General features: G+C 43.1%; 1 protein-coding gene across 2 annotated transcripts; it reads right to left on the bottom strand.

Annotated features, from left to right (window-relative positions):
- Positions 1-305: 305 nt before the first annotated feature.
- Sh3bp5 (SH3 domain binding protein 5) lies at positions 306-84352 on the bottom strand. Of its 2 annotated transcripts, none has more exons than XM_042679834.1 (9): positions 84308-84352; positions 81775-81837; positions 55644-55772; positions 26432-26596; positions 7783-7913; positions 6222-6264; positions 4150-4369; positions 2174-2434; positions 306-1744 (listed from the first exon to the last, which is right to left on the bottom strand). In XM_042679834.1, the coding sequence occupies exons 1-9, from the start codon at positions 84335-84337 to the stop codon at positions 1527-1529; spliced, it is 1260 nt and encodes a 419-aa protein (XP_042535768.1). In that variant the 5' UTR covers positions 84338-84352; the 3' UTR covers positions 306-1526. The 2 variants fall into 2 exon arrangements, with proteins under 2 accessions (XP_042535768.1, XP_042535766.1); XM_042679832.1 differs by lacking the exon at positions 84308-84352 and adding an exon at positions 83485-83745.
- Between the last annotated feature and the right edge of the window lie 59827 nt (positions 84353-144179).

Consider the following 144179-nt stretch of genomic DNA (forward strand, 5'->3'; position numbering starts at 1 on the left):
AAGGCTGAGATCTGAGGATCGTAGTTTGAAGCCAGCCCTGGCAGGAAAGTCCAAGAGACTCTGATCTCTAGTTAGCCACCAAAAAGCTGAAAGTGGAGCTGAGGCTTAAGTGGTAGAACACTAGCTTTGAGCAAAAACGCTCAGGGACAGCACTCAGGCTGGTAGTTCAAGCCCCAGGACAGGGACAAAAACAGTTAAAAAAAAGTGGGAGAAATGATTACTGCGTTCTGTGCTCCTCCATAATAAAGGTTGCCCACAACAGAAAAAGTAGGCAACATCAGATTTTCTACTTAAAAAGCCACAGAGTTTTCTTAAGCATTTTTATTACACTCAAGATACTAAGTACAAAATAACCTTGTAATTAGAATACTGTATCAGTTAATAAAAAAGAACCATTACAGTATGAAGAGATGTACAAATGGCTAAAATACATAAGCTGTGACAGTCAACAGACAACTTGAAATGAGGTTGTTTTTCTTTTAGAAATGCCAAATTTTCTTAAGACAAAATACAGTGCTTTAAATATGCATAACCATAAAAACATTAAAGAAAAGCAGTCTGAACACTTAATACTATTAGCATAACAGACACCACTGCTTCTATTTAAACAGCCTTTGCCAACACATGCCTACTCTCTTTCCTAGCTTTAAGGAAAATTGGCTCTAAGAAATACTAGGTGCAGCATAACCCTTAAATAATTTCATTATTTGAAAAGTTGAGCCTACAGAGAAATCACCACCTTGTCAGTGTAGATATGACAATGGTCACTGCTTCACATGCACATGTCTTAGGGATAAGTCAGTTCCCTTTGGCTGGCAGGGTAAGGTTAGGCTAGACAGCCTTCTCTCCCACAGCCATGGATCCCTTCTATGCTATGTCTCTGCTACCCTCAGCCCTCCCTCCCCCATCCCCACACTGGCATCACCTTTCCCATCCCCAAAAGTGCAGTTTCATGGTAGCCTTCCTAGGAAATGGTTTTAATGGGTATCCCAACCTACATGCTTTTTTAAAAAGCCCCCTCTGAACACCAGAGGTGAGGAAAATGAAGTGTGTTCTTGCATTTCTTTTAACCTTTATGTCAGGAAGATAATGCACTGGATACTTGAGTTTTATTTTTGTTTTGAATATTTAGATATCTTGGGATATAATGGAGAAAACATCTCTTATTCCCCAAACTAAGTGTGAAAAAAGAGAAAGCCGCAGGCTGTGGCCCCCAGTTTGGCTAAGCTTCCAACCTTCCTCCTAGCTTGGGTTCTTTCACAGGAACTCATTATTGCTTCCACAACACTATTACAGGGAATGAATGGTCCACAAAGGCTGTGAACCTGGTCACAGTCAGCCTGCAGTGATGTAGCTCGGAAAAACATACTAGCCCAAGAGGGGAATTCTTCAGCCCTCAAGTCACCGAAACTTGGTTAGTGCAGTTTAAATGCTTAAGATTTGGCATGTTAAATGATAATTGGCACAATGTTCTTGAGTTTCGTGTATAAATACTGATTTGTACATGGGGGGTGGCCCTGGATGGATCAGCCAATCTGCACCATTTTTATGTCAGCAATAATCCCATCTCTTCCCTTGGAGCACTGGAGGGAGAGCTGCTTCATTCGGGTCTCCAAAGCCTGGCTCTCAGAAGACGTGCGGCTTTGGCTTTTACCCCTGCCACCAACACCACTGCTATTGTTGCCACCTCTGTTGTTGTTGGCTTTGTCACTTGTTTGATTCTCTGCTCCTTCTGCCCTGTCTCCTGTAGAGATACAAAAGTTACCAAGTGGGCGTTGACAATTCTAAGCTTCACTTAGGCACAAGCCAATCATCCAGCTCAGGAACCTTTGGAATTCGTGGGGTTTCCCACCATGTGTATCAGAGAGGGTTTGCCAGCTTTTATTCCTCCCAGGGTTGTTACCTCATTTTACAGCTAGGAAACAAACCTCTCAGAGCATTCTGAGGAGACACACAGGACCTAAACTATTGGATCAAAACCCTTCTGATGAGGAAATGCCAGAAGTCCCCAGAATAGCCCTTAGAAACCATCTCAGTGACCAGTACCAGCAGTACATTGTCAGAGACCCAGCAGTGCCACCCTGGGTGCTCCCAAGACTTGGCAGGGGTGGGGGACAGGTTGGGCTGTAAAGTTAAGAGTCACCTGAGACAGAGCTAGAGGTCTGCTACTCACCTCGTTCTATTTCGCATTCAGGGGAAGAGGCCCCACTGCATTCACTTCGAGGGCCCAACACTGGGAACATCATCCCAAACTCTGACAAGGACATGGGGCTGGGCAGATCCAGACTGCCAGGCCTTGTGACTGCAGGGAACTGGTCAGGCATTTCAGATGGGCTCGTTGGTCCTGAACTAAAGCTGGACACAGACTGGGTTTCTGAGTCATCTTCGGACACGAAGTTGCTACAGTTGTCGTCTTCAAAGGCCTCTGAGGCCACTAAGGATGAGAGAGAACACCAGTCACATAGGGTCTGCCCGACTAACCTGCACACGTACATACCGCTGCCAGACAGACAAGGCTTGGAGACTGCAGAATCTGCTCTAAGGACATCTGACAGGAATGTGACCTTCTGGGCCTCCCTGACTAGCCTCTGAAACAGCATGAAAGGAACCAGCTTGGATCCCTAAGGTTACAGTTAGTGACCTTGCTGTAACCTTAAGCCCTACTGTAGAAATCAGTGTTACCAGACACTACCCTCAAGATGGAAGGTGGCTGAGGAGATAGCTCAGTGGTAGGTAGAGGACTTGCCTAACATACCAGAGGCACTGGGTTCCCCCACCCCCACCACACCTCAAAAGGAAAATAGCTATAGACCAGGACTTCAACACCTCAGACCCCTAAACAAATCTACCTGTACACAGGAAAACGTAATTACGTCCCAACAAAGCCAGCCTTCATCCTAGCTACTCAGGAAGCTGAGATCTAGAGGATTGAGGTCTGAAGCCAGCCCAAGCAGAAAAGTTTGCTGGACTCCCAACTCCAGAATAGCAAAAAGTTGAGCTGGAGGTGTGCAAGGTCCTGAGTTCAAATCCCAGTATTGCCAAAAACACCCCCCCCCGCCCCACACACACTCTTCTGTCTAGGAAAGAAGCAGCAAGAACTGCCAGAGTATGGAATATTTACCCTGGAGGTCCTTTGCTTTCTTTCGGATAATTTCTGATCTTGTAAGATACCCTTAGAGTCTACCTAGATCTCCATTTGCTGCAAAGAACAGAATTCTTTTATAGTGTTCTGTAGCTTGTGCTGTACAGTTTATGGACCAGATTAACCAAGGCCCAGAGGCATGATGTTCTTGTGCTTACAGAGCCTCTGCCTCTCTCCTGCACAGTCCTGCTTTTTAGCATCGTTCCTCTTCCCTTTTCTTCCTCTTACATCTTTATGAAAGTACTGTAGTGTTGGGGCCCACATCTGAATTCAGATCCTAATTCCACTGCTTAGTGTGTAGCCTTCCCAATTTGACCTCTGAGCTTCACCATCCTCTCCATCCAAGATTTATGAGGATACATATAATTTGTGAGATATTATGTGAGATTTGTATATAAGTATTACATGAACACAATACATGCAATCATTATTTATAGTCTCAGTTTACCTTGGACCTGGTACTTAAAACACTTGCTGATGGATTTATAGAATTCCTGAGGGAACCTAGAAACTAGCTTACAGGCATTTTACCCCAGGAAAGGAATTCTGAGTGCTTACTAGTGGTACCAAGCATTATTTCATGTAATCCTAACTACCACCCAACATGGAAGTTAGTAGACCCTATCTTATTACCTACCTTACACATCATGTGCTGATAATTAGGTGAAGGCTAGGATTTGAATAAAAATCTGATTCCAACTCCCTATTCTTAGACTCTTCCCTGCAGGACTTCTACAAGCCTTGAATGTTCCTAGTGTGTACTTTGATTGCCAGAGACAAGGGAAGGTTTAGCCTTTCCCAAACTTATTTGACCATAGAATCGAGGAATATTCATTCACATCTTTTGAACAGTTTTCCACAAAACATGGGAAGTCTCCAGAAACAGCTTGTGAGGTTGCCCAGCTCTGAAATTCTTCAGTGACAGGCAGTGATGAGGAGGACCCTGGGCCAAGGCAGTTCTGGATGCAGATCACACAAGCTATGTGGTCCCCACTTGCCTGACTCACCAGAAACAGCATCTGGTTCGGGCTTGCTTCCTGACAGGCTCTCCACAGACATGCTGCTGCCCTCAGCACCCACACCACAGCCCCGAGGCCCCATGGCACTAGAACGCCGTCGTTCATGGATCTCATCTGAGATCCTCTCCAGGTTCTTCAGGGCTGTCTTGTACTCGCCCTTCGCCAGGGTCAGCTTGGCCTGTAGGTCATCCACTGTCTTCTTCAGTTGCTGGTTAGGAAGATAGGAGAACTTGGTAAGCAAGTCTTTGAGATGCTGTTTATTTTTTTGTCAGTCCTTGGGCCTGAGTACTGTCTCTGAGCTAGCACTGTACCACTTTAAGCCACAGCTCCACTTCTGGTTTTCTGATGGCTAACTGGAGATAAGAGTCTCATGAGTGAGGGAACAGAAGGCAATGTATGAAAGGAAATAGACTCATTACCTGACTCATGTAATTGCAATACCTATATACATCATCTTTATAGTGACAATAAAGTAAATTAATTTAAAAAAAAAGAACCAAGGGGAAAAATGTCTCATGGGCTCTCCTGTCTGAGCTGGCTTTGAACCATGATCCTCACATTTGACTTTGCTGAGTAGCTAGGATCATAGGTACGAACCACTAGTACCTGGCTATTTTTAAAAAATAATCTTATTGTTATTAAAGTTGAACAGTTATTATTTCATATTTCAGGTAATGAGTACATTTCCTTTTTTTGAACAATGTCACCCCTTCCTTTGCTTTCCCCCAGTACCCCCTTCCATCTCTGCACACAAGTTTATTTAAGTCATTTTCCAGAGTATATCAAATAACATGACTACATTTGTTCACCCTTCCTTTCTGTGCCCCAGAGATGCTTTTTAAATGACCAAGTACAGTTTGTGTGTGTGCATGATTCTTTTTGTATGCATGACTCTACGTTAGAGAATTTCCCAAGATGTAAACAAGGTAGCAACCTGATTACTCTCATCAGTTACCTGTTCAGAGGCCAAAAGTGGTCATTCCTCCTTATTCTAAGTGACAAGAGTGTCACCCAGAAACACTGGTGTAGTACAGCCTCAGGGAAGGAACATCACAGAAGTCTCACAACCTAGCCAGGTACAGTTTAGTCAGGTACAGATAGCTCATGCCTAGAATCCTAGCTACTCAGGAGGTTGAGATCTGAAGATCCTGGTTTGCAGCCAGCCCAAACAGACAAATCTGAGAGCTTATCTTCCATTAAACACCAAAAAGTCAGAAATAGAGGTATGTTTCAAGTGGTAGGGCACCAGCGTTTAGTGGAAAAAGCTAAGGCTCTGGGTTCAAGCCCAAGTATCAGCACCAAAGAAAAGTCTCAACCTGGCTACCTGGTTATCCCATCCATTTCTCAAACTGTGTCTGAATCCCCGAATGAGTTACAACTAAGTTTTCTGGCCTTGCTAAAGATTCTGATTTGGCAGGTATAAGATGTGGCTGCTTCTGGTCCTAGGAATAATGACACTGGCCATTAGCTTCAGACACTTGAAAACCCAGGCAAGACTGTGTGTATGTGTGTGTGCATGTATGCAACAGTTCTGGGGCTTGACCTCAGGGCCTTGCACTGTCTCTTGGCTTTTTCACTCAAGGCTGGTGCTCTACACCTTGAGTCACATCTTCATTCTGGCTTTTTTGCTAGTTAATTGCAGATAAGACTGTCTTGGATTTGTCTGCCCAGGCTGGCTTCAAACCACACTATTCAGATTGTAAATAGTTAGGATTATAAACATGACCTAACACCTGGCCAACCAAGGCCATTTTGAGGCCTGAAAACTAAAGAATGTGTCTCTCTATTCTTCCCAGGATCTTTTTTTTGCCGGTTGTGGGGCCTGAACTTGTGCCTGGGCTCTGTCCCTCAGCTCTTCAGCTCAAGGCTAGTGTTCTACCATTTGAACCACAGTACCACTTCCAGCCTTTTCTGCCTATGTGGTCTTGAGGAATCGAATCCATAGTACTCTACCACTGAACCACCATCCCAGGGTCATTTTTGAAGGCCTACTACCCCAAAAAGGTCAATTGAGTGCAGAAAAACCCATGAGCAATGCATCTTAGGCCACACATACATACCTCAAGCTGCACATAGTATTTTCCCTTGAGTTCAAAATAAGGCCTGCAAAAGACAGGAAAGCAAATGGTCAGAGATTAGCACAATGAACTCTACAAGATGGAGCTATAGTTGGCCTGTGAGCCTTCTAGGTTTTAGTGAACTGTGACAAGGCCATGCAGTGAAGTTGTAGCTTCTAGGGCCTGACACCAGTCAGAGGACCAGGAGGCTCATCTCAACATACTGGGGACCTTGCATGCTGGTTCCTCCTATCTCTTAAGGAGGCTGCTTGAGGCCACACATGTATGTCTAACAGTAAAGGTGGCCTGGATTCACTTTCCAGGGATGAAGATCAGACAGGCTTGGGGAAGAGGTTGCCTAAACCACTTCTGCTGCAGTCCAGTGCAGAAGGGAGAAGAGCACTGCTTCTCTCTTGCTGGGCACAGCAGGGCCACCATGAGCAGATTGGATTGGTCCTTCTGGAATGTGACCAGGCAGATTGTTGGCAGATACAACTAGGTCACAGACCAGGCAGGGGACAACAAATAGTCAGCTTTCTCCTAGTTCCCTAGATTCTGTCTGATTTTTATTTTTCCATATTCTTTCCCAGTCATGGCCAAGCCATATGTGGCTATTTATAGTTTTACCTGACAATACTTTTCCAATATAAAATACTGTTTTCTTGGGAAATTAGATTAATCTTAGATTACCTATTAATTTCCTCAAAGAAGTATGTATGTATTTATTTTTTATGATGAGACTTCTCACTATGTAGCCCTAGATGGCCTTGAATTCAGGGTCTGTGGGCTAGCATTCTACCACTCGAGCCACAGCTCCACTTCCTTTTTTGTAGGAGCTTTGGGATAGGCAGCAAGATAGAGCAATGCTGTACTGAGCTCCTCCTTCTCTGTGAAGTCGAGTCCTGCATCCTTATCAACTAAATGATGGCAAGGACATTGTTTGGTTGTTAAGTTTGTGCAAATAATAAGGGTAAATGAGAAGACCTTGGAAAAAGTGTGATAACCCTCTACCTCTACTAGAGTGTGAACTCAGGCCTGGGTGTGCTCCCTTAGAATTTTTTGTTTTGCTTAAGGCTGGTCCTCTACTACTTGAACCACAAGTTCATTTCTGGCTTTTTGGTGGCTAATTGAAGATAAAGGTCTCACAAACTTCCTGCTGAGGCTGGCTTTAAACTGCAGTCCTTAGATCTCAGCTTCCTGAGGAGCTAGAATTCCAGGGGTGAGTCACTCACACCTGGCTAAATCCCCATTCACACTAGTCTTGGAGCATTCCAAGAAATATGTATAGTAAATACAACTCTTCCCCATTATGCTGCCAGGTAAACTGAGAAACAGGGCCTTGTCCACACTGTCAGTCACAGAGACAAGCTATATAATGGTTTGCTTCTGTTAGTCCTTTTTGTCTGTCTCCCATATTTGGAGTGGGTTACACTTCAGAATCCCTGCCTTTGACTCTGGGAGTCTCATACGAGAGCAATGGAGCCTGGCAGGGGATCTTAGTGCAAGGCGAAAATGTGGGAGAGGCAAACCCCACAGCTCCAGGGAGGATTATACCCACACTTACTTGGACTTGTTAATGGCTCGCTTGAGTTTCTTCTCCAGTTGCCTCATGCGGCCTATGGCAGCATTGTACCTGGCTGCAGTCTCCTTGTGCACCAGCTCACTTCTTGTCTTGGTCTGTTCTGCCTCCATGACCTTCAAACAACATAAGAGGTCAGCCTAGTCAAGTCAGAACAGCTCCAGGTTGGGGTATTACTTATATCACTATATTTTTTTTTTGTCATGGGGCTTGAGCTCTAGGCCTAGGCACTGGTCCTCAGCTTTTCAGCTCAAGGCTGGTGCTCTACTACTTGAGCCACAATGCCACTTTCAGTTTTCTGAGTGGTTTATTGGAGATAAAGAGTCTCACGGACTTTCCTGCCCAGGCTAGCTTTGAACCACAATCCTCAGACCTCAGCCTCTTGAGCAGCTAGGATTACAGGTGTGAGCCACTGGCATCCAGCTACAAATATATATATATATATATATATATATATATATATATATATGCATATATATATATATATATATATATATATATATATATATATATATATTTTATTTTTTTGGTCCGGTCGTGGGGCCTGAACTCTGGGCCTAGGCGCTGTCCCTCAGCTCTTCAGCTCAAGGCTAGTGCTCTACCACTTGAGCCACAGCGCCACTTCCGGCTTTTTTCTTTTTGCTTATGTGGTGCTGAGGAATCGAACCCAGGGCCTCAGGCATGCAAGGCAAGCGCTCTACCACTAAGCCACCTTCCCAGCCCACAAAAATATTTTTTTTTTAAGATGGCCATATCATACCTATACTGCAGCATTCATGATTCTAAAGCAAGAGAATCTAAAGTTCAAGGCCAGCCAGGGTCACATAGTGAGAACTTGTCTCATCATAAAAACATACATACATACATATATACATCTTTGAGGAAAATAATAGGCAATCTAATACTAATTTCCCAAGAAAACAGTCTTTTATATTGAGTAAATATTGCCAGGTAAAACTAAATAGCCAGATATAGTTTGGCCATAACTGGGAAAGAAAATGGAAAAATAAAAATCAGACAAAATTTAGAAACATTAAGTTTCAACTGATCAATTTCTTCTTCTACCCAGACGTTCTGACTCTAAGAAGCCAATTTGAGCTGCTTCTGCAGAGATGAGTAGGCAAGAAAATGGCAGGCACCAGTGGGTATTAATTTTTAAGACATCACCAAATTAAGAATTAGCAACAACAGGCATGGCAGCAATGAGGCCAACAAGACAACCATGATGTTAACAACCATGATGTTAACAGTGTGGTCTTTCCCCAATTATTGGCTGGGCACAAAGAATACAGGATTCAGAAGAATCAAACTTTGCATATAAACAAAATCCAATTATTCATATCAGACTTAAAGACTTGCAAAAATCTATAACCTAAAATTGGCATTTTAAAACCTTATCTGAATAAACAAGTGCATGTTAGTTGTGGTGAGAACACAAGCTTGTTGATAACAATAATGAGTTAAAACAATGTTAGCTGAGCAATGGCCAACGTCAAGACAGCTTATACATGGACTGGACAAATGGGCAGTATTACTTCTTTCCTTGCTTTTTTTTTTCTTTAGGAAAATATCAGAATGAGGGCTGATATGAGGAAGAGGAAGGAAGTCAAAAGCTGGGTACCAGTGGCTCATGCCTTTAATCTAGCTCAGGAGGCTGAGATATGAGGATCACAGTTCAAAGCCAGCCCAGTCAGGAAAAAGCCAAAGTGGCAGAGTGCCACCCTTGAGTGGAAAAAGCTAAGGAACAGCACTTATGCTGAGTTAAAGCTCCAGTACACACAGCACTCTGTTGTACAGAAGCAGCAGGCAATTTCTCTGTCTTCTGCTTACAGCCCAGTATTATAAAATGGATTTAAACACACACACACACACACACACACACACACACACACACACACACACACACACACACACAGTTAAGTTAAAGGGTTAGCCTTTATCTACCCAAGGAGCATCATAGATGAGCCCATAGGCCCATGGTACTTGGTCTACCTCTGACACCTCAGAAAGAACAATGTTAGAAAGATCTCGGTTAGTGGTTAATGGAGAAGCACACAGCAGGAGGTGGCTGGTGTTCTGTACAGGATTAAGCTGTGTGTTCTGTACAGGATACTTACTAGAAGAATTTTTAAATGAATAAAAAAAATACAGGCACAAAAAATTACTTGGTGTCATCTAGAGACTTTCCAGGTCATCTCTGACTTTGTCTTATGGCTCTTTTACAATCTTGAAAGTTGCCAAGACTTCCTGGAAGATGGCACCACCACCACAGGTAAACTCCCTAGATGTCTGACCAAACAGATTTAGGGTCCCAGGACACTCTTTACCTCAAGAGATCCATCCACATCAATCAAACCTTAAACAGACAGACTTATCCTACTACAAAAGAAATCTCTCCTTGGAAACACAAAAGAAAACAGCAAAACAGCAAGTGGACCTCTACTGTGCAGCTGCAGCTGTGGCCCACAGCCTCCCCAGGCAGTGCGGGGAGACCCAGGACATTTCTGAAATGCCAGTCAATCCAACCTTAAACAGAGGACCACTCAAAAACTGAAGAAAGCACACAGCACCTGACTAGTGGGAACCAAGGAGGGTAATCAGGGAAGATCCCAGAATCTGCAAACAGACCCCACTGAGAGTCCACTGCCAGTTCTGAAACCAGACGCAGAGGCTTCTCAACAGGTCTCAGCTTGCCAATTGAACACCAGGCTCCAGAACCTGTGAGTAACCCATTGGGGACCCTACCTTTGGGGAACCAGCTCTCTGTGGTGATCCAAAGCTCCCTGGCCCAATCCCTTGCCTGAAAGGGCGTGATCATATCTGAAGAGGGCAAAGACCCTCTTTTCCTACACTTTCCATGGCTATGGGGCAAAGACTTCTGGGACACAGCTCTGCTACTGCACTAGCAAATGACAAATCCCACCTCCCCCAAATCTCCTGCAATCAGGCCTGAGAGTGGAATTCTAGGTAGCAGCCACACTCCTGTGTCAAGAGGGTGTCTGAGTCCAAGCCACAGGGAAAGCTGACCACTGCAAGGCAATTAAGGCTCCATCAAGAGACTGAATAGTGGACACTGAGGAGACATAAGCTCCCTCTAACAAACTAGAAATCTCTCTCTCTCCCCTTCTTTCTTCCACAGTGCTATTTTGTTTAGTTCTAGATAAACAGTATAGTGATTACTAGACTTTTTTTCCTATTTACATGCATAATTAATTCAGGCTGTGTTTTTGATTACTCAGTTTTCTATTTATCAATCTTATTTAAAATTTCAGCATTAGTTTTATGCATAATTTCTTTTAACTTTTTTTTGCTTTCCTCTGTAGGTCTTAGTTCCCTTCCTTCTGCTCCTTTCCATATATTCCTCTAGTCCTACCTGCATCTCGCTCTATTTTACATTATCAGTTTTTTACATCTATCAATTTTTCTTTTAATTTTACTTTAACTCATTTCCCTTCATTCCTGGCCCTTCTCCCCTTCATTTTCTTTAGTCCATTATTCCTAATTTTTTGTATATGAGTTAGACTGCATTTGGTTCCATTTTGACTGAGCCTAAGTGGCTCATCTTGTTATCCTTGTAGTACAGACCATTTCATTGCTCACAACACATCTGTTCACTGTTTACAACTATATGTAATCCTCACTCCTGAACCACAACATCCCATCCCAAACAAAGAAAAGTAGAGGTAAATAGGGGAGTATGTATCTGTAATTTCAAACCTCTTATGTCTACAAGTACAGGGTGCTGGTTGGTTCCTAAAATTGTGTTCTCTTGTATTGGAGTGGCTTTTGTTTCCTAATAGGCATAACAAACCGTAGAAACCTAAGAAACCTGGCAAGTCAGTGAACCTCAACTCCCACTCAAAATATACAGGCAATAGAGCCGCCATTGAAAGACCTAGAGGATAGTTCTCAAAATGCTTTAAAAACAGTGCTGGTAAGTACACTGAATGAAAAAAATTGAAATCCTACACATGGCCATGAGTAAATTGATGAAGCTAATAAAAGATTAATAGAAGAATTCATGAACTCCACAAATAGAAAGCTGAATGAATTCCAACAGAAGGAAAGGAAATGCAATGGAAACCAAATCAAGGAAGTAAAAGATGTAAAACAAAGCTTCAATAAAGAAATTGAAGCCATCAAAAATGACCAGTTAGAAGGAAATAAGAAAGTAGAAAATCTTGACAGCAGACAATGGAGAAGGTAGAATCTGTGGAAGTGAAGATAGTCTAGACTTTATAGAGAAAGAACAGAAAATAATTCAAAACAAATCCAAGAAACAAACTAGATCCTACAGGAAATACAAGATGCAATCAGAAGACCTAATTTAGGGTTAAATGGTATTGAGGGTCTAGAGAAGGATGTTAATGGAATAGGAAATATATTTAACAGAATCCTAGCAGATAACTTCCAAAATGTCCAAAAGGATAGACCCATCCAGACACAAGAAGCCTTTAGAACCCCAGACCAGACTAGAACAGGACATCCACCACCATTGTAAACCAGAGGATCAATAGAGACCAAGGAAAAGATCCTTAAAGCCACCAGGGAGAAGAGATCAATCACCTATAAAGGAAAAAACCAATCCAAATACCTACAGATTTCTCAGTAGATACCATGAAAGACAAGAGAACCTGGAATGAGGTATGCTATGCCCTAAAGGCAAACAACTACCAACCAGGAATAATGTACCCAGCTAAGCTCTCATTCATACCCAAGGGACAAATAAAAACCTTCCAAAGCAAGGAAAAATTGAAACAATATATCTCCACCAAATCAGCATTACAGAAAATACTTAAAGACGTTCTACACACAGAAAACCAACAAGAACATGATATTGGCAGAGAAATGGCCCCTAAACAGAGAACCAGATAATTATAGTAATAATTGACAGGGCACGGCCCCTAAGAAGATGGATAACATGGCAGGAACTATCAAATACCTCTCAATCCTCTTAATTTTGATGGACTTAACTCTGGGATTAAATGACAGAGTGACTAGACTGACTAGTTGGATCAAAAAGCAAGATCCATCTTTCTACTGTCTTCAAGAGACACATCTTGCCCACAAAAAGAAACATACTCAAAATGAAAGAATGAAATAAAATCTATCAAGCAAATGGCCCCCATAAGCAGGCTGGAGTTGCAATCCTAACAGATAAAATAAGACTTCAAATTAAAATTAGTGAGAAGAGACAAAGAAGGTTATTACCTACTAACAAAGTGATCTCTCCTATAGGAGGATATAACAATCCTAAACATCTATACACCAAATGGTGGGGCACCCAACTTCATCAAACACTACTTACACTAAAAACATAGAGCCAAACACATTGATTGTTAGTGACTTTAACACACCACTGTTGCCTCTGGATAGATCATCACAGCAAAAACTCAACAGAGAAACTTCAGAACTAAACAACTGCATAGATCAACTAGACTTAACAGATATCTACATAATATTCCACCCAGCAATACCAGCATATATGTTGTTCTTGGCAGCCCATGGATCATTCTCCAAAATAGATCACATGTTAGGGCACAAAGCAAATCTGTACAAATTCAGAAATACTGAAATTATTCCCTGCATTTTCTCAGACCACAATGGAATAAAATTAGAGCTCAACACTAAAAGCCACTATAGAAAATGCTGTAACACATGGACACTGAACAACACATTGTTGAACCATCAATGGATCACTGAAGAGATCAGAACAAAAATTCAAACGTTTTTGGTATTTAACAAAAATGAGCCCACAAAATACCAGCTCCTTTACATCACAGCAAAGGCAGTGATAGTTTATAGCTCTGAGTGTCTATATCAACAAATTGGAGAAATCTCAAACCAACAAATTAATGATGCACCTTAAGTTCCTTGAAAGAGTGTAACAAGCCAAACCCCAACCCAATAGATGGAAATACTTAAAATCAAATCAGAATTAAATGAATTATGAGGTATGCCACCAGAGAGGACCACCACAGACACAGAGTACAACAAAAAGAAAGTAGCTGCAAGCCAGGAACCACTGGGTCAGCGGGTCCTCAAGTTCTGTGTTGAGTCTGTTCTCAGGGCTCCCTTTTATACAAAAAAATTTACGTCCTTGTTTGCTCAGGAATGGAAAGTCTCTAATGGTTCTTTCCTGCAGGTGCAAGCCAAGCAGAAAACTATGGAAGCTAAATAATGCTTTGAGCAAGGAGCATGACCTGTTTCTCTGACCCATTTCTATGACTTGTTGCTATAACCTGTTTTCTAGGGTACACTAAGCACATTTTTCTTGTAAATACCAAGCCCCAAGGAACTAGTCCCACAGGTGGGGGTGCTGCCTTAGTTTCAAGGTGGAGTCGTATTTGTTAGGTGCTTACAACCAGGTTGCCTTATCACAATTAGAGTCCCCCCAAAACATAGAAAGAACCACCAAAACAAAGAGTTGGTTCTTTGACAAAATTAACAAAATTGACAGACCTTTAGCAAATCTTACAAAAGAAGAGAACATACTCAAACAAAATCAGAGACAAGAATGGAAATATCACGACAAAAATAAGCAAGATTCAGAACATTGTAAGGGAATACTTTGCAAACCTTTATGCTAACAAAGTCTAGAATCTGGAAGAAATGGAAGAATTTTGAGGAAATACTGATATATCCAAACTAAACCAAGATTTAAACCAACTAAATAGACCCATATCAAGTAATGAGACCTCCCATCCAAGAAGAGCCCAGGACCAGATGGATTCACAGCTCAATAAGGCCTTCAAAGAACTCACTCCAATATTCCTCAAACTCTTCAATGAAATTGAAAGTGAAATTTCACTACAAACTCATTCTATTAAGCCAGCATAACCCTCATCCCAAAACCAGAGAGGGACTCATCAAAGAAAGAGAACTATGGACTCATTTCTTTGATGAACATCAATGCAAAACTTCTCAATAAAATTCTTGCCAACTGACTTCAACAACTCATCAAAAAAATTATATACTATGATCAAACAAAATTCATTCCAGGAATACAAACGTGGTTCAATATATGCAAGTCAATGTACTTCAACATATCAACAGGAGCAAGGACAAGAACCACATGATCATCTCCATAGATGCAGAGAAAGCATTTAACAAGCTCCAACACCCTTTTTATGATGAAAGCTCTGGAGAAACCAGGAATCCATGGAATATTACTCAATATAGGTGGTTTAGGACAAGCCTACAGCCAACATTATACTTAATGGTGAAAAGTGAAAGCCATTTCCTCTGAAATCAGGAATGAGACAATGTGCACTCTCTCTACTTCTCTTCAATATAGTATCAGAATTCCTAGTGTGAGCAATAAAGCAAGAGGCAAACATAAAGGGGATCCAAATAGGGAAAGAAGAAGTAAGAATCTCTCTTTGCAGATGACGTGATCCTGTATTTAAAGAACCCCACAGACTCCACTCCCAAGTTACTCTAGCTGACCCAAAGTTTGGATCAGTAACAGGGTATAAAATTAATCCACAAAAATCAATACCTTCCCTGTATGCCAACAATGAGAAGGAAAGAAACTCCTTTTGTAATAGCCTCAAAAAATACCTAGGGACTAAACAAAGAAATGAAGGACATCTATAATGAAAACTTTAAAAACCTATAAAAAGAAATTAAAACAGATCTAAGGAAGCGGAAAAATCTCCCATGCTCCTGGATTGGAGGATTAACAATGAAAATGCAATACTGCCAAAGGCTATTTACAAATTCAATGCAGTACCCATCAATTCTTTAATGAAATAGAAGAAGCAATCCAAAAATTCATATGAAATAATAAAAGACCCCAAATAGCAAAAAAAAAAAAAAATCCTTAGCAGGAAGAACAGTGCTGGGAAAATATCAACACTAAACTACAAAGCTGCATTAACAAAAACAGCTTGGTACTGGCCCAAGAACAGGCCTCAGAACCAATTGAATAGAATGAAGACCCAGAAATGAGCCCACAGCCCTATGATAAGGGAGCCAAAAAAACAGGATGGAAGAAAGACAGCCTCTTCAACAAATGGTGCCAGCAGAACTGGCTATACACGTGTAGAAAACTGAAGTTAGATGCTTACATACATACATACATACATACACACATACACACACACACACACACACACACACACATATATATATACACACACACACACACACACACACATATACATACATACATACACACACACACACACACACACACACACACACACATATTACCCTGCTCTGGAATCAATTCCAAATGGATCAAAAACCTCGAGATAAAAGCAGATATCCTAAAAATATTACAAGAATAGGGGAAACACTAGGGCTCCATGGCACAGGTCAAAAACATTTTTTTCAAATTCTTTATTGTGATTAAGTGATTACATAATTCCCCAAATTTCACAGTATTGTGGGATAGTGATGCTTAGTTTAAGTCACAAATACATTCTAACTTTCATGGGGCAAATTGTCTATCGTGCTCTATAACATTTGTGAGTTCTATGAGCTTTGCAATACAGTTATTTCTTCCACATTGGGTGATATGTACATTTGTTTTGTTTTGCATAGCGTCAGCTGTTCCCTCTTTCCCACTCGTTCCCTCCCTCCCATCTCTGCCATTGAGTTGCTTAGTTCATTTTGATCAATGTCCAGTGCAGCTGATGGGTCCCGCTGTTGTATGTTTTTCCCTGATTCCCTCTAGTTCTGTGTCACCCTCCTGGTTTCCCTCCGGTGTGAACTTATATACCATATATGTGATCAGCAGCATGGGGTTATTTAGAAGTGATTCGACCAGATGAGTGGAAGTCCTTTGTTTCTTAAGCCTTGTTTATTTTGTCGTATCACCTTACATTTTGGATTTAATATCCACTTATCAGGGAGACCATGTGCCATTTGTCTCTTTGCTCTTGGCTTACCTCTCTCAACATGATTTCTTCTAGCTCTATCCATTTCCCTGTAAATGCCATTATTTTGTTCTTTCTGATGGCTGCATAATATTCCATTGTGTATAAATACAATTTTTGGATCCATTCATCTGTAGTGGGACATCTGGGTTGTTTCCCTAGGCTAGCTATTGTGAACAGTGCTGCAATAAACATGGGGGTGCATGTGTCCTTGTTGTTCAGGATAGATGCCTAGAAGTGGTATGGCTGGGTTATAGGGGAGGTCAACATTTAGCTTTCTGAGGACTCTCCAGATTGCTTTCCAAAGTGGTTGTATAAGTGTACATTCCCACCAGCAGTGTAATAGGGTTTATTTGCATTTCCTTTACAACCAGGGATGGTGAACATTTCCTCATGTGTTTCTTTGCCTTTTTTTTTATCTCTTCTTCTGAGAAGTCTCTCTTTATTTCCCTTGCCCATTTAGTAATTGGTCTGTAGGTTTGGAAGGGATTAGTTTCTTGAGTTGCCTGTATATGCTGGATATTAACCCCTTGTCTCATATATTGCTAGTAATATATTTTTTCCCAGTTAGTTGGTTGTATTTTAGCTTGGTTGCTATAGCTTTAGCTGTGCAGAAACTTTTTATTTTAAGGTAATCCCATTTGTCGAGTCTCTTTCCAATTTGTTGTGACCTTGGGACTCTGTTCAGGAAGTTTTGCCTGTGCCTATAAGTTCAAGTGTTTCTCTTACTCTGTCCTACAGTAGTTTCAGAGGTTCAGTTTTGATGTTAAGGTCTTTAATCCATTTTGAGTTGATGTTGGTGCATAGTGATAGGCTGGGGTCCACTTTTAGTTTTGTGCATGTGGCCTCCCAGTTTTCCCAGCACCAGTAGTTGAAGAGGCTGTGTTTCTTCCACTGTATGTCTTTGGCTCCCTTGTCAAATATCAGCTGACTGTAGGCGTGTAGTTTTATTTCTGGATCTTCTATTCTATTCCATTGGTCTGCGGGTCTATAAAAACTTTCTTAATGAAGACTCAGAAACACAACAAATCAAAAAAAGGTTGGATAAATGGGATTTCATGGCAAAGGACATAGCTAGCAAGATAAATAGAAGCCCACAGGCTAGCCCACTAGCCATATAACAGAAAAGAGCCTCATATCTAATTTTTTAGTACATGTGCTGCCGCAGTGAACACAAGCCTCATATCTAAAATATACTTAGAGCTCAAAAACTTAAATCCCCCCAAAAACAAATCCTCAAAGAAACAAAGACTTAAAGAGAGACTTTTCTGAAGAGGAAATAAGAATAGTCAATAGACACATGAAGAAATGCTCAACATCTCTCACCATAAAAGAAATGCAAATCAAGGTTGTGATTCCACCTTACCCCAGTGAGAATGGCCATTATCAAGAAATCTAATAAAAACAGATGCTGGTGGGGTATTGTGGCCAAAAGGAATGCTACTGTGGGAGTGTAAACTTGTTCAACCATTCTGGAAAGGAGTATGGAGGTTCCTCAAGAGACTAAACATAGAGCTACCCTATGACTCAGCAATCCCACTCCTGGGCATTTACCCAAATGATCACAAGCAAGGCCATACTAAAGCTACCAGGGCAACCATGTTCATTGCAGCATTATTTACCATACTGAGATATGGAACCAGCCCAGATGCCCCTCAGGATATGAGTGGATCAAGAAGTTGTGGTATATTTATACAAAGGAGTTCTATGCTTCCATCAGAAAGAATGATATTACCCTATTTGTAAGGAAATGGAAAAACCTGGAAAAATTACATTAAAAGAAGTCAGGCCCAAATAAATGTAGGTTGCATGGTTTCCCTCATTGTTAATAACTAGAATATGTCTATTATACTCTTAGCAGGGGAGCACAATAGCTGAATCACCAAGTGCACAAGACCATATATAATGAAGCGTATCAAAATGAACTCCAAGAATTGGAAACAGAGGTTCTTATTATGTCCTACATGCAGTTATTTCTTTTTTTTCTGTTTTAGTTTTCTGTATCCTTTGTCTTATATATAAGTTTATCTGATCTGTGGAAGGAAAAGGGAAGCACAGAAACAGCAGGACAAAGGATGACACTACGTTGGAAATGAAGTTTACAAATTGGGGGTGAGGGGAGTAAGGGAGATGTAAGTGGGAGAAATGAGGGAGGGGGTAACAGTGTTTAAAAAGAAATGTACTCATTACCATACTTACGTAACTAACTCCCCTGTACATCACCTTTACAACAAATACATACATATATATATATATATATATATATATATATATATATATATATATATATGTTAAAAACAGAGTTGTGGCCAGGTGCCAGTGACTCACACCTGTAATCCTAGCTACTCAGGAGGCTGAGATCTGAGGATCGAGGTTTGAAGCCAGTCTGGGCAGGAAAGTCTGTGAGACCCTTTATCTCCAATAAACCACTCAGAAAACCAGAAGTAGCACTGTGGCTCAAGTGGTAGAGTGCTTGCCTTGAGCTGAAGAGCTGAGGGGCAATGCCCAGGCCCAGAGTTCAAGCCCCACAACCAAATCCCCCCCCCTCAAAAAAAAAGGAGAGGGAGAGGGAGAAGGAGAGGGAGAAGAAGAGGAGAGAGGAGGGAGGAGGGAAGAAGGAAGAAGGGGAGGGGGAGGAGAGGAGGAAGGCCAAAAACTGATACAAACAGTTCTTATTCAGAAATGAAGATGAATTATATCCTGGTGAACATGCAGTTAATTATCAAATACCCTAAGAATAATCAGCAATTTGGGATCTATTTGTACATCTACTTCAGCATAGCTGATTTCCTGCACAAATCCATATTTGAATTCTCTTTTGAATTCAGATGTTCTTGAGAACAGAAACATCTTATATAGTGATTCCCTCCTTAATCAGTTAAATGGAATTTTTGCCATGGGAACATTTTGCATTTGTATCACAATTATGTTTTTACCTTATTAAAAAACATGTATCTTTTTAACAAAGATGAGTTAATTTTCAAAGCAGTAAAAATAGAAGGAAAATAGGAAGGAACAGAGCATGAAGTACTGTGCTTATTAAAATGACTTCTCAAATGAGACCCAACAAAGGGCAACAGAATCCTCACCTTTTGCTTCTATCACCACATATTTACAAAGAAACAAAACACGCTACCAGCAACTCATTCTTAACACTTGGAGAAGCATCAGTAAAAATTCTTCAGTATTGCCTAAAATCCTAAGCTTTTAAAGTTTACTGACATGAAAACTCAAAACCCCACACTCAACAGACCACACAATGGGAGTGATTTATTTGTGAAAGGATCTGCTTCAGGGTTCACTGGGAAGGAGTCCTCTTGAGTGCATTTCTAAGAGAAAGGGTTATTAAAGCTCCAAGTTAAGAGCACTGAACAGAAACATCACCTGCAAAAGCAGGACTCCCAAACCGCACACAGGAACCCCATTCTCTCTGAACCCCTAGGCTACAAATGGAAGTGAGCTTTCTAAAATTAAACACACAGAAAACTCCAAGCACTTGGCAATACTGCCAATAGAGAAGGAAGAGGTGGCACACACACAGCACTGTCCTCAATCTCACCCCCTATCTATGATATCCTGCCAAATCTCACCATATACATACCTACCCTTGAGAAAGACCACCCACCACACACACACACACACACACACATACACACATACCATGCACACAGCTTCCTTGTCAAGGGAAAGGGCAGCCAAGCATATCCCCTTATCTGTCTCCTAGGCAACAAGGAGCTCCTCCATCTGCAGCCTGATTTGGGAGGCAGGGTAGACAGTGATGGGGGGGCAGATGGGGTGGAGGGGACCGGCATGGGGCGGGCAGAGTTAGAGAGGAGGAGGGCAGCACAGGGACAGGGCCTGTATGGAAGGATGAAGCTTCAGGGAACATAGGCAGAGGCCCTGGGAAAGCAATAATGAAATCTCTTAAGGTAGCTCTGGCCACCTTGCCCTTCTTGAAGCCCAGTTAACCAGGTATCAGGTATGGACTCCAAGAACCCTGCTCCCATCTCTGCAAACAGCTCTTCCATTCTTAAACAATATTCAATTCAGAGCTGTATATACAGATTAAGCACCTACTACGTCCAAGGCCTGTACAGGAGAAGTAGAGATCAAACCCTGGCTTGTCAGCTCAGTGTGGTTATGGACACTTCTAGCAGAGTGACAATCAAGGCAGGAAGGGATCCAGTGGCTATGGTGGCTGTGGCAGCTCAGAGAGGTTGTACTAGCAGAGGTGGCACCAGTTAGCGGCTGCAAACACAAGTGTTCGGGGAAATCAAAAAAGAGGCTAAAGTTCTCCCCTGAGTCTTAACTAACCACAGGTCCCTAAGCATGGCGTGGGATGATCACACAGGACAAAGGGACACAGACAACATTGTTTAGCTCTCTGCTTCCTTTCCCTGAGCTAGAAGGGTTCAGGTGAATTTCGTTAAGAAAACAATTGTCCAAAGTGAGCTAGGTCTTCACCTTCCTCGAGGTGGCTCAGTCCTATGGGCTCCATCCTGGGGTAATCCACAAGCTGACTCTCAGTTCCTTCTGAAGCAAATCTACCCAGGCCCTAATAAGTCCCACATCCCTGGGGATGAGCCTGCAGGGATTCCTCAAATGCCCAAGGTGGAGAGTCTTAGGCCAGTACAAAGGCCTGAGCAGGCAGGGGACAGCAGGCCTTGGACAAAGCACACAAGCTGGTCGTTGCCAGCATTAAGGATGCTAGGAAGCCAAAGGCCTCTGCTTGTCCTGGGCCAGTGGAACATTGACAACTGAGAATGAAAATGGCTGATGGCCCTTCCACACACAGCTGGATGGGGCCCAAGACTCAGGACCCCAGAGTGACTACTGAGCCCCAACCTCTGCTCACAGCAGTCCACAGAAGACAAGTATCCCACAGCCTGATGTGGCTCAATCTTCCTGCTGGGTCCCATGCAGAAAAGGGCCTGAACACACACCACATACTTGTTCACTTCTGTTCTGGCTCACTCAGCTGCTGGCCAACCCAAAGCCTTCTGTTCTCAGTTCTGCTCCAACATCTGAATACACAAAGCTAAGCCCAAGTCCCCTCTTTCAGGCAGGAAAGCCTCACCATGTCCTCCCGGCCTTACTGACCAACTCAGACAGTTTCTGATTCTTTCTGTGTCTACCCCTGTGTGCCAGACACACTCCAGAAGGTGGGCCCCTCACAACCCTATCAGAGCATCTATGCTAAGTAACTACTCTTACACCATCCCAGGCCTCATGCCAACCCTGGGACTAGGGCAGAGATGCAGGTTGTATGCGGACCACTCCTAAACAGGGGCTGCCTCCCTCTCTCTAAGCCACATTGCCCTCTCCTCCAGCTGGTCCCTTGCAGACATTAGAAAAGCCAAGTCCTCCCTCACAGGCTGCCAGCCCTCCTGACTCAAGAGAATAAAAAGCCATCACCTTCTCCAAAGCAGGCAAAGCTGGAGAGACCTCCGATTCTCAATCCTCTCGTGGGTGAGCAGCAGGGACCTGAGTCCTGCACCCACGGGAATCTGCTGGGATGCAGGCTTAGCAGCTCCACGTGAAGCGGCTTCCAGACAGGAGAAGCACTGAGGAAAAGCCTGCGTTTTGGCCCTGTGTGTTGTTACATGTGGCCTATGAGAGAACACGGGGCTCCCGCTGTCTACAGCCAAGACTCCAGATGTTGTCACCCAGTGTCACTGTAGGAAGTCTGGAGGGAATAAGAAGGGACCCGTGGATGACCCTGAGTGAGGAACATGTGGCGACATGGAAGGAGAGGGTGATGGGAAGCTCCCTTCCCATAAACAAGTACGCTAGAATATTCAGAAGTCAGACACGGTCGGAGATACTTCAGGCAGCTTTCAGCCAGCCACGCCTCCGAGCTTGGAAGTGGCTGACATGAGCTCCATTTGGGCAAATGCTCAACCCAGAGACAGGTTCACTAGTCCCTGTCATGCCATTTCAGTGCCAACTTGAAACCAGGTGTTGGTGGCTCATGCCGGTAATCCTAGCTGCTCAGAAGGCTGAGATCTGAGGGTCAGGTTGAGATTAGGAGTCAGTCTGAGCAGACACATCTGACAGACTCTTACTTCCAATTAACTTGCAAAAGGCTGGAAGCAGAACTATAGCTCAAGTGGTAGAGAACCAACCTTGAGTGAAAAAGCCAAGCAAGAGTGCTAGGCCCTGAATTCAAGTCTCAGTACTGGCACGTAAACAAATAACAACAAGTCAAACTTCTGGCTGGCAGGAAGAAGTGAGGTCTGTTTTAGAGGTTGGTTATGAACTATCGTGAGGCATGGAATGGGAAAACTTTGCTATGAGCTTTGTCTCAAGTTCTTGATTTTTTTTTTCCATGGCTGGTGTCAAACTCAGGGCCTTATGAATTCTTGGCACTTGCTCTACTACTGAGCTACATCCTCCAGCCTGAGAAAATAATTTCTGAACTCAGCAAATCAAATAAAAGCATTCTAGGCCTAAATATACAACCATGAAAAGAATCCGAAAAGAAACATCAGCCTTGGGTGGAAATCCCAGCTTGTGCCACAGAACCTCTGCTAATCAGCACAGATTGACATACTCCCCCTCCCCACCCCCAAGGCCCAGCAAGAAACCCAAGTGACAGGTACACATCACATGTTCCTCCCACGTGACTTCAGCAAGTCCAGGATGTGTTGTTCTACATTGTGTTCACTACACAAGTCCAAAGAATGTTATTTCCAAAGATTAGTTTGAATGGTGCCCCTGGAGTTGTATGAAGCTGAGGATGGACACCTCTTCCCGAGCAGCTATCCATCATCTACCATAGCCTCACAGCTAAAAAAAGACTTACGTCTTTAGAATAATCATGTTTCATTTCTTTTTTTTTTCTTTCTATGCTCAAGCCACAACTCTACTTTTGGCTTTTTGGTGGTTAATTGGAAGTAAGAGTCTCATGGACTTTCCTACCTGGGCTGGCTTCAACCAACCATCCTCAGATCCTGAGTAGCTAGGATTATAAGCATGAGCCATTCTTTCTTTTCTAAGGAGCAGACTCAATGATTTCTTTTACTTTTCCTATGAAGCCCAAGTGAGTCTGGATCTTGTGATCTTCCTGCTTCTATTTTCTAACTGCTGCATTCTAGAACGCACCAACATATGTGGTAAGAGTCAGTGATTGCTGAAATGACTTCCTCTATAGTCTGATACAGATCTTCAGCTGGAAGGTTTTCTTGTTTTACTTTTTTGCTTTTATTTATGTCTGTCATGGGGCCTGGGATTTTTTTTTTCAAATTCTTTATTGTGATTAAGTGATTACATAATTCCCCAAATTTCACAGTATTGTGGGATAGTGATGCTTAGTTTAAGTCACAAACACATTCTAACTTTCATGGGGCAAATTGTCTATCGTGCTCTATAACATTTGTGAGTTCTATGAGCTTTGCAATACAGTTATTTCTTCCACATTGGGTGATATGTACATTTCTGTTGTTTTGCATAGCATCAGCTGTTCCCTCTCGTTCCCTCCCTCCTATCGCTACTATAAGTTGCTTAGTTCATTTTGATCAATGCCCAGTGCAGCTGATGGGTCCCCGCTGTTGTATGTTTTTCCCTGATTCCCTCTAGTTCTGTGTCCTCCTCCTGGTTTCCCTCCAGTGTACACTTATATACCATATATGTGAACAGCAGCATGGGGTTATTTAGGATTTGACCAGATAAGAGGAAGTCCTTTGTTTCTTAAGCCTTGTTAACTTTGTAGTTGGGATTTTTTTTTTTTTCTCAAACCTGGTGCATCACTTTAAGTCACACCTCCACTTCGATTTTTTGGAGTTGGTGTTAATTGGAGATAAGAATCTCACAGACTCTCCTGCACAGGCTAGCTTCAAACTGCAATCCTCAAATCTCAGCCTCCTGAGTAGCTAGGCTTACAGGTGTGAGCCACCAGCACCTAGCTGTTTTTATTTTCTGTGACAGGCTTTGGCTTATGAAATTTTGAGATTTCCAACCCTAACTTGATTCTCTCCTTGAGCTGACCCAACACTTTTCCCAGCCTGAGTTTAGGTCTGTGAACAATGGAGTCCACTAGGGGCAAGAAGCTCAAGGCCACACACAGCCCAGCCTGTCTTCAGGGTTGGTGGAGGCAGGGTAAAGTCATGTTAGATTTGACTCCTTTCTATGTCAGCTTTCTATTTAAAGCTATTCAAGGCCATCTTTAATCATCAGATCCCACAGGGCATGAGCCACTGTGGCAGATGACTCTGAAAAGGGAGAGGCCCTTGGCATTAACTCTTAGCTCTTCAATTCCAGTCCTACATATAGTCTCTCAAGTAGTCACCAGGACCTGAACTGTGAGCCCTCCCCGGCAATCTTCATCCAGGAAGGGCCATGGTCAGAGTTCCTACACCCCAAGTGCAGCTTCCCTACAGCAAGCCACTCCTACACCATGATCCCTTATGCCTCAGCAGAGAGGGAAGAAGCCACAAAAGGGCCAGGCTGGTGCCAGGGGTATTGGACCTGAGAGAAGGGACCTCTTCTATATGACTCTAAGGAAACCCAGTTAGGTGGGGAAACCAAGTCCTACTTGGCAACTGCCCTGCTTGCTAGGGTCCAACTCATCTACTGAAACCTACTCCCTAGTAGGATGCAATTTAAAGGGAATTAGGTCACACAGGTGGGACCTGTGCCCTTTATAAAAAAGGCTCCAAAATGCTCGTGAGCCCTGCACAGCATAGGCCATGGCGAGAAGACTGCCCCCTATGGGCCAGGGCTCCCCACATCTCACATTGTATCTTTCACCTCCAGAAATGTGAGGAATAATTTTCTTTTCTTTTCCTTTTTCACTGTTTAAGGAATTTTATTAAAGCAAGAATTTTATAATCCAAATAATTTTCTGTGGTTTATAAGCAATGTGGTTTCTGGCATTTTGTCACAGCTGACCAAACAGATCAACTAAGACAGTTTCGCTTCTGATTCTGAGGAGATCCTGGGTGGGGGCTGGTAAAGAGCCAAATATTAATGACGCAAAACCCAGTGATCCACATACTGGATAAAGATAGCTTTACTACTTCCCACTACAAAGCCAGGTGCCAGTGGCTCACTCCTGTAATCCTACCTACTCAGGAGTCTGAGTAGATCTAAGGATCCTGGATCAAAGCCAGTCCAGACAGAAAACTCTCAGAGACTCCTATCTCCAATTAACCACCAAAAAGCTGGAAATGGAGCTACAGCTCAAATGGTAGAGCACTAGCATTGAGCAAAAAAGCTCAGAGACAACACCTAGGCTGAGTTCAAGCCCCAGTACATGCATGAAAAACAAACACACATTCCCACCATATGGTGGTACCCTGGAGGCCAGGCCTAAGTGTCCACTTGATTCTGGTCTGCTCTATCATGACTCCTGCCTTCCTCTGACCCCAGAGCAGGTGGAGACTGTTGATCAAGGATGTACCCTTGGGATGCCAAATCCAGACTGTTCTCCAGGGATCAGTAAAGGCAGATGCTGGAGAACATCCTGAGCTCTCGGGGAAGCCAACGTCCACTGCCAGCACTTCCGTGAACTGCGCAAACTTCAGACCATATGGGAAAAAGAGTGTCACCATCCCTCCACCCCAGTATGGCTTAGAGCTGCACCTAATCACATGGAACAGACACCTGGGCCTTTAGAGAGCTTTCTGGGGCTTCCTGGGAGTCTGTTATCATGGCTTAGAAGGAATCACCGTGTAAGAGCAGAAGTGCATGCACATGCACATGCACACACACGTGCGTGCATACGTGCATACACACACAATCACTCTTACCCTCTGGGTGGCGTGATTCAGCATCTCCTGCCAGGCAGAGTCGAACTGCCGCTTGTCATCCTCCAACAGCCGCTGCTCGGCCAGGGAGATGGTTTCCTTGGCAGCACGGAGAACCTCAGTGGCCCTCTGGAAGTCCTGTGTGGCTTTCTGAGCCTCCAGCTGAGCCTGTGTGAGAAAAGATCCCTGTGAGACCTCAGGCAATGTCGGGGCTCCATGCAGGCCACCCTACCCCCCTCCTTCCACAAAAGCCAAGGACTAAGATACACCCTGTCTGGCTCTGCCTCTCTACTCTTGCCTCCATCTGCCCAGAAGGGCACAGGAGTAAAGCACACTTCACCACAGACTCCCACCGTGTCAGACCAGCTCTGAGAGAGTAATTCATCCCATGGGAGCCTAACATTTTCTAAAGTGGGATCTGTATTTGCTTTTACTTTTCAGGAAATCTGGAAATTGTAATTCAGCAACACAAGAGTAAACTCCCTGCCTCCCCCAAACCAGAGCTCCTGTTTGAATTCTGAGCCCTTTTTCCCCCTCCCTCCCTCTATCCCTTCCTCTTCCTTCCTTCCTTATCCCCCCTTCTTTCCTTCTTGCTTTGCTTTCCTTTCTCTTCCTCCCCCCTCCTCCGTTTTTTTGCAATGGCACTGAGGCTTGAATTCAGGCATGGACACTGTCCCCTAGCTAGTCTTCTCAAGTCTAGCACTCTACCACCTGATGGTTAATTGGAGATGAAAGTAACATGGTCTTTCCTGCCAGGGCTGGCTTTAAACCTTAATCCTCAGATCTCAGACTCCTGAGTAGCTAGGATTACAGGCAGGAACCTCTTAAAGCTTTGAACTTCTTTCTTCAAGCAAAAACAGATGCTGCACATGTGCCATGCATGGTCTTGCACCTCCTCCTACCGTCACTATGAAATCTAATGAGTGCCAAATGAGGAAACCAACATTTGGTTAGGAGGAAAAGCAGCCTATATGAGGTGGCCTCACACAACATGCTTCTGCGAATCCCTGGAGAGTTTCTGAAATGCCCACAATCCTTCTCTCCTGAATGGAAGCATCAGAAGCCTTCGCTCCTGTCAGCCCCTATCACTCACACACACATCCAATCAATAAGGAGGCTGAGATCTGAGGATCATGGTTCAAAGCCAGCTCATGCAGGAAAGACCATGAGACTCCAATTAACCACCCAAAAGCTGGAAATGGAGCTGTGGCTCAAGTGGTGGAGGGCTAGCCTTGAGCACAAAAGCTGATACCTTCAGGAGGGCTCCTGCTGCAGAATGAATGTTGTATCCCCTCCAAAGTATTTACCTTATTGAAGCCTCCTTTTGAAGTGATTGCATTAGGAGGTGGGGGCGGTGGTGGCGCTTTGGGAAATAGCGGGAGTTAGATGAGGTCTTGAGGGCAGGGCCCTCAGGAGGGGATTAGTGCCCTCAGCAGAAGAGGAAAAGAGATCACACTCCCCCAACTCAAATGGGCCACAAATCCACAGTGAGAGTCCAGGCAAGACCCTTGCCAGACTACCTCCAGAGATGTGAGAAACCAGTGTCTGCTGCTTAAATCACCTGGCTTTTGTTATAACAGTTTGACTAGACAAAGACAGACACACACCAAGATGTATGGTGCTGCTGTTAACACCACCTAAAAGTATGAAAACAGTTTGGGAACTGGATAATGGATAGACTGGGACTTTTGAAGTACATGCTGGAGACCTCACATTTCATACCACCCTCTCACCAAACAGGACACAGTCCATTCTACTATCAGGGCCTTCTGGAGGCTCAAGCTCTGGAGGGCCTTCTTTCCAGGTAGAACAACATTTTTATCACAAAGTCTAATACAAGGCAGACTGTGACAAGCAACAGAGATACAGAGTGCTATTATGGGAGGCGAGGGAGGGAAAGAGCAAGTTTCTCAAGTTCTCTAGGGAAGAATCCTGAGAGGGGTATCCACAGGCCTGGGCCCAGGCTACAAAAACATGGTGGCACTCAAGAGTAGCCATGTGCCATGATGATATATGATCTCCAATGGCAGAAGCTAATTTAGCAATTCCAGAGAGAGGTGGCTGTCTAGTCCGTCCGTCCATCCATCCATCCATCCATCCATCCATCCATCCATCCATCCATCCATCCATCCAGTAGTTCTGGGGTTCAAATCCAAGGCTTTGAACAAGTCCTCTAGTTCTTTTTTTTTTTATTTTTATTTTTTGGGTCCGGTCATGGGGACTGAACTCTGGGCCTGGGCACTGTCCCTCAGCTCTTCACCTCAAGGCTAGCGCTCTACCACTTGAGCCACAGCACCACTTCCGGCTTTTTTCTTTTTGCTTATGTGGTGCTGAGGAATCGAACCCAGGGCCTCAGGCATGCAAGGCAAGCACTCTACCACTGAGCCACCTTCCCAGCCCCAAGTCCTCTAGTTCTTATCACCTAGAAATCTCTGGAGTTTAACCCTTCAAACCCTAACAAAGGCCCTAGGACATGGTATTAATATGTTACCTGAATGAAAACTATGCCCACAGGTTTCATGGCGGTAGAGCACTAGCCCAAACGAAAGTGCTCAGGGACAGCACTCAGGCAAAGTTCAAGCCCCACAGCTGACAGATAAACAAAACTATGCCCTCACTCAAGGAACAGGCCCTCTGCATGCTTCCTCACCCACTAAATGCCTTTTCCATATGAACCTAAAGAGATTCTCTGGGGCTTAGTCAGAGCCAGTGGCTGTGTGGCTACGGCCCCAGCGCTGGGTCAAAGCAATTACAGAGCAACAAGGAGGCTTCAGGAAATGAGTTGTTGATCCATATCAAATTTTACCAGCTTGTGTCATAGCTTTCTGCTATTTCCACTGAACTCAATTCTGCTGGATTAGTTTTCATTTTGTTTTCTTTTGCAGTGATGGGGATCAAATCCAAGGCTTCACACATGCTAGTAAAATACTGTATGAACCCAACGCCAGCCTTGAGGGTCAGCTTTTCACAGATCTAAGCATGTGTCAAACATATGAGACATCACTTTTGACTCAGTTCCAAAGATTTCATGTACAGCCTGAGCCATCATTAGTTTAATATTGGATGATTTCCCTCAACAATATATGTTATAAAGATTCATGGTATGTATTTAGCCTTAGAGAAATCTGAGAAAATTGAGCAGTCGGGAAAGCCAAGGAGACCTGCAGCTGTATTGGTAGATGGCTTGGGTAGCTGTTAATATGTTGTAGAGCCAACATATTAACTTGGCTTGGGGTTGGGGAGGGGGACATTAGAAAAGACAAAGTTCAAACTGTTTTTCTTCTCTCTTGCACTATTCTGAGATTAAAGGCAAACTATTTAAAAATTAAAAAGTCTTAGCTGCAGGTTGAGTGTGGCAGTTCATACTTATAGTTCCAGCATTCAGGAGGCTGAAGCTGGAATAAACAAACAAATAAATAATAAAATAATACAGCAAGCTATTACTTGCTACAAAACACAACTAGGCCAAGTGCCGGTACCTCATGCTTATCATCTTAGCTACTCAGGAGGCTAAGATTTAGAGAATGAAGGTTTGAAGACAGCCCTGGGCAGAAAAGTTCATTAAACTCCATCTTCAACCAACAGCAAAAAGCTGGACTGGCATGGCTGAATTGGCACAGTACCAGGCTAGCAAGCAAACTAAGCAAAGTAAGACCCTGAGTTCAAACCCCAGTACCACCAAAATTTTAAAAGAAAGAAAAGAAAGGAAACTGATAGGATAAAATTAGACTTTGCCAGAGAACCACGCAGATATCTAGGTACAGAGAACAAAGGAAGGTTTATTGCCAGGAAAGAGGACAGCAAGACCCCTTCTCACAAGGGAGAAGTGAGAAGTAGCGCTGGCTATTATCTGAGGTGACCTATATAACCTAGAAGTTTAGGAGGGGCTAGAAGGGCTAGGAGGTAGAGACCCTGGTGTGGACATGTGGTCCAGGGGCTCCATCATGGTGGACTAGGATTTATGGCTGCTGCCCAAATAGTAGATAAGAGGCCCTGCAGCTGCCCAGACCTGAAGGTCACTCTAAGGGGCTCTTGTTGCCTTATATGGTGGGGCCTTATATGGCCCCAGAGAAGTGTCATCCCAAGGCAAAGGGGGTTGGAGGCTGATTATTATACTGCCTTTGCTAAATGGGCCTAGTGTTGCCTAGGAAGGGAGCATGCTAAGCTGTGGAGAGGGGAAGAAGTGAACTAAGCTATGGGAAGGGAGCTCATTTCACTAACAGAAACCTAGCTAGATGCAGAAGGAAGAGCTGCGGGTGGGAGTATATAAGGAAGAAATAGGATTGGCTAGAGGTTGGTAATTATAGAAGCTGCATGTGGCTCCTCTATATTCTTTTCTCTCCTTATCATATATTTAAAGTGTTTGCCATAGTTTCTTGCAGGATAATCCCCATTCCACACAGGGCTTCAGACTGACCAGGGGTGAATCTGACTTAAATATTTCAGATAGAAACCTTGGGGAAGTTCATCATGGACTGGGTCCAGGCTCTTGTATCAGCACCATTTGCTGCCCTAATTCATCTAATGGCTGCTGATGGGAGGGGGTTCCAGGGGGTTCCTTGTACCTCCCGGAGCAACAAATCAAGGCTGGTCACAGCCAGCTGATTTCTGGTTCCTTCCATACTTCTATTCTTTCCACAACAACTGGCAGCTTCCACAGCCTTACAGCCATGTGCACTGGGGTGTCAGGGAACAGCACATCCCACATCCCACATCTCATCCTTCCTGTTCTGCAGGAACACAGCAGATGCCAGCCTCTCCCCGCCCACCCTGGCCAGAAGGGAGCGCCCACGTTCCCCTCAACTTCCTCCTGCTGTCCAGCACTGCCTGCTACCAATCCAACCAATGGCAAGAATCTGAGCCAGGCAAGAGACAGGGACATGAGACAGCAGTGCCCAAGGTTAAGACCCAGCCAGTAGCAAATATAGACCCCTCTCGCCCCAGAACCAATCACAGGATCTCAGGGTTCAAAAGTGACGTAGCCCAACCATTCCACTTGTCTAAAACTCATGCATCTAACAAAGAAACCACACTGTTCAGAGGACCAAGTCTGGGTATTCTGAAGTACCAACCCCAGCATCAACTCATATCTTGCCACACATTCATAGCCAACATGATAAGCCTGCACTCTGCTCCCCTCTCCCCGCATATGCCACATCCCCCACCTCCAAATGCCCTTCTCCTCCCTCTGTCTGGCCTCTAACACTCCCACCCAGGACACAAAGCATCAGTATGTCTCAAAGACCTGCACACTGATCAAAGAAGCCTCCCATGGGGTTGTATTATGCAGACCCAGGCATTGAAAGGTAGCCTTAACACTCTCTGACATTCTAAGGGGGCAAAAAGAGCTGTCATTTGGCAGAGAAGAATCTGGGGTTTTGGCACCAGGCCTCATGACAGTCTTTTGCAGCTAATGAGCAGGTGATGTGGTCTCCAGTCAGAGGGACAGAGCACAGGAGCAGAAAGGTGAGCATGAGGATGGAACAGAGAGGTAGCTTAGGCTAGAATGCTTACCTTACCTGTGCAAGGCCCTGGGCTCAACCTTGAGTACCAGAGGGGAGTGGGGAAAAAAGTCTAGAAAGCTACAACTCCCCAGCCCAACAAGGGAACCAAGGATCTGGAAAGCAACCACTACCATTGCAAAGCTCTGATCCCAAATTCCAATCTCTCGCCTCCTCTGCAGTAGAGGGCCAGGGGCAACTGCTCTCCTCCCCTGCTTCTACCCCTGCAGTCACAGTCCTGGGGATGGTGAGCAGAGCTGCTGCCCATACTTCTTGCCAACCCCACAGTAGAGAAACAGGTCCCCTGTGACACTCCAATCCCCAGGGACCTCAGCTCTTACCACGCCAGAAATCCAACAAAGACACATTCCGGGGCTTTGCACAGAACTGGCATTGACTGGGCAGACAATTGGGCCACTATGAGGTGGTGGACTATATCCAGAGAACTGGGAGGGAAGGCGCACATTCCTGGCATTAACAAGCGACCATTGTCTTGGGTCTACAATCTTGAACAAGTTGTTCAATGCCAAGGCCTCTGATAACACCCAGGAAGCCTTGGTTACAGTACTGAAAACACATTGCTACGTTAGACTCTTTGTAAACAAATGCTCTGTACTGCAGTGTCTGCCTGAGCCAGACGTCAGCAGCCAATGCACCCACTGAGGAATAATAATTGATTGATAGGAATAATAATTTCTATCATCTTTATTATTGTATGTTTGCAGTATTGGCATTAAAAGTGTACAGCCTTGCTTCTTGGTGTACTACTTCACTGATTACTGCTTTGCTATGCATCTACCACAGATACAACACTATGTCACTAGGTTGAACAATAGCACATTTTCCAGGGATGGTCACAGTGCTTTCAAAGCAACACGTTTCAGCTATTTCCAATCATACATGTGTATGTGTATGTGTGTGTGTGTGTGTTGGTATGGGGGCTTGAATGCAGGACCTGTTCTCTGTTCCTTAACTTTTTTGTTCAATAAGAGTCTCATGGGCTTTTTTGCCTAGACTAGCTTTGAACTATGATAGTCAGATCTCAGACTCCTGGGTAGCTAGATCTCAGACTCCTGGGTAGCTAGGATTATAGGCATGAGACACCAGTGCCTGGCTAAAGAACACAAGTTTCAAGCCGCTGAAGAAATCTGAAAAGAGGACAAGGTTCTTGATTTATCTGAGGTACTATGGGGAGGTTGGACTTAATAGGAGGAGGCTAGGTTATGAAGTCCTAGCCTCAAGAATGCCTTAATGACAATTTAATATAGAGCTGGAGGCAGTTTGATGCCTTGTGCTATGGTTGATGCATGTAGGTCCTTCAACCTTGAACTCTAGAACTGGAGGGAATAAATCTCTGTTCAACAGCAATATATTTTTTTAAAAAACACAAAAAAACTATTATTAGTTGCAAGGATATTTTTCTGGTGCCGGAGATCAGACTTAGACAAGTGTCCTATGACTAAGCTACATGCCAAGACCCAATTGAATGTTTTTGTTAGAGATAGATACTTAAGCACAGAGGAATGAAATGATAGCATATCTATGAATAGCTTTAAAATAGTTAAGAAAAAAAATGAAGAAAAAGGAGTGTTGGTGGTGGCCATAGTAAGAGAGGGGTTCGTTAATTACAATCTGCACTTTCATATATACTTGAGACTCCCATAATAACAACTTGTGAGCGAGACATGATGGTAAATACCTGTAATCTCAGCCCTTGGGAGTTTGAGGTCAGCTTGAGCCTGAAACAGTGAGACTGTTTCAAAAAAGGAGGAGGAAGAGAAGAAACAGAAGCCACAGCAGAAGCAAAAAGTGTTTCTGGGAGCCTTTGGTTCATCAGTTTTTGCTTATGCGATTTACCTGACACATAACCACACTCAAGAAAATGCTACCTACTAAAAGTATGGGGTGCCAGGAATATTTGTCAGATATTCTGCCATTAGCAGGGACAGCGGACACACCTGTTATATACCGAGTGACTCCATCAACAGCAACCCACTTTGGAAATTGGAGACTCAAAGCATGTTCTACCTTGAGCCTTCAGGCCAGGAAAGAAATCCATGAAGGGAATGGCATGAGACCAGAAGGAGAAGAAAAAAAAGACAACTCTTCAGGTGCAGATGGCTCATGCCTATAATCCTAGTTACTTAAGAAGCTGAGATCTGAGGATCAAGGTTCAAAGCCAGCCAAGGCAGGAAAGTCCATGAGAATTTTATCCATAATTAGCCACCAAAAAGCCAGAAGTAGAGCTGTAGCTCAAGTGATAGAGTATCAGCCTTGAGCAAAAAAACAAACCAAAACAAAAACCTAAGGGACTGTATCCAGGCCCTGAGTTCAAGCTCCAGTTCTGGCACACTGGCACATGCACATACACACAACTCACACTTGAAGATACCAACATACTAGATGGCAAGTCAAACCTATTCAGTTCCTAGGCCCAGAAGCCTTGGGGTCAAAGTGCTGTAGAAGAAAAGCACAGGGACTCAGGTACTTGTGCACAGTTGATGGCTTTCTCCTCTAGGGATCAGGGAAGCTTCAGAAGGGCACACTGTATTATCTACTTCCCATACCTAGGCACAGGCTGGTGCTGACACAGGTTTAAGAAATATTTATGAAATGAAGATATGCAGCTGCAAGACAAAAAAGCCCCAGACAAGCTCCCTTGTATCCAATCATTTTTAGGCATTTGTGAGGTGGTTTTTTTTTTTTTTCTTTCTCTTCTTTATCCCAGGACGTGTCCTTGGGTGCATTTATCCATGAGTGGAAGTGTATATTCTCCATGGCCATGGGTGTTGGTACAGAACCAAACAGAAGGGGAGCTATGTGCATTAATAGTGTCTTATATGGCATGATTTCTTTGCAATGTCTATTCTCAAATGAGACCACAGAGTGATAGCAAGCATGAGGCTCTGAGTCCATATCCCAGTATCTCTTCTCCCTAAGACTTAATTAAGGGGAGAAAGCTGGAAAGAGACAGAAACCAAGAAGTGACTGAAGAAGTCAGGGGAAGGAATAGCTGAAGGGCCCACATTCCAGAAGATTCTTCAAAGGAGACCTGGTTGATATAGCCTCCCACAAAGCATTCAGAAATTGTTGGGAGCTGGGTGCCGGTAGCTCACACCTGTAATCCTAGCTACTCAGGAAGCTGAGATCTGAGGATCGTGGTTTAAAGCCTGCCTGGGTAAGAAGGTCTCAGACTCTTCTAATTAATCACAAAAAAAGCAGAAAGTTAGTAGAGTGCTAGCTCTGAACAGAAAAGTTAAAGAACAGCACCCAGGCCCCAAGTTCAAGCCCCAGGCCCGGCATGCACACATGCACACACACACATGCATTGGCACACACACGTATGAAGAAAAAATTTCTGTTTGGGGCTAACAGGTCTCAGCAATCTTGTTAGTGAAGATTGTAGGAGGCAGAAAAAAATTCTGAGCCCTAGTTCCTTATCTGAGAAACCACAACCAACAGAGTAGGAGTGGCACTGGAGATTTTTAGCCCTCAACTCTCCTGCCTGTGTCTGCTCCAAGCTGAGGACTAGTCAAATGAAGACCAGAGCCTTGCACAGCTCCAAATTCAGAAGCCTGGGGAAAGGGCAGCTGCCCCCTAAATGCCTCTGTCCTGGCCATCCTTCACCACAACTTCCCTCCTGTGGGGTGTGTTGGATGTAGGACTAAGGTAAACTGCATTTCAGGTGAGCAAACAATCCTTTAAGTTTAGGTCATAAATACTTCTTGGGACAGGCATCCTTTGGGAAAATTATCTGAAATTCAAATTTATCTAGGTGTCCTGCCAACTCTAACTCTGGTTTACCATCTATAAGGATGTTCCACTGTAGACTTGACACTTGACATTTAAGGAAAGAAGGAAGGAAAGAAGGGAAGGAGGGAGGGAGGAAGGAGAGAAGAAGAGAAGAAAACTCTGCCTGGGGCTGGGAATAAGCATATCAGGTTCTTTGTTTTTGTTTTGTGAGACAGGGTCTTGCGGTGTAGAGATCAGGTTAAACTGTCAATCCTCCTGCCTCAGTCTCCCGAGTGCAGAGATTCCAGGTATACACCATCATGCCCATTTGTGTTCTTTTGCTTTTTTGGCCATGGTAGAATGGAAGCAAGGGTTAGGCAACTCTACCACTGAGCTTTATCTTCAACTCAGTGCATCAACTATGTATGTATGCATGCATGTGCAGGTACTGGAGCTTGACCTCAAGGAGTTGTTTTGGTTTTTTTTTTTTTTTTTTGGTTGGTCATGGAGCTTGAACTCTAGGCCTAGGTGCTGTCCCTCAGCTCTTCAGCTTAAGGAGAGTGCTCTACCACTTGAGCCACAGTGCCACTTCTGGTTTTATGGGGGTTAATTGGAGATAAAAGTCTCATGGACTTTCTTGTCCCAGCTGGCTTTGAACTGCGATCCTCAGATCTCAGCTTCCTGAGTAGCTAGGCGTGAGCCACTGGCGCCCGGCCCAGGGCCTAGTTTATTTGGCTTTTTTACTCAAGCCTAGAGATCTATCACTTGAGCCACACCTCCACTTCTAGGTTTTGGGTAGTTAATTGGAGATGGTTTCATAGACTTTTCTGCTCATGCTGGTCTTGAGCCAGCATCCTTAGATCTTTAACTCCTAAATAGCTAGGATTACAGGTATAAGCCACAGCACCTGGAATCAATTAATTATTTCCGGTTCTTAAGGGTAGATTTTCACAGAAGAGTATATGAAGTCACAATCCCTGTGGAGGGAGGGAGAGGGTAAAAACAAGGAAGGAAAGCAGTACTATCCCCAAGGCCAAGAACAGGGACAGGAAGGAGGCCCACCAAAGTGCTCAAGAGGAATGGAGCTATCTGGCTGAGGCAACATATAGAAGCCCACCTATGTTGACAAACACATCTGAACTCCTTAAACAGAGTTAAAGAGAGCCCTGAGGTTCGCAGAAAGGGAAGGAAGGGGGCTTTATACATCAGTGCTATCATTTTACTAAAAATAGAGAGCAGTTTAAAGAAACATCCCAGGAGCTTTGTGGTTTCAAGCACTAAGGACTCCACCCTGCTTCCCCTTAGTCACTGCACTCAGGTAACAAACAGCATGTGCTAGCCACAGAAAGCACACTGTCACTCATTCAGCACTGGCCTGGAACCAGCCCCATCTCAAGGAAACACCTGGGGGACGAGGACAGAAGAATTATTTAGGCAAAATTCCAAGTGATACACTGCCTGGCTAAGGCCCTGCATACCACCTATCCCTCTGTTGGGCTTGGCAGGGAAAGGTTAAATCAAGTGATAGAGAAACTTCCACATAGCATCTGTGCCTGCCCTCACTGCAGCTCCAGCCCAGCACACTGGAGATGCAGTCACCTCTTGGTGACCCCAGGCACTGTGGCCAAGACTCTGCTCTGTGTTAAGGGCTGCAGCCCATCTCTTTCCCTGAGAGCCCATCCCAACTTCCAAACCACAGCTGCTGCCACCACAAACTCCAGCCAAGACTGTGTCCTCCGGGTAAGAGGGGGTTAGCCACTGCTGCCCTGCTCGCTGTAATTCATTTGGTTTTGAGACAAGAACCCCTCACTCTAGGCTGTGCCCTCCCCAGGATGACGCAGTTCTCAGGATCTGACCCTAGCCACCCAGAGAGAGGTGACTGAGGCCACGCAAGGACGTCACCTAGCCAGACCTCCTCACCCAAGCTCCCTGGTTTGAACTGGCTGGGTAGAAATCGGTGACAAAGCCACATGGATGCTGGGAAATGCCACAGAGCATCCTGTGCAGCCCCAGTAGGTACCCCAGCCCAGCAAAGGCAGAGGGCAGGCAGGGGAATCACTGTCTGGCCTTGCCAGTCACTCAGCTTCACTGTCCTCAGGCTTGAAACTAGTCCCCAAGTATCCACTAGGAGTCTAGCAAAGGGCAACACCAGAACCAGACTGACCTAGGCTCAGTCTTCGCTGCTCTCCTCCCAGAATGTGGGTCCATACTGTCTTCTCCAGCCTCTGTCAGCTTCTATCCCCTCCCTTCCCCAAGCCCATCTTGTCACCTTAATATAAATTCTGTAACTGCTGGGCACTAGTGGTTCATTCTTGTAATTCTAGCTGCTCAGGAGGCTAAGATCTGAGGATCAGTGTTCAAAGCCAGCCTGGGTTTCACTACAATTAACAGCTCCACTTCTGATTTTCTTCAGTGGAACTGTAGTTCAAAGTGATAGAGCTTTAGCCTTGAGCAAAAAATCTCAGGGACAGGGCCCAGGCTCTGAGTTCAGTGCCCACCATATGGTGGGCCCAGTGCCCACCATACTTTCCATCAGTCAGGGCTGGATGTGCCTATGGAGAATTCAGGCATATCCCTACACCAGCTTTTTCTTCTGTAATAAAAAATCGTAAAGGTCTTCAGGCTCCAAAACTAGTTTCCTCACCTGAAAAATGGGGACACAAAGGAAAGATAAATGACACCCCAACTATACAAAGGTTTGGGTACCTAACACATTGTTAGAACTGTTAAGAATGATGTTGCTGTTCACACAGGAACAACACATCTGGCATGCATGTCTAATCAACCCCTCCAAGACCTCATAGCCCCTTATTCAAGAGCCCTGGAGAGAAGGAAAGGCTAACAGCTGGCTAGCCAGGTCTGAGGGTAGGGCTGTCTGTGCATACAACCATGGGGCTCCTTCGATGCCCTGTCCTACAGCTATGAGCCAGCCTCTCCAGGCGTCCACCAGCTCCATCCTCAGATCTCAGTTCTCTTTCTTGGCCTGCAGAAGTCAGATGTGCCTTTCTCCCACCGCCCCCATTCCTAGCCCTCTATCTGGCTCTTTACCAGGCCACACAGTTGATCTTCATTCTTCACAGAGCAAAGAAAGCACTCAAGTTACCCACACCACAATCAAGTATCTCTCCAAAGTCTACTGTGTGCCACATTTTTCAAATTTTTGTGGTTTTGTTGATTTTGCTGTTTAATTGGCCCCCGAAGACAGCAGTGATTCCTTGTGCTGCCAAACACACTAAGGCTGCGATTGTTAGCATCATGCCCACCTTTGGTCCTCAGCTCCACCATACCTGAGCTCCTCCCTGCCACGGAGTTCCCACAATACACCTGGCCACTCCCTCTCTCTGCCCAGACCCACCTGAGCATGCACCTACCTCACTTCCAGCTCCCAGACCCTCCTGCTACCTGGATAGGGATGGATGGCATGTGCTCCCTCTTTGGGGAAATATGGCTCCTCTAATAAACCTTATAATAATCTTTCTCCTATGTCGGCTTGCCTCTACGTGGTCCCCTGGTATGGGTGTGAAGGATTCCTTTCATTTGGTGCTGAAATCCGGGATAAGTTTCCCAGTGGATTTGCTCCCTGCTCCAATTCGAACAGTGGTCTCACCAGCTGCCCCGGAACCTAACCCATGATCCTACACTCCTGTCACCAAAGGACCAAGCACTCTACCTGCTGCCAGTCCAACACTGGCTAATTAAGTCCTAACCCCAGGTAAGTGACCAGTTGACCAGAGATTCTATATTTCTGCAGCAAGGCCACCTGGGCCTTGGTGGACTACCAAGCCTCCAACTGCGCAAAATCTTGGCCAAGTACCCGGAACTCACTGCAAGGGCCTACCTTGGCTGAGGGTCCCTGTGGAAAAACATGACATTTCCCACTGCTGGTCCCCCCGCCACCCCCTACCCCCGCCACACACACCTTTACTAGCCAAATTGCACTGCCAAGGATGCTCCACAGCAAGCTTTTGGTTCCAGGCCACTTACCATGGAAAGGACACAACTAAATTTCTTTGCAATCAAATTTGGCCCCAAATTTAAAACTCTGCTTCTGTGAGTGCTCGGGCAGTGAAAACTCTCTCTCCCTCTCCCCTTAAACTCTGCCCCCTTCTGGTAAAGGCTAAAATTAGCTTCAGATAACCTCTCCTTCCAATTAAACATACTAGGTAGAATGAACTTAAATCCAGCATTCTTGAACAAAAGGTATTTGGTATGCTAATATACCTGCTAGCAAGCAAGCCTTGGAAAAAAATTTGCCCAGCCAGAGTAATTTGTTTAAAAGTTTGTCTTAGTAAGATTGGAAAAAAAAAAAAAAAATCTCTTGCCACTAAAAATATTCAGGAAAAGCCGGGCGCTGGTGGCTCATGCCTGTAATCCTAGCTACTCAGGAGGCTGAGATCTGAGGATCACGGTTCAAAGCCAGCCCGAGCAAGGGAGACCATGAGACTCCTATATCCAATAAACCACCAGAAAACCGGAAGTGGCGCTGTAGCTCAAGTGGTAGAGTGCTAGCCTTGAGCTGAAGAACTGAGTGACAGTGCCCAGGCCCAGAGTTCAGGCCCCACGATCAAAAAAAAAAAAAAATTCAGGAAAATGTAGGCTGGTATTCATTTTGCACACTTTAAGATCTTTGTGCATAATAATATTATATGTATGGAAACTTCTTAAGATAAAACTGTCAAGCTGGGAAGGTGGCTCAGTGGCAGAGTGCTTGCCTTGCATGCATGAGGTCCTGGGTTCGATTCCTCAGCACCACATAAGCAGAAAAAGCCGGAAGTGGCGCTGTGGCTCAAGTGGTAGAGCGCTAGCCTTGAGCTGAAGAGCTGAGGGACAGCGCCTAGGTCCAGAGTTCAGGTCCCACGTCCAGCAAAAAAAAAAAAAAAAAAAAAGATAAAACTGTCATCATTATGTGAAAAATTAGATGAGTTTAACTTTAAACTACCAAGAAAAGTCAGCAAGATTGGCTATTCCCAAAAGTGTACAAAATTATTGTGTTGTTTTAAAGAGGAACTGAAGTGGACCCTGAGATGGGGTCCCAGCTGGTATGATTCCATTTTGAGCTTTGCCTTTGTTTTAGGGATTTTTGACTTGATGGGCCTAGTTCATGGAATGGAAAAAATGCATCTGGTCCCCTTCCCCTTAACAATGTAACTCACCCTTGATGTTTGAGTTAAAGACTGACCCATAAGGCAGATAGGTTATAATCTGGCTCCAACTGGTAACACCACATGCTTACGGTAAACCGTGCCTTTTGCACATGCTTACAGTAAACTGCCTATTGGCCACCTGTGTGTGGTCTGGTATGACTATACAATCCTTTGTGTGTAACAATCCCATTGGTCACCTGCTTGTGACCAGGCTCAACCTCATGGATTTTGCCTTTAAAAACCAAAGAATGGGGGCTGCTCAGGGTTGCAGTATCAGCTCCTGAGCACTGGCCAGTGTAGGAACCTTCTCAATGAAGTTGCTTCTTTGTTAACAACTTTGTTGTGGTGGCCTCTGTCACTCTGGATGATAAGATGGGCTTGCCTGCCTGAGTAGGGGTCTTCCTACTACAGGAACTTTAGCTAAAAGGTTTTCTGTTCTTGTTAAGCATGGAGATTGTTAAATTCTGTTGTTAGATCTAGTATTGACCAAGTGGCAGATGTGCCATTTTAACACTGTGGTAACTCAGCTGCTGTTTCCCACCAACTTGATTTCACCCCGACTTGATTTCACCCCGACTTGATTTCACCCCAACTTGATTTCACCCCAACTCAACTTTCTTCTGTGACCCTCCTCCATGACCTGACCAGCCCAGGTGCCATTATGTCATGGCACATGTCTGTGTTCATGTCTTGTCTCCTGTTTACTGAAAAGTTTTTTGTTGTTGGCAAAGTTTTTGTGTTTTCAATTGACCATGTGTGGTTCCAACATAATTGGGCAAAATAATACCACTAAAATTTAAAAAAAAAAACCTTAAGCTATCCATTTTAAAATCTAAGTGTGCTTCTATGACCTGTGCACAAACATGTCTATTTGTCTATGTAAAATATGTAAAATGGTTATGGTTTCAAAGTTAGCAAGCATTCTGCTTACTAAAAAAAAAAAAAAAAAAAATCTTTGTCAATGGAAGCTGTGACTTAATCTGAATTGCTTTAAAATTTTTGAGACCTGACTATAAGCCAAAGGAAAAAAACATGAAGTTTTAAAAGGCCTTGAGAAAGGAGTTAGAAAAAATGGTTTCCTTTACACAGTAAATGAAGTTGGTAATTAAGCTGGCTGTGATGTCTGTCATTCCTTAGGTCCATCTGTGCTAAAAGTTAAATATTGAACCTCTGACCACGGCTGGTAAACTAAGGCTAAGGTTCTGTTTTCTCCCCTGTGCACCAATCAACTCCCTTTAAGATCAAGGGACCAGAGTGACTCCAGATGCAGTTTGCTCTCGTGCATGGGAAATGCCCAGGAAACAGAACAAAGTTGTCACAGCTGCCTAAAGCAGTAGCACCAGCCTGCAAAAGCCAGTGTGAACCAGGTCTTCAGCTAGTATACGTAGATGTTTTGCAGGTAGCCAGTGGGAAGTACGACAATCCATACATGCTGGGAGATGCCACAGTCTTGCCCAGATCCGGCCTTGCTCCATCACACATGACCAAAAGCCTGGTAATTCAGGGTAATAAATAAATAAATAAATAAATGCCACAAGCCACTTCAGATATTTGTTTCTGTTCCCTTCCATCTGTCGGTAATATTAATCCCCACAAGTTAGACCATAAGGGGTGTATGAGCAAAAGATCTATGCTATTTTGCAATTGGATATATATATATATATATATATATATATATTTTTTTTTTTTTTTTTTTTTGGGTCCGGTTGTGGAGCCTGAACTCTGGGCCTGGGTGCTGTCCCTGAGCTCTACCACTTGAGCCACAGCGCCACTTCCGGCTTTTTTCTCTTTGCTTATGTGGTGCTGAGGAATCGAACCCAGGACCTCAGGCATGCAAGGCAAGCGCTCTATCACTGAGCCACCTTCCCAGCCCTGGATATATTTTTAAAGTTAAAGAGATACTAAGTCTAGATTCTTGGTTCCGTGCTATTCCTTGTAATTCTTTTTCTTTTCTTTTCTTTTTTTTTCTTTTCAGGTAAGGGGTAGGTTTATTCAGTAGACCTGCTGGGACCAGGCCATGTTTGCCTTCCACGCGGCTGGGAGAGAGAGAGAGCTGGGAAAGAGAAGAGAGCTGGGAAAGAGATAGCTAGAAAAGAGAGAGAGCTAGAAAAGAGAGAAAAGAACCAGAAAAGAGGTAGAAAAGAGAAGAGAGAAAAGAGCTAGAAAAGAGAAAAAGAGCTGGAAAAGAGCTAGAAAAGAGAGCATCTGGGAAAGGTGGAAAGAGAGAGCTGGGAAAGAGAAGAGAAGGAAAGAGCTGAGAAAGAGCTAGAAAAGAGCAGAGAGTAGTGCTTGTAATTCTTGAATTAAGAAAACCTGCTAATTTCCTAAAGGTAACTCAGACTGCAGGAAAAAAAAAAAGTGGCTAGTTTAAACCTATGGCCAAGAGGTAATGGGTGTTTCCCAATGTTTCAATGGGCATTTAAATGCAAATTAAAGAGACCAGAAAAAAGGGATTTAAAATGGCTTCCCCTTAGTAAAAATTTGGGAAGTTGTGGGGAGCAGCTGGCCTCTCAAAGAAAAATTTAAAAAGTAAAATTGTCCTAAATTTTTATTTCAAAGTGGAAAAAGATAAATTAGGGTGACCAAAATGATTGTTTATTCCTGTTTGTCCTTATAAGTTTTTTGTAAGTTTCCAGCAGGCCCATAATAAAGGACAGAGGACAAGTTTGTCAGATGTAACTTTGGCCCTTAAAAAGTTCCAGGTAAGACCATGCTTATAAAACTACTTCCAGTGACCATCTTTGTTGCTTTTACTTGGAGTAAAGTGGCCATTTGTAAAGATCCGTTGATTGAGAACTGCAGTTTGAAGCCAACCTGGGCAGAGAAAGGTCCCTGTGAGATTAGCTCTAATCTTTCAGCAGAGTGCTGAAAAGCAGAGTTGCTTTGGAGCTCAAAGTGGCAGAGTGCTAGCCTTGAGCTGGAGAGCTGAGGGACAGCACTCAAACCCTGAGCTCAAGTCCAGTGACCGACCAAGGAGAATGCCAAGGATTCATTTATCCCAGCATGGAGAAAGGCACTCTGGGGACCCTAGCAATGTTGGAACATCTAAAGACAATTACAAGCAACTACTTGGATGGCAAAAATGGTGTCAGATCCTGAAGTCACTTGTGCTTGGCCCTTCAAAAATTGGTATCAGAGCCAGGAGGTCATAGGAAGATATTTTGTATGCATGCTTTCCTAATGCCCATCCATGTCTGTCTAACTGGGCAGGAACTTGCCAGTCATCTGTGATAGTGAGTAGTAAAAGCTAAGGTTATAAAATGTGAGGGATAATTTAAATCCCAAACCCCCTATATGTGCTCAAAGTCCTAATTGTCAGTGACTTTTGAGCTGGCACCAGCCACATTAATTAATCTGCTAAGGAAATTGAAAGTTTGTGGACCTGAGATTATGTCTTTATTGAGATCTGTCTAAAGGCCTACACAGGTAGGCATTATTGGGGTCACTAGAGATCAGGTTCCTCAGCCAGCCAGAAAAATGCTTTTACAAACCAGGGTGCTAAAAAGGCTATGCTTCTGTAGCTTAAGAAAAGGTCTGTACATTTGTTAAAAGTTAAACGTTGTATATTAGCCATTTTAAACAGGTCACCCAGAGGCAATGGGCAGTACTTAGAGTGCCAATCAGTTGCAGTTTAAAAAACTTCTACTGCGTTTTGTGATTACAAAATTCTGGCAAGTAATTGTTAGTCAATTGTTAACAAGTTATAGATATCCTTTTTCTCCACTGATCTCCTTGTTGCTTTAATTGGAAGTAAAAAGGGCTTTTGTGACAAAGACTCCTTTTACCACAATTCAAAGCCAGCCCAGGCACAAAGAATCCCTCTAAACTCCATCTCCCAATTAATCAGCAAAAAGCCAGGCTAGAGGCATGGCTCAAGAGATTCTTGCTTCTAAATATCCGGCCAAAGGCTGAAAGTGGCATTGTAACTCTTAATTGGTAGAGCACTAGCCTCAAGTAGAAATGCTCAGGGACAGTACCCAAGCCTTGAGTTCATACCCTGTGAATGCCAACTGGGACAAGCTATCCTGGGAACGAAAGCTGAGAGCCCCTCCCAGGATGAGGTCAGTCTTGACAATAGAAAACCACGGAGAGGTAGGGGTGTGAAGGGGGTATGGGAAGGGATGGGAAGCGGAAACAAAGGAGGCAACAATGCTTGTTAAGAAATGCACTCATGGGGCTGGGAAGTTGGCTCAGTGGTAGAGTGCTTGCCTTGCATGCATGAGGCCCTGGGTTCGATTCCTCTGGGTTCGATTCCTCAGCACCACATAAGCAAAAAGAAAAAAGCCAGAAGTGGCACTGTAGCTCAAGTGGTAGAGCGCTAGCCTTGAGCTGAAGAGCTGAGGGACAGCGCCCAGGCCCAGAGTTCAGGCATCACGACTGGACCCCCCCCCCCAAAAAAAAAGAAATGCACTCATTACCTTGCCCATGTAATTGTAACCCCTCTGCACAGTATTTTCACCAAAAAAAAAAAAAACCCATGGAGAGGAGTAAGAAGAAATAACACCTAATGCAGTCACTTACACTCACCCTTTCAAAATTAATCAGAGCTGGAAGATCAAAAGAAATAGTTCCTTGCCCACTTACTATCTATACCTGTCTACCTTCTAACTGGAAAGTCACAGCCTTGCCTTTGTTACCTGCTATTTGTATTTATAGTAGCCTCTGACTGGTTACTCCCAACCAATCCATTATGTTCTCCCCAGCTGCCCCAAAGACCCTAGACACCCACTTCCTGCCCCAAGTCCAGTTATTCCTCCTTCCCTTAATAGGCCACAACTGGACTTATGCTCCAAATGGAACTTTTCTGGCCCATGGCCAATGTGTATTCTCCTATGTCATTCAAGTTAACTGACCTTGTCAGGCTTTTTGCCAGACCTTTCCAAAAGTTTCTTTTAACAGGGTAACAGCCCTCCACCCAGAACGTCACCTGGGAACAAGTCAAGGCCATCCTGTTACTATAGGCAAACGGAGGCATCATTTACACTGCTCTGCCTTGCCCAGCGCAGACCTGGACCCTAAAGACCCCAGCTCCAGGGACTCCTTAATGCCCCCAGGCCAGCAGGAAGTAGCCAAAAGAGCCATGACACCCATTGGCTCTGGTACCTTTAAATATCTCTTCTACCTCCTCCTCAGGTTAATGAGATCCTAAAGTGGGAAAAGTCTTACTCCCTGCTCCAGGATGCCAGGAATCAGGTACCATGCTATGTCTCCAATCTGAGACAGAAAAGGCAATCTCAGGTCTTTGATAGCCCCTTCTGAGAATCAATCCCCCCATATCAAATTCCTCTCTTGGGCTACTAACAGCAATTTTTGCCTTTTAATTGTGCCTTGCATTTTAGATAACTATTGTCATGGAAAAGATGAGGACCTTTACCAGCCAAACTGTCAAGCAAAATGCCTCGGACCATACCTGGCCAAGCAATGAAGCAGGAACCCCTGCTTCAGCAAGAAGCCTCTTTTCAGCAAAAATAGCTCCAGAACGAACAACCTCTGCCCATACCCCCAGCCTGGTACCCCTATTTTGTTAAATAACAAAGTGGGGAAATGTTAACATTATGGCCACCTTTAGTCCTCAGCTCCACCCATACCTGAGCTCCTCCCTGCCATGCAGTTCCCACAATACACCTGGCCACTCCCTCTCTCCACCCAGCCCCACCTGAGCAGGGACCTTCCTCAGTTCCTGCCCCCAGACCCTCCTGCTATACCTAGATAGGGATGGATGCCATGTGCTCCCTCTTTGGGGAAATATGGCTCCTCTAATAAGCCTTATAATAATCTTCCTGTGCCTGCTTGCCTCCACATGATCCCCTGGGATGGATGTGAAAGATTCCTTTCAGTGATGTTCTTCATAAAGCAAACGTGGGTGTTACTGAGCACAGCTATGCTGGCCATGAGTTAATGAGTCCATAGCACAGCAGAGCACAAACAGGAAAAGAAGAATTTGCCAATGTGAACATGATTTTGCTCTTGTAAATACTAAAGGGACATTTATAGTGCACAATGGAGCAATGGGAAAGATGGTGAGTAGCTACATTTGTGCTATCAATGCCTGAGACATTACAACAGACTCAACCATAGAGCACTGTGTGAGGTGGAAAGCTGAGGATTTAGTCATATCACTCAGGGGGAGAACCCTTCTTGACTAGTGTTTTATTATAAAGAAATTATTTATAAAATACATAATTATTTGTAATAATGTATTTATAAAATATATACATATCTTGTGGTGTCTTTACACAGAAACAGTGGGGCACCAGTGGCTCATACCTGTAATCCTACGCAGGAGCCAAGATCTAAGGATCTTAGCCTGGACAGGAAAGCTATGAGACTTTATTTCCAATTAACTACCAAAAAGCCAGAAGTGGAGCTGTGTCGTAGTGTTGGAGACACAGACTCGGCGTGACCCCGCCTGAGAATCCGGGTGCTGTGTGAGGTTTATGTATGCTAGTGAATGAGGAGAAAACGCCATAATCTTGGCAAAGGTTGGGATACCCAGCAGCAGCCTCCATGATGGAAGGAAGGAGCTCTTTCCCTATCTGGACGAAGGTCTGGATGCCCGGCCATAACCTTGGTGGAGGACATGGGGAAAGTGCCCTTCGAGCTCCTCTAAATAATTCTGTAGAACAAAGCCTCATTATGCCCTTTTGTGTTTCTAATGGAGCCCACCTGCACCTTGCTTTCTCTTTATAAGTTTTGATCACATGAAACTGCTTCACCTTTGCTGACAACAATTAACTCTTCCTGCTCACTAACTAAAGGAAACTGTGTTCCTGGAAAACTGTTTAAGGTTAACATTCTGCCCCATGACTGCCCTGTGACTGCAGATTTACTTTCTATGCCCATATACTGCATATAAGCATATGTTTAATAAACTTTGTCCATACAAAGTGGTGTGGTCCACTTTCTGCCTACCAGACACATGTTCCCACGTCTCACTTACCTGAGTACTAGCTCTGAGAAAAAAGAGACAATGCCAGGCCCTGAGTTCAAGCCCCAGTAGTGGCACAAAAGAATAAAAATATAAAATATAAAAGTCTCTCAGGGCTAGACCTGAAGTAAGGGAGTCAAGTCTGGCCAGTACCATATTGGTCACATGGTGGATGTATCTTGTCTTCATGCTGGGGGAAGGAATCACTCCGCCTCCCCTGCCCCATCACATTCCCGGACCTCTGGAGGCAGGGGCAGGCACTTGGCTGATAGGTTATTGAATCTGTCAGTCTAGTGCCTGGGACTGGGAATTTCCTGAGGATCTATGCCGACCTATTTAGGCCTGGACCAGCCTAGCTGCCACGTGTGTCTCCGTGATCTTGTCCTGTGTCCTGGCTCATCTCCAGTCATCATGGAGTCCCAATTCAGCTCTCCATTGGAGCTGAATTGGTTTGTTGGCATTGTTTTTTACTTCTTTCCTCTTTAGCATGTTTCCTAGCTGTGTTATGTGTATTTATTTACGTGCTGCAAGACCTTTGTAACAATTGGCGGCCTGTTAACTGTATAATAAAGACTCCAATATTCTATATTTTAAAGTGTGGCTTCTAGGATGATTTACAACAGACCCTCCAATACCTCAATGAGTAATTGCCCCCAATACTGGATAATTCAACAACAGTCATGTGGCTACTATGAATGAGAACCAGCTGCCTAGGATAGTGGTACTTACCATGCTAGTAATCTAAGTATTTAGAAACTGAGGCAAGAGGCTTATAAATTGAGGCCAACCTGGGGCTACACAGAAGGATATTGTATCAAAAGAAACAAAAAAGAATCAGATGTCTGTGCGTCTGTCATGAATAATGCCACCTTGTTTCTTGTGCAGATGGGGACCTGGAGAATGCAGACCACAGCCTGTGCTCCACAATAGCAGGACAAAGGAGAGATACTTAGGAAATGCTGAGATGCAGCATGTCTCCACCCCCACTCAGTCCTCCATGGTCTTAGGCTCAAAGTGGAGAAGTGTGCATGCACAGGCACATGCACACACATCCTATTCAGATGAACAGATCTTGCTATTGCTCTCCATCCTCTATCTTTTCCCAAGAAAGAATGTCAGTTCCATAAGGACAAGACCTGTGTTTGGTTCTTGGTATAATATGAAAGTGGCTGAAATGGTGTCTGGAACTTAGTAGTCAATAGCAGTGGGGCCAAGAAGGTATGAACTTCCGTGGGCCATGCTTCTGAGTTTATATCTCACTTTGGCTAAACCTCACCTCTCATCCTCTACTCAAGAAGGGTCCAGAATCTCTGAGCAAAGGCAGGCTGCAGCACTCCTTCCTCTGGGTATTAATGTAAGAGCAATGAAGGCTTGGGCTGCCTAGGGTCTGCTTCATTTCCCTGGACGCATAACTCCATCTGTTCAGGGCCCCATCACACTGGCCCTTTGGGCTGGCAAAGAGGGCTTTGGACCAGGCTGCTCCTTCCAACTTATTTTCCTTTTCTGCACTAGCTTCTCAGTACTCAGGCTGCCTGGGGTCACTTATCTACCCCCACTATCTCTACATCTTACACACACATCCTGGCCAGCAGAGGTTTGCATCTTTCTCTATCCTTGAGTTTTTCTTTTTCCTCAGTACTGGGATGTGAAGTCAAGTCCTTATACTTGGTAGGCAGGCTACTATAGCTACTTTTCAATGGAGTCTAGAGCTTATTATTTGGATTAGCCTTAGAATGGGATCTTCCTACCTCTACCTCCTGAATAATAGGCATAAACTACCATGACTGATTTCTTTGTTAAAATGGGGTCTTTTTGTCCAGAATTGGCGTTAATCATTGATCCTACTGATCTCTACTTCTCAAGTGGCTAAGATTACAGGTGTGAGACCTAGCCTTTTTTTAAGGCAGCAGACTCACTATATTCAATATTTAATAGAAAAATTTATCTGGAATACTCTATCTGACATTACTGAAGTTTTGAACTGAGACCTCACACTGGCTAGGAAGGTGCTATACTGCTGAGCCATGCCTCTAGCCCTTTTTTTCTATTGGTTATTTTTGACATGGGTTCTTACATCCTGCCCAGGCAGGTTTTTTTTTTGGCTGCCTATATTTGGCTTTTCATCATAGCTGTCAGGAGTGTACTACCATGCCTAGCTTTTCTCACCAAGATGGGGTCTCACAGCCTATTTGTTCCAGGTGCTAACCTGGAGCCATAACCCTCCCAATCTTAGCCTATAGGGGGACAGATGTATACCACCACACCCAGCTATCAGTTGAGAAGCGTAGAAACAAGCAGAAGGGCATGACTTTTCCTTTCCTGGAATCGCAGGAAAAGGGCCAGGCTAGCCTGCTGGATGTGACATACAACTGGCTCAGTTGTTGCCCCTGCTCCCCCCAGTTGTCAATCAACCAACACAAGGCCATCCAAGGTGAGCCAGCCCCCACCCAATCTGCCAACTGACTGTGTATGCACAAAAACAGATATGCATGAGATCAGAAGAACTGCTCAGCTAACTAAACTGTTTCATAAACCACTAAATTACAAGGCAGTTTGAGCTAAGGGATACATAACTATTTTTTGAGGAAACTGAGGCTCAGACATTAGGTGACTTGCCAAAGGTCCCTCAGCTCTTAGGTGGGAAGCCAAACTGGCTGCTCCAGAAGCCAAACTTCACTAACTGTCCTCTAGCCCAGCCATTCTGCAAATTGCTAATATAGTCCTACTTCTCTACTTTGCAAAAGGACATGGCATGATATCATACTGCGAGTATTTTGGTTTGCAATGAACCCCTCTGTCTTCTGACACATTCCAACCGGTTAAAAATAAGGTTGATAACCCAGGTGCTGGTGGCTCACACCTATAATCCTAGATACTTGGAAGCCTGAGATCTGAGGATCACAGTTCAAAGCCAGGCCAAGCAGGAAAAAGTCTGAAGACTGTGAGACTCTTATCCCCAATTAACCACCCAAAAGCCAGAAGTGCTCATGTTCAGTTGAGATGCTGCCACTTCAGATGTATAAAACCACAATTCCAGTAGGATCAGAAACAGCCAAGAGGATACACACCACATGTAACAGAAAGAACTGGAGGTATTTGTTTTTTTAATTTTTAAGTTTTCATCCATTTTCTACATTTTCCACCATAAATCCTAATTTTCTGAAGGGAAGCTAAATCGAGGCTCATATAAGGAAGGGTTCCACTGGAAGACACATTAGCTCACCTAAGTAAGTTATAAGAGCCATATGGGTCCCTTGACTGTCAGTATTTGGAGGATGAGGACAACAAGAAAGATGTCCTTAAAGGAACTGCTTTGCAGGACTCTGGCACCATCCTCGATGGGCTGTCAGAGGGTTTATAAATATGAAAAGGAAGGGGTGGGTAGGAACATGGCAGAGGAAGAAAACAGGAAGCCCCCTCGGCAGCAGCAGGAGGTGGCCACTGCCCCAGGCACCTTCAGGAAGGTCAGCGAACACTCGTGCCATCTGGCCCCAAGCCCAGGTGACCCACCATCCACAGAGATGAAATGTAGTATCCGTTCCCGCTTCAGCCTGAGCATTCTTCCAGTTCCTTGGCCAGAGACCAACGAGGTCCCTGGAGGCTGCAAGCAGGGTCCACTCTGACCCTTCTCCTCCTTCTTCCCACACCAACAAGCAGGGAGGAGGTCATGGAGGCTGTGCAGGTAACAAACCTAGGACCCATTCCCTTCAATGCCAGTCATCCTGAGGACCTGGGCATCTGTGACTGCACAAAGGACTCGGTCATATTGTCCTCTGGACAAGAGGAAAGATGAGAGGAGGGAGAGATGTCCTCTACCCAACAGACTCAGTCTCCCAACCCAGTTCCTTCCAACCCTCTTTCCCATCAAAGAGGATTTGGGTATAGAAAAGCAGGGGCAGGTATGAAATCTACTCTGAGATTCATGGCACTATATGCAATTGGATGAACCCAAAAGCAGACAAAGCTGAACTGTGCCTGTCTTCCCACTCTCTGCCTGCTTAGCTATGAGACAGGACAGAAGTTGGAGGGATGTTGGGTGCTGATGGCTCACACCTACAATTGCTACTCCAGAGGGTGAGATCTGAGGACTGCAGTGTGAAGCCAGCACAAGTAGAAAAGTCTCTGAGATTAATTAGAGATTAACCTCTAATTAACCAACAAAAAGTTGAATGTGAAGCTGTGGCTCCAGTGGTAGAGCACCAGTTTTGAAAACAAAAACACTACAACTTGAACACTAAGCACTTGAACCTGGCCTTGAGTTCAAGATCTAGTACTAGCACATAGACACAGATCTAATATACTCACACAGAAAGATAGACACATACAGACACACAACATTGAAAAAACACAGGAAGATTAAGCCTCACGTCCCCCCACGAGTAGGGAGGTAACAAAGGGTGAGTGATCTGCCAGTGGCCCTTAGTCCCATCGTTCACTTTTGTCTCTTCTTTTATTAGCTACTTGAATGCCTCCTAGATGTAGCATTGCAAACAAGTCATGAACCAAACAGGTGAAATCTTTTCCAGCAAATTTGATTCGTTGCAAACACATCAACTAACAAGCCAGATGGTGAGCAGCTCAACACAGGAAAAGCAAGTCAGGGGATGGAGGCTGGAGGTGGCAGAGACAGACACTGGGAATTTCCATCTTAAATATGTTAACTCCAGAAGGTCTCATGGATAACATGACTTTTGGACAGAAACTGGGCCATGAAAATATCAGGATTAAGATAATGTCTCAAAGAAGGAACAGCAAGTTCAAAGGTCCTGAGGTAGCAGCAGGCTTGACATCAGCACTGCCAAAGCAGGATACAATTCATCAACTGGGACCATGGATCTGAACCAGAGGGCCACCTCAAGGTCATCTCTACCAAATCAGAGTTCAGGATACCAGGCAAGAAAATGTCAGTAGGGAAAGCCATTCCCTTAACCCTCAGAAGATTCCCTGACAGACCTGTTTCTAGGTCCCGCTTCTCCAGGGCCTGTTCACAGGGTAAATATCCCTTGTGCAAAATCCTTGGGCCCAGAAGCATTTCATTTTTTTTTTTGTATTTGCATATAGCTTGTTTGGATACTTAATACACAGAGACTAAAGAAAATTCTATGCCAAAAAAATTCCTAAGTGTTTTTGGTATACAGTTTTCCACTTGTGCCAGGTGCTGGTGGCTCACACCTGTAATCCTCGTTATTCAGGAGGCTGAGATATGAGGATCATGGTTCAAAGCCAGCCTAGGTAGGAAAGGCCATGAGACTTTTATCTCTATCAGAAAACCAGAAGTGGAGCTGTGGAGCAAAGTGGTAGAGTGATAGGTTTGAGCAGAAAAACTAAAAGGCATCACCTAGGCCCTGGGTTCTAGCCCCATGACCACCACCAACAGCAAAAATAATGGTTTGATTTTGGAGCATTTCAGGTTTTAAGGAGTAGCAATACTTAAGTCTGTATAGATATTTATGGGCTAAGAAGAATCAATGGACAATAAATACAAGTGTTACAAAAGACTCAGAAGAGAGGCTGAGAGTTTATGGCTCATGCCTGTAATCCTAGCTACTCAGGAGACTGAGATCTAAGATTCACAGTTTTAAGTCAGCCAGGCCAGAAAAGTCCATGAAACTCCTGTCTCCAATTAACCTCCAAAAAGTTGAAAGTGGAACTGTGGCTCAAGTGGCAGAGTGCCAGACCTGAGTGAAAAAAGCTAAAGGTCAGGGCCTAGGCCCTGAGTTCAAGCCTTAGTACTGTTGGTTTGTTTGTTGTTGTTGTTTTGTTTTGTTTTTAAAAAAAGGACCCAGAATTACAATCTCTCTGGTATTATTCAATGTTTTGAACTATCAGAAATTTCTCCTCAAACTGAACAACAGTGGGAGACAGTGAGAAACAGTATGCAAAACATATCCCTGGTGGTCCAGGGGAACCCTAAAGACTCTGCAACATGAACCCCCTAGAGGGAAGGGCAGCACACCTCAAGGTTCTGGAAGCTATGGGGCATGAAAGCCAATCTCAGAGGGTTTCTTCTCCTTCCAACGGCTGAGGCTGGGTGAGGTCCGGAGTTGGTGAAAGGGAGCTGCTTGCAGCTTGCTGGAGACCAGACGGGAAGGAAGAAGGGTCTCTCATAGCTGAGACCTGAACCTCAGCTCCAGGCTCAGAGCGCAAACCCTAAACACAAAGATGGGATCTCAGTTGGACTGCCAAATCAGTAAGGAGTCCTTGGAAGACGTTTTTGTATGTGCCAGTACTGGAGCTTGAACCTAGGTCCTCACACTCTCAACTTGACTTTTTCCACTCAAGGATGGTGGTTTACTACTTGAGCCACACTTCCGGCTTTTTGCTGGGTAATTAGAGACAAGAGTCTCAAGGACCTCTCTGCCCAGGCTGAGCCATCAGTCACTATAACATTTTAGTGACAGGGTATAGAAGGGAACTATTAAATCCTAGCCTTCCATCCTCTAAGAATCTGATCTTAAGTTGTTCCTAGATTTCCAGGGTTTCGTTTCCCACTCTACTGGTATCTTCTCCTTGGTGCTCAAAACGTATGATGCACATACATGGCAGACACTAATACTACTTTTGTGGTTGCTCTCTAAATATTTCCTTTCACAGGGAAGCTCCTGGAAGCATCATCTTCAATCATGTAATAAGCACCCAGGAGGGTGACACCTGGCCACTGTTACTGGGCTCTCCTTTGGACCAACTCCTCAGGTCTTTGGGAGAAATCTGAGTTCTTATCCTAAGACACACCACAGGGTTGATGATTCATGCTGAAGAGACACTGACAGAAGCCTAAATGAGCTGGGTACCCAGTGACTCATGCTTGCAATCTTAACTACTCAGGAAGCTGAGATCTGAGGATCAAGGTTCAAAGCCAGCCTGGGCAGGAAAAGTCCATGCTTTTCTATTATCTTTACTATTATCTTATCTCCAATGAACCACTGAAATCTAGAATGGAGCTGTGGCTCAGTAGCAGAGCCGTAGCCTTAAGTGAAAAAAACAAACAAACAAAGCACTCAGGCCCTGAGTTCAAGTTCCAGTAACAGCATAAAAAGCAGCAGCACTAGTGGCTCATGCCTGTAATCCTAGCTACTCAGGAGGCTGAGATCTGAGGATCATGATTCAAAGACAGCCTGAGCAGAAAAGTTTGTGAGACTCTCATCTCCAATTAATCACAGAAAAAATCCAAAGTGGAGCTGTACATAACTCAAGTGGTAGAGAGCCAGCCTTAAGCGAAAAGTAGCTCAAGAACAGTGCCCAGGTCGACTTCAAGCCCCAAGACCACTAAAAAAAAGCAGCAGCAGTCTAAATGAAAAGGCCCCAGCCCAGGGCCTGGCACTCAACAGGCACTGTAACTGTTGGGGACTCGTTTCCTTCTGTGGTCACAAAACCTGGCTTTCAGAGGCTGGGAGGTAACAACACATTACACAAGTACTACTCAGGTGATCAAAGAAACACATTTGGAAACTGTAGCTAACTTCCACACAGCCCCCCCAGCAATCACCTGAGTGTAACTCTCCAATTCACACACACACACACACACACACACACACTCTCTCTCTCTCTCTCCCTCTCTCTCTCTCTCTCTCACTTTCTGGTCTCTGTTCCTCTGGACAAAAAGCCAGTCAGTGTTCCTCCTGCCTCCCAGGCTGTCACTAGGGAAGGAGGACACAGTCACACATCCCCACTGCTGCCCAGTTCAGGGGATAGCAAGGTGACACCCACTTGCAGGGTCAAATGCCAACTCATACACTGTTAATAGTGTCATGAGCTGAAAAGAAGCAGGTGGAGAGGAGAGGATTGCAAGGGCAGCCGTGTACATGGTCAGGACTACTTCACATCACACTGAATGACTTGTCCTGACCCCATGGGAGATATGGAAACCATCAAGGGCCCCCACAGTGCAGTTGGGTCTGAAGGACTCTTACCTGCCTCGCCACCTTCCGTGCCTCCCAGTAGGGCTTGGAGTCCTCCACGGCTTTGCCGATTTTCTTCACCAACTCATCCAGTTTCACTGTGGCCTCCACCAGAACAGAGCGGAACTTCTGACGGGCATCCTGCAGCCAGGGGCCATAGAGGAGATACAGCTCAGGCACAAAAAGGACACTGCCAACACTGGCTTCAAACACAGGAGGGACTCTATCCAGCATGCAGATACCCTCATCAATGCCTTACAAGACAGTGTCTACACTGGCACCCTGCAAAGAACTTTCTCTTGCAGTGACAATGATCTAGAACCTACACTGTTAGGATGACCATCAATCGTACACACATATGGAGCCCTTAGACTGGCTGGGGTGACTGAGAAAATGAGTTTGCAATTTACTTGAGTTTTATTTACATTAATAATTAATGTGGCCAGGCATGGAGGTACACACTTGGGTGAACTGGAGATAGAAGGATTATGTTCCTAGGACAGCCCAGGGCAGTTAGTCTTAAAAGAAAAAAAAAACTTGACAAATAGGATTACACAAAATAAAAAGTTTCTGCACAGTGAGGGACATAGTTACTAAACTAGAAAGACAGCCAACAGAGACATCTGACTAACATCCAAAGGACTCAAAAAGCAACCCCCCTCCAAAACTAACAAATCAACAAATGGGCAATGGAGCTTAAGAGCAACTTCTTGGAAGAAGAAAATGGCAAGCAAACACATAAGGAAATGCTCAACAACACTGGCCATAAAGGAAATGCAAATCAAAACAATTTTGAGATTCCATCTCATCCCAGTTTGTATTCTTGATAGTGGCCAATCTAACAACAACAAATGCTTGGATGGGATGTTAGGATAAAGGAATCCCATTGCACTGTTGGTAAGACTGTAAACTAGTACAACCACTCTTGCAGGAAGTCTGGCAGTTCCTCAAAAAACTAAACATTGAACTTCCCTACAACCTAGCCATACCATTCTTGGGCATCTACCCAGAATGTTACAAATCAGGAGACAGTGAAGACACTTGTGCATCCATGTTCACTATTCACCATAGCCAAGTTCTAGAAACAGCCCAGATGCCCTAGAGTAGATGAGTAGAGTAAAATGTCATACAAGGGATACACAATGGAATTTTACTCATCCATTAGAAAGAATAATGTCATCTGCAGGGGAATGGATGGACCTAGAACAAATCATGTTACGTGAGGTAGGCCAAGCTCAAAAAGTGACGACGAATATTTCTCTCCTATTTAGAAGCTAGATCTAAAATACACCAGGGCATGGTAAATTAAACAGGACTCTAGGCACTCACACAGTGAGACCAAAGGATACCCTTAGGGGAGGAACCCAAAGGCATAATCTCCTGAACATGTAAACTACTATTTATTGAAATGAATTCCTGGAAAGGGAAACACAAGTTATTTATTTTGCTGCTGGTGGTAGTGTTCCCCCTACCCTTTTTCTTTTTCTGCTTCTTGGGGAAGGAGAAAGGAGAGGGTGCAGAAAGCGAAGGAGGAAGGGCAAACAAATGCAATCATGGTATTCAGTCTACACTATGTGGAAAGTGAACTATGCAACTTGTGGGCAGGGAGGGGAAGGGGAAAGTGGGGGAAAGTGAAGGATGGGGTGACATTGTCCAAAGAGAAATGTACACATTACCTGAATTGTGAAATGGTAACCACTCTGTACAACACCTTAATAATAAAATTATTTTTTAAAAAAGAGAGATAAAAACAAATAGCAAAAGAACCAAGTATGGCTCAAGTGATAGAACACTAGCCAATCAGGCACCATACATTGAGTTCAACCCCCAGGACTTCAAAAAAGTAAATGAATAAAAACTAATGTGGCCAGGCAACTATGCTGGACAGAATTGCATACATTAAAAAGTTCTGTCTGCCAGGTGCTGGTGGCTCATGCCTGTAGTTCTAGCTACTCAGGAGGCTGAGATCTGAGGATCATGGTTTGAAATGACCCCAAGCAAAAACATCCACGAGGCACTCATCTCCAACCAACCAGAAAAAAGCAAAGCAAAAAGTTCAAGGCCCTGAGTTCAAGCCCCAGTACTGGGATGTGCACGCATGTGCGTGTGCACACATGCTTATACATGTACACACACACACACACACACACACACAGAGACACACACACAAACACACCTTTGTCCAGGTCTTCAGAGGAAGATCATCCAGTCTGGCCACTTGTGATAGCTTCAGTCCACATTAAGCTCACTGTACCATTTCCCACAAAGTCCTTGACCACATGATTCATCAGTCATTAACACTGAGTGCAAGTTTATTGCATGTACTCATGCATGCCTGCATGTACTGATGCATATCAGACCCTGTTCTGGGTCTTCAGCATGTTCTTCCCTCAGTATATTACCACCCAGTCTAGAAACACCAATGCCTCCATGGCAACAGCATGTACCATGGAACCCAGCAGCAGAAAACCTTGCCAGAGCCACTAATGGAGTGAGGTACAGAATCTCCAGACCAGTAGCTACTGACACATGTGGGGGACCTGGGACTGAGAGAAAATTCATGTCTCCAGCAGGCAGCAGAGCCCTAGTTCAGGCAGGATAAATGGCTTAGTGTTTTCAAGAATCTAAGGGAGCCAGAGGCCTGGAATGTGGAGAATGTCAAGAGATAAGGGTGGCCACCAATCCTGGAAGCAGCTACTAGCAAAGGTCTAGAAAGTACATGATGCTTAGTTACTCAGGAGCTGAGATCTGAGGATTGCTGTTCAAAGCCAGGCCAGGTAGGAAGAGTCCATAAGACTCTTATCTCCAATTAAGCCACCCCCCCCCCCTCCAAAACAAAGCCAGAAGTAGAGCTGTGGCTCAAGTGGTAGAGCATTAGCCTTGAGCACAAAAGCTCAGGGGTAGCACCAAGGCCCTGAGTTCAAGCTCCAGGATTGACACCCCCCGCCCCCCTCAAAAAAACCCAGAAACCAGGTCCATGAGATACAAGGAAGAATAAAAATGAAGAAATATAGTCCCTGGTTTGGGGAATTGAGTTGGTATTTCTCAGGTCCCAGACCTAGCTTTCCCTTTCTTTTCTCTCCTGTTCATTTGCATGGTAGAGCCACATGTGGGTGGGGTGATTTGGGGAAAGGAGAACATATCGTCACAAGCCAAGACGATTCCCTGAGACTAAACAGCCACCTGCTGGGGAGACATTTCTCCCAGAGGCTGAAGGACCTTCCCCATAATGAACTATTGAACAGTCTATATTTCTACATGTAGGGGAGGGTCATAGGGATAAAGATGGCTCTGGTCAGCTCTTCTAATCCATCCCTGTCATCTCAAGCCATGGGCTTGCTAGAAAGGCTTGAACATGGTATTCAGGATGTGAGGATACAGCCTCAGCTTCCCATAGGAGTCTTCACTCTGCTCTGAGCCCAAATCCCATTTCTGATTCAGATTTTCCCCCATCCTGTGTTTGTCATTATCTTGATGTTCTCAGCCTTCTCTCTCATCAGCCAGGCCTGGAATCATCTGCTATAGCTTCTGAAGGCAGAGAACAGAGGACACTGGGCCTCCAGGGAAGGGCCGCAGATATCTTGAGGTACTCCAGGGAACAAGAAAGTCCCACACAACTTCTGCCAGGCTTGGCTTCTTGGAACAGGGAAACAGCATGTTGTCAAGGCCCAGGATTTCAATGTGAGACACAGAGTGAACCACAGTTAAATCTCTTTCTGTGGAAGCCTATGCACCATTGGTTATTATCTATGAAATTGTTACTTTTCATCTCATAGGGAGGGTTATGAGAAAAAAAGGAGAACACAAATGTAAAACCCCTAATAGTTCCATCCAGGGCCACAGTTTATGCTCAATAATTGTATATGACGTTTCCTTTTGTGATCCATGAAAAGCCACTGATAGGGCTGGGTAGAGAGCGCTTGCCTTGCATGCATGAGGCCCTGGGTTTGATTCCTCAGCACATAAGCAGAAAAAGCTGGAAGTGGCGCTGTGGCTCAAGTGGTAGAGCGCTAGCCTTGAGCTGAAGAGCTGAGGGACAGCACCCAGGCCCAGAGTTCAGGCCCCACAACCAACAAAAATAAATAAATTAAATAAATAATAAAAGCCACTGATAACCATTTTCCTCCTGTGACCCATTAAAAACTACTGGGTGGGTGGGGAGTCTCCATGAGGCAGGGTGGCTGACAAGATGGACATAATAACATCAAACTTCAAAGACAGTTGCTTTGTCAGCTGCACTCGTGCATCTGACTTGAGTCTTTACAGTTACCTCTCAGTCCTAAACAGCATCCTCCCTAGGACCACTTGTAAAATAACCTGGTCCCAAAACACTACCTATGGGCCAAGAGACTTAGAACATCTGGCTTATATACTGTGTAGTAAATGTTATAAAATATTAATTTTTTAAACTGGACACTGGTAGCTCACACTTATAATCCTAGCTACTCAGAGGCTGAGAGCTAAAGACCATAGTTTGAAGCCAGTCTTGGCAGACACATCTGAGAGATTTATCTCTAATTACCCAGCAAAAAACTGAGACTGGAGGCATGGCTCAAATGGTAGAGTGCCATCCTTGAGTAGAAAATCTAAGCAAGGACTCAAGTTTAAGTCCTAAATCTAGTACATGCCCACACAAAAATATACAAGCACCAAGGTAATTTTTTTTTTTTTTTGTAGATCATGGATCTTGAACTCTGAGCCTGAACGCTGTCCCTCAGCTCTTCAGCTCAAGGCTAGTGTTCTACCATTTGAGCCACTGTGTTACTTCCGGTTTTCTGAGTGGTTTATTGGAGTTAAGAGTTTCATGGGCTTTCCTGCCTGGACTGGCTTTGAACTGTGATCTTCAGATCTCAGCCTGAATAGCTGAATTACAGGTGTGAGCCACTGGCGCCCAGCAACACCAAGGTAATTCTCAAATTTTTCATTAAAAAACAATCAGGCTGGGTGCCAGTGGCTCACACCTGTAATCCTTACTACTCAGGAGGCTGAGATCTGAGGATCGCAATTCAAAGCTAGCCCAGGCAGGAAAGTCTGTGAGACTCTTATCTCCAATTAACCACCAGAAAACCAGAAGGAGCACTGTGTCTCCAGTGGTAGAGAGATAGCCTTGAGCTGAAGAGCTGAAGGGCAGTGCCCAGGCCCAGAGGTTGACAAAAAAAAAAAAAAAATCAGGTGATCTTACCTGGTAAACATGAGCCAGAAGTAGAATAGAATATAACTTACCCACTGTGCTTGTACCTATATTACACACCTGTTGCCTTTGTTTTGGTTTACTGCTCAATCCCTGGAGACATTTGATTGGCCAAGAGCTGTTCTGGGTATATTCAATCCACCAAGTTTGGCTTCATAGGGAAAGAGGGATGCTGAGCACAGGTTGACAATTTACTACCATGGCAAGCACAAATGCTTTGGCCCTGGCAACTTTACAAAGGAGGAAACTAAGGTACAAAGAACCTCAGTAGTTTGCCCAGGGCCACAAACTTGGGAAATGACAACCTAAAATTTAAACTCAAAGAGTAAACTGACATGTGGTATGTCACAGGCAAGTGACTGGGAAATCACCCAAAGACAGTGCCACCAAGCCAGATCTTGAGTAAAAGCAAATTTCACCTGATGGGGAAGTCCAACAGCACGAGTATGACATGTGGGAGGCCTACCGGGGGCTGGAGCAAAGAAAGCACATGAGCCACATGAAGGCATTTGAACTTCATCCCACGTACAAAGGGGATCCAGGGGAGGTCAGGGGCAGAGGAGGTGAGTTTTCTTCTTTTTGCTTATATGCTTCCTTTGCAAAAGATTTCCTGATTACAGTTGGAAGAGGTGTGACTCAAGGGACAGAGAAACAGCCTTGAGCAAAAAAAAGCTAAGCAGTAATGTGAAATCCTGAGTGCATACCCTGGTACAAACTTTTTTTTGTTTGTTGTTTGTTGTTATAGCTAGGTGTGGTGGCTCAAGCCTGCATGTAATTCTACCTACTTGGAAGGTCAGAACTGGCCAGCCCATGCATAAAAGTACATGAGGTTCTATCTCAATGGCCAAGCATAGCTACAGGGGAAGCACAATGGTTGGGCAAAGTGCCAAGCATCTGTCATCCCAGATGATGACAGCCTAGCCAAACCAGTATGACAATCACTGACAATATCCAAGGCAAGAAGGAACTGGGAATGTGGCTTCAGTGGTAAAGTGCTTTGCAAGTTCGAGGCCCTGAGTTCAATTTCCAGTAAAGAAAAAATAATTCTGGTTCTACTTTTTCATCACTGGGATTTGGTCTCCTATTCTCTTTGCCTCTCATTTACTCTGGCCTTAAATCATCTCATTATCAAGCCTCATTCCCTTTTTTGGTACTAGTACTAAGTCTTGAACTCAGGGCCTGGGTGTTGACCCTTAGCTTTTTCACTTAAGACTGATGCTCCACATCTCCACTTTTGGCTTTTGGGCAGTTCATTGGAGAGAAGAGTGTCACAAACTTTCCTTCCTGATATGGCTTCAAAGTGTGATCTTCAGATATCAGCTTACTGAGTAGCTAGGAACCACCGGTGCCTGGCCATAATCAAATCTTTTTAACCTGGGCCTACATAATTGGGTTTTTCCCATTGTATATCTCAAAATACTTTCCATGTTCCCTGTATCAAAAATGATTGAAAACTGCAGTCTACAAACAAGAAAAGTAATCATATTTTACCACACAGCTCAGCTGTGAATACTCACACAGTGTAAATAACATTACCTCTACAACCATCTAAAATACATTAAAGTATCATAAACTGCTTTTAGAGAAGACAAATAAAAAAGATGCCACTCTACTGGATTTTGTCTCTTTTTCTTTTTGAGTCAGGGTCTTGCTAACTTTTTGGTGACATTTCAAAGTTTAATTCCTAAGCAATAAATGGGATAATTATTGAGTTCACTTAAAATGTCAACTAGTTGAAGGATGCTGGAGAGTGGGGACAGCTGAATCCTTGCATGACAGGCCACAGTTTAAAACCATACAGTGAGAATCAGAACCAGCCTCCCTCCCCGACTGGGGGTGTGGAGACACACATCAGAATCAATGAGACTTCATTGTGGGGCTTTTCTGAAGCTGTGAGCAAAAGGAATGTTATTCCACTGAGGTGGCTGGGAGGAAAGCTAGAAAGCCTGGTGCAGATAGCAGCCACCTTGGCACCATGAGAGGAGAATCTGATAACAGAAGGAAGAGAAATGGAAAAATAACCAGGTCCCATGCTACTTTGAGCTTTGCATCAAGCAGAATCCTACAGTCTGTCTCTATACTGCTATTTCCCAAGTCATGACTAGCCCCTTCCTAATATCATCTTTGCTCTTTGGATTTTTTTTTGTCATCATGGGACTTGAACTCAGGGCCCAGGCACTGTCCCTGAGCTCTTTCACTCAAGGGTAATGCTGTATCACTTTGAGCCACAGCTCCACTTCTGGGTTTCTGGTAGTTAACTGAAGAGTCTCACGGACTTTCCTGCCCAGACTGGCTTTGAACTATAATCCTCAGATCTCAGCTTCCTGAGTAATCATGAACTCAAGCCCTAGTACTGCACATACTCACACTCTCACACACACAGAGTACCTAATCATGCTTCTGTCTCCTACATTACAGATGTGTCCTGCAAGGAAAGGCAGGGTAGGAAATGACCCACAAAGGTGGGCAGTTCCAGGCAAGTCACCTCAGAAGCAGCCAGGGACTTCTACTGGTAGAGGAAAACAAGCCATCCCAGGGCTGTTTCCTCACTGACTTAAAAATCTGCACTCCAAGGATTTCTAAATTAGATCCCTGTGCATGGATGAAGCCACAGATGTTCTCACTGAAAACCAGATCTCGCCCACATGGTGACTCAGACCCAGGGTAATTTGCTATAGCTGGGCGAGGCCCAGCTTCCCTATCTGAATGTGTCACTGTGTCAGCAGCACTGCTCAGCATTGCTTAGGATAGCCAAACCAAGCTGCTTGGAGCCAGCACACCTGGACACTGGTGCCCTGACACCACGCTGGCTGAGTCCACTGGGGGCCAATCCATTCATCCAAGCTTGTAACCTGAGAAGGATAGACAGCCTTTCCCCTTGTAGAGGGGGCCCCAGAACCAAGGGAGATAAAGAAGGGATGTTGGCTTTTTAAAAATAACTGTCCTACATATTTGACATGACACAAGCTTCAAAGGTGCCGTGGTAATGCCATTTATAAATAAACCACTTGGGTTTTTGTAGAGAGATATTGCAGACATGGTTGCACCTGGCACTGTGCCTTCAGGACAGGCTCAGCAGGAAGTACTGTCCCAGCATGCAGCTCTCTGGGCCTGAGGTTGCATAGCAGGTAACTGCCCCACACTGGACAAAGCACACTACTTAGTCTTTCAGTAGGAGGTGCAGTTAGTCACCAGTGAATCTCAGAGGAGTCTGCAGAAACCATTCATTGGAAGGGGAGGATGGGAGAGGAGTTTCAGGGTTTCCATTTTCATAAAAAAAAAGATTCTACTCATTTGCCTATGTCACCTTTATCCTCTTATGAGCATCCCCTGGAGTCTTCCAGAATGACATGACAGGTGGCATTCATGACAGGTGGCGTTGCCAGAAATGGAACACAGAGACACACACAGTCTTCCACTATGAAGTGATGCAGCCCTTGCTACTGAGACTTCTGCTCTTCCAAACTGGGAGCTTATTAAATAAGCCTCTTTATAAAGAAAAAAAGAAAGAAATGGAATGGCTCTTCTAGTAAGTCAGACATTAAAGAGACTTGTAAACTGAAAAGGCAGGGTGTATAATAGTGCATTCCGGTAACACCAGTGTTCAGGAGGAGGAGAATATGGACTTAGAATCTTACTTTGTAGTCTATGGCCATACCACCCTGAACGCGCCCGATCTCGTCTGATCTTGGAAGCTAAGCAGGGTCTGGCCTGGTTAGTACTTGGATGGGAGAATCTTACTATGTAGCCCAGGCTGTCCTCTGTGTCAAAAAAAAAAAAAAAAAAAGCAGCCAGGCGCTGGTGGCTCACACCTGTAATCCTAGCTACTCAGGAGGTTGAGATCTGAGGATCATGGTTCAAAGCCATCCTAGGTAGAAAAGCCTGTGAGATTTTTATACCCAATGAACCAGCAAAAAACCAGAAGTCTCCAAGTGGTAGAGGGCCAGCCTTAGGCAAAAAAAGCTAAGTGTCAGTGAGTTAAGCCCCACTACTGACAAAGTTAAAATTAAAACTCTCATGTAAAAACAATTGCTTTCCAGTCAATTCTTTACTTAAGAAAATGGTCATTTTTCATATATTATTTATGCTAACAAAAAAGCTTATCATCTTTAGTGACTTTAAAACTTTTTGGTCCGGTATGTGGTTGAAATAGTAGACTGACTGTTTAGCAAGTACAAGGTCCTGTGTTCAAACCCCAGACACCGAAACACACACTCACTCTCTCTCTCTCTCTCTCTCTCTCTCTCTCTCTCTCTCTCTCTCTCTCTCTTTAATTTCCAGTGTGGTAATACTGCTATGGTGCCATAAAATGAAGTACATTGTGGTAACTAGAGGTTAAAGGGCACCCAAGCTCCAAAAGTTTCAGGGTTGCTACATGTTACCAAGCCATAGCCATGACCCAATCTCAGGACTGCTCTGGTAAGACCTTACATGAACCAGGGCCATCAGTGTGCTTTCAGTAAGAGGGAAGCGGTTATTTCTCTCAGAATTATGTTTAGTCATCTGAGTTTGTCAGGGTGCAAGGCTCCATCTGGTACTGTCTTCAGCACTTCATGGCAAGCCAAATGCAATGGTGCATACCTGTAATCCCAGCACTTGGTAGAAGAATCAGTTTGAAGTCAGCCTGGACTACATAAAAAGACTTTTTGTCTCAAAAGACCATGAGCTGAGTATATAGTTCAGCACTTGCCTAGCATGTGCAAGGCCGTGTGTTCCACCCCTAGCACGGTTTGGGGGGAGAGGGGGTGATTCAGGGCCTGCCACACAAAAGGGGACCTGCTGGAATTCAATAAGCAAAACAACAAATCTACTGTCAGGAGCACCAGAGAACAGTCACCAAGCTGTACCTATATGAGCTGGGCACTGTGTGTGTGTGTGTGTGTCTATATATTGTTATGTGTGTGATGAAGATCTGAGGGCCTCGCACATTCAAGGCAAATGCTCTCCCACTGAACTACCTCTCCATTCCATGTACTTCTTTAACAAACACTTTTAAGGAAGTGCCATTTCCTTTGATAGTTTCCTATGTATAGATGAAGTCAATTGAAAACATGCATTGCTAAAGGAAGCTGTGGGCCGAGAGAAGGCAAAGAGGGCAGTGGCAGATGCCCATCCATACAGCAATGGTCATGCCCCAGTTGGAAAGAACATTCTAGACTAATGACAAAAGGATCACTGAATCAATGACTTACTGGACAGTGCTGAAGTGCTTATCTATAATAAGCTTACTAGAAACCCTGCTTTCGGAAGTCATCTGATTTACTCTTCAAGAGCACTTGTAGCAGCTACTAAAACACACACACACACACACACACACACACACACACACACACACACACACACACACAAACCCCACTTCAATATGGTTGCATGGAGAGCTGGTAAGGGCATACCACATTGTCTGACAGAACAGTCTATGAGGGAAGACCTGGTTTAGAGTTGTCATTCAACATGAAGCCACAGGTGGTGAAAAGAACTCAACTTGGCTGATGCAATCAACTTCATAAAATTTTAATTTACTTGAGCTGTAATTTAGACAGCTGCACATGGCTGAAGGCTGCTGTGTTGGGCAGCATAGGCCCAGGCCTAGAAACTTCCTTTGCAGGGATCTCTTTGCCGCTTTGTCCACTAGTTTTTCTTCTCTCAGCCCTAGCTCCTGAAGAGATGGGAGCCAGAACAGATTTGTCTCAAACTTATGATTCTCCTGCCTCAGCTGAAACTTTTTTTTTTTTGTCAGTCATGGGGCTTGAACTGGGTGCTGTCCCTGAGCTCTTTTGCTCAAGACTAGCACTTTACCACTTTAAGCCACAATGCCACTTCCAGTTTTCTGGTGGTTACTTGGAGATAAGAGTCTCATGGATTCTCCTGCCCAGCCTGGCTTTCAACCAGGATCCTCAGACCTAAAGCCTACTGAGTAGCTAAGATTATAGGAGTGAGCCACTAGCACCGGACTTGAAACTTTTTAAACTGATTTCAGACTTGGAAAAACTGAGGGGAACATGGGTGGGCGGGTAGGTGGATGGATGGATGGATGGACAAATGGATAGATATTTTCTAAGGAGGAAGAGGCTATCTAATTGGATATGTGACTTTTTCCAAAAGCATCAACAATCCCACTGTCCTTTATCATGAAGGACAAAAATTTTCCCACGTCAACATTACATTTATTCCCTCTCTCCTCTCTCTCTCCTCTCTCTCTCTCTCTCTCTCTCTCTGGAGTCCTTGAATCTGAAAAAGTTCTTCAGTTTTGGTCCTTCATGGCCTATCCTTTTGTTATTAATGAGCCAGTTATTTTGCAGAATGTCTGTTAATTTGGGAAAGACACACTTTCAAAGCATACTTTCAGGGATGTTACATAGGTACAGACTGCTAGCATGCACGTGATCAGTTAGTTATACAGTAGCTCACCAGCCAAGGTCCAGAGCCCACAAACAACCTCGCAGCTGCCCAGTGCAGCCATCAGCCCTACAGGCCTGGAAGAAGTGAGTGACATAATAGCATTATGTGCACACACCAACACAGCCAGAGACTGAGACTCAAGGATTCTTTCAGTCATGGACACACATGCTCCTAAACCCTCAGGAGTCTCAGTTAGAGGCAGCAGCATTGCTTAAACACATTGTTCTGAACTTGAGCACTGTTTCCAGGTCTCTGCCAAGAGGCGTAATATAGTTTCTCAAAATCCATTTTAGTTACTTACTTCATATGTACGTATGTGCCAGAACTAGACTTGTACTCAGGGCTTTGCACTCTCATTTGGCTTTTTTCCTCAAGGCTGGAGCCCTACCACTTGAGCCATACCTCTACTTCTGTTGTTTTTAACAGTCTCGTGAACTTTTTTGCTTTGAACTTTCTGGCTTTGAACCACCATCTTCATATCTTAGTACCTGAGTAGCTAGGATTACAGATATGAAATGCTCAGTTTAACTTATTTCTTTCACAGTTTCAGTCATTAGATTTCAGATGATTGTACAATCCATGTACACATTCATCAGGATGGTGTTTCAACCCCCAGCCAAGCTGTTAGGAAACAAACATAAGCTCTACTTTATAATGTGTTTCATAATCAAGGCAACATGGTCAGCTCACAGGCCAGCTTTGGAAAAGCTGAGCACAGCCAGCAACAGCCTCTGCTGGAAGCTGCATCCACCACCAGGACATTCCAGACAAGCAGGCTGGCTTGCTTCTTCTGCTAGCTTTCTGGTTATCTCCTTCCTGACTGCAGCTAGTCTCTCTGAGAAAAAGAAGGGACAAGATGCAAAGGAGCCAAAGTCCGCTGCTGTAACTCTGACCCTAGCAGAAGAGTGAGCCAAAAATGTCAAAAATGGTCACTTCTCCTAGTAGAATTTGTCATCTAACAGCTCAGAATTTCTTAATAGTATAGCCAAGAATTGCTTCAACACAAATAAAATTTAAAGTTGATTATGACATACATAGATTGACCAGAGTCTTGCCCATCGTGTTAAGATTGTGGGAGGACTTCATAATGCATTCAGCATGTGGTTAGATAAAAATAAAAGTCTCACATAGAAATTCAACTATGAAACTTGAGGGTAGGGATGAGGGCAAGAAAATGAGGGAGAATAACGGCATTGATCAGGATGCACTGTACACATAACCTGACAGATGAAATTGTAACTTCTTTGTACATTCAAATAAAAAAATCTAAGTCCCAGCTAAGCTCATGCCTGTAATCCTAGCTACTCAGGAGGCTGAGATCTGAGGATCACAGTTAAAAGTCAAACTAGGCAGAAAAGTACTCTTCTCTCAAATTAATCAGGAAAAAAATGGAAGTGAAGTTGTGGCTCAAGTGGTAGAGCAACCTGCCTTGAGAGGAAAAGCCGGATGAGAGTATGAGGTCCTTATTTTACACAATTTTTTTTTTTTGTCGGTCGTGGGGCTTGAACTCTGGGCCTGGGCGCTGTCCCTCAGCTCTTCAGCTCAAGGCGAGCGCTCTACCACTTGAGCTACAGCGCCACTTCTGGTTTTCTGGTGGTTTACTGGAGATAGGAGTCTCACGGTCTCTCCTGCCCCGGCTGGCTTTGAATCGCGATCCTCAGATCTCAGCCTCCGGAGTAGCTAGGATTACAGGCGTGAGCCACCAGCGCCCTGCTTATTTTACACAATTTTAAGTCCCATAGCTTTCATAACCTCAGGGCTGGAAAAAAATTGCAAAAAAAAAAAATCTAGTTTATGGGCTGGGAAAGTGGCTCAGTGGTAGAGCGCTTGCCTTGCAGGCCTGAGGCCCTGGGTTCGATTCCTCAGCACCCACATAAGCAAAAAAGAAAAAAGCCAGAAGTGGCGCTGTGGCTCAAGTGGTACAGCGCTAGCCTTGAGCTGAAGAGCTGAGGGACAGCGCCCAGGCCCAGAGTTCAGGGCCCACGACCCGACCGCCCCCCCCCCAAAAAAAAATCTAGTTTAGAAGCTCTCACTTCACAGATGAGGTGACTGACCTCTCAGAGGGAAAGTTGCTCCCCCAAGGATATACCTACTGGGTATCAGGGTGCAGATTGAAAATCTAGTCTCCTAACCCCTAATCCAGTACGCTTTCATCTTGTCAGTCTCCATAGGGGGTCTCAAAAGATGCCTCCTCCATGCCCCCAAACACATACACAAACGAGCTTCAGGATTTAACCCCTGTTCCAACCTTCACTGGCTGTATAAACAATCTCACAGTGGCTCCATTTCTCATTGACATTATCAAAGGCTACTAAGATAACCATATAAACCATTAGCACATTTTAGCATCTAGTAAGCTTTCACTAGTTATTTTACGTAGGTGTCATTAGCCAATAAATGCCAAGAGTGGGATGGAAATTAATTAACTGCATCGCAGGCATTTCACAAACATAACATTACTTAATCTTTAGCCACCCTAGCAAGATTGGCATTGCACATTGTATTTTAGAGAAAAGACAATTTAAACCCAGAAAAGCTAAAAAATAGTAACAACAACACATCCAACATGTTGTCGAGACTGTTGACTTTTTAGGAGTCAAAGGCAGAATTCAAACCCGGCTTTCCCGAGTTTTACACTTCATGCTTTTCTCCACTAGATACCATGTAGATGAGTGTTTACCAGCTCAAAAGAAAAAAAGTTTTCCTATGCTTTTCTCTTCTTCTTCCCAACTTTGGGCCTTGTGCTTATCTGGCTTGCTTACTCAGATAATATTCTACTGAGCCATGCCATTAACTCAACTTTTTATTGGTTATTTTGCAAATGGAGTCTAGTAGACTTTTCTGCCAGGGCTGGCCTTAAACTGCCAATCTCTGGATCTCAGCCTCCTAAGTAGTTAGAATTGCAAGCATATGTCACACTGGTGTCTGGCTTGTATGCTTTTTGGACTACAAGTTTCACAGTATTAAAGTATGGATTTTTTTTTTCTTTTTGGCAGTACTAGTATTTAAATTCAGGGTTCCACACTTGTTAGGCCAGCTCTACAACACTTGAGTCAGTCTCCTAGCCCTTTTGCTTTTAGTTTCTTTTCAGAGAGGGCATCAAGCAACTAGCCTTAGACCCAGATCTTCCTGCTTCTGCCTAATGAGTAGCTGAGATTACTAACGTGACTATTATTTTTTTTCAGGAAAAAAACCCCAACAATTTAAGAAATAGCAAAGAATTCCCTATGGCAAGACTTATAGCATTGCTAGGAACTGTTCTTTCTTGCTTTACTGTGGCTAGCTTATCTCAGATCACTAGGAGTGCTAACCAAAGTCCTTGGTTTGCTGGCTGGTTAACCATTAAGGTATCTGAAGAACATACTATGAAAAGTGGTTGTTTATGAAGTCTGCCCAGAAAAGGCAGGAAAAAGAGAAAGCTGATGTCCTCAGATCTCAAACCCATCTCTACATCATTGCCATGAGCAGAGCAAGTTTCAAACACAGCTCAGAATTCTCTGGTACTGCTCCCATCAGGAGGAATTTGAATTTGGACCTGTCATGCTTCAGTCAATGGAATATGACAAACACCTTGCTTTTGAAGTTCCAACGCTTAGAACGAGAAAGCCATGAAGCTTCCATGCGGCTACCTTGACACTATCATTCTGGAAGAAGCTACACACACAACCACAGGCAGGTAGAAAATGTCAGCTAATCTCCCAGTCAAGGGCCAATCACAACTATCAAGCACAGGGACCATCACTGCCCTCCTTAGATGACCACAGTCCCAGCTGACACCTGAGTGAAATTACAAAGTCTCTTCAAGCACGGTCTACCCAGCTGAGCAACTAATCCTCCCTAAACCCTGGGCTCACAAACTGTGGGCCACAGCTGCTAATGCTGTGGAAGTAAGGGGTAATTTGTTTAGACAGAAATGAAAACAAGAAGCTGGGTGTCATTCTGTAATTCTAGCACTCAGGAGGCTAAGGGAGGAGGATTGTGAGTTTTAGGCTAATCTGGGCTACGTAGTGAGACCCTGCCTCAAAGGAAGAGAAAACTAAAGCAAAGAATTAGGGGCTAGGTGCTGGTGGCTCACACCTGTAATCCTAGCTACTCAGGATGTTGAAATCTGAGGATTGTGGCTCAAAGCCAGCCTGAGCAAAGTCCATGAGACTCATCTTCAGTTAACTGGCAAAAAGCTAGAAGTGGCTAGATCTAATAAAGTACACTGGGATATGATACGTTTTACAAGACTCTAGGTTATCACACACAATAAGACCAAACTCTTAGGAGAAGAACACAAGGTGCAATGCATATGTGCATCTGATCATATAAGATAATGTGCATCTGATCATATAAGATAATATTTTATCAAAATGAACTTCAAGAAATGGAAACAAGGGTTTTTTTCCTCTTTATTGCTGTCTTTTCTTTTGTCTAATTTATTCATTTATCTGTCTTTGGAAGGGCAAGATGGGGCACAGAAATGGAGGGACAAAGGGTGAACAAATGTAGCAAGTGGTATTCACTAGACACTATGTTGGAAATGAACTATACAACTTGTGAGTGGGGACAGGAGGGAAAAACTGGGGAGGGAAGGGGTGTCCAGAAAGAAATGTATTCTTTCCTCGTACCAGTGGATCATACCTGTAATCCTAGCTACTCAGGAGGCTGAGATCTGAGGATTGTGGTTCAAAGCAAACTCCCTGAGGAAAAATCTGTGAGAATCTTATCTGCAATTAACCACCAGGGAAGTGGTGCTATGGTTCAAAGTGGTAAAGTGCCAGTCTTGATCAAAGAAGCTCAGGAACAGCACCCAGACTCTGAGTTCAAGCCCCATGACTGACAAAAAATTAAAAAAAGAAATGTACTCTTTACCTGACTTATGTGACTGTAACCCCTCTGTACATCACCTATATAATATTAAAAGAAAATTTTAACAAGCTGGGACAGGAGGTGTGGCTCAAGTGATAAGAGTACCAACCTTGAGCAAAAACACCCAGGGAGAATACAAGATCCTAAATTCAAGCTCCAGTACACGTACACACACACACACACACACACACACACACACACACACACACACACACACACACACACACACACACACACACACACACACACACACACACAGTACACACGCACACACACACAGGAGAAAAGAACTAAGAAGGATAACTCCTCCATTCTATCTCTTCTTGCAGCAAACACAAAACCAAAAATCACATCCATCTGTGGATTTCCAATCAACAAAACCAAATACGAATCCTTCAGCATTCTGGCCATGAAAGGGTGGATGGATAAAGACAAACAAATCCCATACATCATGCTTAGGTTGAGCTTGATGCCAGACAATAAAAGTGTTTATATTAAGTGGGTTTGGCCAGGGTTTATAATAAACAGCGGATATTCCTTTCATTGTCTCCTGGCTTAGCAATTCATTTTAGACAGTGCAAACATTAATATCTCTTAGATAATCCAGCAAAACATAGAAAAGGAAACCTCAAGCAAGAATAGAATAAAAAATTTTTCATCATCATCCTTTGAGGAAATAAAAGGGGCTTTGACCAGGCTCTTGTAAGAGCTGCCTAGCAGAATACTGGGTTAAAATCCATTGCAAAAACAAACATCTAGCCTTTATTATTGGGGATCCCATCTGGTGACTGGCAGATTAAGGAACTGCAGAGAGAGAGAGAGAGAGACAGAGAGAGGGAAGGAGGGAGGGAGGGAGAAGGGGGGAGAGGGACAGAAGGGGGGAGAGAGAGAGAGGGAGAGAGCGAGCCACAAAGAAGAGATACCTGGGATGCCTGCCAAAGGCTGAGAATGAGAGATGCTTATTCAACCAGCCAAAACACACATGCATACAACACTATAATAAAAGTCCCTACAATAAATGTTGACAAGGAAAAGACTTTCCTGCCTATGCTGACTTTGAACAGATCGCAGCTTCTTGAGTAGCTTGGGATTACAGGCATGAGCTGCCAGTGCCCAACTGACATTCAACTTTTTGAAGGTAATCCAAGCAGACTTCAGTACCAGACAGCCATTCCTGTGTTTAGACAACAGCTCACACAATATTTTACTACCATATAGTGAATGAGGTTGTGTTAAGACTTGAACCTGGGTTTGAAATGTGGTTTAGTGGTAGAGTGCTTGCTTAGCATGCGTGAAGCCTCGGGTTCTATTCCTCAGTACCACATAAGCAGAAAAAGCCGGAAGTGGTATTGTGGCTCAAGTGATAGGGTGCTAACCTTGAGCAAAAGAAGCTCAGACAGTGTCCAGGCTCTTGAGTTCAAGCCCCAGGACTGGCAAAAAAAAAAAAAAAGGACTTGAACCTGTATGTGCACAGTCTATCCATCCATTTATAAATGATGCAAATGCCCAAAGACAACAACTAACTTTGAATATCTAAGCTGTATTATTTGAACTGTTTCCCAGTTTTGTTTTTTTTTTTTTTTGTCGGTCGTGGGGCTTGAACTCTGGGCCTGGGCGCTATCCCTCAGCTCTTCAGCTCAAGGCAAGCGCTCTACCACTTGAGCTACAGCACCACTTCCGGTTTTCTGGTGGTTTATTGGAGATAGGAGTCTCATGGTCTCTCCTGCCCAGGCTGGCTTTGAACCGCGATCCTCAGATCTCAGCCTCCTGAGTAGCTAGGATTATAGGCGTGAGCCACCAGCGCCCGGCTTCCCAGTTTTTTTAAACCAAGCACATAAATGAGGCCTTCCAGCTATAGATCATCCTAAAATGCCACTAACACACAGTCAGTCATTGCTCTATGAATTACTACAATGGGAGCTGAACAAACAGTAATTCACCAACAAGCCCATCGCTGGCAGGGGTGTTGTATCTTCAACACAAGGAGGAACATTCAAGCTGAACTTTTTCTAGTTTTCATAGTTCTGAAAATTCCTTCCATATGAATTCATTTCTTTGGCTCATAAAGCATCTTTTTATAATAGACTTCATTCCCCACTCAAACTGCTTTGTCTATAAAAATGATAAAAGACAATCATTGTAACTAATTCCCCAAACATCTAGACATGAAAAATAAAATCACCAACACTTTCAGCAACAGCAATAACCACAGTAACATCTGAGGGTACATTTTTTTACAGTAATGCTTCACAAATTATGCAGTGACAGACTTTTGTAAAATTCTAAACCATTATGAACCAACACTTCTGCTGGTATGGGGCTTGAATTTAGGACCTAGATGCTGAATAATCTATACTTCATCATTTTATTACCTAATTTTTCCCACTAAATAGATCATGGCCATTTGTCCACACTGCCATATCATCCCTTATTACAGTGAAAGGTCACTCTTAAAGCACTAGTGTCCTCCTGCAGGGCAAAATCTTACACTGCCAGGAGCCAATACCTTCATAAGCATAGGGAAGGAAAGTAGTACACAGGATTGCATTCTACCACTACCACAAATGTCCCTAAGGCAGTCCCTCCTAAAAACATCATGAAGGTCAGTATAATTCCAGAGCTCTGTTCTTCAGAGAAAGACACCTGTATTCCTTGGGGTTTGAGACAACATCTTTCTATACAGCCCAGGATCACTTCAAACTCTTAATGCTCCTGTCTCAGTCTCCTAAGTGCTGGGATTATAGGTGCCTGCTACTACACCTCGCTTGGGTTGATATTTTTGAAGAAGGGTCTTGTTATGTAGCCCAGGCTAGCTTTGCACTCACCATCCTCCTGCCTGACACTTGCACCTGTGCGCGTGTGTGTGCGTGCTGGGTACTGGAGCTTAACTCAGGGCCTGAGCACTGTCCTTCAGTTTTTTTGCTCAAGACTGGTGATCTATCACTTGACCACACCTCCATTTCTGGCTTTTGGGTGGTTAACTGGAGATAAGAGTCTCAGAGACTCTTCTGCCTAAGCTCGCTTCAAAGCTTCAGCTATCAGCTTCCTGAGTTCCTGGGGTTACAGGTGCTAGCTACCAGCACTGTACTGACACTTTTAGTCTTTACATCTTTATGTCTTAGTTTTGTTGTCTGCAAAATGGAAGCAACTAACAGCTACCTCATAAAACTATTCTGAGGATAAGTTTACACATGCACAGGGCCTGGCACATAGTAGGTGTTCGTTATTATTAGCTGGCATTAATAAAGAGAATATAGGAGGAGATCAAAACAGAAGACATTCTGGGAGAGATACAAGCCCCATCCTCAAGTCCCCACACACTGCAGCCTTCAGCTCGCCCAAAGCCAAGACAACGGTAACCACACTATTTATGAGCATCACTGAGGATAAGGAAACTTGAAGGGAGAAGACTGCATAATTCCTTCAAGGTCAAAGATGAAGTGTCAGTCTGTTCTAATTCACCCGCTCTATCATCTATTAAGTACTTAGGATGTTTAGGCAAATCTAATGAGGCAAATCCTAATAAGGTAGGGCTGGCTCGGGGCAAGGAACTCCTGTCCACACCCCAACCCTGCTGATCAAGTGACTGCAAAGTCCATCTTGCCCAATCCAGGCCAGTGCATGCCCTCTCTCTGGCCTCTGGCCTAGCGCCAATCTCTCTGACAAAGAAAGGTCAAAGCCGATCCTGGTAGAGAAGAACAGAGCCATTGCCAGACCTGTGGCCAGCCTGGCTCCACTGGAGACTCTCCCTAGCAGGTCCCAGGCCTCCCTGAAACTAGACACCAAATCCTTCCATGCTGATGGCCAAGCTCTAGGTCAAAGCAGCTCCAGCATGGGTTTCCCAGAAGGTGCTTAGAAGAGATTTGGAGCGTGTTGTCTTTACAATCACGATGCTACAGCATCCCGTGAACACTGTCTTCCTATTATTCCCCAGCCACAAGCAATGCCATTTTGTTAGCTTGCTTCCTGTGACATGCTGAGGCCTCTCTGCATGCTCGCTTCAGTTGATCCATGCTCTCCAGGCCTCAACTTTCCATTCCAACACTGCCTCGGTGATCCCAAAGGGCCCTGTGAGGCCCTCTCCTGGCACCTTCACTCTGTTAAATCCAGCAGGTGGCAAGCTCTACAGGGGCAGGTGGTGGCTCAGGTTCCATCCACTATGATGGCCTCCGGACCCCACATAAGCTCAGCCAGGCGAGGGGCTCATGAAAACCTCAGTCACTAGGTCTCCTCTGTGAACAGAGGATGAGTCTCACCCAGACCAGCCTGGGAAAGTCTGCCACTAGGCCTAGAATTTTCAGCTTCGAGAAACTGTTACTCATCACTTCTGTACATCCCTAGTACTTTCTGCGATGCATCACTAAAATCATCCGGGACCCTCTAGACATGCACCATAGCCATGTACACAGAAGGGCCTCAGGGGAGACAGGGGTGGCTATGACAATGTTACCCTTTAATAAAAGGACATTTTCTCTTTTGACTTGTGCTAAGGATTCATTGGAGAGAGGGATTAGGCTGCTTCCAAGACCTCCTTCCCCTCCACGTCCTACCTCTGATTCCCCAAGCTTGGCACACACTTGCTATTTTCATTTCCATTTTGTGAAGAGAAAGTGTCCCCTGGTTTCTGGAGCAGGACAAAAACTAGGTTCTGGGTGCAGGCCTTATGCAACATGGGGGAACTCATGATTTTTCAAATCATCCTGCAAACTACCCAGAAAGAACAGTGAGAAATGATGATAAACATTGCCAATTAACTGCTCTGCCTCCCGAGGGAAGAGAGCAGGCTGAAAAAGAACTGCAGAATACTCCAGAAGAGTCAAACACAGTAACACAACCCTCCTCCTCCTTCCTCCAGTCCCCTGCCCATTTCACAGGCCCAGAAGAATCTATCTTGTGTGTGGGGGCACGCGCGCGCACGCACGCGCACGCGCGCGTACACACACACACACGTTCTTGGCACACAGTCCCTTCGCTGCCTTAGCCAGACCCAGCCACTTGCCACCCTTCCCCCCTCAGCACTGGCCTGGCCAGGGGGCTGGAATTTCTTTCCCTATGTGACTCTACAGCTCACACTCTGTAGACATGTTTCTGGCACGTGATATCCCCCTCCTTCTCTTTGCTCCCAGATATCCACAAACCTGCTTCCATTCTAAGTTTTTCTCCTTAGCATGTCTCACCGTGAGACCTAGCATGAATTGTGCTTGTTCATCCTTTCCTCCTCCTCTGTTTTAGGAGAACAGAACTTCTGTTTTCTCCCTGTACATCTGGCACATGATAAATGCTCAATAAATACTCGATGAATATGTTAAAGCTGATGAATCAATATGTCTGTGGGATTTATTTTCTTAACTTGGAATCACAGGCTCATAGGTAAAGGCCTAGCCTGTTAAAAGATGCCTCCCTTCACCAGCTGGGTAAGTCTGATACAAATCAGAACTAAGGAGGACCCAGCTCCATTTAGATAAGGTCAGAGCCAGACCTAGAGGCCTTTCCCTCAGCTCCTCTTTAAGCAGCCAATAGGAGAAGGATGCTTAAGGTCAGCACAGGAGCAACATCTTGGCCTGTCAATGCCTGTACAGGCCTGTGCCATGTTCTGTGAGCAAATTAGCAGCTGCCACAAATCTGTCATCGGTGCAATTTCATCAGATTAGGGAGGTGTCCAATGCCCCAGATTATCTACAAAAAGTAAGGGCAAGGACACAGCAGAGGCTATATAGGGGCCTGAAGGAGAGACAGTCAATTCTACTGCTATACAGATTCCATATTGCAAACTTGTCTACTCACTAAAATCTCTAAGGGTCATTTACAGACACACAAAAGAGCAGTAAAACAAACAAACAAAAATAGTCTTAAGCCAGGAGCCAGTGGCTCATGCTTATAATCCTAGGAAGCTGAGATCTGAGGCTCACAGTTTGAAGCCAGCCTCATCAGGAATATGCATGAGACTCTTATCTCCAATTAACCACCAAAAAGGTGGAAGCAGAGCTGTGGTTCACTGGTAGATGGCCAGTCTTGAGCCAAAAGCCCAAGGATAGCATGCAGGCCCTGAGCATAATTGAGATCCCATTTGAAAAATACTTTAAAATGGCTGGGGACATAATTCAAATGGTAGAGTACCTGCCTAGCAAGCACAAGGCTTTGAGTTTAAGAGGAGGGGGAAGAAAAGGTAATATAATCAGCTAATGGAATATGACTAGAAGCTTTAAAGAATCTAACCTTGTATTTCTCCTAGGAAAGATGGTTTGGTATTCACTATTTCAGTGGCTACAACTACCATGCATATAGTACACACCTGTTGTGAATAACAAGAATGAGCTGTACATTGAAACAGCTCACTGTCCCACATCCTGTGGCACACTCACTGAACACACATTTCCAGCTTCCTCTGCTCTGTGCACATGGGCACCCTCCTGCTCAGGGGTCCCCAGCTCATCCCTCCCCTGCCATACTTCTTACCATCAGTAATCACCCTTCATCTTACTCTCCTCAGCCCAACCCAACTAGAAATTCCCGGAGAGAAAAGTCTGTCTTGGGGCTGGGAAGGTGGCTCAGTGGTAGAGTGCTTGCCTTGCATGCATGAGGCCGTGGGTTCGATTCCTCAGCACCACATAAGCAAAAAGAAAAAAGCCGGAAGTGGCACTGTGGCTCAAGTGGTAGAGCTCTAGCCTTGAGCTGAAGAGCTGAGGGACAGCGCCCAGGCCCAGAGCTCAGTCCCCACAGCTGGACCCCCCCCCCCCAAAAAAAAAAAGTCTGTCTTGCTCACCACACCATCTGCAGTGGCTAACACAATGCTTGACAGACGTGGCTCAGAAGACCAAACAGACATCCCACACACAGTCCTCTACTTCAGGCTCGGACAACATGAGCTTGAGTTTGACAGGAAATACCTAGTAAACCTGTGCTGCCCAGGGCCACATGTGGGTATTGAGTCCAATGGAAATGTGCACCAATATGGAACATATGCACCAATGTTGAAGACTAAGGATAAAAATATAACTGTATACCAGTGGCTCATGTTTATAATCCTAGACACTCAAGAGAAGTCTAAAGACCATGGTTCAAAGCCAGCCTGGGCAGACAAATCCAATAGATTCTTATCTCCAATTAACCAGCACATAGCCAAAAGTGAAGGTGTGACTCAAGTGGTTGAGCACCAGCCTGGAATGAAAAAAGCTAAGGCCCCGAGTTCAAACCCCAGTACTAACATACACACACCAAAAAAAAAAAAAAAAAAGTCTAGAGAGGCTGGGATGTAGCCAGTCCTGTATATACTAGACAAGTACTCTACCACTGAGCTACATCCCTAGACTATTTTTATACCGATCATATTGAGATAATATTTTTAACATTCTGGGTTAAACAAAGCACATTAAAATTAATTTCAACTGTTTTCTTTTTTACTTTTTAATATGTCTACTAGGCAGTGTTTAATTTCTTTTGTGGTTTGTATTGTATTTCTGAGTCAGTCTCAATTATAACCACACCAGGCAAAGGTGCAACTCAGCCTGCTCAGGTCACTGTCAGCACGCCCACCAGCTTACTGCACCCAGGGCACCCTGTGCGTTCTGCAGCCAGGCAGGAAACACCTGTCTGGTGGCTTCCTGCCACATAAAAATACACAAATACACTCACAAATGGAATTCAGAAATCAGGGCTAAACAGAGTTGAACAAATGAACAATTTGCCAGTAGGACTAAGCAAGACAGTGGCTAGAGATAAACATAGATCAGTGTCACCAGTGCTCACCTAGCATGAATGACTTGCTGGGTTCCCTCCTCAGCACTGCCAAAATAAATCAGATGCTTTAAGAAAAAAAAAAACCTACTGGGCCAGGCACAGGTGGCCCACACCTGTTAATCCTAACTACTTAGGAAGCTGAGATCTGAGGATCACAGTTTGAAGCCAGTCTAGGAAGTAAAGTCCCTAAGACTCTTATCTCTAACAACTAAAAACTGTGCTGTGGCTCAAGTGGAAGAGGTAGTGCTAGCCTTAAGCAAAAAAGTTCAATGACTTCTGTCCAGGCCCTGAGTTCAAGTCCAAGGACTGGCATAGATGTGCAGACACACGCGCACACACACACACACTATTTCCAAATTCTATGCCCATATTTTGGTGGGGGAAGAACAGCTGGACATGATTTAGGAAACATCCAGGTCTAGTTAGGCCAAGAGAAATGGTGCTACCATGCCATTAAATCATGAGACTCTGAGTCTCCTCACCTGGAGACAGTCAAGCTGTTCCAAATACTCCAGAATTTTCTGCAATATTCTGCCAATACAGTGGCTATGGAGCTCTTGAAATGTGTTTGTGTGACTGAATAACTTTTAATATTATGTAATGTCAATATGTTTAAAGACCACATTGGACTGCACAGTTCTGGACAGGATGGGATGAGAAACAAATGTGGTGGTATATATAACTAAGCCCCGGAGTAGGGAGGCAGAGGCAGGAGGATGGTAAGTTTGAAACCAGTCTGGACTACATGGAGAGTTCCAGGCCAGTCTACACTATGAGTCCCTGTCTTGAAACAACAACAAATTGTCAATAATAATGCTCTATAGGAATGATGGGCATTTTTATTTAATGCATCAGAACTGTGAGATTCTGAGGTTTGAATTTCCCAACTTCACAAAGATACTCAATTTAACAAAAGTGAAAAAATTAAACATTCACAGAAGTTTTTTGTCAGTTGTGGGACTTGAACTCTGGGCCTTGCTGCTTTCCCTCAGCTCTTCAGCTCAAGGCTAGTACTACTTGACCCACAGGGCCACTTCCAGTTTTCTGGTGGTTTATTGGCGATAAGAGTCTCACAAACTTTCCTGTCTGGGCCAGCTTTGAACCATGATCCTCAGAGCTCAGCTTCCTTAGTAGCTAGGATTAACAGGTGTGAGCCACTGGCACCCAGTTTAATTGGCCTTTGTTGCTCTTTTCTCCTACTTTAGGAATGTTATCCCAAGGACTCCCTACATTCCATCAGACAATCCCCCTTTCCCGGATCTAAACAGGGATTGTCCACCTTGGTTTATGAATGGTCAAACCAACCACTAGTGGCAGGGACTAAGTGGTAGCTGAAAAGAATTCTAGCTTGCTTATACCATGAAATTCATACTCATGAAATTCAAGTCAAGTTCTTGTCTCAAGATTTTTCCCAGCAGGAAAGCCCTTCCCAGTCTAAACAGCTTTTTGTTGACATTAAGATAATTATATTCTACACATAAGCAGACAATAAACAAATGAGTCGGGAAGTGGAAGGGAGGGTGTGAATTATTAGCACAGGAAAGTAAAACACTCAGTGTAAGTCTGAGGAAACACAAGCATAACCACCTTTAGACATTTAAGAGATGTTGGGAGCTCATTCATTCTTCTCCATTGAATTTCAGCTATCCGCCGCACGCCCTCCCTCCCCCTGCCCTTTCAGCTTTTCCACAGACTGATATTTGGACTGAACCTGTTGTGCAATGATCTGCACAGCCGTGGGTTTTGGCCCTGTGGCGCTTCCATAATAAAATACATGTGAAATTGGATCCACATGGCTTCCACCCACAGCAGTATAATTTATTCTGTCAGACCAGTGCTGTTGCTTAACTTCCCAAGAGGGGCCTCCTGCAGGAACTCTCCTTCTAATAAAACAAAATTCACTAGCCTGGAGTCAAAGCGAACGGACACTATTTCACTAAGAACAGGGGTCCAGCTCCATACCTCCAGTTCAGTCTCCCGTCTGTTGATGTCATCTGTGGACTGATTTAACTTCTCCAGTTCACCCTAGTGAAGAAAAGAGAAGAGAAGTGAGAGATCTGTCTTTCCTTTCTAGTGTTATTTAGTAATAGTGAAAATCACCCAGCCCCATTTGCAGGAGAAAAGGGCCAGCTAATTCTGAAGGAAAGTTCTTGAGCCTGTACAGGAAGAGCAAACTGTCAACATTTCTTCTGTTGATGGTATCCTTTTTGTTAATGTCTTAAGGTCCTAGGAATTGTCCTTTAAAAGGTCAAATATGTCAAGTGTGAGCCCAATGGTAAACTCACCAGTTAAGAGATAGTTGAGTAATCCATCAAAACAGCACCATCTTGCCTTAGAAAACAATAAAAACAAGCAAGGCCAAGCCAACCCCTGGGAAATCATTAAACTAAGGACAGACTTCTAGCATTAACTTATTAGTAGAGTTCAACATTTTCCCATAAGGAGATGGGAATTATTCAACCTGTGTTTTGTTAAAATAGCTTTAATCCCTTTCTCTATCAAAATTTACAAACTGGCATTGTATAAGGAATGCCTAACATGAAGTTAACTCATCTTTACTGTGGGAACAAAGGATCCTGCTAACAGAATTCACACCCAGAGCATAAGATTTTGTTTCCAAATCAGTGATTTTAGAGAACAGAAATTATGCAAAAAGGAATCTATTTTTACTAACCTACCAAAACCAATCAACCCATTTACTCTATTTCCAACAGCTGAATTGCGAGTTCTTAATTGATCTGTTCAATTAGGGGTCCAGAATTTGCAGTGTACATAAAAAGCTAAATATATATTTTACAAAACAAAACAACAACAACAAAAAAAAAAGGTTTATGAGAAGGTTGAAAGCCAGGTCACGGAAAGGAATCTGCTGTGCTTCGTGGTGGGGGTGGAGGGTGAAGAGGTTAAGTTGTCACTGCTAGATGGTAGCCTGGAAATTGGTTTTTAATCATCCCTCTTGGAAATGGAGGCGCAGAAAGCCAGGCCATTCCCGCCGCCGCCTCCACGCGCCAGCTTTGCGCATCAGCTGTTCCCGATTTCTCTTCACACCCGATCTCACCAACAAGGAAAAATAGGGCTTTGAAGCGTTTGGGGCCGAGCGAACCTGGAGCCCAAGATCATAAACCCCTTGAGAACCTAACAATGAACCAAAGCCGGAGGCCGGGCACCTCCGCCAGGTGAGGGCTGGGTAACCGAGCACCAGCTGTGCCATCCACGCGGCAGGGGCGGGCGACGCCCACCATCCCTGCGCCCCGGGCCGCCAGGGTGCCCGCGCCAACCCGGGCACCTTGCTCCCAGAGCCAGGTGGCTGAGCAGAGCTGGCAGTGCCCGCCGCACTGCCACGATCTGGGGCTGGAGAACCCCAAACCCGCTCGGCGCTCCCGCCCCCCCCCCTTTCCCTTTGTTGCACATCTGCCCGAACCGCTGGGCACGCTGCGGAACCCCCAGGTTCTGAGGGGGGAGCCCCGCGGGAAAGCCAGGCCGCGTCCACGCGCGCACTGCGGCCTTCCCGTGGGGCTCACAGAAACGGAGATCCAGACCCTCTCTCCTCGTCCCCGGACCTAGGTGACCCGGAGGTCACCCCGCGATCGCGGCCCGTAGACGCCGCCGACTCCCGCGTCCATCCCGGCGGGACCGCGCGCGCGGCGGGGCGCCCCCACCTCCGTGTCCTACCTGGATCCGGGGGTCCACCTCTTCTTCCTCCTCCAGCCCCGGTTCCATGCCCGGGTCTTCCTCTTCCCCCTGCTTCCCGTCCCGGGCAGGCGGCGGGAGCTCGGCCGGCTCCTCTGGGCGGCTCCGCTTCAGTGTCCCGTCCATGCGGGCGGCGGGAGAAGCGCCGCAGCCGGGGCGTCCACTGCGCAACGGGGTCGGAGCGCGCCAAGGGGTCGCAGCCGCCCGGCCACCGCGGGCTGGATCGCGGGGACGCGGCTCGCCGCTGCGGAGCGCCGGCCGCCCAAGGCCGAGGGACGGAGGAAGTGGGCGCGGCCGCCCCCTTGCTGCGGAGGATGTCAACGCCTCGGCCCCCGGCCCGCCCCCGGCCCGCCCCCGGCCCGCCCGGGCCGCCAGGTCCTCCTCCCGCCCTACCCAAGGCTCCGTCACAAAAAGCCCAGCGCCCCGAAAACCTGCGGGGGGAGGCGCCTCGCGGGGCGACCGAGCCGACGGCGTGCCGCACACCACCCAGCGCCGGCGGCGGGCTGGGCGGGGGGGGGGGGGGGGGGGGGGACGATGGGCTCCGTCCCTGCCCAGCAAACTTTGGGTATTTCTACTTTCCGAAGTCACCTTTGCACACGGGTGCTCACTGACTGTGGATCAGATCCAAGACTGGCTCCGAGCCCTGAACCCAAAGCACGGTTCTTTCTCCCCGAGGGCACACCTCGAAATTTCCCCCAGAAAGGGGAACTCCAACGAATGCTCCTCTGGACATGGTAGTGCACCCTAGCTGCAGGCGTGGAGCCCGGTCCCGCCTGCCGGCTCCCAGTGTGTGTCAAGGTCCTACCTGGATAGCCAGGAAGCGTCGGGAACCCATGGGGGCTGAGAATCTCGTGAGCTGGTAGGGCCTTGACCCGTTGATGGGCACAGCTGATCTAGGGTTTATGAACAGTGAGGTTTCCTGGGGCCTTAAGCAGGGAGCCCGGGATTGCTAGACCACCATCATAAAGGGCCAAGCAGGGAAGGGGCCTGTTTATGTGCTTTACAAATGTCAGGGCCACTGTGACGTCAGGGAGCGCGAGGTCAGACAATGGGGAAGAGAGTGCCAATCACTGCTAATGTCTGCGTCATAGGAATTAAGACTGCTGGGTCATAGGGAAGCTCTGTTTATTTCTTTTAAGGAACCTCCATACTGCTTTCCCTAGATTGAGCAAGTTTACATTCCCACCAACAGTGTGGTAGTGTTCCCTTTTGGCTAAATCCTCACCAGCATCTGCTATTGTTAGTTTTCTTGATAATGGCTATTCTAACTGGGTTGAGGTGGAATCTCAGTGTTGTTTTGAATTGCATTTCTTTTGTAGCCAGAGGTGTTGAACATTTCTTCATGTGTCTATTGGCCATTTTTACTTCTTCTCTGAGAAGTCTCTCTTTAAGTCGTTAGCCCATTTATTGTTTGGTTTGCTGAATTTTTGCTTTGTTTACCGAAGCCAAGATACAGAATCAACCCTGATGCCCCTCAGCAGACAAACGGATAAAAAAAATACGGATTAAAAAATGTGATATGTATACATACATTTACATATATGTATATACACACATATATACACACAATGGAATTCTACTCATCCATCAGAAAGTACCATATTGGAGTTCATTTCAATAAGCATCATTTTATATAGTCATATGCACATAACTATTGAAACATTGTGATCCTCTCCTAAGAATATCCTCTTTGTTCTCACTGTGTGAACTCCAAGAAATGGAAACAAGAGGTTTTCTTTATTGTACTGTTTACAGATTTTTTTCTTTTCTTTCCCCTTGAGTTTATTCTGATGTGACTGTTTCTGATTTCTGTAACCCTTGAATATAAGTTTATCTTATTTTGGGAAGGGAAAGGAAGGGGAATCACAGAAATAGTGGAACAAAGGGTGAACCAATTCAACAGTGATACTCACCAGACACTATATTGGAAATTAACTTTACAATTTGGGGGAAGGGCAAAATGGGAGAAAATGATGGAGGGGGTAACACTGTTCAAAAATAAATGTACTCAGTACTTTACTATGTAACTGTAACCTCTCTGTACATCACCTTTAAAATAAAATTTAAATTAAAAAAGGAAGAATGATATTGTACTATTTCATAAGGAAATGGAAAGATTTGGGAAAAAATTATATTAAGTGAAGTAAGCCAGAGCTAAAGAAACACAGGTTGCATGGTTTGGTTTCCCTCATTTGTAGTAACTAGAATGTATCTATAAACCCACAAGTAAACACACTGAATGTTTTATATATATATATATTTATGTACATATATATGTATAATATATGGGACATGATAAATTATCTAGAACACTGAGGCCAAAGAAGAATATGCATAGGAATGGTGACAAAGGCTCAATAGCTATGTGCATATGATCATATAAAATAATATTTTATTAAGAACTCCAAGAAAAGGAAACAGATTATTTTGCTGTTGCTGCTGTTTTTGTTTTATTTTCTTTTGTCTTGTTTGTTTGTATTTGGGAGAGTAAGGGGGCACAGGAAAGGTGGAAGAAAGGATGAATACATACAACAGTGGTACTCGCTAGACACTGTGGAAAATGAACTGTACATCTTGTGAGTGCGGTGGGAAGGAAAAAGAGGAGAGAGAGAGGGGGAGACATGTTTCAAAAAGAATTGTACTCATTGCTTGATTCATACAACTGTAATCCCTCTCTACATCAACTCTACAATAACAGTAAAAATTTTAAAAGTTAAAAAAGAGGGTTGTAGCCCTTTGCTCTGCAAGACTGAAGGACAAATGTGTTTGAGGAGAGTTTCTCTGTGACAGCCAGTCATCAAAGCTGCTTCTGATGGCTTTTCCAGTAGCTAGGAGCTACTTTTCTGACAATGAGGTCCTACTATGCACATGTGGGCACTGTGATCCACTATTAAAGGAGACTGGTTTTGACCAATCTCAGGTGTGTGCCCCAAGTCTATTCCCCCAAATGGTTACCGCTTTCATTGCTAACCTTCTCAGTGGTTAGTTGGCTATTTTGGGAACTAGTTTGAAACTCTTTGCTAAAGACACAGCTATTTTTGATTTTCTAATGAAAGATGAAAACCCAGTCAAGATGGCAATTAAGGGTCACTTTGAGACCCAAAGTTTAGGTGCCAAATGATCAGTGAGTCCCTGCTCAGGGCATCAGAGGCTGAATTGGATGATAACTAAGCCATATTCCTTTCTGGAGGCTCTGAGGAAGAGATCCTTCCAAACTCATTCAGTGGTGGCCAAATTCAGCTCCTGTGGCTGTGGAACTGAGCTCACTATTTCCCCTTTGCCAAAAGGCAAGGCCAGTAACAGCTCCATAAGGCTGCCTGGCTTCCTTGCCTGTGACTGCCTCCATCTTTGAAGTAGGACCAGAGCACCTTATGTGTGCTGTGAACCTCCCTTCATGTTCCAATTTCTCCTTCTGGAGTGACCTGGTCCCTTTGAAAGGGTTCCTTGATTAGGTCCAGCCCTGAAGGTACAGAGTTTTCTTGTGCTTTCACTCATGGTGGGGGAAAGGCCCATTCAAGTTGCAGCCATTCTGGTTCCATAGCTGTCAGTAGTAGCTCACTAGGGTTGCAGCCCTGCAGCAGGCAATGCCTGCCAGTGTTGCAGCTCCACTGCCAATACTGCTGCTGTAGCCTTCTCCGGGTCTTCTCTTAGGAACTGAAAGAAATCAGTCCATTGTGTAATCTGCTTTCTGTCTAGCTCTGAGTCTAGGGATTTTTATACCCTGTGCTGTGCTCTGATTGGTTATCCTTATGCAAATGAAGCATAGGACAACTGATCAATCAGTGAAAACCTGCAGAGTCACTGCAAGTCTGCAGATCTGAAACTATAGTTCTCAATTTTGTTTCTCTCCTGCACCCTTTTCTCCCACTCCCCCAAATAGGATTGTGAGGAACAAAGAAAAATAGAAATGGGACATTCTGTTCTCTACAGCTAAGTTTTTGAAACAACTTGCATTTCTCTTTCTGTTCTCAGCTCTTCAAGCCAGCAGTGCTTTTCACAGCAAGATGTTCTCGAAAAGTTGTGTGTCCTAACTAATCTAATGAACTCTAACCTCTTAACTAAATGTACTTTTTCACTACTCTAGTGTCCTCCATGATAGTTAACTGTGTTACATACATAGCCTAATCTTTGGAGTAACAATACTTTATATTCACAAGTTTCCAAACAAGGAGGTATACCAGGACACAGAAATTGGGGCAATTTTTTTTAAGAGTTTGGGCTGCTGTAACAAAGTACCACAGACTGGGTGATTTATCAACAACAGACATCTGTTTTCGTTCTGGAGGCTGGAAGTTGTGGGGCAGGATGCCAGGTGGCTAGGTTCTGGTGAGGTTGAGATGGGTAGCACCTTGCTAACTTGATCCTCATGGGTCAAACGAGAACCTATGAAGTCCTCTAGGGAGGGAAAAACAAACAAAACAAAAGCTCACTGGGGTCTTTTTTATATGACACAAATCCCATCTATGAAATTTCCACTCTCTAGACCTAATCACCTCTGCAAGGCCTCGCATCGTAACAGCAATACACTGGAGTAAAGATTTGGGCATATCAATTTGGGTCGGCATAAACATTCAGAATGCAATCTACAGAGGTGATCTAGGTAAATGCTTAGGTAAATGATCTAGGTAATCTAGGTAAATGCTTAATATGTATTTTAGTTATCATATTGACCAGGCCAATGGTTCTAAAGGCCTGAGCTAAGACACTTGGAGGTCTGAAGACCTTTTAGTGAGTCCATGCAATCTCTACTGTTTTGGCACTAATGTGAAACAGTATTTTCTCTTTTCACTCCCTCTCACATAACTGAGCTATGTGACTCACCATGTCACACATACTAGAAACAGAAGACATGATGACCTACTGATATTTTATTAAATCACACATTAGAGAGATTTGTGATAACATAAAGCAATGCCCTTCGTGGTTTGAGAGATTATTTTAATTTTAATTTTGGAAACAATACTTTCCATAAAATTATATTTATGTTAATATATTATTGGTAGGTAGTTAATAAAATGTGTTTTAAATTTTAATTTTTATGTGGTAACTACCTATATTGTTTGAATGTAAAAGTACTCCTGTCTCTCCCCCATTCCCAGAGACTCGAGTTAAGGTCTTGGTCCCCAGCTGGTGAAGCAATTGAGAGATGATTGTATCATGAAGGAAGTAATCTTATCATAGCTGAATGGGCTGTTAGAAAGGGAGACTTGGCTAGGGGGTGGGAATGTGGTTTAGTGGCAGAGTGCTTGACTAGCATGCATGAAGCCCTGGGTTCAATTCCTCAGTAGTACAGAGAAGTTCAGGGACAGAGCCCAGGCCCTGAGTTCAAGCCCCAGGACTGGCAAAAAAAGAAATAAAGAAAGGGAGACTTGGCTGGAAGACATAAGTCACTGGGGGCATTTCTTTGAGGGGCATTTATATTTGTCTATAATACTTTCTGTCTCTGCCTACTTCCTGGCGGCCATGAGTTCCCTGCCATGATGTTTCCTCCTTACTGGAGGCCCACAGCAATGGAGCAATTAACCATGGACTGAAACCTTGGAAACGATGAGCCAGTAGAAATCTTCCTCTTCAGGTATTTTGTTACAGCAATAGAAGGTTGACTAATGCAATTTCATAGATATAACCACAAAAACAAAAATCCTTCAATATCCAATCATCATAAAGAAGATTAAGAGTGGCTGGGCCCTGGTGACTCACACCTGTAATCCTAGCTACTCAGGAGGCTAGATCTGAAGCCAGCCTAGACAGGAAAGTTCATGAGACTCATCTCCAGTTAACCCCCAGAAAACTGGAAGTGGGGCTGTGGCTCAAAGAGTAGAGTGCTAGTCTTGAATACAAAAATTCAGGGACAGTGCTCAGGCCCTGAATTCAAGCTTCATGACCAGTTTTTTTTTTTAAGAACATAAAGCGTGTCTGTGACCCAAAAGTTTGTGAACCACTCATTCAGAGGAAATGTATACTCTCATTTGAGTTTTGTCTTATTTGTATTTAAATGTCCTACTTTCACCAGGACATGATAAATTTATACAGGACTCTAGGTATTCACACACAGTGAGACCAAAGAAGAATACTCTTAGGAACACAAAAGCACAATGCCTACATAGGCGCTGACCATATAAAATAAAATTTATCAAAATGAACTCCCGGAAGCTGGGCGCTGGTGGCTCATGCCTGTAATCCTAGCTACTCAGGAGGCTGAGATCTGAGGATCGCGGTTCAAAGCCAGCCTGGGCAGGAGAGACCGTGAGACTCCTATCTCCAATAAACCACCAGAAAACCGGAAGTGGCGCTGTAGCTCAAGTGGTAGAGCGCTCGCCTTGAGCTGAAGAGCTGAGGGACAGCGCCCAGGCCCAGAGTTCAAGCCCCACGACCGACAAAAAAAAAAAAAGAACTCCCGGAAATGAAAACAAGAGGTTTTTTTCTCTGTTTTTGTTTTCTTCTCTTTTTGTCTTTTTGTTGTTGGTGATGATAGTGGTCATGGGGCTTGAACTCAGTGCCTGATCACTGTCCTTGAGCTTTTGTGCTCAAGGCTAGGGCTCTACCACTTTGAGTCACAGTGCCACTTCTGGTTTTCTGGTGGTTAATTAGAGATTAGAGTGTCACAGACTTACCCTGCCTTGGCTGGCTTTGAGCAGTGATCCTCAGATCTCAGCCTCCTGATTAGGATTACAGGCATGAGCCCCAGGTGCACAGCTTCTTTACATCTTGTTTGTTCAGTTATCTTCTTTGAGAGGGTAAAGGGGGACAAACGCAGCAGTTGTACTCACTAGACACCATACAGGGAAGGGGTAACAATGATCGGCAAGTAATGCACTCATTGCCTTACTCATGTAACTCTAACCCCTCTGTACAGCATCTTTACAAGAAAAGAAAAGAAAAAGAAAATGAACTATACAACTTGCGGGCAGGGATGGGGGAGGAAGGGTGGGAAAGGGGGAACTGGGAGAGAGTGGAAGGGTTAACATTGTCCAATAAGAAAAGTACTCTTTACCTGATATATGTAACTGCAACCCCTCTATTTATCACCTTTATGATAACAATTAAAAATGAATATATTTTTAAATGTTCTATTTTCCCTTCACTCAAATGATATCTAGCTTTACACCACTATACACCACCATGGGCCATTGATGCCTTGTTGGAGAACTTCAGATTGGCTCTATATCTGTCATTTGAAAAAATGTTACCCTTGCAAGCCATTTGACTTTAGACAAGTTTCTTTTTTTCTTTTTCTTTTGAACTTCACTATCCTTCCCTATAAAGATAATAAGATAATATCTCCTTCTATTAGAGATTAGGAAGACTAGAGAAAACACAAATTGAATTCATGGTGCCTTCTTTGTCTTTATCTCTCTCTTTTTCTTCCTTTTTTTGTGAATTAAGCCTAAAGTAAGAAGGTGTTTTATAGAAGGAAGTTTAAAAAGTTATAAAGTGAGGGAGGAGGTAACACTGTTCAAAAAGAAATGTACTCATTACCTGACTTATTGTTGGACTTATTTAACTATAATTCTTCTGTATATCACCTTTACAACAAAATTTAAATTAAAAAAAGAAAAATGACTTTTTAGGACATTGGAATCATTGTGAATATAATAGTTGGTACATAAAATCTGTTAATGTCATAAAATGCTAAGTAAATGAAAAACCAAAGACTAAACAAAAAGAAAAAACAGTTATAGCTAGGCAGTAGTGGGTGTATTACTAGCTACTCAGGAGACAGAGGTCAAGAGAATCACCGTTTGAGGCTATCCTGGGCAAAATGGTTTGGAAGACCCCACTTCAACAGAAAAGCTGGCAGTGGTACTATGGTCCTAGCATCCCAGTTATGGCAGGAAATTTAAATTGGAGGATTGTAGTCCATGCCAGCCTGGAGAGAAAGTCAGATACTATCTCCAAAATAACCAGTGAAATCAGGTACTAGTGGCTCGTGCCTGTAATCCTAGCTACTCAGAAGACTGATATCTGAAGATCACAGTTCAAAGCCAGCCTGGACAGGAGAGTCTGTGAAACTCCTATCTCCAATTAACCACCTGAAAACAGGAAGTGGTGCTGTGGCTCAGAGTGGTGGAGCCCTCATCTTGAGCTGAGGAGCTCAGGGACAGTGCCCAGGCCCAGAGTTCAAATCCCACAACCAACAGGAAAAAATAAACACCAGAAAAAAGGGCTCAAGCATTTGTACTCACATGGAAAGCCCTACATTCAAACTTAGTTAAAAAAAAATTACAAGTTATTTTTCTTTTTGTGAGACAAGGTCTTGCTATGTAGTGCAGTCTAATCTCCGGTGTCCAACTTGTAATCCTTTTGCATCAGCTTCAGAATACTGTAATTGCACTGGCTCTGCACATGTCTAGCTGTGTGTATGTGGGGTGTGGGGGGAAGGGGTGTGTGTGCATGTGTGTACATGTTGCTATTGTGTAACTAGGATTACAGGCATAAGACAGTAGCACCCAGCTACAAATGCATTTTAAGTGCAGTATGCAAACCTAATGTTGCTATCAACATTACTGAAATACATTTAAGCATCGCCTACCTGTGTATACTATTTCTGGGACCAGTTTGAAGGCCCAAAACATATAGATAGGGTGGGGGGATAGGATCCCATGAAAATTATTCCCCTAAAGCTTTGTTAGTTCTTCATTAAAGCTCTTTCTGTAAAGTTTCAGTGCTATGTAAATAAAGATTTCCCACACACTGACTTTTAAAAATGCTTTGCATTTGTTGATTCATGCCTTTAGAACAGAGACTTCTCTCTAGACTAAAAAGGAAGGAACCTGCAGCTCCTATCACAGTCTGGTGTCAGAGCCTGAAGAACTGGACCACCAGCATCCCTCTTGTGCATTACCTGTGATTTTTCCATGGTGTCTTTGGCCAGAGGCCAGTTGGATCAGACCTCAGGACATGAGCCCAGGACTGGCATGAGCCAAGTTGTGCACTGATGGCTTACATCTGTAATCCTAGCTATTTAGGAGGCCAAGAGTGGGAGGATCGTGTTATGAGGTGTCGGCAGAAAAGTTCCTGAGACACGCTTCTCAACAAACAGCTGGGTGCAATAGCACACATCTATCATCCAAAGCTAGCTGGGAGGCTAAGATTGGGAGGATTGAAGTGCCAGGACAAGTCAGGCAGAAAAGTTGAAGAGACTCTTGTCTTCCATGGAGAGAAGCTAGACATGGTGGCATGTGCCTGTGATCCCAATAATATCAAGGAAGCCTAAAGTAGATGGATCAAAGCTCAGGCATACACCCGGGCAGGAAGAGAGATTCAAAAGCCAGCAAAAACTAGGAAGGGAGATGTGGCTCAAATGGAAGAGCACCTGTAAGCTCAAGGACCTGAATTCAAATCCTACTTCTGAACTCCTCCACCAAAGAAGAATATTGTGCCACAGTGAAAATTCCAGTAATACAATGAATATTCTCATCTCAGCTTGGGAAGAACACAGAGTTGATCCCTTTAGAGCATATATATACATATATATATATATATATGTACATATATATATATATGTATATATATGAACATACTCAGTCAAGCCACCCTCAGCAGAGTCTGGTCAGTAGTGTTCTTACACGCAGCAGATCCCACACAGGTACAAGCAGTAAGGTGGCTGTAAGGGGAAGCTGGCTCCCTATACCTTCCCTCCCACTCTCCCTCTTCCTCACTGGCCCCTAAGGATCATGGTTCCTGGCAATGTGGAAGAGAATTTAAAGAAGACCTTAGCCCTTCAGCAATATATATTTACCTTAAGTGACTTAAGAATCCAAGTAGCTACAAAAGCCAGGTCTTTGCAAGAAGGTGCAACTGCTCTACATTAAAGAGGCATCTGTTTAATTTAGCCAGTCCCTACCATCAGTGTGCTGCCAAATTGTCTCACACGGTGGCCACTCCCCTCTAATAAGAACCTTTATTTGTGTCCTAAGTCAATTAGACCTGGTCTCTTGATTGAGATGAAGTACAGACCAGGGCACTTAGGAGAACCCAGGAAAGAGACTTTTGGTGCTTAGCTGTGTTCTGAGGGGACTTTCAAACAATTATAATGGTGTGGAAATCTGGAGACAGCGAAACATGTTCCATTAAAAGGAAGGAAGAAAGAGCTGGGCAAGACGGTGCCTGCCTGTAATCCCAGCACTCAGAGGCTGAAGCAGGAGGATGGAGAATTTGAGGCCAGCCTGGCCTGGCCTGGGTGAAATCCTGTCTCAAAAAACAAAGGGTTGAGAAAAAGTTACATTGTCTGCCAGCCAGTGAATATATCAGATTGCAGACACCATAGTAGAATTGATGGGGGAGGAGAGCTTCTGTGTCCCTGGAAGGCAGTAAAGGATGACCCTTCTAAGTTAACTAAGAACAGATGTGTGGGCGTGACCATCACTTCTTATCCCACACTTTGTGAGACTAACTACTTTAATGAGTCTAAGAAAGGAGAGGGAGAAAACAAGAAAACAAGAAAAGGCCACACAAGTAAATCTATTTATAAAGGAAAACAAAATTTTACACCAAACAGTAAAGGAAGACTTTTACTGGGGCTTGAATCTGCAAAATAAAAATCTAAAAATTAGAAAAAAAAAAAAGTTCCTTTCTGTCTTGAAATTTAGAAAATACATGGCAAATACTTATTGAGTATCTATTATGCAAATGAACATATAACAGTGAATAAAACATACCAAAGTCCCTGCTCCAGTTGGATTTTTAGTACAAGTGATCACAGAAGAACATTTATATACTATTATGGTTTGGATATAAAGTATTCCCCCACCCCCTCCCTAAAAAAGGTTTATGCATGGAAGCTTTGGTCCCAAGCTTGTGGATCCAACCATGGAGAGTGATTTGAGAATGATGGCTCTGACCTAATCAATTGATTTAGCCACAGATCAGTTCAAAATATAGTGACTGCCAGGTGCCTGTAATCCTAGCTAACCTAGAGGCTGAGATTTGAAAATTGTGGTTCAAACCCAGAAAAGGCTATGAGATTCTTATCCCCAATTAACCACCAAAAAGTAAGAAGTGGATGTGTTACTGGCACACACACACACACATACACACACACACACACAGACACACACACACACTGGCATTATCAGGAGGTGGTTAAAAGAAAGATGGCGTTTAGTTGGAGGAAATAAATTACTGGTAGGTATTCCCTGTTCCCAGTCCCTTTCCTGGCTGCCATAAAGTAAGCAGCTCTACTCACCATTCCCTTCTACCATGATGTTCTGCCTTACCTTGGCCTGTAAACAATGGGGTTAGCTGGGTGGCTCACTCCTAGCTCTCAGGAGCCTGAGATATGAGGATCATGGTTCAGAGCTAGCCTGGGCGCGAAAGTCCGTGAGACTCTTATCTCCCATAAGCCACTCAGAAAACCAGAAGTAGTGCTGTGGCTCACGTGGTAAAGTGCTTGCCTTGAGATGAAGAGCTCAGGGACAGCGCCCAGGCCCAGAGTTCAAGCACCACATCTGACAAAAAAAAAAAAAACAACAACAACAACAATGGGGTTAGCCATCCATGGACTATAACTTCTGAAACCATAAACCCAAGCAACTCTTCCCCCACTTTAAATTTTTTCTCCTAGATATTTGTCAGGCAGCCCCTGAGGCCACAGCCCATGAAGTGGATGGAGAAGGAATGAATAGTATGGCAACAAGGTGAGGTGTGCAATGTGGGCAGCAGTCAGATGATGTGGAGCCTGGGAGGACCCAGAATAGATTTTATTATCACTGTGATGGGAAGCCATTGGAGGAATTTAACTCAAGGAATGACATGCTCTGGTTTACAAGCTTAAATGATAAACACTGTGGCTGCTGTACGCAAAAGTCTGGCCATGAAGCTGAGAGTAAGCCAGGAGGCTGTTATGGGGCACTGACTGCTTGGCTGGTGTCAGTGCTGAAGGGGAGATCGAGTAGAACTAGTTCAGTTTATATTTTGAAATTAGGCCCAACTAACTCATTGGCAGTAGATGTGGGGGTGGGCAGAGGCAGAGGTACCAAAGATGACTCTTCTCAGACTGAAGATGTAGCTCAGTGCTATATCACTTGCCTAGCATGTGCAAGACCCTAGACTTTTTCCTCAGTACTATAAATGAATGAATGAATGAATGAATAAGGACTTGAAATTGTGTCCTGACCATGTAGCTGACTGATGCTGCTCATTTACAGAGCAAAATAGATTGATTTAAGAAACAATTTACTGCCGGGCGCTGGTGGCTCACGCCTGTAATCCTAGCTACTCAGGAGGCTGAGATCTGAGGATCGCGGTTCAAAGCCAGCCCGGGCAGGAGAGATCGTGAGACTCCTATCTCCAATAAACCACCAGAAAACCGGAAGTGGCGCTGTAGCTCAAGTGGTAGAGCGCTCGCCTTGAGCTGAAGAGCTGAGGGACAGCGCCCAGGCCCAGAGTTCAAGCCCCACGACCGACAAAAAAAAAAAAGAAAGAAAGAAAGAAACAATTTACTATGTTGGAAATGAAACTTACAACTTGGTGGGCAAAGTGGGGAGTGGAAAATGGGAGAAAAGCAAGATGGGGGTTGTGTGTAAAACAATGTTCAACAAGAAGTGTACTCATTGCCTTATTTATGTAACTGTAACTCCTCTATACAACACTTTTACAATAAAACATTTTCAAAAAGAAACAATTTTTGTCCTTTTTTTTGTTGGAAATTCAATCTAGAACTTTGTACATGCTAAGCAAACATTCTACCACTGAACTACATCCTAAGGTCCCAAGAAACACATTTTTCTGAAATCAAGACACCTGTTTTCAATCACCTAAATCTGAGAGGCTATTAAATACTCAAGTGGAATTATCAAGTAGGCAAAAGGAACAAGTCAAGGCTGAAGCTGTAAATTTAAGGGTCAACGGCATGATGGCTCTGATCTAAGCAGATGATATTTAGAGCCATGAGATCACTTAGGAGAGAGGAGCTGTGGAAAGGAGAGGACCAGAACAAAGTTGGGTATCCAACTTTCTTTTTTTTTTAATTGAGGAAAGTGCTGAGGTGTTTCAGAATTTAAATTGAGCCTTGGAAGAGAAGCTAAGCAAGAGAACTACAACCAAGTAGGTATGGTGGTGCACACCTGTAATCCCAGCACTCAGTAAGTAGAGATATTAGTGTGTCGAATTTAAGACTAGCCTGGGCTATATAGAGAGACCCCCCCCACAAAAAAAACCAGAAAAAAGAAAGGCTACAATTAGCTAATTCTTAAAACAACATTTCTAACTATGCAAATGAGTCAATTAACTGTCAATTCTATTACAAAGTGTTTTTCTTGGCAAGATTCTATGACCATGAAAATTGTCCATACAGATTTGGTTTTTATAGCAGAGTTATAGATAGCAAAACTGGCAAAAATACTTGAGGCCTTTATTAAATTTCCCAGATGACTCTCACATGCCTTCGATATTCAGATCACTGTCACTGTTAGAATCTTTTTGCTTTATTTATTTATTTACTTTTGTGCCACTACTGAGACTTGAACTCAGGGCCTGAACACTGTCCTTTAACTTTTTCACTCAAGCTTAGCACTCTACCACTTGAGCCACAGCTCCACCTCAGGATTTTTGCTGGATAATTGGAGATAAGAGTTTCACAGACTTGCCTGCCTGGCTTTAAGTCTTGGTCCTCAGATCTTACCCTCCTGAGTAGCCAAGATTCCAAGGGTGAGCCACTGGAGCCTGGCATCTTGTGGCTCTTCATCCTTATGGATTTTTCTCTCATCTAAAGCTGCCATTTCTTGGGCTAGAAGCATGTCTCACATAGTGCTAGCCAAGTAAGAATGAGGCTCTAAATCCAAGCCCCGATACTGGCCGGGGGGGGGGGGGGGGAAGGGACATTGAAAAGCTGTCATTTCTTCATGACAACAGCTTTGCAAAGGAGAGGGCCACTTCCCCCACGCTGCTTTCCTAATCTTTTTGGGAGACTGACAGTTTCACTCAGTCATCAATTTGCACATTCACTGCATTGTGTGCATAATGCTGCAGTAGGCTGACATTCTAGACTAATGGGCAAAGAAGTGATCCAGTGAGCTGGGGTGGGAGCTTGCCTTTGAAAGGAAGGAAAATCAGGTTATTAGTGTTCATTTTTATGTGATGGTGACTTTAGCTTCTTCTTGTTCTTCATGTTGAGGCAAGACCTCACTGTGTAACCCAGGTTGGTCTCAAGCTTTTGGTTTTCCTGCCCCGGCCTCTGGAGTGCTGGGATTATATATGCGTGCCACTATGCCCAGCCCATTATTTCTTCTTAAACAGCACTTCTATATCTACCATTTAACTAGTGGACGGCAGTGACATGTCACTTTGAAACCTATCTCACAAAAATTTCCCCAAATATGTTTCTTATGCATTTTCTCTCCCCCCGCCCCACAAAGCCCTGGAGAATGGCAGCTCCACAGGTAGAGAGGATCAAGACCTCTGACTAGCTGCATGGAGGACAGCATACCCACCAACTTGAGTACCCTGAGTTCCTGTACTGACTGAAAATACAATTCCATCATGCAGAGCCATTAGTGTTTGGGTCTATTTGTTACTGTGGCTTCATCTATTCTAAATAGCATATGGCTCTGGTTAAGTTTAAGAATGGGTATTGAACATGCTATGGATAGGAGCTCAGCCCCCATTTCAGTCAGACCCTTGGCTGGAAGGCTGCCACTTCCTGTGGACATGGCTGAGAAGCATGAATGGCTGTGAACAATACCATAATAGTAGTGACTGAGTGGAAAAACTTATAAGTGAATGAATCACTTTTCCACAATGCACATTCCTTGGGCTTAATCCTCACTTCTATCCATTTCAACACTTCTAGTAATGATTAAAAAGAATGTACACTCTCATTCAGAGAATGCACCCTGAATTGGTACCCTGAATTGCACAGTCATGATTCAAAAAGATCTTCATGTTACTTTGCATTAGGCTACTGTATCCTGGCAACTAGAGAAAGCAAGACTTGCTCAATGTTTAGGAGCAGAAGACTGGTTTTAGAAGGGCATGTTGCTCCAGAAAATGGAAACAAGAGGCTTATTTCTTTGTTGTTGTTTTTGTTTTCTTTGCTTTTTGTCTTGTTTGGAAGTTTATCTGTTTGGGGGAAGGAGAGGGGACACAGAAATGAAGGACAAATGGTGAACAAATGCAGCAGTAGTACTCGCTAGACACTGTGTTGAAGATGAACTATACAACTTGTGGGAGGGAAGAGGAGTGCAAACCTAGGCGGCATGAAGGAAGAGATGACATTGTTCAAAAAGAAATGTACTTATTACCTGACTTATGCCACTCTAACTCTTCTTTATATCAACTTAAACAAGAGTTTAAAAAATTAAAGCTAGGTGCTGGTGTCTCATGCCTATAATTCATGATCTGAGGTTCATGGTTCAAAACCAGCGCAGGCAGGCAAATCTATGAGACTCCTATCTCCAATTAACCACCAGAAAACTGGAAGTGGCTTTGTGGCTCAAAATGGTAGAGCACTATCCTTGAACTAAAGAGCACAGAGACAGCACCCAGGCCCCGAATTCAAGCCCCATGACCAACAACAACAAAAATTTAAAGAGTAGGGGCTGGGGGTTTAGCCCAGCAGAAGGGCACCCGCCCGGCGCGCGCAAGGCCCTGGGTTCGGTCCTCAGCCCTGGAAAAAAAAAAAAAGGAAAAAAAATGTAAAAAGGAGATATTGGAAACCAGATGTGCTGGTAAACATCTATAATCCCAGGATTTGAGGCAAGAGGATTCAAGTTTAAAGCCAGCCAGGACCACAAGATTCTTTCTCAAGAAAAGAAAGAAAGAAAGAGAGAGAAAGAAAGGGAAGAAAGAAAGGAAGGAAGGAAGGAAGAAAGAAAGAAAGGAAGAAAGAAATAAGGAAAGAAAGAAAGGAAGGAAGGAAAGAAGAAAGAAAGGAAGAAAGAAAGAAGGAAAGAAAGAAAGAAAGGAAGAAAGGAAAGAAAGAAAGAAAGAAAAGAAAAGAAAGAAAAGAAAGAGGGATGGTGCATGTAGCTGAAAGTACTTGGCTTAAACATGTATGGCAAGGTTTTGGGTTCTGTCCCAAGCACCACCAAGAAAGTAGGATGAGGGATAGTGGGCTAACTGAGCAGTGAGTCTAATCATAAAATCTTAAATATAAAGTAGAAGCAGCACATTTTACAAACGTTAAACATTGGCTATATTTCTACAAGTATTGTTTCTAGAAAGAAGTAGTGATAATCTAACTAATTCAACTAGGATTTAAACTCAAATTCTCATGCTTTCACTAAGTTTTTTTTACTCATGTCTGGCACTCTACCACTTGAGCCATCCTTCCAGTTCCAAATATATATTTTTTGGTTTGTTTGTGCCAGTCCTAGGGCTTGAACTCAGGGTCTGAGTGCTGTCTCTGAGCTTTTGTTTTCAAGGCTGTGTTCTAGCACTTAAGCCAGAGCTCCGCTTCTGATTTTCTGGTGATTAATTGGAGATAAGAGTCTCACAAAGGGCTGGGAAGGTGGCTCAGTGGTCGAGCGCTTGCCTTGCATGCCTGAGGCCCTGGGTTCGATTCCTCAGCACCACATAAGCAAAAAGAAAAAAGCTGGAAGTGGCGCTGTGGCTCAAGTGGTAGAGCGCTAGTCTTGAGCTGAAGAGCTAAGGGACAGCGCCCAGGCCCAGAGTTCAGGCTCCACGACCGGACCAAAAAAAAAAAAAAAGAGTCTCACAGACTTTCCTGCTTGGGCTGGCTTTGAACTTCAATCCTCAGATCTCAGCCTCCTGAGTAGTCACCAGTGTGAGCCACCAGTGCCTGGCCAAATCTACTTAATTTTTAATTGGGCTGCCCAATCTCCAGAGGTGTCTAGAAAAGTTAACATATGAAATTACTGTTATCCATCTAGTTTAACCTACAAAAATGGCAGTTTCATTTGGATCCAGCGTATATCTCAACCTGACTTACCCAAAAGAAGGAAGCAGTGATAGTAGAATAGGACACTATTGGCTCATATGACCTAACTGTACAGGAAAATATTAATATAGCAGACCAATAATTGTAGGACTAATTCATTGAACTGACTTGGCTCAGGCACCCAGTTATGAGTCAGTAACTGAGTACGGGAAGAGGGTATGGAATTATTAATTGTTGCCGGGCACTGGTGGCTCATGTCTGTAATCCTAGCTACTCAGGAGGCTGAGATCTGAGGATCGTAGTTCAAAGCCAGTCCGGGCAGGAAAGACTGTGAGTGAGACTTTTTTTTTTTTTTTTTCCAGTTCCGCAGTTTATTAAAGCTTGTAGAAAAAGTGGTGTTTCATAAATGCTAAAGTGAAATAATTACCTTGCTGTAAAGCTGGCACATTATATTAGCTTAGGGCTAATATTTAGTCCCCAAGGGCCAGGAATTGCAGGCTTAGGACAAATCCAGTTTTGATAATGATGTCTCTGCTTCGTGGTTGAGGCAGACATGTTTCCCAGTGACAGATCTGTGACAAGATAGGCTCATATTTTCTTCTCAGCAGCTTCCAACATTATAGTGAAGCCTCCAAAAGCATGATACTATTACCTAGTAGTAGCGAAGTAACCAATACACTTTCTTTAAATGAAAAGGAACTTAGTTGTAGTTGTTGCAAATATATGTCAAGTGTTCATAATAGTTTCACAATAAAGTAGTAAGAAAAGCAGTTTTGAAGCGTGAAGAGGAAATGGTAGTGAGGAGATATTTTTCAGGCTTTTCAAATCAATATATGTGAGTGAAACTCTTATCTCCAAGTAACCACCAGAAAACTGGAAGTGGTGCTGTAGCTCCAGTGGTAGAGTGCTTGCCTGGAGCTGAAGAGCTCAGAGATAGCACCCAGGCCCAGAGTTCAAGCCCCATGATCACCACCACCCACAACAACAAAAAGAATTATTAATTGTCTAGGCCTTGTTCTCCAGAGTTCACACTCTGGAGAACAGATGAAGTGAGAACAGAGGAGAGGGGAGGGTTCTGCCACTGAAAATTAAGAAATCCCAGCTATCTGGTAGAAAACTGAAGGGCTACATATCAACCCTTATGATGGAAAGGACCAGCCAAGTGAAGATCCTGAGGTATGTTCAGTTCAGAGTCAAATAGCTGGTTCTGGTGGGAACAGAAAGGCACCAGTGTTTCAGTTATCTATTGCTGTAAAACAAGGTATTAAAACAAAATGGCTAATTGCCATTTTCTCTTCCCCCACCCTGTGAGATGAAAGACTCACATCAGAAGGTCTTGTGCTCCTTGTGATGCTAACTACCTGTGGATTCTTTGCAAGGCTGCCACAGCCAAGATGGCAGTAGATGCTATTGACTGGGCTATGAGCACTTCAGTTCTAGGGCTATGAGCACTTCAGTTCTTTCTATGTGGCTTTGGGTTCCTTACAGCATGTAGACTAGATTCCAAGACAGGAAGAAGAACTTGATGATCTTAAGTCTTCAGCTTAGTGTCCTCAGAGCATCACTTATGCCACATTCCATAGGTCAAAGTAATTACAGAGTCAACGTAATTCAGGAGTGTGACATCACTATACTGGGAGAAATAGTGGCACTTACCCAGGTAGGCTACTGCCCCAGCAGATAGTTGGGCCATAGAGGGAGGAAGAGCGATGTGCAATGGAATTGAATAGCAGGAAAGGGCTAGGTCAGAGATCAGCAATCTATGCCCTAGGCCTAATCTAGTGCACTTCCTGTTTCTGTAAAAAATGAAATTTTATTGTAACATAGCCACGTCCATTTGTTTACCATATTGTCTATGGTAGAGTCTAATACCAGAGTTGAGGATTACCAACAGAGACTTTATGTCTTACAAAGCCTTAGATACTGTCTGGCTTTTTAGAAAAGTTTACCAACACAGAGACCAGTCTTGTTGCTTTGTAAATCTTGTTGGTGTTGTGTGTGTGTGTATGTGTGTGTGTGTGTGTGTGTGTGTGTGTCTGTGTGTGTGTGTGTGTGTATGTCTGTGTGTTGGTACTTGGGCTTGAACTAAAGGTCTCACTTGATTTTTTTTTTAGCTTACAGCTAGTGCTCTGCCACTTGAGTCACACCTCCACTTCTGACTCTTTGTTGGTTAATTGGAGATAAAAGTCTTATGGATTTACTCTGAATCTCATTCTTCATGTCTCCGCCTCCTGAGGATCTCAGGTTATAGATGTGAGCCACAGGCACCCATCCATATTCTTGTTGAGTGATCTGAATTTTATTCCATGTGTGATATTTTTTCCAGTAGTGTGTTTAAGCTAATGAGCTACATTATCTGACCTATATTTAAAAAGATCTGCTCTGGGAAAGAGTCACAGGATAATAAACTTGAAAAGCAAGAAACCAGTCCGCCAATAGCAACAGTACAGATAAGAAGTGAAAGAGTGGGAAACAGAAACAGAAGAACTTGTTTTATGTATGCAGAAGTGGCCCTGAGGGCTTGCTGAGGCTGATTATGGGAATAAGAAAATAAGAGGCAAGGAGGACTTCTAAATTTCTGGCTTGAACAACTGTGTGAAAGATGATGCCATTAACTGAGAGAGAAGGATTTGGAAACATGCCCACTAGGAGAAAAAGCAGCAGGTTTTGATTTTGAACATTACTAGTTTTGAGCTGTTTTTCAATCATTCTAGAGACAAAGTCAAATAAGCAGCTAAATATTTGACTCTGGAGCACAAAGGACAGATTTGAGCATCACCAGCAATAGATGGTGTGTTAGTTTTCTGTTGCTGTAATGAAATACCTGAGGCTGGGAGCTAAAAAAAAGTAGTTTATTTAACTCACAGCTGTGGAGGCTGAAAGTCAAAACAACACATTGCCAGTTCTGGTAAGGGTTCCCCTGACCCAAACACCTCATGGTAATGTATATGGTGAATGGTACCAAGGTGGGAGGGAGTGATAAGGGTAGCAGGTGGAGAGGGGGAGTCTTGCTTGTTTATAACAATGCTCTCCAAGAACTAATAGTGTCTCACAGGAACTATATTATCTCCTGCCTTGGGCAGCACTGTCAATGACATATCACTATCCTCAACTCTTTTATTTTGGTGTTAGTTGTGGTGCTTGAACTCAGGGCCTGGTGTCCTTGAGCTCTTTTGCCCAAGGCTAGTGCTCTACCAGTTTGAGCCACAGTACCACTTCTGGCTTTTGAGGGGTTAATTGGAGATAAGAGTCTCATGGGGACTTTTCTGCTAGACCTAGCTTTGAACCTCAATTTTCAGATCTCAGCCTCCTGAGGAGCAAGGATTACAGACATGAGCCACCTGTTCCTGGCTAAAACTGAGCTTTACTTTCTTTTTTTGCCAGTCCTGGGGCTTGAACTCAGGGCCTGGTGCTATCCCTGAGCCTCTTTGTGCTCAAGGATAGCACTCTACCATCTGAGCCACAGCACTACTTCCAAGCCCTTAAAGGTCCTACCACCTCTTAACATTGTTGAGTTTATTACCCAAGAAACACTGAGGAAAAAAACAAACAAACAAACTGAAATCCAAACCACAGCAAATGGCATTGAAGGCCAGAGGCCTGGAAAGGTATCTGCAGGGAAATGATGTGAAGAGAATTGAGACCTGTGAATACTAGAAGCTATCAGCAATAGGGAAGTCAGTATTGGAAATTTCAACATGTCAGCCATAGTGGACATACTTGGAATCCTAGCACTGCGAAGGGGTGAAGGCAGGAGGATGTGAGTTCTAGGCCAGCCTGGACAAGATGGTGAGCTCTTATCTCAAAAATAACAGGAAACAGAAAAAAAATCATTGAAAAAAAAGTCTAGTAAATCCAGAGGATGCTGGGCAACTCCCATCTCACAAAACATTTCAAGCTGGAAAGAATGGTCCCACTGCGGTGGAGGCACAGGTCATCAGAGAAGTGACCACCAAACTCAGCAATATGAGGTCTCAGCGATACATTGGCTTGAGCTTTTCAGTGGGAAGATTTGAGAAAGCCACAGGATGTAGGCAAGTGGAGATTTTCAAAGGAGTTTTCTCCATACTGAGAGGAGACCTGCAAACCCACTAAGCCAGCAGTTTCATTTCCGCTGGGTGTACATACTCTTCCTTCCATACTTCTTAAGGAAGTTTGGTCATGCAAAGTTGGAAAATTTGCTGTGAAATCTAAGTGTGTGCATTTACAAAGAATAAGCAGATTTTTGTGATTAGGACATAAATGAATCTTATAAAAGCATAAAAGTATCTTTTTGTTTCAATATTTTGTTGTTTCTGGAAAATATTGAAGAGTTTCCCATGACAAAATCTAATACTATTCAAAATAACATTTTAAGATGTGTGCTGGTGGCTCGCACTTGTAATCCTAGCTGCTCAGGTGGCTGAGATCTGGGGATTGCTGTTCAAAGGCTGAAAGAAAAGTCGATGGGTCTCTTATCTCCAATTAACCATCACAAAGCTGGAAATGGAGCTGTGGCTGGAGTGGTAGAGAGCCAGCCTTGAGCAAAAAAAAGCTCAGGGACAGCACCCAGGCCTTGACTTCAGGGCCCAGGACTGGCACAACACACACACATACATACACACACACACACACACACACACACACACACACAATGTTAGTGGATATGGTGGTGCGCACCTGTAATTCCAGCACTTGGAGGCTAGAGCAGAAGGATTACAAGCTCAAAGCTAGCATGAGCTACATAATGAGACCGTATCTCAAAAAAAAAGTTATGGACTGGAAATATAACTCAGCAGTAGCACCCTGCCTTTTCAGGTGTAAAGCAAATACTCTGCCATTTAATATATATAATATTTAAGCACAGACTAAAAGGATGGTGTCAAGATAATTTTATATCTAAATCCATTCTGATGGTCTTTAAAGATAGCATCTGACCCTCCAGTCTAAGTGCTGAACAATTTACCATACTGTTTTGTGCAGGCTGACCAATTAGGTTACCTATCCTGTTGGGTCTATAAAAAGTTACATGAGTCATCATAGTTCTGTCCTTGCCATGAGCTAATTTAGAAACTCAGCTCCATTACTCAAGGATTGTGTAGCCCTGAGTAAGTCACTTAACCTCTGTGGACCCAGCTGCCTCTTTTGTCAATCAGTGATGAAAGAACGATCTTGTCATGTATTAAAGATTGGTTAATGTACCCTGGCATGCATGCCTGTAATCCAAGTACTTAGGAGGGCTGAAAATGTGGTTTAGTGGTAAAGTGCTTGCCTAGCATGCACGAAGCCCTGGGTTCAATTCCTCCATATCACATAAACAAAAAAGCTGGAAGTGGCACTGTTGCTCAAGTGGTAGAGTGCTATCCTTGAACAAAAAAAGCTCAGGGACAGTGCCCAGGCCCTGAGTTCAAGCCCCAGAACCAGCAAAAACAAACATTTTTTACAAGGTCAAGAGGATACATTTCAAAACCTTTCCTAAGTACAGCAAATGCTGCCTGTGACCTGTGCCAGAAGCTTGAGCTTTGGCAAGAACTGCCATATGCTGGCAGCACTTACCTCAAGCATCCCTGTGGAGTCCCTCAGATTATTCCACCTCAGAAGTGGAACTGTGGCTCAAGTGGTAGATTGTTAGCCTTGAACCCAAAAGCTCAGGGACAGTGAGTGCCCAGGCCCTGAGTTCAAGCTCCAGGACCAATATTTAAAGAAGCTTGTAACTACTTAGAAACTGAGTCTTAACTAAGTCAATGTTCATTTAAGTATCTGTTTATGTCAAGGTCTTTTAAATAGCCATCTTATAACTGAGTATGTAAAATTGTAATGGTAATTGTTGCTATGTACTTCTGTTCCCCAAGTAGGTGAGTAGGTGAGCCTTCCAGGATACAAAGCCAAGGAAGAAATGCCCTCTAAATTAACACCTCCCCCCAAAGAAAAGCCACCAGTGAAAGTACTGCTTTACCACTTTATTCTCTCCACCCATACTCCTTCCTCTCAGGTTCTTCTCCCAAAGAGGATACTTCTACCCAAGACCTGAGTCCTTTTCTGAAATTTCCTTTCCTGGAGAATATAACCTAAGACATGCATCACTGAGCATGATGGTGGTGATTGACTTTTGTCTGTGCCAACACTAGAACTTGAACATAGGGCCTTAAGCTCTCTCCTGGCTTGCTTGTTCATAGCTAGTACCCTATGACTCGAGTCACAGCTCCAGTTTAGCGTTTTGCTGGTTAAATGGAACCTCTTAGACTTCCAGGCTGGCTTGAAACCTTGATCCTCCAGATCTCAGCCTCCTGGGTGGCGAGAATTAGACGTGTGAGATACAGGTACCCAACAAATTTTGGTTTTGTTTCTGTTTTCAACATTCAGAAAGAAGAGCTACTGAGAAGAGATACTTTCCATGTTGATTAAATGGGGACTGAGTTCTGCTCACAGTAAGCTTTCTAGCTGATGGTGCATACAGCTGCTGGTGTTACAAGTGTGGCTGGGGGTTGTTTCTTACTCCAAATCCAGTGGGATGGGGGGGACAGGAGAGGGGTGTGATGGGAAGCAAAGGAATGGAAACAGAGTCAGATGTTCAAAACAGACCTCTGAGGCCTGAACCCAGGTTATGGACAGAACAAAGCAGGCAGGATGGACCTGTAAAGACAGCAAGGGTGAAGGCCTCACTTCCTGACACTCGTGAGAGGGGCTGCCATGCTTAGAGCAAGGCTCTCATAGTCCCGGTGGATCTGGGACTACATCCCCAAAGGTGTATGTGTTTGTACAAGAGGAAAAGAAAAGGAAATGAAGAGACAGTACAAAAAGAAGTCAGTTGGCCCAGGGAAAGCAAGCGCACCTTTACCCTAAAGGCATATTTATAACCCAGGAAAAGGAAGAGTAGAACAAAATATCACCATATCCAGGGGGATTTCCAAGAGGAGTCAACAATAACCAAGGAACCAAACAATCACTTGCCTTCCTTCCTATCAGTTTTGTGAGGTCATTCCACCACCACCCCCAATTGTAGGCTTCTAGAGGAGCTGTAGCTATACTGTTTCTGAAGAAATATTTTCCCAGGTGCTACAGTTACGGAGTAAATTTTTTTGGCCAGTAGCAGGATTTGAACTCAGGACCTCACACTTGCTGTGCTGGCACTTTACTATTTGAGTCAGCCACAGGCTGGCCTTTTCTTACTTACATTACATGGACATTAAGTCTCATGGATTTTTCTGCCCAGATTGGCCTTGAATCTCAGCCTTCCAGATCTTAGCCTCCAGAGTTGCTAGATATTCACATGAGCCACAGGCCCAACTTACAGAGAAAAATTTAAATGGCTGAAATTTGTTTTATATAGAAGTCTTAAGTTCACAACAGAATTGAATGGGGAGAAAGGCGCTTCTACTTATGTATAGCTTCCTTCTCTAACAACATCTCCAATCCCAGTGGCAGATTTGTTATAACTGATGAAGCCACACATACACAGCATCATCACCCAGAGGGCATAGCTTATACTAGGATTCACCTTGGTGTATGGTCTATAGGTCTTGACAAACATCTAATAATGTACACAGACCATTGTAGAGTCATACAGAATAGCTTCATTGCCCTAAAGACCTTCCTGTAAGTTGGTTGCCAGTGGCTCACACCTGTAATCCTAGCTACTCGGGAGACTGAGATCTAAGGATCATGATCTGAAGCCAGTCTGGGAAGGAAAGTCTAAAAGATTCTTTTCTTTTTTGAATATTTTTATTAGCTTCAAGTAATTGTGCAAAGGAGTTGCCATTCAACAAAGCAGTTTATGAATATAGTGAAGGAAGGGGTGGACTGATTGGGGGGGGGTGAGAATATTAAATGGGGTAACAACCTGAGATTCTTATCTCCAAATAATTGCCAAATAGCCAGAGGTAGAAGCTGTGGCTCAAACAGTAGATCACTAGCCTTGAGCCAAAAAGAAGTTCTGGGACATTGCCCAGGACCAGCACAAAGCAAAACAAAGAACAACAACAAAAACTCCTGCAGAACAATTTACTCAGAGTCCTTGTCCCAGGACCTGAATTCAAACCCTATAACCAGTACAAAATAAAAACACAAACCCTCCTGCAGAACATGTTTTTTAAAGACAGGATGTTATTACAGGCTGGCATCAGACTTGGAGTCCTCATGATCCTGCCTTCTATCTGCTCAGATCACAGTCATGTTACAACCATGCCCAGCCAAAGTGCGGAGCAATGTTAATTCCACTAGGAAGCTGAGTGGTTGGCTGTAAATGCAATTGTCCAAGTTGGATAGCAAATACCTTGTGAAATAAGTTGGATTTTGCTGCAACTAACAGCAGATCAGAACCCTCTAATAAAGTTGTCATATAAAAATCCTGACCCTGCTTGAAATGGTTGTTTTATTAATAATTATTTATTATTATTATTATTTATTATTATAACCACTCCTATGCCACCACAATCCAACTGATGCAGGATAGAAAACAGGAGCTAGGAATCTAGAAATCAACATTGTTTCCATGGAAAGCTTGGCTAAAAACACTCTATTTTCTTTGTTTTAAGCTTCACAATTCTCACTAAATTGTAACATATAGTTAAAAAGCAAATAAATGGATCATCAGGATGTAGTTTCCTTAGTTAAAATCCTTGCATGGCAATGTCTAGTCTCAAAATGGCCTCATCTTTTGCAATGTTAATTTTAAACATCTACTTTATGATGGACTCGAAAACTCTTCCAGATCATGTGGGAAATTAATTTTAAAAAGTGAGAGTTGAGGGCTTGGAATGTGACTTAATGGTAGAGTGCTTGCCTAGCATGCATAAAGCTTTGGGTTTGATTCCTCAGTTCCACATAAACAGAAAAGGCCAGACGTGGTTCTATGGCTAAAGTGGTAGAATGCTAGCCTTGAGCAAAAGAAGCTCAGGGACAGTACCCAGTATCCTGGGTTCAAGCCTCAGGACTGGCAAAAAAAAAAAAAAGGAAAAAAAAAGTGAGAGTTGAGGACCAGTCACTCATACCTGTAATGCTAGCTGTTTGGGAGACAGAGAAGTAAAGACTGCACCTTGATGCCAGCCTGGGCATGTGAGACTTGTCAACCAATACCTGGGCACGGTGGCATGTGTCTGCCACCCCAGATATGACAGGCTCCCTGTGGTCCAGGTGCACGTCCAATCAAGAAGCAAGACCCTATCTCAAAATAAACAGTGCAAAAAGTGCTGGAGGAATAGCTCAGCAGTAGCACCTGAGTTCAAACCCCAGTATTACCCAAAAAGGGCAGGAGCTGGGATGCAACTCTGGGAATGTGACTGCGTTCCGTCTCCAGTGGAGAAGGTGTGGGGGGGGAGAGGAAGGGAAAGGAAAGAGAAGGAGGATAAGAGAGAAGAAAAGGAAAGACCCAGCTCTTTTTGTTTTTAGTTGCTTTTGCCCAGGCTGCCCTTAGACTAACATCCTTCTGTCTCTTCTTCTTCTTCTCTTCTTCTTCTTCTTCTTCTTCTTCTTCTTCTTCTTCTTCTTCTTCTTCTTCTTCTTCTTCTTCTTCTTCTTCTTCTTCTTCTTCTTCTTCTTCTTCTTCTTCTTCTTCTTCTTCTTCTTCTTCTTCTTCTTCTTCTTCTTCTTCTTCTTCTTCTTCTTCTTCTTCTTCTTCTTCTTCTTCTTCTTCTTCTTCTTCTTCTTCTTCTTCTTCTTCTTCTTCTTCTTCTTCTTCTTTCTTCTTCTTTTTTTTGGTCGTGGGCCTTAAAACTCTGGGCCTACTACTCAGCCCACAGCACCACCTCCAGTTTTCTGAGTGGTTTATTGGAGATAAGAGTTTTATCTCCGGGTTGGGAAGGTGGCTCAGTGGTAGAGCGCTTGCCTTGCATGCATGAGGCTCTGGGTTTGATTCCTCAGCACCACATAAGCAAAAAAGAAAAAAAGCCAGAAGTGGCGCTGTGGTTCAAGTGGTAGAGCGCTAGCCTTGAGCTGAAGAGCTGAGGGACAGCGCCCAGGCCCAGAGTTCAGGCCCCAGGACTACCCCCCCCCCCAAAAAAAAAGAGTCTTATCTCCTGCCCCGGCTGGCTTTGAACCACGATCATCAGATCTCAGCCTCCTGAGTAGCTAGGATTACAGTCGTGAGCCACAGGTGCCTGGCATTCTGTCTCTACTTCTTGAGAAGATGAGTTTCAGATGCACACAACCATACTCGGCTTTTGTTGTTGTTGTTGTTTTGAGACAGGGTCTTGCCAGCACAAAACAAAACAAAGAACAATAGACTGGCCTTGAACCTGCAATCTTCCTGCCTCTCAGGTGCTTGAGATTACAGGCATGTGCCACCATACCTGGCCCAAATTTTCATGTGCCATGTATACTCAGTCCCCAGTTCCAGGGACTACTAAGCCACCACTGATTTGCTTTCTGTATGTATGGTCTTATCTTTTCTAGACATTTCATATAAATGAGATCATACTGCATGATTCCTTGTTTCTTTTACGTAGTATACTGATTTTGAGGTTCACTTTGTGATTAGTTTTCTTGCATGGTTTTTTGTTGTTGTTTTTATCTATTTTTTTTTGTGTACCAATACTGGGGCCTGAACTCAGGGCCTGGGCGCTGTCTTGGAGATTTTTTGCTCTACCACTGAGCTACAGCTCCACTTTTAGCTTTTTCCTGGTTAGTTGGAGGTAAGAGTCTTACAGACTTTTCTGCCTGGGATGGCTTTGAACTGTGATCCTTAGATCTAAGTAGCTAAGATTATAAATGTGAGCTACCAGTACCTGGCATTTTCCTCCATCTTAAAAGAAAATTAACTGTATTGGTCAAAGAAAATTTGTTTTCCCCATTTTACCCTCTTTTTCATGTCTGCAAATTTAAATAATTTATATATTATTGCCCTTGGTGAAGATAAAGTTGGTATTCTGTATTCCTTTTCCTTTGCCACTAAGTGCTTTTAAAAATAATGGTAGTCGGAAGTGGCGCTGTAGCTCAAGTGGTAGAGCGCTCGCCTTGAGCTGAAGAGCTGAGGGACAGCGCCCAGGCCCAGAGTTCAAGCCCCATGACCAACAAAAAAAAAAAAAAAAAAAATAATGGTAGTAAGTTTTCTTCTTTTTATTTTTTGTCGGTCATGGGGCTTGAACTCTGGGCTTGCATGCTGTCCTTGCGCTCTTCAGCTCAAGGTGAGTGCTCTACCACTTGAGCCACAGTGCCAGTTCCTGTTTTCTAGTGGTTTATTAGAGATAATTGTCCTTTGGACTTTCCTGCCCGGGCTGGCTTTGAACTATGATTCTCAGATCTCAGCCTCCTGAGTAGCTAGGATTACAGTGTCTACTCACCTAGACACTGAACAAATGGTAACTGCACTTTATGGTTATAGAACTATGTCCCCAACAGTCACTCATTCATTAAAGAAATTCAAGCTCTCAGGGCTGTGTTCATATGAAAATCTAACCCAGTGAACCTAACAGTCTGGTCCTAAGATTTTGTGTTACAAGTCAAGGTATTTATCTGCATAATAGATAAAAAGCACAAAAGAGAAATACTTCAGAAACTCACTTTCCTTCACCAATATACAGGAACCAAAATAGTCACTTCTGACTCTTTATCCTCAATTCACTGAAGTTTACACATAATAATAATACATGAGATCTCAGTCATAAGTCATTGCAATTTCACATTCTTCAAGATGAAAGCACACAGAGATTGCTTAGAGGAACCACCCATGAAAATCACAGACCAAGACACATGGAGGGAGAGGAAGTGTCAGAGTCAGGCTAGGGGAAGCCCCTTTCAGACACATTGTAAGCACAAGCAAAGCTAATGTGTACCATGTCTCCCATCTGTTTCAGAGTCCTTTTGTGTTTATCATGAACAGCTGTATTTAACTCAGCCCACCCCGCAGAAGCAGTCATCAGCTCCCCATCCTGCAGACACCCACTACTTTGTAATATAAGCCCCTCTCCCCGACCACCACACATGCATACTCTGCACTTGGTCTCAATGTCTGTGGGCTGCTAGGCTACAAGCTACCTGGGCCCACAAATGGAAGTGGCCAGTAGTGCTGGAAATAGTCACCTTCTAAGAGCTGAGGGGTAGAAGCTAGTAAGTCCCCAGTCCCCTTTCCCCTGAGGGACAAATAGAGTCTTATTCTGTACAGTCTCAAGGATAGTCTCCAGCAAGAAGGAGGATCAGTTGCCCTCAGCTCTAACCTGGTCACACATGTTTTTGTACTTTTCTTCCACCCATTCTTCACCTTTTTTGTGTGTGTTGATCCTGAGACTTGAATACAGGCTTGGCTTTTTAGCTCAAGGCTGGTGTTCCATCACTTAAACCACACCTCTGCTTCTCAGAGACTTATCTGCCTGGGCTGTTTTTGAACTGTGATCCTCAGATCTCAGCCTCCTGAGTAGCTGGGATTACAGATATGAGCCACTGATGCCTGGCATTTTTTGGCTTCTCTCTCTCATGTCACTTTCCCACTTGCTCACTCCAATTCTTCAGATCATTTCCTAATACAAATGTTCTTTAACTTACATGTCGATTAAAAACATTCTAAATTGAATATATAAGTCAATAATGCATTTAATAGACCTAACTTTCACAGTACCACAGCCCAGACCTACTTTAGAAACAATTCCAGTGGCCTACAGTTGGGCACTAGATAAAAGTGTTGAGTATCTTGTATAGTTTGTTGAATCCTGTGCTGGTGGTTTTATGGGTATTACAAAGCTGGAAAAACCGTAAGTTGAACCATCACAAGTTGGCATCCATACTTGCTCTGGATCCTGTGCATCAGGCTTCACTTTGGGGAAGTCCTACGAAGACATCTACCTAGGTTGTACCAAGTAAGACTTTAGTGATTCCATTATTACTATTTCTTGGGTCTGGAAATTTCAGGATCTGAGGAAGACCCAGAGAAATCATGAGTGTGTTACAAAATAGTAGCTCTGCCCTCAAACTGTCTCACCCTTGGTGACCAGTCTCTCTAATTGTAACTTAAGCACCCTGAAGTCTGGAACAGGCAGGGCAGGAAGCTGAATATGGTGCTACAGGTTGGCACACATTTACTGGTTTAGTTCTCGTAACAATCCCATGAGAAGAGTGCTATGATTGCCTCATTTCACAAAAGGGGAAACTTGCAGCTTGACTAATTTAGCCAAGAGCAACACATCTAGAATGAGGGGAGTGGGGATCCCAGCCCGAGCAGCCTGGTTCCTGTGCTGGAAGCAGAGCTTGAGCTCGTGAGAGGTGTTTGGTAAATGCTTGATTTGGAAGTGACTACATCTGGAGAAAGAATAGCAGGTGACCTACAGAAATCTGTCATAACTCTGAACCATGAAACCCTTTGGGGTCAGGTAAAGATTTCATAATTACACGAAGCTTTCTCCAAAAGAATATGCTTAAATGCATTAAAAGAAAAAAACAGAATTATAAAGGAAATCCATTATATTTAAATGCATTTATGGCAATATTACCCAAACTTGTGACATAGCTATTCCCTGGGAGCAATTGTGTGTTAGGAGGGGCTACATGAATGTGTGGAGGTCCCTTCATGAGACAGTGACAGGTATGGGCTGTGCTGCTGAAATGGCTAAATGGTGTCAGAGCAGATGTCCTGGTGGCACCAGCACCCTCTACCCTCATAACTTTCTAAAATAGGGGTTTAAGTGTGTTTTGCACAATACCCATACCTTTCAGTGTCTGCTCGTATCTACTATGAGTCTAGGGTGCCCATGTGAGTGGAATTCAATAATTTACCTCACTAACCTTTAATCAGTGCCTACCATCTTCTGAATGTTTCAGCCTCAGTTTCTCTCCTGCTTTCCTCTATGTACCCACATTCTGGTACTTTGTGGGGCCCGCAAAGAAGAACTTTCTGGTTAGAGTCTTTTCTTTCCAGCTGAAACTTCTTAGCAAAGTCTTGTCAGATAGCCCCTGTTCCAGATGCGATCACTCTCTCCTCCTCAGAGCACCCATCGCTTCCCATTTTAACAATGCAAAGGCCTCTAATCTAGCACTGAAAGGGAGTAGGGGAAAGGGAAGAGAGAAAAATAAATAAATTGCTTGCTGAACTACTGCATAGCTATTGTAAACACGTGTCAGGGCCTGCTGCATGAAACATATCTCACCAATCCTTGCAGAATTTAGAGTTCAGAAAATGTTAGTTAAAGCTGGCTTAGAGTGAGGGCTCGCTCATTCACTTGACACAGGTTTCGGATAAACCTTCACTCAGCATCTCAGTAGATCCTGCCAAATGTCATGGATCTGTGTAAGCCTGGCAAACAAGCTCAAAGGAGTCCCCTAACATTGAAGACTTGTGCTTACCGTAAAATCTGCTGCAAAGATGATATCTCTTCCATCATACATTAATGCTTGTTATTTAAACAGTGTTACTGCTAGTGATTCATGCTTGTAATTATAGCTATTCAGGAGGCTGAAATATGAAAATCATGGTTTGAAGTCAGCCTGGGCAGAAGAATCTGTGGCACTCTTATCTCCAATTAAACAATAAAAAGCCAGAGTGGTGGTATGGCTCAAATAGTATAGCTCCAGCCTTTAGCAAAAAAAGCTAAGCAAGAGTGTGAGGACCTGGGTTCAGGTCCTGATCCTCAGTACTGGCACAAATGATGATGACGATGGTGATGTTACTGGGTTTTTGTTTTGAGACAGTGTTGCTATGGAGCCCCAGCTGGTCTTGAATTTGCCATCCTCCAGCCTCAGCCTCCTCAGTGCTGGGATTACAGGAATATGCCCCCAATGTCACTGTTTGTTTTTTTAAATAAAATGTACATAAAAAGCCTGTCTCCTCCATCTATGGCTTTTCATAACCTCTGGGCTGTCAACAGTCCTGTGTTTCAGGTCCCCAGGCTGAGATGCAGAGATATAGGAGCTTCCTCTTCCTGACCTTGGAGGCCAGGGCACCATTAGGTTGACTCTAACTGGAAGTCCCAAGAGAACTCTCTTCCTGCCTCCGCCTGCAGCTGTATGATAAATACACTGTCTGACAGAACTCTTCTTCCAAGTAAATAGTTCAGATTAGTAATTATTCCAAAACCTATCCATTTTCAAGTCTTTCTCAGGAGTCTTCTGAGAGTGACTCATTCTGTGAAGTGAAAGAACTCGCTGGCTTTTTCCATGAGCTACTTTTGCATTTGTTGTTTTCCTGATTCTTTTGGTGTTGTGGAGACTTCATTGTCCCTGACATGTGGCTTCTTTCTTGTTATTACCGGATATTCCTTTCTCTTCTTTGCATGGGCATGTGTCTAAGTCCTTTCCTGTTGAGTTTTATGTAACTTTTCATATTTTAACTGTGGCAGGGTGGGAAGAATGGAGGCTGTTGAATTGAGGTCTGGCTTCGGTCCTAGCTCAGCTGTAAACCACCTATACAATATTATCCCAGGGCTGGGATGTAGCTCAGTGGCAAAGCGCTTGCCTAGTAAGTGCAACGTCCTGGGTTCGATCCCCAGTACCAAAAAAGAAAAGACAAAAAAATACAGTTAAAAAAAACCCCAAACATAATATTATCCCAATAGTGTAACCTTTCTCAGTCTCAATATGCTGGCCCAAAATAGGAACCATCATGTCCTCTTTCTAGGCTGTGAGAATAAAGGGAAGGTTAGATATGCAGAAGTTTCTTACTCGCTGTCGGCTACACAGTGTGAATTTTCATCCCCTTCCTTCCATGTAATGGTATATAATCTGTGGTCTACAAAACTGGAGTGGTGTGAGTGCTTCTGCAAATGGTTATTCTGCATTGGAGGCTAGGGTCTGTGCTTTTGCCATATCCAACCGATCATGGAATGGAGCATACTGAAGGGATTCAAGAGATGTTTTGTAAAGCATGAGTGGTTAGATAGTGAGTGAACACATTTCTCCACAAGGGCAAAGGATTTGAGGTGGATAGCTATGCATTGTTAAAATCAAATAATTTATATGTGGAACTTACCTCTAAAAATCAACCCAATCCCTACACCTCTGGTCATGGACATCTCCAACACTGAGGATGGGGGTATGCAGCAGGGTGACAAATGCTTGAACTCAAGCATCCCATAATACAAGAGCAGATGGGCAGGGCAGATCACTTGGTAACAGGAGTTAATTGTTAGGGCAGTTACAAGTTAGCAGGCAAAGAGTGAAGAATTGCCCTAAAATTACTATTGTTTCAGTATAAATATATGGTGTTTTTCCCTAGCAAGTAATTTCTGTTTCTGGGCTGCCAGTGACAGGTTCTGGCTGAAGTCTTGGAGGAATGGCTTTGACAATTAAGCATAGCCTTGCAGCACAGATGGTTCGCTGCAGTTGATCGTCTCTGGCCTCACAGCCTGCCAGCTAGGTTCAGCTTTCATTCTCCTCACCATAGCTACAGAGGACTTTCCAAACCATGAGTCAGATCTTAGGGCCATCTTTGCTTTAAAATGTTCTCTTAGGGAGGGGGTAACAATGTTCAAGCGGAAGTGTACTCATTACCTCACTCATGTAACTGTAACCCTCTGTATAGTATCTTTACAATAAAAAAAGAAAAAGAAAAAAAAAAAAAGAAAATGTTCTCTTAGAAAAAAAGCTCAAACCCTTCAGTGGCTATGCAGCCCTTGTGATGTGAGCTAGCCCTAGCTTCCCTCTGTATGGCCTCTCTCCCCATGCTACATCCACAGTGGCTCTATCTGTGTGGGCCCCCCTCCTCCTGCCAATCACCACTCTCTGCCCACATTGCCTTGCACTTGCTGCTTTTCCCTCTGTTTAGAAAGCTCTTCCTGTTCTTCACAAGGCTGGGTCTCCCATCACTCAGGTCTCAAGCTCATTCCCCAGAATGCCCTTCCCTGATTTCCTGAGCTTAAGCAGCTCTCTCCACTTCTCTTTTTCTCTACATGCTTATTCTGTCCATGTTATCTACAACTACCTCAAACCAACCTATTCCCCTTTTTGTTGAGGGCTGCTTTGTTCATTTTCATCTGATGAAATATCTAATTCATGGGGTCCACGTCTCTCATCTACTGCTTTATTGCCAGTACAGAATGGCTGTGATGAGCACTCAATATTCGTACGAGGTGAATAGAAAATCTGTTCCACTGAGAATGAACATCTCATGTAGCACTGCTGGCTTCGCCACATTCTTGCCATAGATGGGAGTGACAGTGTTCCTGCAATGTGGCCACAGGGGACGGGGAGGAGGGACCTCAGACACACACATTGTTCTCTCAAGAGCATTACCTCTGCCAAGTAATGATTCCACATACCACATTCATTCTTAGAAGCTCTTTGGAGAACATTGCAACTTCCAGATTGCACCAAGGAGCTAGCAAACCTGAGTGCGGCTGATAGACTCACTGCTCCCAAGTCCTAATCCAAGTCCAGAAAATGGATGTTCAGTCATTGTTCTTGTATCTGTCCCAGTTATCAGTTTGGATTCCTGTACTTACCAGTCCTCTTGATTAGGGGGCTGGGAAGGTGGCTCAGTGGTAGAGTGCTTGCCTTGCATGCCTGAGGCCCTGGGTTCGATTCCCAGCACCACATAAGCAAAAAGAAAAAAACCGGAAGTGGCGCTGTGGCTCAAGTGGTAGAGCACTAGCCTTGAGCTGAAGAGCTGAGGGACAGCGCCCAGGCCCAGAGTTCAGGCCCCATGACCAGACCCCCAAAAAAAAAAAAACAAAAAAACAAAAAAAACAGTCCTCTTGATTAGAAGTGGCATTGTTCAGGAATGTTTGGAAATGATTCAGTAGTAATAAACGTGGGCTTTGGGTATCTAAATAAAATAAATCTAAATAAAATGGGTATTTCCTGGAAAGATGTAAGAAACTCAGTTCCAGAAGGAGAGTCTAGCATGATGAATATAGGAAGCAAGGCAACAAACAGGGCAGCAGAGGTGAACCAAGGGGACATGAAGGCTTCAGGAACAACTGTAGGCAGGAAACCAACCCCTTTGCTTCCCAGCACATTAGGTGGGCCCTTGCCATTCAATTCCGGTCCTCTCCGAGTTGAGAAAGGGCAAACATGTCTGAAGCAAGGTATTCATGAATGAAGGAAGTGGTACAGTTTCCCCTGCCTGCTCTGCGTGCTGAGAAATGAGGTGATGGTAATATCTTCATCACCTATATCTAACAGGCCCTGCCAGGAAAACTCATGGGGTAAGTGGCCCCATCATGGCTAGGTGAGGCTGAATTGGCAATAGAGTAGGTGTCACAATGTCATGAGTATATTCAGGACTCATAGGTCAGGGAACTATGTACAGCCAGCTGGGTAGGAGACAATATGGAACTTGGCAGAATAGAGGCCAAAGCAAGTACAGCATCTCTGATATAATAACGAGACCTTTCCTCTTATTGACAGAATAGACTAATTGGTGAGTGCTAATCATCACTTACCAGCGTGTAAAAGCCAACTTTTCAGTTTTCAAAAGCTTTTCAAGCCAGTAAAGGTCATGCCACTAGGTTAAAGTTGGCTGTATTTACAGCACTTGAATTGGCAAATGCTACAAATCAGGCCTGTTTTTTTCCTTTCTCAGAGAGCTAGTGAGGTAGTACAATAGTATAATGCCACTTAGATTCCTGGAATAAAGGATGTTTGGTCTTGTCATATAAAGTTTTTTTTAATCATTGTTAATTTTTTTAACCATAAGTGAGATTAGTTTGTGATTTTTTTTCTTTTATAAATCTGGAGAAGTACATTCTTATCACTCAAAGTTTTCCTTCCCCAGCCTCCCATGACCCAGTTTAAATCTCTGATTCTCAAACACCTGGGGGACATTTTCAGCTGAAGATACTTAGGCTGCATATATGAGCGATAATCAGAATCTTTGAGGGTGGATCCTACAGATATTCTGAGGAAATAGAGCTGTTGTAGAGCTCTTGTCCTGTATGCACAAGACCTCTAGTTTCTTCTCAGCACCACAAAGATAAAACAAAAGCTAAAATGAAACAAAATAAAAATAACTCCACAGATAGTTCCTATGTTCAGCTGGTGCTTCTCACCACACACACACACACACACACACACACACACACACACACACACACACACAGCCTAGTTTAGTAGGTTTGGTTGGGCCCTGAGATACTGCATTTCCAACAAGTTTCCAATGATGCCAGTGCTGCTAGCCCAGGGACCCACACTGAGTAGTAGGAATTGAACTACATGAAACTTATCTGTACTTTAAAGATCACATGGTATTGAGCTAAGCAATCATTTCATCCTGGCACTTTTTCAACATCAAATCTCATTACCTCTCAATTTGTTGTATAGAATCAGTGGATTTGAGCCAGAGGTGGTAGTACATGCCAGTAATCCTAGAACTCAAGACACTTAAGCAGGAGAATTATATACTCAAGGCAAGTCTAGGCTACATAGTAAAAACCTATCCTAACAAAGCAAAACAAAAGGAAATTGTAGTCTATATAAATTTCTACTTTTTCTCTGAGTCAATTTTGATATTTTGTATTTTGTAAGAACATTTGCTTCTAAGTTTTCAAATTTGCTGCCATGCAGTGGCACATCAGTCTCTTACTATTCTTTTCTTTTTTTGGGTCCGGTCATGGGGCCTGAACTCTGGGCCTGGGCGCTGTCCCTCAGCTCTTCAGCTCAAGGCTAGCGCTCTACCACTTGAGCCACAGAGCCACTTCTGGCTTTTTTTTCTTTTTGCTTATGTGGTGCTGAGGAATCGAACTCAGGGCCTCACGCATGCAAGGCAAGCGCTCTACCACTAAGCCACCTTCCCAGCCCACTATTCTTTTAAGATGTTTTGTCTCTACAGTTGTAGCTAAATGTAGTAGGAAGACCCCTACTCAGGCAGGCAAGCCCACCTAGTCGTCCGGAGTGACAGAGCCCACCGCAAAAAGTTGATATTAAAGAAGCAACTTTATTGAGAAGGTTCCTACACTGACCGGCCAGGGCCGCAGCACAGTCTCGGAAGCTGATACTGCGACCCAGAGCGGCCCACGTGCTTAGGTTTTTAAAGGCAAAAATCAGAAGGTGAAGCCTGGTCACGTAGGCGACCAATGAGATTTTCACACACCCAAAAGATTGCTCAGTCATACCAGATCACACGCAGGTGGCCAGTGAGGTTACACTTTGTCACATAATGGCTGTTTAAACCAGCCTATCACTTTTGGTTTAAATGACTCGCGAATTCAATGGTAAAGCGGAGCTTAAGGTAAACATACACAAAGGAGTTTAGTGGAGTTTAACATAAGCATGTGAAAAAGGTAGAGTTTACAGTAAACTCGGGATGCCAGCCAGCATGCCAGCATGAGCTGGATTACTGGCTGCCTGCTTAATCGGTCAGTCTTTAACAGAACAATGAAGGTGGGTTAAATTAAGGGGAGGGGGACCTAGAGGCATTCTTTTCATTCCAAGAGCTGGGCTGGTTGGAGTCAAGGTTTTTGTTTTTTTCTACAATCCCTAAAACAAAAACAAAACCTGTAAAGAAGTTGTCCCAGCTCGAGTCTCCTCTCAGGGCCTAGTTCATAGTTACTAAGAATCCAAGCAAAGTTTGAAAAATATTAAGCCAAGCAAGCTAAACATCTGAGGTTGAATGACTCCCCAGTATTAGACAGACACTCAGCAGACAGCAGAAATACCTGTATGCCCTGGTTTAGTGTAGCACTACACAATAACCAAGTTATAGAATTAGCTAAGTGAACATCAACAAATTCAGAAAATGAAAAGATTATATACACACACATACATATATGCAGTGAAGTATCATTTACCCATACAAAGGTGAATGATACCATTTTAGGAAAATGGATGCAACTGAAGATGATCGTCATGTAGGTGAAATAAACCAAAGAAAGATAAAAAATATATATACATTTAAAAATATTTTTTATTTTGAGAGGAGTTACAGAGGAGTTACAATTACATGGGCAAGATAACGAGTACATTTCTTTTCTTTTCTTTTTTTTTTTGGGGTCCTGTCATGGGGCCTGAACTCTGGGCCTGGGCGCTGTCCCTCAGCTCTTCAGCTCAAGGCTAGCACTCTACCCCTTGAGCCACAGCGCCACTTCTGGCTTTTTTCTTTTTGCTTATGTGATGCTGAGGAATCGAACCCAGGGCCTCAGGCATGCAAGGCAAGTGCTCTACCACTGAGCCACCTTCCCAGCCCAATGAGTACATTTCTTATCAAGCATTGTTGCCTCCTCTTTGTTTCCCCTTCCCATCCCTTTAATTATCTATCTATCTATCTGTCTGTCTATCTATCTATCTATCTATCTATCTATCTATCTATCTATCTATCTATCTATCTATCTATCTATCTATCTATCTATCGTCTTTTAAAATAGGACATGAACATGACAGAGAGACTGATGAAGGAGGGAAACCAGTGGGAGCTGGGAGAGAGGAAACAGGATGAGGGGAAGGAGATGGTTAAGTATACCATATAGAAGTATGAAATTTAATCATGAAACTCATTTAAAACAAGTTGCAAGAAAGTTTTAAAAAAGGGGAAATCATATATAATCAGAGAGACAATGAGGCTGGTGAAGATGATCAAAATATATAACATGTAGGTGTGGAAAAATCTCAACCCTTGCTTTGTACAATTAATATAAGATACAAAACCAAATGAAAGAGAACATACATGTGTATGCTAATAATAATAATGATGACAACAGAGAAAATGTTTTGAGGGCTGGTGTCTTGCCAGCCACTGGATTAGATGATGAGACTAAGGCAGACCCAGATTTTCCCAAAGTTGCACAGCTGATGTTGCAGGAGGAAGTAGAAAGCATTATGACCATTGTGGTTTATTTCAGAACATACTGAAGAGAGACCCTGAGTAGTGAATTCTATGTGACGTCCTTGTTTCTCCTGACATCAGAGCTATCCTTGTATACGAAAAGAAATTTAGTTTTGAATTATACTGTGCTTTTGATGTTTTCAAGATACCAGCTGATAAAGAATCCACTGTGTTTATAAATTCTCACAACTCCCACTTTCTATAGTTAGTGCTTTCCAGAGTTAAAAAAAAATCCCATGGTGTTGATAGACTTGTGGTGATATCTAGTTGACAAACAGGTGACTTTGAAGTTGTCCTGAGTCTTCCTGAGGAGAATGCCCGATCTGCTCACTGCCAGAGCTGCTGACACTGCTTCAACAAGGAGAGTTCTGGAACAGCTGTCATGGCCCTGTAATTCTCTTGAAAACCTTTCACAGCTAGTTCCCCATTGTCTGGAGAAAATCAGAAGCCTCTCACAGGATGTTCAGAAATGGCTAGCTCTTCAGCAACACCCGGTTTGCTTGTCTTCCTACGCACAGAGCTGGAGTGCCCTTGATTGCATCACAGCTAATGGAGAGCAGAAGTGGGCAAATCGGGGTTGGAGCTCCCTGATACAATGCTTCTCTGGATGTGTGTGGGATGCAGGAGACAAGGAGGTCCTCAGGGAAATATTCCAGAACCTTCTGGAAAATGCCAGGCAGTAAATAGTTTAAGCTCTGTGAGATAGTCAATACACATGTTTTGTGTATTAAAGCGTATTTTATAATCCTTTAAAGATGTAATAAGTATTCCTGTCTTATCAAGGTACACACTAGACATGCCTGTTAGCTTATTCTTGCTCTGAGGAATGGCACAGACACTGGTGGACGGGGACTAAATTCTGAATCACCATGTGGAGGAGAGAGCCTTCTACTGGAGACATGCGTATGTTGTTCCTCAGCTCTTCAGCTCAAGGCGAGCGCTCTACCCCTTGAGCCACAGCTCCACTTCTGGTTTTCTGGTAGTTAGTTGGAGATAAGAGTCTTATACACTTTCCTGCCTGGGCTGGTTTTGAACCATGATTCTCAGGTCTCAGCCTCCTGAGTAGTTAGGATAACAGGCTTGAGCCACCGGGCCCTGCTTTAAGTTTTCATTTTCATGCGTTAATTTCTGTGATTTCCTTTAAGTACAAAATGGATCCATCCCACCCCTTTCTTTTGCAATTCTTTCTTCTACCAATGGCCATACTGACCTGAACACAACTGACCTCATCTGCTGATCCTCAACCCACTGTTTTCTGTTGTAGTCTTCCCAGTGCTGTGATGTCCTGTCTAATTTTAGAATGATTTATGTAATTCCTTTATCCCTCTCTGCAGTGTCAGCATTAAGAGGTTTCATTAAATAAGCCCACCACATAAAAATCTCTCTCATGGGGGTGGGGGGGCATACAATCAAGGCTTAAGGCTAAAATTAGGTGTAGTAAAAATATCCTTAATAATTCCTTAGCTAAGCAATAATGTGCACAGCTGAGCTTAGGGGTCATGCAATTTAAAAAAGCACAAAAAACACATAATACTCTGGCAAAGAGTCAACCCAATGTGGAGAAAACGAGATGAGGAGCTCCCTGAGGCTCCGCTACTCACTGAGTAGATGGAAGAGGGGCAATCAGCACACAGTCTACAGCAGTTTGTGTTTCTTACTATGTGTGTACCTTTCAAGTCACCAAATCTAGACACCCATTTCTAGACATGGGACTTTAACACATGTGTGACTTAGTTAAATGCTTCAGCCATACCCTTTCTCATTGTAATAAGGACTTTAAGGAAATTCAAGTCTTTTGGCAGATACACTTTAAGGAGAAGCAGAAAAGAGGCTGCTTGAATTTGACTTGGAATTCTTGAGCAGGAGCCATGTTTTCTGGAAAAGCGGCTGGATGAACTGCAGAGAATTTCTGTAGGTGTCTGCTACTGTACCTGCTAAGAAACAGCCAGCTAAGCACACAGGGAAAGAAAAGCCCAAGTTCACACTGAGTTCCTGTGGTCTCTTTTAAGGAACAGCGGAGCTTCAGGTGAAACAAAACCCTGTGTTTCTAACTGACCTTCCTTGAAGGTTTGTCAAGACTAGTCATGCAGGTTTCTACTGCATTTGTCGAAGATGCTGAGAGAACTAGAAGGGTCCACATTTGTAAATGGGGAAATTTCTTGTCATATAGGAGCTCATGTTGCTACTGATTTTTCTTTTTCCTTTTTCTTCTTTTTTTTAACCATAGAAAGAGTAAAAAAAAAAAAAAGAAAAAGTTAACATTTTTCCAGAGTGAGGGATTCATACTTCCCCTTTCTCTTTATCTACATCTTTTAGAATAATGACCCGATAGTGTCCAATTCCAGAAGATATGTCGTTGCAAATAGCAATCATACTCTGGGACATATAGGCAGCTATCCATTGCACCCAAGATGTGTTGGTGCATGGTAAGACTATGCCATTGTTTTTCAGGGCTGGGTCATGTCTGAGCTCCAAGGAGATTAAATCAAGTTCACAGGGCAGTCTGCTTGCCTCTTCCACAGTATGGGTCATGTGCTACTTTAATTTTCACCTGCCATCACTATTACTGCTTTTGAGATTTGAAAGTCTTCATTCTCCACCTGACATAGACACTTCTGTTGAAATCAGGAACTATGAATGGAACTATTTTTCTGTCTTCATTTCATTAAAGTGCGTGGTTTATTATGTTAGGAAACCACTTAGATATGCTGACCAGTTTATTGACTGCAGACATCAAAATATTGCTTTCCTGAAACTCAAGTATCCTTAAGAGTGAATTCTTTCAGGCTATTGACTTTTTCAGACTCCTTAAAAATCTCTGGTAGTTAGCCTGGGGATTTTTGCCTCTGAAGTGAAAAATAATATATAAATAAATAAAACCCAGCAGAAGATGCTACGGTGTATGTCTGTGTTTGAAATGTAGAAAATAGATTTGATTGGGATCGCTGGAGTTAAGTACAAAGAAAGATTTTAGATTGGTTTACCCTGAAAATGTTCTCTGTTCTCCAGGTCCCATCAAGGGACTGATGGGAAAACCACTGGAATCAACAAGGAATGCAATTTGTCTCTACTTTTCTGCCTCCTCAATGGTTTAGCTAGTTATTCTGTTCATTTGGAAAAAAAATCTCCTTTTCTATTAACAACTCCTCCAGGAACTTTTCCCCAAGGTCACAAGAGATCATTTGAAATACAAATCAAATTCTTGGGTCATTAAATGGATACAAGAAGTGCCCCTGGGAAGAACAGTTAGCTTTTCACACATTATTCTTGGAGAGTAACAGCAATACCCAGCCTGTTTTGGCGTCTGATGGTGTGGAATGAGCTAACAGAGCTTGTGATATGAGTGGTCTCCCTGTTGAGATGAGTATAGATCAGGACCAGTAAATAATAATGAAACACGGATATCTGTAAATAGCAAGTTGCAATAATTTCTTGCTGGAAAAATCTGCCTATTGAAGGTTCCTCTGATCTATGAATGGGGTAGAATTGCACAGAAATAAGAGACATCATTGTGGCCAAGACAGATTCAGAATGCTGAACTGGATGGCTGTACTACTGGTATGAGACAGTGTTTCCAGATCTACAACTCCTGAAGGAGAGTGGATCAGAACATGATGATCTCAAAGACCTAATCTTTCCATTATATCTTTAACCCAGATGTCATCCCTAAGGATTTTGTAGTGATTTTAGATGGAGGCTGAGAACCAAACTCCCTCCTACCCACACCACATATACCACCTAGATTTTATTTTGTTTTATTTTGGTGCCAGTCCTGGGGCTTAACTCAGGGCCTGAACTCTGTCCCTCAACTTTTTTACTTAAGGCTAATGCTCTATCACTTGAGCACAGCTCTGCTTCTGGCATTCTGTTTTGCTGGTTAATTGGAAGAGTCTTATGGAGTTTTCTGCCTGGGCTGGTTTTGAACAACAATCCTCAAGTTTCAGTCTCTTGAGTAGATAGGATTATGAATGTGAGCTACCAACACCTGACAGATTTTAGTAAATTTTTTCATAAAACATGATAGGTGCCAGTTGTATATATTTTTAAAAATATAAAATATTTTATTACATTATAGATGTTACCAAAGTAATTTTGCTTCTTCCTTTGTTTCCTGAATGCATAATATATTATTTTAGGATTGTATATAGAACTTTTATTCACTAAAACCCCTAAAACCTTCCTTTAAAAATTTATTGAAGGAAAACAGGGGTTATACCATGGGGGAAGAACAAACAAAAGAAACAAAAAAATCACATGGTACATTATAAATACATTAAAAACAACAGCAAGAAAGATAAAACCATGTTGTGTCCCTAGTTGGGGTTCATTTCGCATAGCATCATTGTATATGGTCATATGTACATAGCTTATGACTTTTTCTGCTTGTCCTAGACATATTGAGGGATAAGCCTTCTCTTTCTTTCTTTTCTTTTTCTTCTTTCTTTTTTAAAACAATAAAGGTGTCTAGTCTTATTCCCTCTCATTCCTTTCTGATGTATGAAATACCTGGTATCAATCATCTTTGATCCTCTCCTGTTTAACTGATCATGGGGTTTCTAACTTTTCCTTAGGCTAATGGGAATCTTATTCAATCTTGATGTGTGATGTTCATATTTTATCAAGAGAAGCAGGCTACTAGTTAATTAGATGTCCTTCTCTACCTGCTGTGAGATCCAGAGAACAGGTTTCTTGCTTCTTTGAAATGTTCCTACTTTCCTGATCTGGGAGACTCAGAGATAAACGAGGGCTAAATATTGCTTCCTTCCGTGGACTTCTTCTGAAGTGACATTTCATGGAACAGCTGTGTGTCTACCATTGTGTATCGCAGTGGAGCAGCTCCACGTTTTATGTATGTTTTTTACCAGCTTGCTTCTATTTCTCTGTCCAGAATGATTATTTGTCACATACAACTGTGAAGCTGCCTAGGTATCCTATCATTTTAGAAAGAACATGAAATGACAGATTTCAAGTGCTGGACATACTCAGAGGAGAAGGGCAGCTCCACTTAGTGGGTGAAGGTAGGAGAAGAGCAAGTGTGATGTTCTCCTGGAGCTAAAAAAATGACTTTGTAACTGGGGAACTTGTCAAATTCAACTGTAGCTTCAAGCAAGAGGAAACAAAACAGAGTTGTGCTGTGGCTCTTGTGACATTTACTTCAGAAATGTCAAAATATTTCAGTTTGAAAAGATAAAATGACTGCATTAAACAAACCTACAGACTTTTGTCTGTAGGTGATTGCGGACCTTTGTCATCCCAAAGTGAATCTGGAGATTTGCCTTATCTGAAATGTTTAGAAGACAAATGGTGAAGCAAAGGAAACTGTTGTGCTAGTTCATTTTCTGTTATAACGGAACTGGAGGCCCGCAATTCAGAACAAAGAGAGGTTTGTTTAGGTCACAGTCCTGGAGGCTCAAGGAGTGTATGGCTGAGCTTTGCTGGCTTCTGGTGAGGGACACCTTCAGCCCTAGGCATGTGAAAAGAGTGGAAACGGAAGCAGGTACAAGCAAAAGAGAAGTCAGAAGGCCAGAGAGACAGAGGGGAAGGGGCCAGGATGGCTTTAGAACAGTCCACAAGAATTTCCATAAAACCTGATCCAGTCGTTAGAGAACCCAATCCCGTTTCTTGATGTGGACATTGGTTCATTCATAAGGGTGGTTTCCCCATCCTAATCACTTCCCACTGAATCCTTCCTCTTAAGGATGCTTCCTCTTGTCAGTCCCATTGCACTACAATCTAATCTTCTCAAATGTTAGCCTGTGAGGGATTAACCTAATCCTAATCCAAACCACAGCACGTCCTAGGGAACAGAGAGGTTAAGAGATTAACTTAAAAATTAATACAATGTACATCAATCGCCCCCCCCCTCCACTGGCATTTTAATACAGTGTGGTATCTCAGGATTAATTAACAGAGAAATCCAGGATGAGAACCTGAGAGATTTACCTTGACTTAGAAAACATACTTCCTAAAGTGAAAAATGAAAGCCCTTGGGTTTTAGTTGGCTTGCTGAGTCACCTGGTATGAAGCTGGTACGAAGGGTGACTATACTTCTTAGTCTGATAACGCACTTAGAGGGAGATCAATAAACCTGACTTGGAGAAATTTAAGTCTTTCCCTACCATTGGCCTTCTTTTGTCAAATAAATAAGTAAAATAAAAATTGGCCTTTTGGCAAACTTGATGTAAATTATTCCTTTGGGTATCAATTTATTGTAGAAGGCAAGATGCTAATTTAAAGTGTATATATCACCTTATTTATAAGGAAAATACGAGACCTTCCTTTGAGTTTATGAGAACAATATTTAAAATGAAACTCTACTAACTTTCTTACTTTTTGTTCTTCTGACAACTTAGAGATTCAATTTTTTCCCCCCTCTGACAAGCGGTGGCTTAAAAAAAAATCAATTAGGGGGTTGGGAAGTTGGCTCAGTGGTAGAGTGCTTGCCTCGCATGCCTGAAGCCCTGGGTTCCATTCTTCACCACCACATAAGCAGAAAAAGCCAGCAGTGGTGCTGTGGCTCAAGTGGTAGAGTGCTAGCCTTGAGCTGAAGAGCTGAGGGACAGCACCCAGGCCCAGAGTTCAAGCCCCACAACCGACCAAAAAAAAAATCTATTAAGGTCCTGCTGAAATTCTTTCTTTCTTTCTTTCTCTTTCTTTCTTTCTCTTTCTTTCTTTCTTTCTTTCTTTCTTTCTTTCTTTCTTTCTTTCTTTCTTTCTTTCTTTCTTTCTTTCTTTCTTTCTTTCTCTCTCTCTCTCTGTCTCTCTGTCTGTCTCTTTCTTTCTTTCTTTTCTTTTTTTTGGTCATGGGGCTTGAACTCTGGGGCTTAGATACCGTCCCTGAGCTCTTCAGCTTAAGGTGAGTGCTCTACCACTTGAGCCACAGTGTCACTTCCAATTTTCTAATGGTTTATTGGAGAAAAGAGTCTCACGGGCTTTCCTGCCTGGGCTGGCTTTGAACTGTGATCCTCAGATCTCAGCCTCCTGAGTAGCTAGGAGTACAGGCATGAGCCACTAGCTGCCCGGCTCCTGATGAATTTCTTTGATGGTTAAGAGAACGATTATTATGAAGTAGCAGCTACTAAGTTCTGCTAAGTGTATCCTATGAGTCAATTCTGTGCTGAGTAATTGACGCAGATGATCTCTCTAAGCCTGATAACTCTATTAGCGAGACATTATTACTATTATCCATCTTTAACATGGCAACAGATCCAAGCTCAAGGAAGTTCTATAAGCTGACCAAGGCTATTTACAGAACAGGTAGACTCAAGTTGGACTTTAATCCATGCAGGTACACTCCAGAAAGAGGGCACTGCACTTTCCAAGTGCTTGGTGAGAATTAGTGTAGCATGTAATATTTAATGACATATATTTTTTTTCTCCATTGCACTTGAGCTTAGCAACTAGGATGAGGCCACACGGGCTGCTGCCCGTTCTAGGACCAGCATTAATGAGTGGATAATAGCAACGGGTAATGAACACAAAATCAGGCTTAGCAATGCTGGCTTCTCCTTTCTTTGCAATTACAATGCTTGTTTGAAAATTATAGGCAAAAGTGCTTGGAAAGAGCTGTTCTCTGATGCAGGCCAAGTTTTCCTCCCATCTAGTTTATAGCCTTAATTAGCTTAAGAAGCCCTTTGAGGTTACAGAACAGAGGATAAAATTTAGCTCAGTCTCAACCCTAAAAGTGACTTAGTTAAGTCTCAGTTACAACACAATCCTTTTAAGAGGATTTAGATGAAACTTTGAGGGACATGTCACTGGGGTGCATAGTATTTCCTATTTGTGTTCTGTTTTTAATATCATCACTATCACTTACCCCATCCACATGCTCACCATCTTACCATCGACATCATTGTCTCTCTCCTTCCTTCCTTCCTTCCTTCCTTCCTTCCTTCCTTCCTTCCTTCCTTCCTTCCTCTCTCCCTTCCTCTCTCCCTTCCTCTTTTCCCCCACTCCCGCTAGTCTTGGCTGGGACTCAGAGCTTGGGCATTGTCCCTGAGCTGTTTTGCTCAAGGCTACACTCTGCCACTTGAGCCATGATTCCATTTCTGGATTTTTTGGGGGGTAATTAATTAGAGATTAGAGTCTCACAGACTTTTTGGCTTGGGATGGTTTCCAGCCATGATTCTCAGATCTCAGCCTCCTGAGTTTCCCTAGCAACAGGTGTGAACCACCAGTGCCTGGCTCTAGATAATTTTCTAATAGAAAGTTGACTTCACAGGTGCAGAAATGGTATAATGTATGGCCTATCATAGATGAACAATGGAAGCTGATTAAGTGTTGGCTGTCAATACCTCTGATACCATGAACAGTTATGCTAAGTATTGTGGATTAAAGATTACATTTTATCTGATAAATTACTTCTACTAATCTCTTCATTTTACAGAGGAGAAATTGAGATGCAGTGAAATTAAATAACTTCTTCAAATTTACTTAGCTAGAGAAACGGAGAATTGACATTTAGTCTATTTGAATCAAAAGACCAAGATGCTATAGTTCCCTTGTATGATCGCCATATGGATTATTATTTTTCTTCTCTGGTAGCTGTTCTAGAAAGAGGAACATATACCTAGTTGATCTGAGCATGATGAAGGAAAGAAGAGATCCAGTAGTACTTGCTTGCAGAACCAGAAGAAATCAGTGCTACTTCCATGTTCTAAAATCCTCTCAAATGTCTACTCAGAGAGTGATTTGCCAAGACAGATATTAGCAGTAGTATAAAAATCTTTCTCTTGGGCATAATTCCAAAGGTATTTCTAAGAGGTTTTTCTGCCAAAGAAAATTTGTAGTGGTGACTCCTCCAGGAAGAGTTCCTCATTCAGAGCATTTTCAAAACAGGAAATCCCAGAGACGTAGACAGTAAACTGTGTCTCCTAAAAAAATGCAGAGCAACAGGATGCTAAATTGCTTGAAGACAGTATAAAAGCTGCCAGTTCTTTTCAGGTGGAACCTTCAGTGTAGACACCTGCACATGCATCTGATTTAATTTTCTCCTTTGAAATGAAGCTCTTTGGGCTCATATATATATGCATATATGGTGTGATTCCTGGATCCTCTTACCTAATTAAAAAAATTTGGAGGTCCTAGGAAAGTACTCTTACTCAGCCATAACAATTGCTTATCCGATTACTAGAAATTGCTTGCTCAGCAAATGGACACTGCTTTGTACTCTTTGCATCTTTGTTTTCCAAGGATGTTCTCAACTTGTAAACATTTTTAAAAATGGGGGTGAAGGTTGTATAAATTCACTGACATTGTGGAAAGAACTAAGAATACATGTTTTTGGCATATTTTCCTGCCTGGGGTGCATGTACTTTCCATGTATCTATTTACTTATCCTTGTACATGAATAGTTCTATGGGTAGACATTTTCTGAGTTTCTTATTTAAAACAATATACACGTATGTGTATTTTGTTGCTGTTTTTGTTGGTACTGGGATTTGAACTAAGGGCCTCAAACTTGCTCAGGTGAGGCTCTACCACCCGAGCCATACCTTCAGCCTGACTTATTGCTGGTTAGTTTGGAAATAGGATCTCGGGGACATTTCTGCACGGGCTTACCTTGAACTACAGTTTTTGGATCTCAGTTTCCTGAGTAGCTAGGATTACAGGGTGAGTCACTGATGTTCAGGTCAATCTATCTATCTATCTATCTATCTATCTATCTATCTATCTATCTATCTATCTATCTATCTATCTATCTATCTGTCTGTCTATCTATCTATCTATCTATCTATCTATCTATCCTATTCTTCAATTAATACAAAAGTAAGAAAGAATATTACAAGGGAAATAAATGATACCCCAGCACCAAAGCAATGCCCAAGAAACACAGAAGGAGGAAAAAAATCAACTCTGTTCTTCCTCAGATTTGATTATCTGGTATCTTCAGTGGTAAATAGGTAAGATTTTTATCATCTCTCTGGAGCCATTGTTTAGTTTTTCCAGCTTCTATGTCTCATTGATAGTGTCTTTTTCCTTCCCTGAAAATTATAATGAAATATGTCGGTGTCATTGTTTTTTGTTTGATGTCCACATATCTAGTGCTGGCCTTCCCAGATCTAGAAGTTTCAGGTAGAAGAGCTGAGGCTGTCTTCTTCACTACTGTACTCATTGCGGAGTCTTGGGACTGACATTTAAAGCATGTCGAGGGTGGAGACTCAAAGGCAGAGGCTGAGGTAAGAGCTCTTGTGCCTGGGCCTTGTGGGGAGGCGGGACTGGAATGAGTGTGGCAAGACTTCAGCCACAGACAAGCTTTCACCTTGTTCCTCTGGGAGTTCTCTACAGCACAGAGCCAGTCTTGCCTTGAAATAGGGGGTTGGTCTTTAGCCTTCAGTTAATATTATTTTTTGTAAATTTTTGGTGCTGGATTTCCTGACTTTCTCAGGGTAGATTTGCATCATCTCCTGGGGCAAGGCAGCCCTTTCTTAGCTTAAGGCAGTTCATTAACACCTACAGTGGCTCGCTGTAGTGACAAAAGCATGGCTCAACTGGACACCTTGGGTCCATTTTCCAGCTCTGCCAGTGGCTACCTTGTACTTCTTCATGACTTCTGCCTTTTTGAGGGATTTTATTATTTTCCCCAAGATTTTTTTTTAAAGGTACCATGCTATTTATTAAAGAGCTATGAAATGCCAGACAGGATACTAAACTCTTAATCATTCGCTTTCTTTCTTTCTTTCTTTCTTTCTTTCTTTCTTTCTTTCTTTCTTTCTTTCTTTCTTTCTTTCTTTCTTTCTTTCTTTCTTTCTTTCTTTCTTTCTTTCTTTCTTTCTTTCTCTCTTTCTTTCTTTCTCTCTTTCTTTCTTTCTTTCTTTCTTTCTTTCTTTCTTTCTTTCTTTCTTTCTCTCTCTCTCTCTTTCTTTCTCTTTCTCTCTTTCTTTCTTTCTCCTGCTTTCCTTCCCCGCCCCCAATCCCCCCACCCCTACCCCAAGTTGTAAAGTTAATTTCCAACATAGTGTCTTGTGAGTATTACGGTTGCATTGGTTCACCCATTGTCCTTTGGCTCACCATTTCTGTGGTTTCCCTTCCCTTCCCCAAATCAGATAAACTTATATACAATACAAAGGGTACCAAAATAAAAAAAGTGACAACAGTGGGTAACCAAAAGGGGGAAAACAAAAGAAAAAAGTTCTCAAATAAAATAAAAAAAAAAAAAAAAAAAGAATGAGTAGAAAGTTCACATTAAATAGCTTCAAATGAAAAAAAAAAAAAAAAAGAAAAAAGTTATAACGGCAAGACTTTTTATTCCTGTTCTTGTAATAAACAAGCCAGAACAAGTCAGAACAGTATTGCCTAATTGGACTCAGATTAATTTTATTGTATGTATGTATGTATGTATTTATGTATCTATCTATCTATCTGTCTGTCTACTTATCTATTTCTTCCTACTTCTGTCTTTGTAAATTTCTTAACAGCACACATTTAAAAATTTTGAGGAAGTAAGTCATTGAGTTGACCAGTTGCCATCTAAGAGCTATGATAGGGTTTATGCCTATCTTTACTTATTCACTACTTTAACAGGTTGTTGAGTAGCTGCAGTGGATTAGGCACCTTGGTGAGTTCTAAGAGTGTAGACTTAGGTGGGCAGAATTCTAATGTGTGTACCTATGCTTAGAAGAGGGAACTGGACCCAGGTTAGAAATGTCAACATTCCAGCCCTAGTATGATTTTTTTCCCCCAGCATGGTGTTAGAGAGACATTTATGTTTGCCACAGGTCATAACAGATGCTAAGGATTTCTTTCCATATCTTCCTTCTAAGGAAAGCGGGTGCTTATGAGTCGGATAACTGGTTTAATTTTGGGCAGAGAGTATGTCACAAAGACACGCTATCCCCTGGAAGATGGCAAATGAGAGCGTCAGTAGTGATTTTAATTATACTTCTAGTCACTAAGGGGATAGAATTAGTTTGCATAGATCAGGGGCTCAGTAATGGAGTGTTTTGCGTATTGTAGACTTGAAATCAACCAGAATTTATTGTTAAATGATCCTTGTACATTGACAGCGTTGTGTGAATTATATTAGCAATTGATTTAAAAAACTCGTGTTTTTATTTATTTTTTAATAGCAGAATATATCTGTCACTATTAACCTACATGCACACTGAGATATACATATGCACACACATACAAACACAAACACACATTACATATATACACATACAGATACATACTTGTACATACATACAGAACACACACAAATATCCACCCCAACAGGTGTGTGTGCGTACATGAACTTCATCTCTCAGTTATACTGACTAACTTTGCAGGTCAGTGGTTCTCAGACACTGTGATGTGTCATAAAATATTTTAGTTTCAATTGTGTGTCTTTCTATTATTTTTCTCCAAATTAACGTTCCACACCATCTTGAATGTTTCTTTTGAAAGGATATTGGTAGTGCATGGACAAATAGCTTTTACGTTTTGAACTGGAGAAATAGTATGAGATCTATTATTACATTCCACACATTTAAGAAGATTCTTGTTAAAAGTGTCTTGTTGCTGGGCATAGTAGAACATGTCTGTACTTCCAGCATTCAGGAGACTAATGCAGAATGATTTCCAGTTCCAGGGCAGCTTTAGCTTCATGGTAAGATCCCATTTCAAACAAACAAACAAATAAGCAAACAAAAAGGTGTATTACTAAAGATGCATGTGTTTAATCAATGTGAAAAATAATTCTTTGGTGTGAACTTAGTGTAGGAGTAAAGAGACAGTGAGAGTTGCTGGTTTAATCCACATCTCAGGAGAAAATGTGTTGAAAAATTCTATATTAAACCGATCAGTAAGGTTTAATATGTGGAATAATGGAAGTTTTTTTTTAAAAAAAAAAAAAACAGGGATAGTCATGTTGAGAAGAAATTTTAATAGAATTGTTTGTCCACAATATAGAAAACATTCCAGATTCATGTTATCAGAGTTTAAGAGAATTTCCAGGCCAAGTAACTCTTCTTGAATTTAAGTTTTGATACCACTAACTTAGCACCATTGTTGAGAGTGAATTACAAAAGTTGGATAATTTGGCTCTTTATGGCCCTGATTGTATCCAAATGACTGCTTTTGTAGAATAACCTTTAGTAACTGTATATAAACTTGCTATCATTTTCTTAATTTATTTTGTACAGTGCAAACCAAAAAGGTCATCACATCTCACACTTTGCAGACTCATGTACCCAGCACACAAATATGACCTTATTTCTTTCTGTCTTAAACCCATCCCCCTGCATTTTTACTTCTCTCTCTAGTTAGTAAGCTATTTATTTGATTTCCTTGGCTATAGGAACTTGGTACTCTCAGGTACCTTATCTTTCCCACATTGGGGAGACTTAAATTAAAAGTAATAATATTTTATTATAAAGAGTTGACATTTACTGAGTGCTTGTTGCAGCTTAGGCATTCTGTATTTGCTTTATGCATTACTTCTGCTAATTCCTTCGGTCCTAGGAAACAAAATATCCTTTGGCCTCTTACTATGATTAAGTCCTCTGGGTAATATTTTACTCTTCCAAGATCAACTTTAAAATCATTTTTCTCAGGCTGCAAAATCTCATTAGAGTTTGAGACTGCGTTTGTGTTAAATTGATCAATTTATTTTTGGGGCGGGAGTAATCAGGTCTTAGGATATGATATGCTCTTAAAACTTAGAAACATCTTTTAAAATCTAAATAAATCCCTCTCTTTCCTTCATTCTTTCCCCTTCGTTGCCTCTGTGCCTGTGTGGTCCTCTCCAGCCTCTCTCTCTTAAATAGACTTTATTTTATTAGAACAATTTCAAGTTCGTAGCAAAATTAGGCTGAAAGTTTAGAGGTCCATCTATGCCCAGTGATCTCTGGATTATATGGTAAGACTTTTATTGTATAAGAAGCTGTTAGATGGAACCCTACTGCAGTGTTGGTGGGAGTGTAAACTTGTTCAACCACTTTGGAAAACAGTATGGAGGCTCCTCAAAAGACTCCACATGGAGCTCCCCTATGACCCACTTTTGGGCATTTACCCAAATGATCACAAAGAAGACCATACTAAAGCTACCAGCACAACTATGTTTATTGCAGCATTATTTACCATAACTAAGATGTGGAACCAACCCAGATGCCCCTCAGCAGATGAACGGATCAAGAAAATGTGGCATATATACACAATGGAATTTTATGCTTCCATCAAACAGAATGACATTGCTCCTTAAATGGAGCAATAGAAAGACTTGGAAAAATTATATTAAGTGAAGTAAGCCAGGCCCAAAGAAACATAGGTCCCACGGTTTTCCTTATTTGCAATAACTAGCAAATGTCTGAGACAAGTAGAAACGGTCAGATGAGTTGATGTTAAGTGAAATGAACCCCAAGATAAGGACTCAAATGTTTTTTCTTTTTTGCTATTGTTTCTAACATATTTATAAAATATTTCTTTGTTGCTTTGTATGTCCCTCCCCCATGGCATAACCCCTGTTTTCACTGTATTTGATATTGGTATAATTTGTGAAGGGGAAAGGAAAAAACAAATGGTTTAAATATGGATACAGGTGGTCCCATTGCAACAATGAGGTGTACAAGATGTTATGTGGAAAAATGAACTTTACAACTTTGGCACGGGAGGGGAGGGCTGGGGAGTGGTGAGGGGGGGAAGGGGGAAGGTGGGAAAGGATGGTAAGGGGAAACAAAGGAGGAAGCTACAATGCTTGATAAGAAATGTACTCATTATCTTGCCCATGTAATTGTAACCTCTCTGTATGGTATTTTCACAATAAAAATAATATATGTATATAAAATAAAAAAATAAAAAATAAGAAGCTGCTAAACTGTCTATCATAGTAGTCATACCATTTTGTATTTCCACTACTATGAGAGTTCTTGTCATTCTTCATCAGCATCAGTTAGTGTCAAAATGTTGGATTTTTGGTAAATTTCATAGGTGTGTAGTGGTATCTCATTTGTTATTTACTTGTTTGGTTAATTGATGCAGTATCTAATTGTATAGTCAGGTTTACCTTGAACTTGTTAATATAGCCTATGTTGGCCTCAACTTTTGATTTTCCTTTCTTGCTTTAGTCACTCAAGTGCAGGGATTATAGACATGTATTACTATACCTAACTTTGTAACTGTTTTAATTTGAAATTCCTAATTGGCACTTAATGTTGAACATCTTTTCATATGGTTACCAGTCTTCTGCCTTCCTAACCTGGCAATTCCACTCTTGGTCATTTATCCAAGAGATCACAAATAAAATTTCAGTAAAGCATTCACTGTAGCACTATTCACCATAGTCAAGATATGGAATCAGTGCAAATAGCCTCAATGAATGAATGAATCAAGAAAATGTGGTATATATACACAATGGAATTTTATTCATCAATTAGAATTTTATGCATCCATTAAAATTCACTCATTCATCCATTATATTGTACCATTCCTAAGGACATGGAAAGACTTGGGAAAAATTGTGTTAAGTGAAGTAAGAGAAACAAAGGTTGCCTGTTTTTCCTCATTTGTGGTAGTTAGAATTTGCCTATACACATGTTGGGTGGTATGCAAGTGGTTTCAAGTGTATTGACCTAAATATAATAGTCTCTAAGGAGAATTTAAATAATGTAACTCCTTAGAAAGAGAAAGGCAAAGCCCCACAGATAAGCACCAGGGAATGGGTTCATGCAAGGGAAGAAAGTAAAGGGAGAAGTGAGGAGAATTCAGTAAAGAATTCACTGTATATACTATAAAAGTAAGACAAGTAAGGGTAAGGGTCGATCAAGGGGGATGAGAATGTTGAAAGAGGTGTTGTATTTCATAAACTGCTTTGTTGCCTGGCAACTCCTTTGTGGTTCTCTCCATGTGCGTTCTGAGTGGGTCATAGTTAAGTTGGTGGCTGATAGTTTATTCTAAAGATGGTTGTAGTATTATATATCACACCATATGCTTGCATGGAATGTTGCCACATCCCATGGAAGTCCAGCTCACTTTAGCTGCTGCCTGAGGAGACTTGTGACTCACCTGGACCAGGTAGAATGTGGTGAATGTTGAGGAGATGAGGCTGTGTGACTTTCAAGTCTAGACATTTTTATAGCATAAACAGAGTGTTTCCAGGCTGGGAAGTTGGCTCAGTGGTAGAGTGCTTGCTTTGCATGCATGAGGTCCTGGGGTCGATCCTCAGCACCATATAAGCAGAAAAACAAAGCCGGAAGTGGTGCTGTGGCTCAAGTGGTAGAGCACTAGCCTTGACCTGAAGAGCTGAGGGACAGCGCCTAGGCCCAGAGTTCGGCTCTCATGACTGACCCCTCCCCCCCCCAAAAGTATATTTCCTTTCCAGTAAAGACAAGGCCATGTTACAGTGCCCACTTGCTTTTAGCTACAGTACTCACCGTCATGGAAGCAGCCTGACTACTTTGAGGTTGCCTTCTCTACTGACAAATCTGTAGAGAGTTCACTTATAGAAGCCCCAAGTTACATACAGAGGAAGAAAGACAAGCTAGCTATCAGATGGTCTTACGCTCTGTTGTTTTGGCTCCAGCCAGTGCCTGTGGCCTCAAAGAAACCCTAAGCCAAATTCTTCCAGCCATCATTCTTTCTGAATGTCTATCCCTAAAGATAACATGAGAGATAATAATCTGGTTATTATCTACTAGATTTAGATTCATTTATCACAGCCATGGAGAAGAATTAATTCCTTCCTTAATTCTTAACTTTTCAAATTATGATTTTCAATGTCTTTTAAAATTTCAAATTGAATTTTCTTGGTTTTACTTCTGTAGTAGTCCTTGTCTCTTAAAGATGTGTGTCTCAAGCAACTCGCCTGTGTGTACACAATACCTCTAAACTGCTTCTCACCTGCTAGATGTGGATGTTCATAGACAACTTAAGGCATTTTGTTTAAATACTGATCTGTTTCCTTGACAGTCATTTGTTAATTTGGATATTTCAGGGGTTGTGGAAATATTTGAATATTTACTGCATTCTTATTTGATAAACTGAGGGGAAAATTGAAAAACAAAACACTATTCCTCATAAGCACTGGACTCTTAAAATTAGTCACACTGAAGCAGTGGAGAAAATGTTCAGACTTGGCTAAAATTAGCTCAAACCATCCTCAACAGAGTGCACATTGTTCATAGATAATTGTGTTCAATTGTGGAGGAAATGGATGAAACTAAAGCCTGCAGTTGAAGTGCTAGAAATGGGGCATTAAAAATTGTGTCTAAAGAGTAAGTTCTAATTGGGGGTTTTATGTTATTATCTTATGACTTGGCTTAGCAGAGCTATTTAGTTTTAGTTAGTACCTTCCTAGGTGAAATTTTAATAAAGATTAACCAAATAAATTATGCTCCTGTATCCCTGTGGAAAGAAGGTATTTACCTGAGGCTATGACCCAATAATGAGGATAAACTGATATACAAAAGGGACTGAGTTCTAACTTTGAGGTATCATAAAGGAATAGCTATTTTCTTCTTAGTTTCTACTGTAGGAAAAATGATTCAAGAGCCAAGGGAAAACAAGTGTACTGGCTTTAAGGGGTTAGTGTGAACACACACACACACACACACACACACACACACACACACACACACACATACATATATACACAAATGCTTCCTTTATTTGTTTTCCTATCCCAGTCATTAAAGGTACACTTCTACCTGCTTAATATGTTCAAAAAGTTTATGTTACACTTGACAGTCTTGTTGCTTTATTGTGTAGGCTCATTGCTTGATTTTGGTACTGTTTTTCAGAAATACATTCTGTAGGAAAATAATAGAAGTTTATGTGAAGGCAAGATGTTGATTTTGTACATTAACTTTGTAAACAATTTTCTTGAAGACCTTGCTATTCCGTTATTTTTCAATAGATTGTCTTGGGATGTCCAAGCAGACTCCTAAAGATTCTTCAAATGGTTAAAATTTGTTTCACTGTTGACACCTCTAATATTCTTACTTTCAATTTCTTATCTAGTTGTTCTGGCTAGCACTTAAAAATAATGTTTAATAACTGTGATGATAAGAAACATCCTCATCTTTCTCCTGATTTCCGTTTCTAGTCATTCTCTACAAAGTACAATATTCTTTTTTCTTAATTTGAAAATTACTTTTCATAAAATCATAGTATCAGAGCAGTCTTCTATTCATTTGGAAAATAGTTGAAATTGCAAAATAGAAGCTGAATTGTATCAGTACTTTTTGGTGTGTTATTGAAATAATCACAATTGAATTGTAATGAAAATGAGCACAATTTTTTGAATGATTTGTATTGAAATTTACATATGAAAGTATAATAGAGATACAAATGATTTGCTAATTATTTCTTTGTTTCACATTTTTGTACTTGGAATTTAGGAATCTTTAGATCTGTGTAGTAAAGATCAGGTAGCTGTTACTGCTCCCCTTGCATAGAGCAGCGCTGGAGATAGGATACTGCATTGGCCGCTCACCAGCCGTCCTCTGTTGTACAATGACAATGCAGATAAGAAAGGAGAGAAATGTGCTGTTGGGTCAGGATAGAAACAGGTTTGTATGAGTTGTTCTGTATCCTATCATTTTAGCTGGTGTTATGATTTGACTGATAATTTGACCCTTATCTACTCTACAATAGAGAAAATATGATTTCTTTTAATCTATCTCTGAAATTTTTCCAGAAGTGGTTACTGTTACCAAAGTTTGAAACAAAAAAGCACTAAATGAAATTATGGCAATTAGTCGCAGTTTTGTCCTTCTAAGAAAATCTTTAGAGGCAGAGTTCTGAGAACAGGGTAAAAATATGTAAATGTGGTTGGGGATTGAACAGTTTCTCTAAGGCCTTGATAATGATATGGGAGGAACTCCAGGTCCAAAGATTCTATAATATTTAATTAAGCTGCATAATTTTCCAGCAATAATTTTGCATCTTTTGATTACAAGGCTAAAATTGTATAGGACAAGTAAATAAAAGAAAAGTACAAGTAAAGGAGTATTACTGAATATATTTATAGGGTTGGGAAAGATCAAATTATGGAGGAGAATAATAAAAAGGATGGCACTGATTAAGCTGCATCAAGCCGAGTGCTGGCCTGTAATCCTAGCTATTCAGGAGGCTGAGATCTGAGGATCATGGTTTGAGTCCACCCCAGGCAGGAAAGGCTGTAAGACTCTTACTTCCAATTAGCCACCTAAAAATCAGAAGTGGAGCAATGGCTGAAAGTGGTAGAGAGCTAATCTTGAGCAAAAAAAGCTCAAGGTCAGTGCCCAGACCCTGAGTTCAAGTACCAAGACTGACAACAAACAAACCAAAAAAGATGCATTGTATTCACAATGTTAAACAACACGCTTCCCCAGTAAAACTACTTAAAGATAATAATTTTTAAAAAGAGCTTCAAGGAAATAAAGGATATCTCTCCAGAAAATAAAAAAATGTAGATTCAGGGGGCTATGATTAGGATATATTCAACAATCTGATCTAACTCTACAAAGAGATCTGTTTGTGTTGTCAAGTGTGCCTTACACTTAAGTCTTATTTGTATCCACAAAATTAAATTGTTTACAAATGCCACACTCATGAACTAAGGCTTATTTACCCGAACAAATGCTGACTTTTGCAGTGATGTAAGATGGGTGACAAATCAAATATATAAAGGGCTATTTCTTCTTTGAGTGAAAGTAAACCGGTTAACTGGCTAGAGAGTCAAACATTTTTTCAAGAGAATGATTTTATATAATTTTGAAAGAGGACTTTTTATAGGATTGAAGGTCTGGGAAATTGATATAAAAACTAAAGGATATAGTGGAAAGATCTTATCCCGAAGTTTATTCTAAGACTTAGCTTCACAGATTTTCTTTTAAATCTTGAAAATTACTGAGAGTGAAATAACATTAGCCCATGAATAAAAGCAGTGCTTTTTTCTTTTTTTGGTCAGTCGTGGGGCTTGAACTCTGGGCTTGGGCACTGTCCCTGTGCTCTTCAGCTCAAGGTGAGTGCTCTACCGCTTGAGCCACAGCGCCACTTCCAGTTTTCTAGTGGTTTATTGGAGATAAGAGTCTCACAGACTTTTCTGCCTTGGCTGGCTTTGAACCATGATCCTCAGATCTCAGCCTCCTGAGTAGCTAGGATTACAGGCGTAAGCCACCGGCGCTGGGCTAAGGAGTTCTTTTTAAACCATTATATAGCAGATAGATGAGGAATGAAATATAGCTGCCTTTGGTTTAAGATAACAGTTCTAGGTTTTCCTAGCCCTTCTTTTGGCATATAAAATAAAATACAATTTTTTTCTAGTGTAGAATAGCTGTTACTTATGCATTTGAAAATCATTAATCACATAAGTCATTGTAGCAGGTGATCAGTGCTAGGTGTTCAACAATGTTTAACACAAACTGAGCTTCTGCACTAGGCCCAGAAAACTAGACTAAACCAGAATTGCATCATTCTTACCAAGTGTCATGAAGTCAAACAAGATTGTGGGGTTTAGTGAAAGAGAAAATTAACTAGGAAAGAAAAATAGAAGGTGGTATAAGTCATGGAGAAAAGTTACTGAACACATCCATTAACTCAGGACATTAGACTTTTCTTAGGGGGTTTTCATTCTTAGTTTTAGGGTATTTATAATATGTTTGGAAGCTAAGGCTGATATAAAATTTATCATAGGTTTCAGAATGGTCCAATTATTTGAGGAAACTTTGAGCTTGTGTGGTGTGTGTGTGTGTGTGTGTGTGTGTGTGTGTGTGTGTGTGTGTGTGTGTGTGTGCATATATTGAGCTTAAACTCAGGGCTTTGCCCTTTCACTAAAAATTTTGGTCAAGGCTGGTGCTCTGCCACTCGAGCCATACTTCCACTTCTGGCTTTTTGCTGGCGAATTGGAGATAAGAGTCTCAAGACTTTTCTGCATGGGCTGGTTTTAAATCTTTATTCTCAGATCTCAGCCTCCTAAGTAGCTAGGATTATAACTGTGAACTACCAGCGCTTAGTTAACTGAACTTTTTGACTAGAGGTTTAAAAGTTTTTACCAATGCTTGTCTATTTGGAGGTGAAAAAAAAGGAAAAAAGCAAGAACCCATGACCACAGTAGAACTGTTTTGATTAAGCTAATGTATTTTAACCCGAGTTCTCCAATTTCTTCTAGCACACTGTACTTGCCCTTTCCTGAGGTCTGAGTAATTATTACTGCTCTCTCCCCAGGCTAAATCTATTGTTTCTAACCATGCTATGGGAATTTTGACTTCTCTGCTCTAACTACCTGTATTTTCTCTGCCCTCAGAACTTTTTTTTATTATTCTAGTTCCTTTTTAAAATTGTCTTTTGTCTGTTGGTCAGTGTCCAAGAATAATTTTGAGCATCATCTTCCCTAATTCCAAGAAGTGACTTGAGAAGCTGATGGAACCTTTACTTGATTCGTTTTGTAGCCCCACCATTTACAGAATGGTCCCCAAATATAAGACCTTGTACTAGGAGCCATACAAGAGTAATAAAATTAGAAAGCAAAACCAAACCTTCCTGTCTTTTATTGCTTCGAGTATAAAATAGACCCCGTAATATGAGAACAAATAACCATCAGACTGTGTTGTAATTTACTGTAGGAGAGGGAGGAGACAATTTTCTGTTGGCGGAGAATGAAGGGGAACTTTAAGACAGATCTGTTGAACTGCATCAGAAAGGTTGTGAAGGCTATTAACAGGACTCGTTGCAGGCAGAAGGAGTATGAAAGACGGGAAGGCTCAGACCAACTATTATTAGTATATCACTAAGCCTTTAGCAGCTGAGACTTCTCCCTGGGTTCCCAGGGAGTACAATCAAGAGCCTGCTCAGACTTCCAGATTTTTGAGCCCATAGGTGCTGCCAATATGGAAGCAGTAGCTGTGGCTGTGAGCACTGATTGATGTTGTGACACATGAACATTCGCTATTCTTTGCAGAGTAGATTTCCACTTAAGGATGTGCAACAAAACCCATATTTCATGACAAGGATAATCAAAAGCCATATCATGAAAAGCAGGAGGAGAAAGCTTGATCCTGTCACCACGGCCACATTCTGAAAATGTTTGCCCTTTAAGCTCTCCTTAGTGACTTTGTCATCTCCCATTGGGAGTTTGGCATTTTCTGATGTATAGCTTGTCTGTGAGCATTGAGATATTCCCCTTGGAAGTTTTAGTTGGCTCTTTCACCGTGTGGCAAAGGTCTCTCTTAGATCTCTGTGTGTCCTTTCTGTTGCCAGTAACACTGTCATCACTTTGATTCTGTACAT

The sequence above is a fragment of the Dipodomys spectabilis genome, unplaced genomic scaffold (genome assembly GCF_019054845.1).
Source record: "Dipodomys spectabilis isolate Male_0828 unplaced genomic scaffold, ASM1905484v1 ptg000054l, whole genome shotgun sequence".
Classification (NCBI taxonomy): Eukaryota; Metazoa; Chordata; class Mammalia; order Rodentia; family Heteromyidae; genus Dipodomys; species Dipodomys spectabilis.

Bases quoted from the DNA above. Each gene is read 5' to 3' on its own strand.
- Sh3bp5 (XM_042679832.1), bottom strand. From the start codon at position 83,628: ATGGACGGGACACTGAAGCGGAGCCGCCCAGAGGAGCCGGCCGAGCTC. The intron at 6,265-7,782 runs GTAAGTGTGGGT...TGTCTTTTGCAG, and splicing joins CGAGCCATTAACAAGTCCAA to GCCTTATTTTGAACTCAAGG. The intron at 2,435-4,149 runs GTGAGTCAGGCA...TCTCATCCTTAG, and splicing joins CGAACCAGATGCTGTTTCTG to TGGCCTCAGAGGCCTTTGAA.